Here is a 144,179-nt window from a genome sequence, read left to right as displayed (position 1 = left end):
TTATTGGAAGCATGACACCAAGGAGAACCATCAGCAGAATGAGAATATGAAAATGGAAATATTACCGCATCAGAAACCAGTTGAAGTCACTGAGTACATGGCTAATCGGTAAATGGGTCTCGATGTGAACTGGGGGACAGTCAGTAGAATTGAATTGCAGATATTGCAGGTCAAACCGGGCTTTCATGTCATGCTGTAGACAACAGCAGCAACAGAAGCAGTATTGTATTCAAACATAATCTGCATCATTTTCCCCAGGATGTTCCATCAGTCTACTATTACCATCAAGCCGAGTGATGGTTCAGTGACGAGTGTGGGTGAACATGCCAAGGTCAGAACCATGTGTGCATAAAGCTGATGACAAACCATTAAAGCTACGGCGCTTGATTGGTTTCATTCCAAACAGCAGAAGTAACATCTGATTGAGAGGACAAAATGATCCCAAGACCAACAGATCAGATCTCAGCTCTGCAGTCCTGCCACATCCAGACATAAATGTCGGTGTACTATTAAACAACTGACTGGAGGAAAGGACACCAGAAATATCCCCATCCTAAATAATGAAACAGCCCTGTACATCAGTGAAAATGACAAGGATGTAGTATCTGCACCATTCTCAGCCAGAGGTGTTGGATGGATGATCCACCTCATCCTCGCCATGATATCCACAGAATCACAGATGGTAGTGTTCAACTAATTCGATTCGCTGCATGTGTCATGAAGAAACCGCTGAACACAGTAGATACGACAAAGACAATGGGCCCTGACTCCATTCCTGCAATAGGACTGAAGACTTGTGCTGCACAACAAGCCGTGTCCCTGGGGAAGCTGTTTCATTCCAGCTCCAACTCTGACAACTCCCTGGCAATGTGGAAAATTACTCAACTATGTCGTGTCACTTAATAGGTGAATAATTACATTCTGACCATTTAACATCCCATCAGTCCCTTCACGATAATCAAGTTGGTGGGAGTTCTTTTTCACAGAGCTGTCAAGCAGTCCAGAAATAACCCGCTCATTGTGGTTTCCGATAGGTTCCTATGTGGAGACGGTGTTGTTGTGGAAATGTCACTGGATTACTAATCCAATACAGAATAATGCTCTGGCAGCTGGTGGAAGTTAAAAACAATTAATAAAATATCAAGATCTAGAATCTGATGATTGTAACAGTGACCTTGCATCCAATGTTGATTGTAAACATTGATCTTCTTCCCCAACGTACTTTCAGGAAGTGAATCTCCCGTGCTTTCCTTGTATGGCCTAAAAGTGACTCCAGACACACAGACATGTGATAAACTCTTCAATGGTCCCTGAAACAGCCAAGCAAGACACTCTATTGTATCACACTGCTCCGAGGTCTTAAAGGGAAAAAAGGCAGAATATCTGGCACCAGTCTTGATATCAGAAAAGAGAACGGGAATCACAGTCCTGTTGATCCTGCAGAGACCTCCTTCCTAAACATCTGAGAGCTTGTGACAACATTTACAGAGCTTTCCCACAGACTGCATAGAAACATCAGGAAAGGTCATACAATACATTGAGCTTTCCCCATTCTAGTTCATGGAGAAAATCTCCTCAATGCAGTTTTCCCAACGCAGTGTTCATATCTAATAATACGTTTAAACATTGTGAAATTTGAAATAAGAATTGTTTTAGTCCCTTCAGTCTATCAATCTTGCTCCTCGATTCAATATACAGGCAGTTCTCTGATAACGCGGGTTTATTAAACTGATTTGACTGCAATGCAATTCGTGAATTGCGCACCTTTTTTCTATAAAGTGAACTCCCGTTCACTGTGACGCGACTCCTTGCCAGGCACCAGCTGAACAACAAAACCCAGCTTCAGGATCCTCTGTCTGCCAAACGCACCCTATGAGTGTTCAGCTAAAACAGGAATGTAATCCGCTCTGCAAGCTTTGATACTGAGCTTGAAACGGGGAATTGTTCTCTCCAATTAGAAGGAACTTTATTTCAAACAGGGGGAGAATCTTCAGGACAACTGGAATTCTATGTTGGCATCACGTGGTCAGTCAGTCCTGCGCGCTTTCTGGTGAAGAGCTTGGTGAAAGCTACAGGGATGTAGCCAGTGACTGTTGTCATTATTAGCACTATTTCCTTACAATATATGATTTAAAGGTTTAATTAGACTGTGCTAGTATGTGTTAGACTAACTTCATTTTAGTTTTTTACTGATATTTTACAGTTCGCCCATTATCCCCTTTTCCCCATAGACCACATCATTAATGTTGCATGATTTTCTGCAACACAGTGATGCACAGGAACACAACTACCACGTTAATGGAGAACAACCTGTAATGTTATCTGATCCTCCATCTTCATACAATACCCTGCTGTCTCCCTCTCCCTTTAGTTTCCAGAAATTCATATGTATATTCAGTGCCTTGGTTTCCACATCCTGATCTTGGAGTTATTACCCCAGGTTCACCAGTCTCTGAGTGCAGACGTTTATTCTCATCTCAATGCAGAGTGGCCTGTCTGTACCTAATATTTTGGCGCCTTGTTTTGATGTCCCAGCCAGCGGGAATTGGCACCCCTGTTTCCAATCTGTCTCGTCCTAACAGAGTTTTATATATTTTCTGAGATCTCCACTCATTTTCCTAAAGCCCATGGAATACAGCCATAGCCGCCCCAAACTCTGCTCCCACAACAAGCCTGTCATCCCAGAGATGAGTCTGGTTATTATTTACTGCTCTCCCTCAATGTCAGGTTTGCACTTTATTATGTAAGGAGACCAAAACTGCATACAATACTGCACAATGTTCCAGATGAGGTCTCACCAAGGCCCTGCTCACCTGCAGTAAAACACCCTTACTCCTGGATTCAAATCCCCCTGAAATGAAGGTGAATACACGATTTATCTGCCTCTCTGTTTTCTGCTCCTGCAAAATTGCTTTCAGTGACCGCTGTACAGGGAGATCCAGATCCTTTTCAATGATACAGCTCCCCACCTGTTGGGTCTGTGTATACTGGTCAGCGTGCCAATGCCATTCCCAGTACTGACTTCTTGATTCAGATCTCACTGCCCTACACTGACCTCAGAGGGCTGCACAAAAGGATAAAAAAAAGCAGCTTAAGTTCCTTTATAGATCAACATTTTTCAAATAATCCCTTTTCAAATGATAGACTCCCGTACTGTTTTTACCATCAAAGGTCACAATATCACATATCCCCCATAGACCCTACCTCCCACCCACCCATTGCTCTCCATCTGCCATGTATTTACCCACACTCCACTTGTCGCAATCACCTTGCAGTTTTTTGACACCCTGCTCATCCACTCACAATCCGACATTGTTTAGTGCCATCAGAAAACTTGGAATTATTGAATTTGATCCACTCAATAAAATATATGATGTGTATTGGGAATAGCTGGAGCCCAAATCCCGATCCTTGCTATATCCTCCAAGCCATCCTTTCAAAAAATCATATTGTTTTATTCCTACTCACTGCTTCCAGCCAGCTGTCCCATTCTAAAACCATATTAGTCCCAGTCCCAGAGGACTTGAATTTGCATAATAGGATTGCGGCTGTATCAAAAATCTTTCTGAAAATACAATCATATTGCATTGATTGCTTCTCCATAATTATGCTAAACGTCACTATCTCAAATATGATTCCCATTTGATCAATCTCTGTTGACTTTGTCTGTGCTCATTACTTTCAGTTCCAATACTCGTCGGCGGCACGCTGGCACCGTGGTTAGCACTGCTGCCTCATAGTGCCAAAGACCAAGGTTCAATTCCCGCCTCAGGTGACTGACTGTGTTGAGTTTGGTGTCTGCGTGGGTTTCCTGCAGGTGCTCTGGTTTCCTCCCTCAGTCCAAAAATGTGCAGGTTAGGTGAATTGGCCATGCTAAATTGCCCGTCGTATTAGGTGTAGGGGAATGGGTCTGGGTGGTGCGCTTTGGCGGGTCGGTGTGTACTTGTTGAGGCGAAGGGTCTGTTTCCACACTGTAAGTAATCTAATCTAATCTACTTCCTCAAAAACTGTTTGGTTGCTAATTTCATTCTATTCCCTTTTTCTCAACAGACTAATGTTCACTAGTATTGTTGGGAAGTTTTCTTTTTTGTTTTGTTTTCTTCTGTGAAGAGATAATTAAAGTATTTGCTCCATAGTTCTGCCTTTTCCCTGTCCTCAAATCTCTGGTATGAGACTGTGAGAAAGCTGCACCTTTTTCCACTTAATTTTGCCATTGACATATTTTCAGAAGATATTACAAGTTCAATCTTAAAACCCTTGTTAGTATACTCTTTTGAAACCCATAAATTCCTACCTTAAGCTACACAATGATTGACCTTCCACAGCCATACAAACACTGACGCACAGACTTTGTACCATCAAGAATACAGCACGGTCTACATTCGCCCCACTTTCTGACACAAGACCCGTAGCCGTGAATCTTATGGCATTTCAAATGCACAGCCGTATATTTTCTAATGGTTATGAAGTTACCATGACAACTCCTGTCTCAGGAAGGGCATTCTTGACCCCAACACCCCCGGTGAAAAACAGACCTCAATTCCCTCCAAATATCAAACCCGTCACTTTAAAATGTGCTGCATTGTTCTTGGCCCTTTGACTAAAAGGAACAGCTGCTGTCTATCCACCCTGTCCATGTTCCTCAGAATCCGATCCATCTGAATTACGGCCCCCTCAGCCTTCTCTGCTCCAAACGAAACAACCTGAGCTTATCGAGCCTCTCTCCATAGTTGATATGCTCCATCCATGGGAACATCCTGGTGAATCTCCTCTGAGCCCCCTCCACTACAATCTGATCCTTCCCGTAATGTGGTTACCAGAACTACACACAGTATACCATTTTGGCCAAACCAAAGTTCCGCATAGCTCTTATAATCTATGCCTTGATGAATAAAGATTATGTTTAAGGTCCCTTATGCCTTCTCAAAATTGTGCATTAACGTATTTAGTCACATTCAGGGAAGTGTGGAGAAACATCCTCTGAGCTTCCTCGTGTGCTGCCATTCATTGAGTTCACCCTGTCCAGTTCCTTCATCCAAAGTGTATCACATCATATTTATCAAGGTTACATTACATCTGCCATTGTTCTGCCCATCTGACCATTCTATCTGTATCTTCCTGTAACATAAGACCTTCCTCCTCACTGCCAACCATCCGGCCAATCTTTGTATCAAACACAAACTTAGTTATCACACTCCCACCACCCCCGTCTATATTCACAGCTGCATCATTTAGGAATACCCCAAATAATAAGGTTAACGATCACACTACACCAGGTTACAGTCCAACCGGTTTACTTGGAGGCACTAACTTCGAAGCGCTGCTGCTTCATTAGGTGGTTGTGTTCTTTGAAAGCTCGTGCCTGTGAATAAACTTCCTGGACTATTGTTTGGTGTTATGTGATTTTTAGATTTGTTCACCCCAGTCCAACACCAGCACCTCCGAATCACAGCACTGATCCCTGTGATACACCATTGGACATCGGTTTCGAGTCTCAATAACAGCCGTCAACCACTACCCTCTGTCTCCTAACACTACGTTGATTTGGATGCAACTTGGCAAGTCATTAATGACTCGTACCTGTTCCCGTGTTATACATTTCCGCTTGACACACTTGCAGAATATCTGGAGATTTTCCCTAATCTTACCCTGCCAGCAGGTTTCTATGACCCTGTTTTAGGCAGTTCTCACCGAGTGATGAATTTCCTCAAAATTACGGTCTTAAGTGGCCAATCCCTTATCTTGTCATTATTTGCCTTGAATTTGGGCAGCCAGGGAAGCGTCCTGTTAATTTCCAATTTGTCATATGTTTTGTGAATTTTGTAAATCTCACTGTGACCCACGTCTCATTCTTTGAAACACTAGAGAACATAGGCCGGGTTTCCTCATCAGACATTCTCACCATCTGTGGGATTAATCTGGAGAACGTCCATTGCAGTTTTATTGTGCTCAGTATATTCTTTCTCAGATTGGGTCACCAAGACTGTACACAATGGATGCAGGTTTGCTCGCTGAGCTGGCAGGTTCATTTCCCGACGTTTCCTTACCTTACTAGGTAACATCTTCAGTGGACCTCTAGCGAAGCGATGCTACACATTCCTGCTTTCTTTTTAAGGGTTTCTTTGGGGTGTTGATGTCATTTCCTGTGGCGAAGTCACTTTCTGTTCCTTTTCTCAGGGGGTGGTAGATGGGGTCTAACAACTAATGGCACATCGAGTTAGACATCTGCCAGAATACATGTGGATTCTCTCCATTGATCCTATTAATTTCTAAATATCCAATGTCACATGCTGCATAATAGAGTCCAACAGGTTCCCTGCAGATGTCAAGTTAATTGGTCGGCAGTTCTCCAAACTATGCCTTCTTCCCTTTATAGATTTTTGGATCCCTCCTATTAATCTAAAGTGCTTGGACCATGTTTTCTAACTTGCATTTATCTGGAATGACTTCCGGCCTCTGCAGAATACCATAGGAAAATAAAACACAGTCATCGACAGTGCAATTAATACTTCTGTTGCTGATTTATGTCTGACATTTTAATATGAAGTACGTCAGGTTTGTCAGACTCAGCAATGCTCAATATAGTTACACTTTCAAATACTACCTTGTTACTGATATAAATTGACTTTTTGTCTCCAGTTGCACAAGCGCTACATGAGCAGTTGGTATTACTGGCTGATTTTATGGATCTTCCTCCTTGAAGACAAATACAAAGCAATTGATTATTTTCTTGGCCATTTCCCTGTTCTTCACAATAAACTCTCCTCTCCCAATTACCAATTTCCATATTTGACATTGCTTTAACATTGTTTCCTTTGAAATACAGATTGTAGATTTCTGCAGTGTGTTTGTTAGCATTCATGTTCTATTTTTGATTTCCTGATCAGTTTCATGGCCCTTGTTTCTGGATCGTGAATTTCTGAGAATTCTCAGGTTTCCACAATGACTGAAATTCTTCTGAAGCCATTTCCTATCATTAATACATTTTCGAATTTGTTATGTTAAACATCATTATGTCACTTTTCCTTTCTTTGATGCTTGTATCTGAAATAAAAAGACTTTGCAATATTTCTATAAATTTCCTGGTCCTGACCAGATATATTCAGGAACACTGCAGGAGGACATAGAAGGAATTGCCGGAGTCCTGTCTGATACTTTTGCATTATTGCTGGCCAACGGACGAAGTCCGAAGGACTGGAGGGCAGAGAATGCTGTGTCCTTACTCAAGAAGGGCTGCAAAGAAAAACGTGGGAACTGTAGACCAGTGAACGTAAAATCTGTTGTCGGTAACTTACTTGAACAGGTTCTGAGAGATAAGATATACATGCATTTGGAAAGACAGGGTATGATTAGGAGCAAGATTAGAGTGGTGCTAGAAAAGCACAGCAGGTCAAGCAGCATCCGAGGAACATGAAAATCAACGTTTTGGGGAAAGGCCCATCATCAAACTCAGCACGGCTTTGTGCATGCGAAATCATCGCTCACAAATTTGTTCGAATTCTTTGATTTAGTGACTAGCAACGTTGAGGAGGGCAGGATGGTGTATGCAGTCTTTATGGATTCCAGTAAGGCCTTCAATAAGGTTCCACATGGTACGCTGCTCTGGAAAGTTAGATCGCATGAAATTGAGGAGGAGCTGCCAAATTAGCGACAAAATTGTCTTGATGCTGGGAAGCAGAGGGTAATAGTGGAAGGATGCTTGTCAGTCTGGAGGCCTGTGATTAATGGAAAGCCTCACGGGTTAGTGCTGGGTCCACTACATATTACATATATCTATGGTTTAGATGAGAGTGAACAGGCATGATTTGTAAGTTTGAAGACAACACGAAAATAGGCAGCCTCATGGAGAGTGAGGAAGGTTATCAGAATTTTCAGAAGATGCAGCAGTTCCTTCATCACCTGGAGAAGTGGCTGAGAAATGGCAAATGGATTTTAATATAGATCAGTGTAAGTTATTGCATTTTAAAAAGTCAAATCAAGGTTGGAGTTTCCTGGTGAATGGTTGGGTCCTAAGGAGTGTCGTGGAACAGAGGGACCTTGGAATTCAAATACATGGTTCTCTGAAATTTGATTCAGAGGTAGACAGGGCAGTGAAGAAAGCTTTTGGCACACTGGCCTTCATCAGTGTATATCACTGAGTATCGAAATTAGGGAGTTACGTTGCAGTTATACAGGATGCTGGTGAGGCCATATTGGGAGCGTTATGTTCAGCTGTGTTCACTTCGCTATGGGAAGGATGGTATTAAACTGGAAAGAGTGCAGAAGAATTTTACAAGAATGTTGCAAAGGACTCAATGGTCTGAGTTGTTGGGAGAGGTTGGACAAGTTAGGACTTTTTATTTTAGATGTATGAGGCTGAGGGGGAATCTGAGAGAAGTGTATAAGATCATGGGAAGGACGGACAGAGTGAAAGCACTCAGTTTTTTTTCCATGGTTAGGCAATCACGGACAAGAGGGTATCAGTTTAAGGTCAGAGGGGAAACAATAAAAGGGAACCTGAGGACCAACTGCTTTTCACACAGGGGTGATACGCATATGGAATGATGTACCTGCGGAAGAGGTTGACGAGGGAACATTCGCAACATTTAAAAGGCATTTGTACAAATACATGGACAGGAAAGGATTAGAAAGATATGGGACAACGGCAGGGAAATGGGTTTAGCGTGGATGGACATTTTGGTTGGAATGGACGTGTTTGGGACGAAGAGCCTGTCTCTGTGTTGCCTGACTCTATGACTCCAACAAACATTGTTTGCTTCCCACTGTATGTTATATTGTACTTTCCCAATTCACTGGAGCGAACTTGACCCTCTAGCCTCCAGGCTACCATGATGTTTAACCAGAACGTTCAAGCATTCTATATTCATGCAGACACCATGTAAAATGCACCTTAATAACGTCTCTATTCCTTCAAAGCTGATTCAGAGCAAGGTTATTAATTCTTCCTTCTGATCACACAATACAAAACCCAAAATAAACTAGTGTATAGTTTGCTTCACAACATACTTTTCAACCCACCTCACATACACGTACAGAATTTATTTTGCACAGCATAAGCAGTCACTTACTTAATACAGTTTAGAAGCAGCTTGAGAACATCCAATAAAACTGCAGTATCCATGATAGTTGCATATCTAATTTCCAGAGCAGATGATGCTCAGATTTTCTGTTACAGATATATAACACTCCAATATTTGCTGCGCCTTGCTATTTGTAAGTTCTACATAAACTGATTCTGTGGAATCTGAGGGACAGGTCTGTGTCATTATTCGTGATAGACTTGGACAGGACATTCGGGGAGGCTCACCTCGACGCTGAGATGATCTGAAGATATCTCCATCAATACAGGGCAAGCGTCAATATCCTCCCTGCTCTGTCAGGATAATGGTCACCGAATTCTCTCTGCTCCGTCTGTATATCTGTTATAGCACCTACCCCCAGAAAATCCTCATGCTCTATCTCCGAATAAGGCTCAGGCACTACCGCTCTCACTATTGAATTCAGCAACTTCCTTCCCACACTTTTTCTGTCACTACGCAATACCCCCCACATTAATAATACTATATGGATTCAAAACTGTCGACTGCCTCATTCCGGACACCTCACAATTCCTCCCAGATCCACCTCCACCAGCACTAACAGCAAGGCCATCCACTCCTGCCCTCACTCGTTTCATCCCTTTCTCCTATTCCAAGAGAAACAGCCTGGAATAGGACAGAAATGGACAAGCCGGGTGGTGGAGTGCCCAATATGCATTCCCTCACCACCGCTACCCCCCACCCCTACATCCGCCATGTGGGGAGGAACCTAATACAAGGTGAAGCGGACTGGGATGCCTCGCGTGAAATTTCTGAAACATCCATGTTCCACTGATCGATGAAGGAGCAGTTCTCAGTGAAAGACAATTCTCACTGTAAATACACTGGCATTTCGAAAGATGGTCCTTTAACTACCACCCACCCACCCCCACCCCCAAATACAGTTACCTCACTGCACAGCGATGCAGACACAGAAATAAACAGAATTAATGGTATCACCCCAATATACGAACAAACACAATACATACAAGGGAATAGACATGCACACACGTAGAAACACACGCAGATATATAGAGTCACACACAAATAGGCACAAACACAGATAGAGACACACAGGCTGATGCACAGAAAGACAAACTTAGATGCACAAATACCCAGATGACAAGCAGATGGACAAACATACGCACACGTAGACACAGATACAAATTGATAAGTATTTTTTGGTTTATAACATGATCAAGGATTCTTGGAGGAAAGCAGGAGAATGAGGTTGAGGAATTTATAAGAAATTATTGAATGGCATATCAGTCTCGATGGGCCGAATGGCCTCATTCTGCTCCTTTTTTCATGTGGTGCTATGCTAACAAGTATTGTCTTCCTGAGAAAGCAGCAAAGGCTGGGTTTGATACATATTCGATTGGAAATGTTCAGGGGGAATATGGGACAGGTTTGGAGTCCGGAATGGTTTATGTTTATTCCTATTTTTCCTGTCCTTATATCTGCAAAGAGGTGGTGATTTGATATTCACTTAAAAAGTTTGAAAATAACAGGTACCTCAAAGAAATAAGGACGTACCTTTCACTTTAGTGTTGTGCTACCTGTGGTGTCCTCATCCTCAAGGACCAGTGAAGACTCTTTGACAGAGTCATAGAGATGTACAGCATGGAAACAGACCTTTCAATCCAACCCGTCCATGCCGACCAGATATCTCAACCTAATCTCGTCCCCCTGCCGGCAACTGGCCCATATACCTCCAAACCCATCCAATTCGTATACCCATTCCAAATGCCTCTCAAATGTTGCAATTGTACCAGCCTCCACCACTTCCTCTGGCAGCTCATTCCATACAAGTCCACCCTCTGGGTGAAAAACATTGTCCCCTAGGTCTCTTTTGTATCTTTCTCCTCTCATCCTAAACCTATGCCCTCTCGTTCTGTACTCCCAGACATCAGGGGAAAGACTTTGCCTACTTACACTATCCATGCCCCTCATAATTTTGTTAACCTCTATAAAGTCACCCCTCAGCCTCCGATGCTCCGGTTAAAACAGCCCCAGCCTGTTCAGCCTCTTCCTGTAGCTCAAATCCTCTAACCCTGGTAAAATCTTTGTAAATCTTTTCTGAACTCGTTCAAGCTTCACAAGATCTTTTCAATAGGAGCGAGACCAGAATTGCACGCAATATTCCAACAATGGCCTCAACAATGTCCTGTACAGCAGCAACATGACCTCCCAACTCCTGTACTCAATACTCTGACCAATAAAGGAAAGCATACCAAACGCCTTATTCACTATCCTATCTACCTGCGACTCCACTTTCAAACAGCTATGAAACTACACTCCAAGGTCTCTTTGTTCAGCTACAATCCATAGGATCTTGCCATTAAGTGTGAAAGTCTGCGCTTGACTGATCTTTGTTGGACAGAAGAGTCAATGCTTATTGGGAACAGACAGGAGACGGATGGACAGACACACTCGGATCAGCCATGAGCATTCTGAATGGTGCAGCTGAATGAGCAACTGTTACCCCTACCCCGTGTGTTGTTCCCTCGATCCACCCTCGAGGCTATTACATGGTAGGGGATCACCCCATTCAATCAGAGAGGATCGATAAAATGAGACAGGAAGAGACCATTCTGTCACTCTAAGGAATTGCACAGCAATATAGAATGAAGTCATTCAGCTCGTTAAGTACATTAAACAGCCCAGCAGGAGGCCATTCAACACGCCGGAACGGCTACCCAGGAGCAGGGAACATTCACTCTCCTGGCCAGCAAAGATCAGTCGCTAACAGGAAATCGAGAGTAGAGACAAATGCTTATTTTCAGGCTGCAAAGCTGTAACTGATGGAGTGCCTCAGAGATCACTGTGGGGTAATCAATGATCAACAATTTGTATCAAAGATCTAAAGGAAGGGGAGGGAATTGTTTGGAGCTCAATTCGCTCGTAATCCAAGATGGTTATTTAATGTGTCATCAAATGAAGGTAGTGAGTCTGCAATGTGAAACAGACAGGGACGGTTAGAGAGCAAACCTTCAGCAGAAATAACATAAGGTAGGTTGTCTATTTTGGCATGAAGAATAAAAGAATGGTAAACAATGTAAATGCAGAGAGCTTGCAGAACTCTGTGATTCAGGCGATTTCCATGTTACTGGGACATGAATCATATGACGTCAGTCTGCAGATGCAGCAAGTGATTTGGCAGGTAAGTGGAATGATGCTGTTTTTGGCAAAAGGTATCAGGTTTAATCGCAGCAATGTTTAACTGCATCGGCACAGGGCATTGCTGAGACCACATTTGATGCACTGTGTGCTGATTTGATCCCCGAACCTAAAATGAAAGGATTTAATTATTTTCGAAGTTTTTCAAAGAGGTTTCCCTTTACTCATTCCTGGAATGCCGGCCTTTTGTTATCGGGGATTTTCAGTTTCTATCTTAGCTGAGCAATAGTATTGAACCATCCATGACTTTCTGAAGAGTGTATCAACTGGATGCATATTATCTCTTGTCAGGGAGACTAAAGCTAGAGAATAAACTTTAAGAAAAAGATGCATTTATATTAACACACATACTATGAAGACACCTACCAATATTTACAAATTACACAGATACATGTAAGCATGTCTTCAAATTATAAAGTGTGGACTTTTTTGCGATTGAAACGAATGCACTTGCATATAATCTATAATCGGGTTTTCAAGACAATGTTCCAGAAGAGCACACCTGTTCCAGTTTGGTGTTCAGTTGACATTATCGTATGTTTCAACACAGAGAGGGAGAAAAATGTCCCCTGCCTGAGAAGCAGCAGCCTATTGATCGCTCTCTCTTACGTTGTTCCATCCGATAGCAAAGTGTGAGACTATAAAATCCCCGTGTTATCTTTACCACTTGTGAAGGATTTCTGGTGAGAATTCACTGGAATCTCTTCACTGCCTGAAACAAAGGGAATTCAGCCAAATTCAACTGCTCCAGAGTGAAACCCCACTACCAGTAGCTTGTGTGAGCAGAATAACTTCAAAGGCAGAATAACGTTTGGAGCACTCTATCATTTTACCATTTGTTATGAGTTCAATTTCTGTGTCTCACACCTTTCTAGAAAATGACCTACTCTGAGACCTACATCATTGGTCACATCACAAAACTGGTTGCATTTAAGATTGGGGTAACCAGTGGAGGAGTGGGACTGGAAAAGGACGGAGTGACCTTCCAACATTGGTTGAAACACAAATGAGAAATTTTCAAAGGGCTGTTCAAGTGGAAATTCCCTTCCCCAGAAATTTGTGGTGCCTGGATGATTGCATGTATTCAAAGTTATATTTGGTGACATTTGACAGACAAGTGAATGTAGGAAAATGGTGTATAGACAGAAAAATGCTGCTGAGACCACATTCACATCACCCATGGATTTTGTGAGTGGTGGAGCGGTGACAAAGTGTCTAATATCCCACTCCTGCTGCTCAGTCCTATGTCCCTATGTTCTATTCAGCTCCTCACAGCTCCTGATATTAGCAGATGGAGGCAAATACCTGGTCCACCGGAACTCAAGATATCATTCAATCCCTCAAGACGGTCACACACGGTTTGGTGTGGGTTGGAAAATGCTATTTGGAAAACGAGGCTGGTTTCGAAAGACACCTCTGGTCTCTTTACAGAGTGTCTCCTCTCTGCAACTTGTGCTTCATTTGTTGGTCATGTTGGAGACCCAGATTCACTGTGAATACAGCCCCCATACCTCACCCTGAGATGACTCACAAAATACTTTATTCTCTGTGATTGCAACATTCAATAACAGAACGTTCAGCAAAATTACAATCATTAATTTTGTAATTACAGAATATGAGAACATAAGAAGCAAGATTAGGTGACTCGGACGATCAACCCATTGTATACCATCATGGCTGAACTACTGTTAGCAATAACTGGTCTTTAATGTCCAATTCCTCACACCCTTTAGCTCTCCAATAGGCCAAAAATTCATGTACCACTTTTATGAATACTTTCAGTGATGTAACTCCCCTCACTATCTAGCCCAGATACTTCTTGGCATTGATTACCCTCTATCTGAGGAAAACATTCCCAACAGAGACACCATCATCTATTGATATGAACAAGAGGTGAACACAGGTGCTCAGGAAAGAGTGAATGGCCTTGTTACAAAGTAGCATTTGACTGAGGATGGCATCAGGACCATCTTATTTGAGCTTAATGGGAATCAGGTGTACCCACCCCACTGGTTGGGGTATTTTACAGCACAAAGGAAGATGTTTGTGGTCGGTGACCGACAATCTTCTCAGTCCTGGGACATCTCTGCAGGAGATCCTCAGGGTAGCTGCCTCAAAACAAACATTTTCAGTTGGTTCATCACTATTTTTCCTCATCATAAGATCAGAAACGGGGATGGTCACTGAAGATCACCCAATGGTCAGAACAATGTGTCGCACCTCAGCTCCTGGACTAGTCTGTGTCCATTTGCAGTAAGTCCCAGACAGCATTCAGGCTTGTGCTGTTAATGTGTCGGTAACATTCATGTAACAGCAAGGCCAGACACTCTACATTTCCACAATTAAATGAACAGCCCATTCAGCATCTCAGGCACATTAGAAACGGATAGGTAGAAGCCATTCAGCCCATCGAAACTACTGAACAAAGAGAGGAGTAGCCGATTCAATCCTTCTGCCTGTTCCACAGGAAGAGAAGGGTCTGATTACCACATCAAATTGTTAAACAGGAGCGGCAGAGCCACGTCAGACCCATGAATCTGTTCCATGGGACCTGGAGGAGGCCATTCAGCACCTCAAGACACTTATACAGGAACAGGAGGGTGTCATTGATGCTCCAACCTGACAAATCAATGGAGCATCGAATGCACTCAGAGATGGATCCACGATGTTCCTCGTGGCTCCATTACCTGTGGGACACATGACACTTTAATGTGGTTTGCTGGCAGTGAGGAAGGTAGCCACATGCTTTGTCTCAAGTCTCAGAGAGGCATCTTCCATCTCTGAGAAGACAGATCCATGTTCTCCATGGACGTCAGAAGCTGGGGGAATAGTTAACTGTTTTATAATGAAGTTATTGTGGCTGATGTCGGGATTGTGGATAACATGACGTTTAATGCAGGATCACACACTAAATACACTGTATTAATGTGGGGAGAATTTAATCAAAGACTGACCCTCTGTCTCTCGCAATCAACATATGGAGTGGGGGTGGGCTGAGGGGAACGTCCTCTGAGGCTCTTAACCTATTGAGAATCATTTAACCCGAGTTAATAAAAGCCATGGAATTTATCATCGTATCAGTGCCTGTTTAGAACATCATGAGTGACTGTCCATCCCCCTTCAGGTTCAATACAATCATCTCTTATTCTGTCACAGAGTTTCACTCACTGCTCATGGTGCCATCACCCCAGGGATTAGTCTGGTGAAACTTGAGAGAAAGTCTATCTAGAGTACCCCAAATATGACCTCCACAACACTCTCGGGGATGATTGCAATAATCCTTTTCTCTCACTTAGACATCGCCATTTCTTTACTGTGCCACAAAAAGCCATTCCTTCTCTCTGTACTATGACTGACATGGAATGTATAAGTTCCATACATCTGTACGTCAGCATCAATAGAGCCAACATCAGAGATGCGTATGGAGATGTGCATCACTCTCGGGGAGAATTTCAATGAGATTGAATACACCTAAAATAGGGGATGATCACCTACCTGAATAGAAATGAGCTCTCGGAGTACGGGAAACAGACATAGGAAGGGAGGTATCTTTACTTTTGTTCTTCTCTCACAGGATGTATGCAGCCCTGGTCAGGGCAGCATGTTATGCCGATCTTTAACTGAGTGTTTGGTTCAGCTCTTCCACATGACAGTAAAGAGAAAAGCACATTCCTGTGGGATTGTAGTGTTACAACACAGGATACATTCTCCTGCTTAATGTAAAAACAGCAACAGGGAAAAGATTTATCCACTGCAGTAATCCATGATAATTCTAGAGTCCAAAACTATTTGAAGTAAAAATTAACAATTTTATTTCTTAAAGTATAATAGGCAATAATAGACGAATGAATATTTACAGCTTTTTCCACTAAGCTATATTTTATCTCCCCACCCCAACCCCCGACTATACTAGTCCGATTAGACTCCCAATTAAGATTTACAAAACAAAACTTCTTATCTCAAAACCAAGAAGCTTTCGGTTCTTCTCCATATTCCTGTCTTCTTTTCTTCTTTGAGATTCTGCTTTTACCAGTTACTAATCAATAAAGTTACCGAGAGGAGAGCTAATTTTCAGGCAGTCTTTGCCTGCTGGTAACTTGGCAGTTCTCCTCTCAACTGTCAATTTCCCGCGGTCTTGTACCCCCAAACCATTGGACTGTGTCATTGGCTTTTAAGATTATCAATGTACTAAATTCACACTTGATTGGAGGTGGGCATTTTGGGTTATAATTTACAAAATTTGGCTGAATTTGTTTATGTCTTGAGAAAATAAGCTAATCGAGACGTTCAACCAAATGTTACATTAAATCTATTTTTCAGAAGACTTGGTGCTGTCAGGTAGTTATTGCTGGCTCTTAATTCTGTTAAAGGTGCAGAACACCCACATGTTCATCACAGAAGTCACACTGAAACCTGACCAGGGAAGAATGACACATTGTTTTCGCTTAAGGACTTGGGGCAAGCAGATGGGCTTTTATGGCAAATGAAAAGAGTTGCTTTTAATTTCCCTCATGAGATATCAACTGACTATTATTCTGTGGCTCTAGAATATGAGTCTTGAACACCATAAACTGTCCTCCCATTTGTACAGAGAACAAGTTTAACATCCTCCAGAGCAATTTTTTAGTGACGGACATATAGTTAGAAGGAACTTGAAACTGTTGCATCTGGATTAAACAAAGGCACAAATTATGATTTATTCAGAAGTTGCAATGAGATGAGGACGTGACTGGGATATCATGACGGTGGTATTGGGCAGGATTGGTGAGTGTGGACGAGATATAGATGTAAATCTGTGAAGGACAAAATGTATTATGGAGTTTGAGAACAGTCTGGTTCCTTCTTGCATATCAGTGAGTAATTGAGAAATAGTAGTTTGATACTGATTAATATAAGAAAAGGTGTTTTTGTTTGTAACTGAAGACATTGTCTTGCACTTTCCAAATTTTATATATCATGAGCAGAAATTCAGTTCAACCCGGTTTAGTAGACAAATATAATGACTTACCAGGAACACCAACTAACGCGAGGATGGGATAGTAACCACCTTGAATAATCCAAAAGGATATCCTGGATCCGTGATGCTAATGATATCCAAGGTCGAGAAAGAAAGTAAAGACCCCAGAATAAACTCTTGACTGTTATTGTAATATTCCAGTCTAATATTCCCAGATTCAGATCGATTGTTGAACCATTCCAGTCTAATGATCTCAGATTCTGATCCATTATTGTACCATTCCAGTTTACTGATCTTAGATTCTGATTCACTATTAGAACATTCCAATCGAAGGTCCTCACATTCTGAACCATTATTGTAACGTTCCAGTCTAATGTTCTCAGATTATGATCTCTACTCCCCCCTTCTGTCGAGCTGATGATCCCTGTTAGTACTGTCAGTGATGCTCCTACTCATACTACGGGATAACACACTGAAAAGAGCCCACTTATCATTCAAAGATGGAAACTCACCACTGGGATAATTAGGATCCAAAGAGATTGAAATTAATCACAGTCACTGAACAAATAGCTCCAATTAACCCTTTTCAATTTAATATTGATTTTAATAAAATTCAAAAGAACGTTTAAAACTTGGCATGGGATATGTGGGAGTGACTGAGGGACGGAATATTGGAGATGGGAGATTGAATGCGTGCAATCATTCAATCTGCCTTGGATATGGGAGTAACATCAAAGGATTTTCAGAACATAAACAGGTTTCTCCGTTTATAAATGGAAACATACAGTCTGTAACGACTGATCAGAGATTATAATGTAAGTAAAATATAGCGAGAACGTTTCTAGTCCAGAATCTGACAGGAAAGTGTGCCTACAACAACATGAGTGAAAACGGACAAATGATATGGATATAGTAACAGAGAATATGACGTGACAGACAATTCAGGTGGTTATTCGAGAATCAGACAGAGCAGGTGAGGGTCATGCTGTTAATGTTATCGATGTCAATCAACTGTGATTAAGTACCATTGGATTTTAATTGTAGTGTGATTATGTTGTTGGGGACACGGTGCTGAGACTGGAGGGAGGGAACATGATATTTCCCAATCATCAGTCGTGAAACATTACTCTTTGTAAATCACTTGAAGATCAAATTCAAGGATACAACTCCAATGAGGAATGAGGAGAGCCAATATTAACCATACGACCAGAAGGCATTGGAGCAGAGATTTGTCCATTCAGCAAATTGAGGCTGCTCTGCCATTCAATGATGGCTGTTAAGCTTCTCAACCCCATTCTCCCGCTTTCTATCTGTAACCCTTGATCCCCTTTACAGTCAAGAACCTATCTGTCTCACTTTTAAATGTACTCAATGATCTGGAGTCGACAGCCCTCTGTGGCAGTGAATTCCATAGATTCACCGCTGTCTGTCTGAAGAGGTCTCTCTTTATCTCTGTTTGAAAAGGTCTTCTCTTTACACTGTCCCTTCAGGTACCAGTCTTTCTTACCATTGGATATATCTTCCCAAAGTCCACTCTGACCCAGGACATTTAGTATTCTGTAAGTTTCAATTAGACCTCCTAACATCTTTCTGAACTCTATCAAATACAGACCCACAGCCGTCAAATATTCTTCATATGTTAAGCTTTTCATTCCTGTCACCATTCTCGTGAATCTCGTCTGAAAACGTACCAAGAGCAGTACATCCTTCCTGAGATATGGGACCCAAAACTGCGCGCAATAATCCGAATGTAGCATGACCAAAGCCTTGTAGAGCCGAAGAAGTATATTCCTGCTTTTATATTGAAGCCTTCTTGAAATAAATGCCATCATTGTATTTGCCTTCCTAACTACTGACAACATGCAACTTTACCTTTCAAGACGCCTGGATTAGAACGCCCTAGTCTTTTTGCACTTCAGATTTCTGAATTTGCTTGCTATTTATAACATATTCTATGCCTCTATTCATCCTGGCAAAATGCTTTTCCACACTTTTCAACGTTGTACTACATCTGCCACTTCTTTGCTCACTCTCTAAACCTGTAAAAATCCTTCAGCAGGTGAAAGTGAGGACCGTAGATGCTGGAGTTTAGAGTCAAAAAGTGTGGTTATAGAAAAGTAAAGTCTGTCAGGCAGCATCCGAGGAGCAGAGATTCGACGTTTCAGGCATAAAATCTCCATCAGGAATGTGGGGTGGGTGGAAGGAGCCAGAGAGAAAAATGAGAGGGGCTGGTGCTGGGAGGAAGGTAGCTTGGAAGGAGACAGCGAGATGAAGGTGGGTGGTGGAAGTGATAGGTCTGAGTGGAAGTTGGAGTGGACAGATGGGAAGGAAGAGGACAGGTAGGACAGTTCAAGATGGCGGTTCTGAGTTGGAGGGTTTGATCTGGCATAAGGTGGAGGGAGGGGAAATGAGGAAACTGGTAAAATTGTCCTTGATACAGTGTGTTTGGAGGGTCCAAAGGCAGAAGATTATGTGTTCTTCCTTCACACGTCAGGTGGCTAGAATTTGGCAGTGGATGAGGTCACAATCCTACAAAGCCTTGGCGGAGTCGGAAGGGGAGTTGAAGTATTCAGCCACAGGGCAGTGGGTTGTTGGGTATGTGTGTCCGAGAGTGTTCCCTGAACCGTTCTGCAAGTTGACGTCCTGTCTCGCCAATGTCGTGGAGACCAGGAGCAATGGACAGACTAGAAGAGGTGTTTGGATGCACAGGATGTTATCTGACTGATGTGGAAAGATCGTTTGGGGCCCTGGGTGGAGGTGAGGACGGAGGTGTTGGCACAGGTTTCATATCTGTTGTAGTGGCAAAGGGAAAGTGTCGGGAGTGGAAGGTGGCTTGTTGGGGTTGCGTGGACATGACGAGGGAGCTGTGAGGGAATGGTCTCACCAGTATGATGATAGGGGTAGGGAGGGATGTATATCTCTGGTGGTGGAGTCTGACTGTTGGTGGCAGAAATGGTGGAGGATAATGCATTGTATCCTGAGGTTGGTGGGATGGAAGACAAGCACCAGAGAGGTTCTAACTGGTTGTCGTTGGAAGAGTGGAGTCCAAGGGCGGTGTTTTGGGCAGGTGAGGAGATGCGCTAGAGCACCCTCCTGCAGCTGAACCACCTCTTCAATGCTACCTGCCCCTCTATCTATCTTTGCACTGTTTGAAAGCTTAGCCCAAATGTCCTCAGTACCGTCATATCGATAATGAATGCACAAAGTGAAAATTTGTGTTCCCAAAACTGAGTCTTGTGCAACACCACTTGTCACTGGCTGCCATCCTGAGAAGGACACTTTAATCCACACTCTCTGCTTTCTGTCAGACAGCCAAACGTCAACTTCCACCTTGCCTCTAACACCATGGACCCATTTCTTTCTCAATAGTCTCATGAATGGCACCTTGTCAAAGGATTCTTGATGTGCAGATGGATAACATCTATCGGTTCTACTTGATCAAATCTGCACATTACGCCCTCAAAGTATTCTACCTGGTTTGTCAGGCACGGCCTTCCCTTGATGAAACCATGCTGACTCTGTCCTATTTCACCAAAAGCCTTCAAACATTCAGAAATCCCATTCTTCACGATGGATTCCATGATGTTACCCACAACCAAGGTTAGGCTAATCAGTCTGCAGTTTTCCATCTTCTGCCTAACTCCCTTATTAAACCGGGTGTCATGTTTGCAATTATTCAACCACTTGGCCCTTTCCTGATTTTAGTCATTCCTGAAAGATTACCACTTACACTTACATTAACTCTTCAGCGATCTCCCGTTCAAGGCTGGGGTGTAGTCCATCTGGTCCAGGTGAGTTATCCACATTCAGGCCATTCTGTTTTCTAACATGTTCTTCTTGGTAATGGCCACTGTATTTAGGACTGCCCTCTCACTCTCTTCAAACCTTGGGAAATGACTCGTGTATTCCACCGTGAAGACTGATGCAAAATTCCTCATCCATTTCTTTGCTTTCCACTACTGTCTTTCCAGCATCATTTCCCAGTGGTCCATATTCACATTTACCTCTCTTTTGCACTTTATATATCTAAAGAATCTCTTACAGTTTCCTTTATATTACTGGTTAGCTTACCCCCATACTTAATCTTCTTCCTTCTTATTTAGTTTTTTTCTTGCCTTCTGTTGGCCCCAGTTCTCCAGTTCCCCACTGCCCTTCACTCTGCTTGCGTTTTGCTTATATGCAATCCCTGACTTCCCTTGTCAGCCCTGGTTGCCTCATCCCCCCTGTACCATGCCTCTATTACTCAGCATGAATCTCTGCAGTGTCATTTAAATTATCGTGGAATCTCCAGCCATTGCTGTTCCCCTGTCTTTCCTGCTAAACGCCTGTCCAGGTCAATTCACAATCACGAAGGACTCAAAGCCCTCCGCTTCTTCCTTTCCCGCCGAACCAACCAGTACCCTTCCACTGACACCCTCTTTCGACTGACTGAACTGGTCCTCACCCTGAACAACTTCTCTTTCCAAACCTCCCACTTCTTCCAAACCAAAGGAGTAGCCATGAACACCCGCATGGGCACCAGCTATGCCTGCCTCTTTGTAGGATATGTGGGACAGTCCATCTTCCGCAGCTACACTGGAACCATTCCCCACCTTTTCCTCCGCTACATCGATGACTGTATCGGCGCTGCCTAGTGCTCCCACGAGGAGGTTGAACAATTCATCCACTTTACCAACACCTTCCACACCGACCTCAAATTCACCTGGACCGTCTCAGACTCCTCCCTCCCCTTCCTAGACCTTTCCATTTCTATCTCGGGCGACCGAATCAATGCGGACATTTACTATAAACCAACCGACTCCCACAGCTACCTAGACTACACCTCCTCCCACCCTGCCCCCTGTAAGAACGCCATCCCATATTCCCAATTCCTTCCTCTCCGTTGCATCTGCTCCCAGGAGGACCAGTTCCAATACCGTACCACACAGATGGCCTCCTTCTTCAAAGACCAGAATTTCCCCCCAGTCGTGATCGACAATGCCCTCCACCGCATCTCCTCCACTTCTCGCTCCTTCGCCCTTGAGCCCCGCCCCTCCAATCGCCACCAGGACAGAACCCCACTTGTCCTCACCTCCCACCCTACCAACCTCCATATACAGCGTATCATCCGTCGTCATTTCAGCCACCTCCAACCGGACCCCACCATCAGGGATATATTTTCCTCCCCTCCCCTATCAGCGTTCCGAAAAGTCCACTCCCTCCGCGACTCCCTCGTCTGATCCACATTCCCCACCAACCCAACCTCCACTCCCAGCACCCTCCCCGGCAACCCCAAGAAATGCAAACTTGCGCCCACTACTCCCCCCTTACTTCCTTCCAAGGCCCCAATGGATACTTCCATATCCGCCACAAATTCACCTGCACTTCCACACACATCATTTATTGCATCCGCTGCACCCAATGTGGCTTCCTCTATATTGGGGAGACTGGCCGCCTACTTGCATAACGTTTCAGAGAACACCTGTGGGGCACCCGGACCAACCAATCCAACCACACCGTGGCTAAACACTTCAACTCCTCCTCCCACTCCACCAAGGACATGCAGGTCATTGGACTTTTCCATCGCCAGACAATAGCAACACGATGGTTGGAGAAAGAGTGCCTCATCTTCTGCCAAGGAACCCTCCAACCACAAGGGATGAACTCCGATTTCTCCAGTTTCCTCATTTCCCCTCCCCCCACCTTGTCTCAGTCAAATCCCTCGAACTCAGCACCACCTTCCTAATCTGCAATCTTCTTCCTCACCACTCCACCCCCACCCCCACTCCGACCTATCACCCTCACCTTGACCTCCTTCCACCTATCGCATTTCCAACGCCCCTCCCCCAAGTCCCTCTTCCCTACCTTTTATCTGACACTGCTGGACACACTTTCCTCATTCCTGTAGAAGGGCTCATGGCCGAAACGTCGATTCTCCTGCTCCTTGGATGCTGCCTGACCTGATGCGCTTTTCCAGCAACACATTTTCAGCTCTGATCTCCAGCATCTGCAGTCCTCACATTCTCCCCAGTCAATTCTACCCAGCTTCTCACTTATGCCTCTCCAGTTGCCTTTATTCAGCTGAAATACTGTTAACTCTGATTCTATCTTCGCTCTCAAATTGCAGAATAGATTCAACAATTTTCTGATTACTGCTTCTGAAGTTTTCCTTCACCTTAAGCTCCCTTGTCTAGCCTGCGTTATTAAACCTAGTGTCATCTGTTCCCGAGCGGGCTCCACCACATGATGCTCCAAAAAGCCATCCCATAGACATTCTTCAAATTCCTTTTCTTGCGATTCACTACCAACCTGGTTTCCCATTGCACTTGCATATTGAAATCCCCCATGATCACTGTAACTTTGCCTTTTCTACAGATCTTTTCTATCTCCTGGTGTATCTTGTGCCCCAGTTCCTGAGTACTCTTTGGAGGCCTGTGCAAGTCTCCAACTGTGGTTGTCATACCTTTGTGGTTCCTCAATTGTACCATGCAGATTCTACACCATCTGACCTTACTTCCTTTCTTATTGTTGATTTAATTTCATTTCTTATTAATAATGTAAACCCACTCCCTCTGTCTTTTCTATTGGATACATGTCCTTGCATATCCTGATCCCCTTGCAGCCACTTCTCTGTGATGCCCATCACATCATATCTACCAATTTCAGTCTGTGCCACAAGCTCATTTACCCTATTCCTTATACTGCACGCATTCAGATATAATCCTTCAATCTTGTATTAATGGTCCCTCTTCTCATTGCCATTTGTTTTTCCAGTGTGATTGAAGTTTGATTGCTTACTCTTTCCATACACTCTGTCCTATTTGCGTCTATGCTGGTGATTTTAATAACCTCTCCTGAGCTCTGTACTCTTACCTGCTCTTTTCTAATTAAACCCTATAACCGAACCCCCACCCCGCACACACACACTCGTAATCAGTTTAAAGCTCTGTCTACCTCCTTGGTTAGGATTCACGCGGTCTCTGGTCCAAGCACGGTTCAGACGAAGAATGTCCAATCGGAACATGTCCTTTCTTCCTCAGTAATAAAATGTGTTTAATGTTCGTGAAAAGATTTGTAGCTCGGGTGCTCGTTGTTGTGGTTCTGTTCGCCGAGCTGGGAATTTGTGTTGCAGACGTTTCGTCCCCTGTCCAGGTGACATCCTCAGTGCTTGGGAGCCTCCTGTGAAGCGCTTCTGTAACCATTCCTACGGCATTGATGAAATTGTGCGGGTATCCGTTTTGGCGAATACATTGCATAGGTGTTCTTCTTCCTCTTTTTGCAGTTCTGGTATACTGCAGTGTGTTGTGACCCTTTTGAATAATGTCTTGATGCAACTTCTTTTGTGTCTGTTGGGGTGGTTGCTTTCGTAGTTCAGGACTTGGTCTGTGTGTGTGGCTTTCCTGTAAACCTTTGTGGTGAATTCTCCGTTCGGTGTTCTCTGTACCATCACGTCTAGGAATGGGAGTTGGTTGTCCTTTTCATTCTCTCTAGTGAATCGGATTCCTGTGAGTGTAGCGTTGATGATCCGGTGTGTGTTCTCTATTTCTGTGTTTTAATGATTACAAAGGTGTTATCTACATATCTGACCCAGAGTTTGGGTTCAATTTGCAGTAAAACTGTTTGTAAGAACAGCCTTTCCACACATTATCCATGAAACAACTCAGTCATTTCAGCTATCAGTCTAGTAAACCTCCATTGAACCACCTCCAAAACACTTACATTTTTCATTAGAGAATGAATCTAGCGTATTTCAAGGATGTGTAAGAGGCCATAGACTCTTTCTAAAATTATGTCCCACTGAAAGGTCAGTCACCTGGCCAGGCTCATTAGCCAATATGAGGTCCAATATGGCTCTTCCTCTCGTTGGGCTATCAACATACTGTTCCAGTTAATAAATTCTGCCCCATATAAGCCTCTTGCTCCAAGGGACTCCTAGTCATTACTGGAGATATTAAAGTCACTCACTATGACCACTCTGTTTTTAATACACCTTTCCTTAATCGACGTACATATCAGTTCCTCAATCTCTCTGTGGTTGTTGGAGGGATTATAGTAACGCAATGCTTGCAGCCATCTCATTTTTGAGCTTTACCCATATTGCTGCAGTGGATGATCCCTCCTGTATGTCCTCTTGAAGTACAGATGTAGCATTCTCCCTTATTAGTAAAACACCTCGTCCACCTCTTTTACCTTCCTCTCCATCTCGCATAAAACAATGAAACCCTGGAATGTTGAACGGCCAGTCCTTTCCCTCTCTCAACCAAGTCTCTGTAAAGCTGCAATATCATAGTCCCATGCACGGATTCAGGCTGTCAGTTCATCGGTCTTAACCATAATAATTCTTCTATTGAAATGAATACACTTCAGCCCAACTCCATCAGATCCTGACCTGATAGTTGGTTTGAGTTTCCCTGATGTAAATTCTCCTCGTCTATTCTCTGGTAATAGGAGATTAGAAAAGACTGTCAGTAAAGCAGAACATATTGCAAACAGACAATTTCTGTTTCCTCCCTTGTCCCTTCTATCTGTACATTGCATCACACACTGCCCAATTCCAATAAACTGCTGGATAATTATTATGCTTCAAACAACAGTCTCCAGCCTCTCAATGCACAGTCTTCAACTCTCTCTGCACCTATTGGATTAATTGTTTTCTGATCCCTCTCTCAACCAAATCTCTGTAATATTTTTAACATAGTTATATACACTCATTCAAACTCCAAGCTCCAAGCTCATCTGTCTTGCCTGTCACACTGCTCACATTAAAATCAGCACACTTCAGACTGCCAGCCCCATTGTGTTCACTCCCCTCTGCCAGTTTGTTGCTGGCCTTAGCTGTACTGGGATTAGTCTCCAACTGCTCTTCAGTCACTGTGCTTGTGGACGTAATGCTCTGGCTCCCCCCCTTCCCCCCACCGCCACACTAGTTTAAACCCTCCTGAGTGACAATAACAAACCTGCATGCCAGGAGATTGCTGCCAGTTCACGTCCATCCCGTCCTTCTTGTGTATTTCATACTGACCCAGGAATCCCAATGACCACATATCGGAGATTGCTGCCAGTTCCGATGCATCCCGTCCTTCTTGTGTATATCCTACCAATCCGGGAATCCAAATGATCCACATATTGGAAGTGCTGCCTATCCTACCAGCTCTTTGGCCACGTTTTTAACTGTACTGCCTTCCTATTCCTAACCTCACTGACACGTGGCATAATCTCGTCTCTCCAATATTCAAAAATCCTTTCAGCACAACTCTGGCAAGATCTTCACTTTGAAATGGATAGACTAGACAATAAAAACTTAGTGTGATCTCATTAACCAGGAAAGTCGAGCCCAATAAATCAGTCGCAATGATCATAGGATCTGATATCTATCACCTTCACCAAAACTGTATGACAAGGTATACATATGGAACATCTATTTGTAGATGGACGAGGATAAACAGAATTAGTCCAAAAGACCAGAAAATGTCAGAACAGATGGCTGCCATTCAGCCTGTTTACTCTGCTTTGTTGTGCAATTGGATATTAGCTATTCAGTTCCTTTTAATTGCAGAGTCTTTGCCCCGCATCCCTGGTGGATCAGAAAGTGCCCAGAACTTACTATTTGTGGGCTCCATGCATAGGGAGCATCCAGTGCCAGGTGATGGGGTGTGGGGAATCCTGGTGTGGCTCGATGAAAGGCTGCATGCAGTGACGGATGGACTCAGGGATCGAGAGAGACAGAGTAGGTAATCAGAGACAAGCACTCACATAAGTAGCTGGGCAAGATTCCCCTGTACTCGGGGAGCCTGAGCACCAGTGCATCTTTTACAACAAACCCATCATATTTGCAGCAATTCTCCATCAAATACAAGTAAATATACTGCAGATGACAGAAGCCTGAAACAAACATAGAAACATACCATGGAGAGAGAAAAGAGTTAATTCTCCCAATGCAGACACAGGGAGATTGTAAAAAAAACTCCACAAAGACAGGGTCCAGAGATTGGAATAATTCTTATTTGAATGAAAATAGTCTTACCAGTGATAGGTAATATGGTTTTGTGCAGAGGTCATGTCTTACCAAATGAATGGAATTCTTTGAGGAAGTGACAAAGTTTATTGATGAGGGAGGGTCTGTAGATGTCATGTACGTGGACTTCAGGAAGGCGTTTGGTATGTTTCCCCATGGTCGGGGTATGTCGAAAGTGAAGTCACATGGTGCGCGAGCTGGTGAATAAAGAACTGGCTGGACAACAGGAGGCAGAGAAGTGTAAGGGGAGAGAGTTTCTCAAAATGGAGAACTGTGACCAGTGGTTTATTTTAAGATGTTTTTGGAAACTTACATGAATGGGCAGGGAACAAAGAGATACAGATTCTTAGAAAATTGGCGACAGGCTTAGGTAGAGGATTTGGATTGGCGCAGGCTTGGACCATCGAATGGCCTGTTCCTGTGCTGGAATGTTCTTTGTTATAACATTATCAATGACCCATCAGACCCAAGTAATATTCTCCTATAACCTCTTCCATCAGGCTAAAAGGTACAGAAGCTTGAAAATACTGAGCAGCTGGTTCAAGAACAGTTTCTTCCTGACTGTTATTAGACTGATGAGTGTACTCTCTAATCTCAGATAATGCTGATCTTGTTCCTGTTGATCTCGCCTCGCCCACGCCCTGTGCAGTATAACCTACATGGCTCTAAAACACATTTTATAGCCATTGTTCTGTACACCATTGTTTACTATGCTTTGCCTGTATATCTTGGTACAGGTCAAAGTAAATCCTCACCTCCTTTCCCCCAGTTCCTCCAGTGCTCACTCCCAGCTGTCTCTGATCCCCACCCCCAGCTCACTGTGACCCCATCCCCAGCTCCCTGTGTGCTTTGTATCTCACTATTTCTCTCACACTGTCTGTTTCCGTGTTTTCCTTCTCTCTGTCTTCTGCTTCTTTCCCAGAACTTATTATCTCCCCTTCTTCCTGTTCTTGTGACTGTTTGTTTCTTGTTTTGTTTCCTTTCTCTGTTTTACTGACTGTCCTTCTGTTTTCCTCGCTGTGTTTTCTCTCTCTCCTTATACGTGTCCGTCTCTTTCTCCCTCATTGTCATGGTAATGGCTTCTCTATTCTTTTGAAGCATGTGATGGCTCTTTGGTTGGATGTTGGCAATACAATAAACTCAATTTGGTATCTTAGACATAATTTAAATTTATTGGTTAAATTTCAATTGTTGTCAAAACAGCAATCAGAATGTAGATATCCATTTAATGGTCAATTGTTACATCTAAATATTTTGGAACTGCCTTCTCCCAGTGCTCTGCATACTGTCAACGGAAAGCATTCTATTCATGTGCATAATAGTGTGACGGTAACATCTCTTCCCAGGACCATAAGAAACTACAGACGGATTTATGCACAGCCCAGACTATCATGGAGGAAAACCTTCCATCCATTAATGCTTCTCGTTGTCAGTGAAAGGCTGGCAACATCAAATATCTCTCCCAAAATGGTAATGATCTACAACAATCTCTTCCAAAAGGGAGGAGATACAGAGACTTAAAAACATGGACCAGCATGCTCAGGAACACCTTCTTCCCTACCGTAATTAGACTGACGAATTGACATCTCTAATTTTTCAAATAATGTTAATCTTGCTAAAGTCGATCTTGAATTCCACTGCTCCTGTGCAGCTGTCACCTTGTCCGCCTCACTCTGTCTCAGTGCCCTGTGAGGCTCAAGGTCTTCTCAAGGGCAATCAACAAAGTGAACTAATGATGCCCAACCAGCGACTCCTATATCCCATTAATAAATATAAGAACATGATGACACTCAGGGAACACAGACAGGTCGGATCAAATCGCTTTAAACATGATCTTAGATAGATCGAGATTCCCCTCGGTATCTGAAAGTAGAGTGTTCCTACAAAGCCTTTCATTCGCTGAAAAGGCATAAAGTGAAGTAGCATTAATTTACGTGTGAAAAATTTACTTTTCTTGTTAAAAGTGAAAATCCTCTTTGGATTTCTTTTGGTTAGTGAAAACAGGACGTAATGGAGGTTTTTCGGAAAGGGAAGTGGAAAAAAGCGAATTTTTGAAAAGCGGGGTATACATGTACCACCATGGGCATGATATTCAGGAAGATGGGAAATGTTAAAAATAAATGAGGAGGATCTCATATTTTATTTCCATCCCAGCTGATCATCATTCCCTTTGTTTGCTCTTTTTCTTCTATCTCTCTCTTTCTCTATCGATTCAACTCACTCCTCCTGCCCTTCAAAGCAGACTTGCCTGTCACCAGCATTGTTCACACTATTTTCCAGGTGCTTTCAGTTCAGAAAAGCTTCCCAGCACTTTCTGATCTGTTCTTTGCATTATTTATGCAATTTCAGATCTCCAGAATCTTTCTTTATTTGGTTTAACCTTCAAATTTGTTATTCCATGGGAAGTCGGCATCTCTGCCAAGGGCAGCAATTGTTACTCATCACTAATTGCCCTGACTCTGACACCATTCCTCAAGCCAATATGAAGTCAAGCACATTGATATGGGTCTAAAGTCACACTTAACCCAGACTGGGTAGTAACGTTAGATTTCTTTACCGACGGTCGTCAGTGGAACAGGAACATTTTCAGACAAAATGTGGGTTTTACAGTTGTTTTTCGTGAAATTCACTTTTATTCGAATTCTTATCATTTTTATTTAAATTCTGCCATCAGCTGTGGTAAGACTTGAAACAAATCATTTGAAACAAAGTCTTTCGTTTAATAAGCTTTGCTCCTGAATTGTATCCAGCGACATTCCTACTCTGATATATTGTCCTAATCATGAAGTAACGTCCGAGACAAGAACAATTTTGTGATTGAAATACTTGTAAATGGAAAAGTGGCCAGAAGAGAGCTTGAAATATAAAGCCTGAATGTTATCAACGTGCAGACAATGGTTTGTTCAGCACTGACGCAGAGATGGAGACTGGGGATATTATGAGCTGGTAGTGGACAGGGTTCTCGACAGAGAGAACAAGAGACATAAATCAGTTCAGGGCAAAAAGGGATCTCGAGGTTCTGCACAGTTTTGTTCACAGATATAAGGGTGTGGTCTGCAATTCAGATGAATGGAAACTGCAATTGAAATTGAAGATAAAAGTTTTTTTCATTGGCAAATATAGATAACAGAAATTGCATTGAAGTTCAAAATTGTTTATGGGATTAATGAATGGACAGAAGTAGAGAACTCCAACAATAGCGAGAATAGGTTATGATTTGGAGATGCTGGTGTTGGGCCGGGGTGTACAAAGTTAAAAATTACACAACACCAGGTTATAGTCCAACAGGTTTAATTAGAAGCACACTAGCTTTCGGAGCGTCGCTCCTCCACCATGGGTTAGTAACACACTCTCCACCCCGCCCAATCAGCACCACTAATATCCGATAAGGTAGAAATATCCAGCAGAGGGAAATGTTGAAAAGACCCAAGGAAAGCCTCCTCTCCATTGGTGTAATTATCCAGTCCATTATTCGCAGATTCAGACCTGTCCTCTCCACGTCTGTGCAGCTGATGATCTCTGTTACTGTTGGAGCTGATGCATCGGCTCCTAGGCTGGGATAGCGCACTGAGTGAAGCCCCTCACCAATAGGACACAGTTACAATGCATGGAGACTGACATCAATCGCAGTCACTGAGCAAACAGTCCCAGCTTTCAATACAGCACATTCAGTTCACAATATATCTGGACTGGACTGGATGCTGACATCGCTGGCTATTAGTCGCATCTCCCATCACTAATTCCCCTAGTGAAGTCAATTGTAAGGGAGAATGATGGGCGTTTTCTTATCGCAGGCTAGACGACTCTGCCCTGTTGTACGCTTGCAATGCTGTCACCATCGTACCCCGAATCTCTGCCCCTCCACTCAATAAAAAGAAACACAGTCAAGATGTTGTTACTGTGCTGATCTCTCCTTCACGGGAACAAACCCCAGCCAACAGACTGTCACTGGGCACAATTGCCCTGAACATAGACAGGAAGTTTGGACTTCTCTGAATGGTCCTCTCACTGCTCCAATAAAGAAACGTTGGACTTTCCATACAGAATATGTTTCAGTAATTAATTTATACAAATTGATAAACATCTTAATACAGTTTTATTTGCTGTAAATCAATAATTTTTCACATTTTTTCCCCTCAATCCGAAATCAAAAGTGAACTTATTCATTAAGACTTATGAATTAATAAGTCAGGTTTAGCTAGTAGATAGGGCGGAATGGGGGTAGTGGATGTGGAGACTGCATGGGGAGTACAATGATATTCCCCAGTTATTATCTCTCTTAATGTCAGATAGAATTATATATAGTTCACAACAAGGAAAGAGCCAACGTTTGCGAGATGCAATGCTGAATGACAATGTGAACTGAACAGGATAATTTTAAATGTGATAAAGTGTACTATATTTTATATACACACAATTTAATCATTGGGAATACAGATTAACTAATGTCACCGCATCTGAAGCATTGACTTTGATGTCTCTTCACAGATACAGCCAGACCTGCTGAGCTTTCCCTCCAACGTCTGTTTTTGATTGAGATTGATCATGTTGTTCATATTAGGCAGGATGCTTACAATTAAAAGCAGATGCTAATAACAAAATGTACAGGGCTACGGGGACAATACAGGAGAATGATAGTCGAAATATCGCTAATTCCAAAACTGGAAGAAACAATGGGCTGAGTTTTCACCACCTTTGCTGTAATAATTCTATGTTATGCATTGAAAGCTTTTGGAGATTGGGGTGACAAGCTAGTTGAATGAAGGACACGGAGTGGTCCATCATCAAAAACCTATCCCTATTAATTCATGAAGTTCAGCTGCCTCTAAAATGTATTTTCAAACAAAATAGATTTCCTGAGATTTACAACATGGTCATATTTTTTTTTACTTTCTAATCTTAAAAAAGAAACAGATTTCGGCTATAATTTAGGTGTCACAGACACACCAACTGTAATAGAAACAGGAAAGGACCACATTGTCCAAATATTACCAAGGTCAACATGTAGACCTGTCAAGAAACATGAAATATAGAAATAATGGAAACATGAAATGCAAACAGAAAATGCTGGAGAAACGAAAAAGATGAGGAAGTATATGCAGAGAGCAACAGAATTAACATATGTCATATGATGTGACACTGTTCTGAAAAGTCCTATTAGAATCAAAGGTTAATTTTTTGCACCTCTGCTCAGATGTTGCCAGATCGACTGAGTTTCGCTCCAGCTCTTTTGATTTCTTTCTTCTTTCTGAACTGTGACAAAGTGTCTGATCTGAATGATAGCAGCAAAGCTGTTATCTCTCAGTTGAATCTCGAGTAATTTGTTATGGACATTAAATGAGAAATTACAAAGTTCCTATGTTTGACAGGCTCTAAAAATCGATGACGTATTGCATTGTGAGAACTTGCCATGAAAATGTTGAAACAAAACAGAAGTTTCTGTAATTGCTCAGCAGGTCTGGCATCATCTGTGCAAAGAAATCAGAGTTAACGTTTCATTCCAGTGCCCCTTCCTCAGAACTGACGGTAACACTGAAAATGTTCATTTATATGCAGAAGAGACTGGATAGCTCTTAATGGAGACTGTTAGTAGCTAACAATAGGGTGTGAGTAATGGAAGGCTATGTGACGACTCGGCCTGGTGTATGGATAGGGGGCTAGGACTTTGAGGAGTTCAGGCCCGAAAATTATTGAACTTGATATTGAATCTAAAGGCCTCAAAGTCCTCACATGGAAAATGAGGTGTAGTTCTTTCAGCTTGCGCTGAATTTGCCTGGAACACTGCAGCAAGCCTGACACAGAGATATTGGCCAGGGAATAGGATGGGCTGTTAAACTGGCAGGCAACTGAAAGCTCAGTGTCATTTGCAGCCGTCCAACTTGGATGTTCTGTGAAGCGGTCACCCAGTCTACCCTTCATTTCCCCAATGTAGAGGAGACCACATTGTGAGCAGCGCATATAGTAGACCGGATTGTGGGAATTGTTGATAAGGTGCTGCTTCACCTGGAAGGTACAGTTGGGCCCTTTGATACTGATGAGTAGGGAGATAAATGGGAAAGTGTCACACCTCCGGCAGGGGAAAGTGAAGTGGACCTGTGGTGGGAGTGAACAAAGAGTAGACCAGTGTGTCCTGGAGGGAATAATCCCTCTAGACGGTGGACAATGGAGGAGAGGTGAATATGTGCAGGTGGGGACATCTCGCTGGAGGTGGGGGAAATGTGCGCTGATGATCCTCTGCATGTGAATGCGGCTGAGATAGTAGGTGAGAGCAATGGAAACTCTGTTGTGAGAGTGAAGGGGAGGGGGAGACCAGAAGTGCAGGAGATGGGTCAGACTCGGTTGACGACCCTGTTGACAACAGTGATGGGAATCCCTTGATGGAGGAACAAGGTGGACATTTCAAAGGCTTCCTTGTTGAATTTAGTATCATCAAAAGCAATGTGGTGGAGACGGAGGAACGGGCGAATGGAATTGAGTCTATGCAGGAAATCAGGTGTGAGGATGTATACTCCAGGAAGCTGTGGGAGTCGGTGGATTAATACTGGATATCAGTGGCCTGGCTATCCCCAGAAATGGAAGCACAAATGATGAGGAAAGGAAGGAAGGAGCGAGAGATCGACCAGGTGAAAGTGATGGAGAGTTTCAAATTCGAAGCGAAATCGGTGAACTTTTCCAATTCCGGACGAGAGAGAGAGATGCAGCAGCGATGATATCATCTATGTATCGGACAAAGAGATGTGAATGGGTGCTGGAGTAGAACTGGAACAGGGAACGGTCGACGTCCCCCAAGAAGAAACAGGCATAACTGGGGCCCAAGTGTTTATCCATGCACTTCCTCTGTGTGGCAGGAGCAGGCTGAATCAATGGGTCTGCCCAGGCAGTTCAGTTTGTTAATTTTTTTTTGGGGGGGGGAGATAGAAGCGAGTTCTACTATCAGAGGACCATTAACGTGGGGGCAGTTGGGGGGAGAGATGAGTGGGGCAGGAATCTCCAGATGCAAGATGTTCAGTTATCATAGTTGCTACAATGGCCTGATGTGCCATGGTAAGATCATGGTGCAGGAGGAGATTAGAGGAGGTATCTGAGAGTGGGCGTTCAACCTCTGCCATTTCGAAAGCAGTCCACCAGACTTATCCGGACAGGTTGAGTAACACAGTCAGGGTTGGATCTAAGCACATGGAGTGTAGGCTGTTCGGACAGCGACAGGTTGGATTTGGTGAGGGGAGTGCAGAGACATTAAGACAACCAATGTTATGTGGAGATTTCTCAATGAACCGAGTTAGTTCAGGTAGGGGCCAGAGGGCGGGGTCCAGGTGGAGGGAGAGTGATGCAGCTGGGAAACGAGGTACATGGGACAGGGAGAGGAATCTTGCATCAAGAAACGGGCACTGAGGCGAAGACAGTGGAAGAGCTCAACTTAATGTCATCCCTAAAATTCATTAAACTGGGGGCACAGAGAGGTAAAGTTCAGATATTTGCTAAGTACAGAACATTCAGCATTAGAGAGTGGAAGTTCAGGAGGGATGGTGAATAAACGACAAGAGGTAGAGTTTGGGGAGAGCATGGAGTCAGAGGGCAGGGTATGAGAGGGGAGGAAGGATCCAGAGGGTCAAGGGCATCACCACGTTGTTGAAAATTATGTGCCCAGTACATCTGGTTAGCACGATGAATAAGCCCGTGAATAAATAAGAATTGTGGAGTGGTGCAGCTTTGAGACAATATAATGCGATGCTGCTGAACAGAGAAAACGTTGATCTCAGTGGTACAGATATCGCACGATCAGTCCTCAGAAAGTAACTGACTGAAAATTGGTGGGAAGGTAATCTTATTGTAACGTCCTGATTTCACTGGAATGACACTCGACCAGCAAGGTCTTACTTTTTAGAGACTTTAGACCAATCTGAAAACATCATATATCTTGATGTTATTAACAGGACAAATTTATCCATGGTTTTTGAAGGCACTAGCAAGGACAGAGTTTATTTGACATTCCCAATAGCTCTGGGGAAAGTGTCATTGTTCTGTGAGGAAATTAACAGTGCAGAATTTCCTGCGATTCCCATTGACCACAGTTTACTCAGGATCCCGGATGTCACATGAGTCAAATACTACTTTGATGCAACGCAAGTTACTCTGACCTCACCTGATATTGTAAAATCCGTGACATGAATAAAGAACAAAAGGATAGTACACGGCTCGTTTGAACAATGTGCTTACTCTCCACACAATGTTTAAGGGAAAACTGATGCATGGATTTCTGATTCTGAGGACAGGTTTGTCCTATTTGTGATGAGGCCGTTTGGTGAAATGCTGTGACAGAGAGACAGAAAGACACTCCACTCTGTACCATGAGGAACAAAACCAGCCTGTTCACGGTGCATCAGACAATAACAGAAACTCACTATTTTCTGTTCCTATTGGACATTGATCATCTCAATCTCATCATTTACTGATGACCAATAGCAGCACAGAAGCCAGCGGCTCCCACCATACCAGTTGGAAAGCAAAAAGGGGAAGGGATGGCCGGAGAAAGTGGGAGTAACGGGAATTGATGTAACTTACAGTGGGAGTGGCAAAAGAAGAGTGTGAAGGGAGATCATCAGTGGAAGAGTATATAGCAGCAGAAAAGGTAGTGCAAGGGAAGTTGGACTGGAAGAAAAGAGTAGGACGGAGGAGGAAGAATGACAGATGAAGTTTTAGTGACAAGGGAAAAGCTTGCATTTGAGTAAGTGAGATTGGATGAGAAAACATCACTGTACAAGAAAATCGGGATCTGGATTCCATTCAAAATTTTAAAAGGATTCCTTGTACTCTCTTTTCTATCACTTGATTCTTGTTCAGGTTGGACATGTACTGTATATTTCTATAGCTTCATCAAGTGCAGACGACATGTTTCTTTCTCCCCTACGTGGTGTTTCACTATTTTTGATTTTTTTACAGTATATATTTGCTTCAAATTCAAGGTGGATATGCGAATATGATTTGATCTTCTGCAGTTTGCCCATTACATAGAATTTATGTAAGGGCACTCATCACACCCGATGATTTATACAAACAATGAATGAGTCCATGTCCATCCTGCAGATGAAACATTTCGTCAGCTTTGGTTATTGCGGGGAATGTTACAAAGAACAGTGCCACACAAACTGCTAATGTTCCACTGCAAGGTGTCAAACCCTAGTTTATCCTAAATTATTTACAATGCTTATAAATAAAACATGCAGAGTGGCAGAATGTAAAAGGTGAATTCAACTCTGTGTCGAAATGTCATTTGTGGATCCCTCATAAGATGTGTTAACTATATCACGCATAACTTCACCAAAATAGGAAAAGCAAGAGACTGGAATTGTCAAATCGTCCTCTGACTAACATCTGGAGAACAGGAAGGAAATCACAGTTTGTTTGTGTTATTCAGAAATGACGATTGTGAGAATGTGGAAGGTGGGGAGCAGTGGAATGATGAGCAATGTTATGAATGACACAAAGATGAGCTGGGTGGATTACAGTCAGGAGGAAAGTGTTAGGCTACAGGAGGATACAAACAGATTATTCAAACAGTCAGATCAATGGCCTGATGAAATTTAACATCGATAAATTTGGAAGATGCAAGTCAGAAGTAACAAGATAAGAGAGTACTCAAAAGTGAGTATGAAAGAGGAGGGCTAAATTTGCTCGTTTTTTCTTTGCAGCAGGGAAGATTAAAGAGGGAATATGGTACAGGTTTACAAGAGCGTAAGGGGTATGGAGAGGATGAACAGACAGCAGCTATTTCCCTTGTCAAAGGATCAAAAATGAAGGGACACACTTTTAAAGTGAAAGTTAGGGGATTGAGAGAGGATTTGTGGAATGTGTTTCGAACTGACAGAATGGTATGAATCTGGAATGCGTTGTTCAGGAGGGTGGTTGAGGCAGGTAACCTCACAAACTTTTAAAAAGCCTTTGGATATTCACTTTCTGGCACAGGCGTGATTGGACTGTTTTTCATTGCACGGTTTTTTGCAGTGGCAGCGATGAACACTCTGATATATCCGGAAACAATAAGCAAAGGCAGTTGCTGCTTTGTTCCTTTGTCTGTACTCAGTAAGTATCTATATTACAAACCAGCATCATCTCATGCAGCTTCAGCACTTACTCAACCAAAGGCAGCCCAGCCATCTCTGGGAACATCCAGGGTAATTTATATGCTGAGTGTAACCATTGTCCAACGACATCACTGATATTATTCTAGCTGATTGCCACCATTAGTATAGCTACAGCCATAATATGAACACAGCTTTTCCTCCATTATAATAAAGACCTCTAGCAAAAAGGGTGTTATTTCTCTGAAGCATAATAAATTCTTTCCCAGGTATTCACTTTGACAAATAGCAAGTTTTCCTGTGTTTTTCTGCCAGTTGTTAATCACACAATTCCCCAACCCAATCTGATTTCCCCTTTAACATTTTCTTCTGCACTGTCTCCCTGATCTCACACACCTCATTACCTCATAACCCCAACACTCTCCACCCTTATGTGTTAAGCATGTATTGACATTAATTCCAGAGAGCCTCTAATATCAACATGTAGCAGATACAAAAATGGCCGGGGCTGTGCCGGGCCTCACTGTGGGGAACGAAGCCAGTCAGGTGTTGCAGGCAGAATTGGGAGAACATTGTCGGACCAGTGACCGTGACGCATGTACTTTAGCTTGTTCAGGAAAAGACCAAAAGATAAAGGTTTGAAAAATAAGAATAACGTGGAAGAGGGAGGCAGATTTTATCAAAACAAAGACAAGGATTTGGCCACAGTGCAGTTACTTCTGGGTGAAACTGTAGCAGAACAGCGTGGGGGTGGGGGGGGGGGGGTGTCACATGCTCAAAATGGAATTGATGAGAGTGTCACTGCAACATGTTACACGGAAAATGAAATTTAGGAAAACCAGCCCAGTGAAGCTTGGATGTGCACAAATATTCAGAACGGATTACAAAATTAAAGATAAGCTTAAAGGAGAAATAAAGTGAGCAGGTTAATGGAGGTCCCAGAAGAGCAGAGAGCATGTAGAGCAAAACACAAGAAAGTAAGTAGAAGAGCAAAAAGGGGTGGGGGTGGGGGGGGGGAAGATAAAATCATTACTGGGCGATATCTTCAAGAATCCAAAGATATTTTATTGGTTTACGAAGGGCAAGAGGGTAACAAGAGAAAGGATAAGGAGTATTAGGGACCGAGGATGCAACCTGTGCACACAGCCAGACAATATGCAAAACACTTACTACATATTGGTCTTCACTTTGGAGAAGCAGTTCCTGGATTCACTGTCTGTTCTCGACAGTGTGCAAATTGACACAGAAGCTGAGGAAGAATTGGAGGTTGATGCAGGATAAAAAGTGGACAAATCCCTCGATTTAGATAAACTGTATCTTAGACTGATGTGGAAGATCAGGGAGGGGATTGCAGGCTCTTTACGTTTGTGTTGTTTTTTGATTTGCCTCTGGCAACAGAGGTGGTGTAGTCCAACAGGACAACATCTAATGTCGGTTCAACTTCCACACAGAGTACTAGACAAAATGCCATGGGATTAAAGAAGACCAAGTTTCATACCAGTGGGATGGAAACAAATGTAGAAAATTGTGAAAGTTTTTGAGGCTGGATCACTAAATATCTTCAAGGCTGAGACGGGCAGATTTTTAAACAAGGGTTACGGGGAAAACGAAGGAAAATGGAATGGAAGGTTATCAGAATATATATACGCCAATTGAAAGGAAAAAAAAAACAGACTGAGCGAGCGGATGGGTGTGCTGTCGCTCATTTGTCGAATGGGAAACTTTTTATCATAGTTTGTATTCACTGGACCATCAACCTTTCTCCCTCCGGAGTGAGACACAGTTTGGAATGCAATCAATAGATTCAAGGAATTTATAAATGCAGTACTAATAGACAGAAAAGACCAGAGGACTGCGACAACGCAGATTGACTGTCGGGGTGACGATTTGCACCAGCGCAGTCACCACTTCTAGAAGGAAGACCTCAGCAAGACAAAGTCTAAGCATGGGCCTGGTGTTAAGAGAGCATAAGGCCCAAATGCTACATCAGTCTAGTGTCTCCCTCTTTCCCTAACCAAAAAAAAATGTGGAGTGGTCTATTGACGTGCTGCTTGTCGCAGAGTCGGTAGTAATGTTTTGGTTCGAGAGGTTTCGGTGAGCAGCAGCTCACCAAAAAGTACAGGTACGCTCACCGAAACCTCTCGAACCAAAACATTACTACTGACTCTGCGACTCTGCGACAGCTGCGAAAGAATTGATAGTGAGGGGGGATTCAGACTTTTAGATCATTGTGATCTTTTCTGTGACAGAGTTGACCTGTTCAAGAGGGACAGGTGGCACATGCAGTGGAGGGGGGACCAACAGCTTGGCAGCCAGTTTTGCTCGTGCTACATGGGAAAGTTTAAACTAGATTGGCAGGGGACGAGGGGGTGGAGTTATCTTCATGATCATGGAGGAAAGTTCAAGGCTGAAAGGACATACAGTAATCAGAAACAGTAAGCTGGAGAGACCGTTCAGGCTAGAATACCATAGTGAACAAGGAATGTCTGCTAATTAAATTGCATTTATTTCAAGACAGAAGAGCTGACTGGTTAGGCCAATGAACTCAGGGCGTGGATACGGACGTGGGACAGGGATATGTTAGCCATTACAGAAACCTGGCTAAAGGAGGAACAGGACTGACAACTTAATGTACCAGGATAAAGTGCGTTAGGAAGGACAGGGTGGTGGTAGGAGGGGAGGGGGCGTTACGTTTTTGAGTAAGGCGAGTATCACAGCAATGATCAGAGATGATATATAAATAAAGGATCAACCAGTGAGGCTTTGTGGGCGGAACTTAGAAATAAGAAGGGGATGGTGACTTTAGTGGGGTTCTACTATACGTCCCCAAATTGTCAATGTTAATTAGAGGAACAAATATGCGGGAGAGAGGGGAGACTTGCAGGAACAATTGGGTTGTCATAATAGGGGTTTTAATAGGGCAGACTGGGTCTTTCAGAGCTTTTAGGGATTTTATGGAATGGAATCCATTAAGTGTGCCAGGAAAGTTTCCTCAAGTGGTATGTAGAGGGTCCTGTTCGGGAAGGGGCAAAGGTTGACCTACTCTTAAGAAATAGGGCAGAACAGGTGATAGAGGTGACAGTGGGTGAGCATTTTTCGATCACTGACTATAGTTCTATTGATTTTCAAATGGTTATGGAGAGGGAAGATGAAACTGCTCCACACGTTCAAGTTCTAAATTGTAGCAAGATGAATTTTGATGGATTTATACAGGAGCTTGTAGGGTTGATTGGAGTAGTTTGTTTGCAGGCAAAGGGAACTCTGGCAAATACGAGACAGTTAGAGTTCAAAATCTACAGTATATGTTCCTGTGAGCGTGAAAGGAAAGTTGACAGGAATGGGGAACCCTGAATGACAAGAAGTATTGAGGCTTTGACCTGAAAAATAATGTGGAAGTGTCGCTCAAGTCCAGGCATTTGGGATCAATGGAACTCCTGGATATATGTAAGGGATACAGGACTTTACTGAAGCCGGAAATCAGGACAGCAATAAAGGGCTATGAGACAGCCTTGGCTGAGAAGTTTAGGGTGAATTCAAAGAGGTACTTTAAGTCTATTAAAGGAAAAGCATTAACTATTGAGAGAGTAGGACCAATCAAAGACCGAAGTGAGCACGTATATGTGTAACCATAAGGGATGGGTAATGCCTTCAAAATATATTTCTCCTCTGTGTTTAACGTGGAGAAAGACACGAATACTTGGGAATTGGGGAAAGTTGAATTTGATATCTTAGGGACAGTCTATATCACAGTAGAGGAGGTACAGGGTGTATTGGAATGCTCGAAGTTGGATAAATCTCATCGTCCTTACCAGATATATTCAAGAACACTGCAAGTGGCTAGAGGAGCTATGGTGGTCCTGGCTGATAATTTTGATCATCATTTACCAAAAATTAGATCCCGAAAGACTGGGGGATTGCAAATGTTGTACCCTTATTCAAGAAGGACTGAAAAATAAAGTCAGGGATCTATAGACCAGTAGGTTTAACATTTGTGGAAGGTAAATTACTTGAGAAGATTCTGAGGGATAACATACATTTGGAAAACAGGGTTTGATGACGAATAGTAAGCATGAGTGGATGTTCACGCCTGATGAATGTGTTTAAAGTTCTTTGATGGTGTGATCAGGAAGTTTGACTAGGGTGGGCCGGTAGACGTCGAAATGTGTAGTACTGGCAACAGATAGCAGGTCAGGCAGCATCGGAGGGGCAGGAGAATAGACGTTTCTAGCATAAGCCCATTTCAGAAATGTCCAAAACATCGATTCTCCTGCTTCTCGGATGCTGCACGACCTGCCGTGCTTTACCAGTGTCACACCTTTCGACTGCGGTGCTCACTTTCTCCAATGGTGGTAGATCTGTACAATATGGATTTACACCAGAACAAGATGAAACTTTTCAGCCCATGGAGCCTGATATACAGTAACAGGAGGAGAATAATCAGTCCCTCAAGTCGATAAAACTAGACTCAGTTTAGATCAGGCAGTAACAGTATCAGTCTATGCAGCTACTTCAAGTCAGTAATACAGGAAATGGAAGAGGCCACAAAGTGAGTGGACAATGGGGTTTACTGGAATAACACCAGGCTACATAGCTCCTCAGATCTGCCCTTCAATTCAGTTAGGTCAGGGCTGATTTGTTCTTGGCCAGAATTTCTCTTTCATGCCCACTTCTTTGTTGCCCTCAACTCCCTAACGTGTCAAAATCCATTAACACCACCCCTCGCCCCCAAACTTTTCAATGACATAGCTGTCTGGAATAGAGAGGCCCCAACAGTCACCATCCTCTGAGAGAAGGAAACACTCCCCACACATATGCCTTGGCCTATTGACATGAGCAAAAGATATGAACACAATGTCAGAGTGATTGGCCCTGACATCACGGCAGGATTTGACTGAACAAGGTGTCAAGGAATCTGAACAAGATTGAAATCCCCACTGTTTGGGTCATTGAGAACACAATGTGGCTGGTGGAGATCAATCCTCTCAGTCCCTGGATATCTCTGTCGGCGATCCTCAGGGAATGTTTCTCGGCACAAACAACTCCAGCTGATTCATCAATGTCTTTCCCTCTACCATACGATCAAAAGTGGGGATGTTCAGTGAAGATCACAAAATGTTCAGAACATTGCTCTCCTCCACAGGTGCTAAAGTATGAATAACAGACAGCATTCAAACTTGTGTTGTTAAAGTGTCAGCAACATTCATGTAATAGTGCGATCAGAACCTACACATTTCCATGGTTAAAAAAAAGGAAGCTCATGCAGCATCTCAAGCTGGTTTCACAGGAATGTCAGAAAGCCATTCAACGCATCAAAACTATTGGTAAGAAGAAGCACAGCCCATTCGCTTTCTCCAGCCGACTACACAGGAAGAGGTTTTGAAAAAAAAAACAATCTACACATGTTGGAATCCAAATTACAACAAGCCAGGCAGCATCAGCTGGTGGATAAGCAACGCCTTAACCCTTCTTCATTACTGTGGGCATATAAGGGAGCTAAAGATAAAGAGGCGGGGCGAGAAAAGAGGAGGCCGGGTGATGAGGTGGGGATAGGTGGATACAGGTAAAGGGGTACCACTCGGTTGGACGATGAGAGGACTGAATCTGGGTGGTAGCCGGGAAAAGGTTTGATCAGTGGTAAGGAAGGGAGGGGAGAGGCTGGGAAGGGAGTTGGTGGATTAGAAGAAAGTTTACCTGAAATTGGAGAACTCAAATGCTGTGTGACTTGCTGTGTTCTTCCTGCCCCCTGCCTGTCTACTATTACCGAGGAAGATAAGGAGTCTAGACAGTGCATCACACTGGTAAGCTTGAACCAAGGTTCGCCCAATAGTGTCCATGAAACTTTTCACTGAAACCAGGAGGAGGACATTCCGCCCCTCGAAACACTAATGCATGAAGAGAAGAGGGCATTCAGCCCCTCCAGACTGTAACAGAAAGGAGGGTGCCATTGATGCTCCAACATGACAAATCAATGAAGCATAGTCTGCACAGACAGGCTGTTCCATGTTGTTCCTCTTGGCTCCATTGCTAATGGCACACACGTCTTACATTAACGATACCATGTTTGCTGACAGTGAGGAGGGACAGCGGATGGTTTGTGTCAAGTGTCAAGGAGGCATCTCCAATCGCTGAGAAGACAGGCTAGTGTTCTGTATGGAGGTCAGAAGCTAGTGTTAATGGCGAACACTATCAGAGTGTGGCTACTTACAGATTTGTGAACAACGTGACGTTCAGTACAGGGTCACACACCAGCTGCACATTGAGGTAGAGAGAGTTCGTTCAGAACCTGGAGCTCTCACTTCACGAACACGAGGCCCCACTCAGGTAAGTATAGTATCATAAAGTCCGACAGAACGGAGACAGGCCATTCAGCCCAAACTGGTCAATGCTGACCAAAATGTCCATTTTTGCTAACCGCGTTTCCCTACACTTTTCCCCTGTCCTTCAAATCGTTTCCTTTCTATATATTTGCCCAATTGTGAAAGCATGTATCGCAGATGTTTTAGATAACGCTGTCAATGTTCCGTTTTGAAAATAATGAGTGTTGATCCATAGCCCTCAAGTTTATATACAATTTTTTTTGTAGTGATACAGATTATTTCTTTCACAGTCTCTTTGAAATACCATCACCACAGGAATTATTCCAGTGAAACTCCTTTACACTGCCTCTCTGTAGTAAAGTGATCATTCCTAATAAAGGAAAAATAATCTGTACATAGTGCCCCAATTACTTTCCGAACAACACTCTACGACAGCAGGAAGGTGTCGTCACTCCTATACTTGAATCATTTTGCAATGAAGAACAGTACACAATTTGCTATGTTGATTACTTGATGCCTGGTATGAATTCTGTTCGTGACTCATGATCAAAGACACCCCGCTCATTTTCGCAAAGGGCATTTCCGATCCTCTAATCTTCAAATAAAGAGAACATTTAGAAGGAAAGTATGTTTTGCAAAGCCATTTCTTAGCCTCGCGAAGAGCTGTGTTTCAATCATAGCCACACCAACGTCAACATTAATATTGCTAATGGCGATGGTTGGAGATGCTGGGAAGGTGACGTCCTTGAGGTATTAATAATCCGGGGACCCATGTGCTCATCCCCACCCCAGAATCGAATCCCACGACGGCAAGTGGTAAAACTTGAATCCAATAAAATCAAATGAAGCTATGAAACCATTGTCAATTGCCACAAAATCCTACCTAGCACTCTAATATCCTTCAGGGAATGAAATTTACCACCTTCAGCTGTTCGGGCTTACATGTGACTCCAGCAATGCATTTGACTCTCGATTGCCCTTTGAAATGGAAACGTCAGCCACTCATCTATAACACTCACTACAAAGTCTCAAAGAAATGAAACCACATGAACCTAAGCACTGACTATTTACAGCCACGGACTGCAGAGGGTCAGAAAGGCAGCTCATCAACACCTTCTCATTGATAATGAGGAAAGGGAATTAAATATTAGCCAGCATCCCACTAATGAATAAGGGGAGATAACGAATACACTCAGGGAAGAGAGACAAAGGGACATAACTCACTTTAAACAGTGACTTTGGTGTATACCCGACATGGCATGATATTCAGTAATTTAAGAATGGAAGAAAAATAAATAAGATTAATCTCATTTTTATTTTCTTTCCAGCTGATCATCAACAATTCCTTTGTTTGCTTCTTCTCTCTCCCTGTCTTTATCTACTCAAGTCATTCCTTCTCCCCTTTACCACAGATGTTCTTTTAACTCTCTCTTTCTCTAACTATTCAACTCCCTCCTTCTCCCCTTCATAACAGACATCCCTGTCACCAACATCAATCACAATATTTTTAAGCTGTGTTCAGTTATGATGGATGGACAGTGGACTCGAAATGTCAATTCTATTTTTCCCTCGACCCAAGGGTGCCAAGTCTGCTCAGTTTCTGCAGCAGTTTCTCGATTAATTTTTGTTTCTGATCTCTTGCAGCATTTTTTGTTTTGTTTAAATTTCAATATTGTTATGAGATGGCATGTCTGCATCGCCGGTAAGGTCAGCATTTGTTGACCTTTCTAAATGTCCGTTACTGTGAGGTCATTACTTCAGGCAGTAAACAGCCAAGCTCATTGCTGTGGGGCTGACATCAGTCTTCAGCCAGACCAGGTAATAATGCTCGATTTCTTTACCAAAGAGCCTCAATGAAATAGATAAACTTAATGAAAAAAAGCTGGTGCTGTTATTGTTGATCTTAGTGACATTAGCTCTTATTTCCAATTCCTGTCATTTGAATTTAAGTTCTGAAATAATCTGAGGTAGGATTTGAAACAGTGTCTTTAGTGTAGTAATCTGGGCCTCTGAATTACATGTCCAGCGGCATTCCTTCTCTGACACACTGTCCCTCTCATGAATTTACTTTAGAGACAAGAAAAAGGTTCTGATAGCCATATTTGTAACAGACAGAGTGCTTAGAAGAGAACTCGATCCATAAAGTCTGAATTGTACCAAGGCATAGATAATTATTTATTTGGGACCCGCACTGATGTCAAGTTGGGGACTGGGAATATTACGGATCTGGTAGTGGGTATGTTTAATGATTGGGATAATACCGAGAAATAAATCAATTCAAGGCAAAAGGTAATTTGTGATGGTGTACAGTCTTGTTCTCAGATGTTTGTGCGGACTGGGGTGTTGGGTGGTTCAGACGTTAATGGTAATGAGTGCAATTTGTATTTGAAACTGAAGACAATAGTTTCCGTCTTTGTCAAATAAAGGTAACAGAAATAGTAATGAATTTCAGCATGGTTTATGGGATTAATAAATAGATAGAGATGGAAAGACTTACCAGGAACACCAATAACTGCGAGCACGGGATAGTAACCCGCCTGGATAATTATCAGTACGCCTTCGATCCGATCTTGTAATGTTGACTGATACCACGAAAGATAGAAAAGACCCAAGGATAAACTCCTGTCCATTGTTGCAGTATTCCAGTCTAATATTCTCAGACTCTGATCTATTACTGGAACATTCTAAACTACTCTCAGATGCTTATCTATCCACTTCCCCTCTCTGCAGCTGCGGATCCCTCTTAGTGTTAGAGGTGATGCATCTGCTGCTACTATGGGATAAAGTGCTGTAATAGGCCCCTTAAAAATAGAAGAGGGAAACCATCCAGTGACACATTTGGAATCCATGGAGACTGTCATCAATCACAGTCACTGAACAAACAGATCAGTTAACTCCTGTCAGTGTGGTATCTTCAGATCACAATAATAACTGGACTCGGTTGAATGCTGGCATCGCTGGCTATTGGTCACATCTCCCATCACCAATTGCTCGAGTGAAGTTAGTTGTGAGGGAGAATGATGGATGTTTTCTTATCGCAGGCTAATTGTTTCTGCTACGTTGTCCATTTGCAATGCTGTAACCGCCTGAACCTCCTACCATCACCCCCAAACACATAATCTATATATTCTTAGCGTGCTCCCCTTCACTCGAACAAGCAGGAACCAGTAGATTTTCAGGGGGCATATTTGCCCTGACCATGCACAGGAAGTGTCGATTGCCTAGGCATTCCTCTAATTGTTCGAATAAGGCAATTTTGTATCTTCAACACACAACGCACTTCAGCATTTTTTTGTATAAATTCACAAACACCTTAATACACTTTTATTGGCTTCAAAACAGTGAAACTTACATTTATTGAATTCAGTCCAAAGCGAAAGGTGGCATGTTGTCCCAAAGCCGGTCCCTTTACAAGGTTATGTTGTTCGTGATTTTTCTTAGAGAGGTTCTAAATGACCAATATGTCTGAATTCTTAAAGGTTTATTGGCGTCCTTTTGTTTATACATAACAATAATGCTGCAGGCAGACTACTTTCAAGTCTTTAAAAAGAAACGTGTATTATCAAGAGGACGTGGCCACCTCTCTAGTTGGTCAGATAGGTTCAGTCTGGGGTAGGTTGAGTCAGTGTCAATGTTGAAATTGGATTTTCTCCCCTCCTTCTGCACTTCTTAACTCATAACCTGTTTAGCAGAAGCCTTTAATCAGAATGTTTCAGGAATCTAAGGAGGGAACCTGGTCAAACCTATTTTGAATTTGAAAGGATCAAGCAAAGTAATTTTGATAGATGGATAAGAGCTTAAAAATCAAGAAAATCTACGATGCTCGTTGAGAGACAATTATTTTGGAGGGGTTCAGAAATGCTTGCCTGATATAGTGCAAACTCACTTGGAAGAGCAGAGACGTAAAACAGCTGAAGTGGTTGATGATTATGAATTGATCCATACAACACGGTGTGGCTTCCAGAATCAATGTCAGTCCATGAGGGATAGAAATTAGGCCAAAGAGAAATCCTCACGTGGAAAGGGAAAGGTAGATCACAGTGAAGATCTTAAGAACAACTTACCACAGGAAAAAAGGAAACCCATGAAGAGGACAAAGAAGTTAGAAAAGCTCCGGTGTTTTCTTTGCAATAACTTAGGTCCGGGGGGGAAAAAAGTGCACATGTAGGAAAACAGAATAAGCCTGAGAGTTTTGTTGGAGCGGTAACAGAAAGCACAGTGGAAGCTATAAAGCTGCAACAGAATGTGCAAGCTTATTGGAGGTTGAAGTCTTTCTATCTCTGTAAGCAGCTCATAAAAAGCCGTTTAGACTCGACAAGGCTCCGTTACCAACAAGCCATCGCCTCTCTATTTCCTTTGCCTTATTCAGTGTCTGCAACTCTCCCTGTATCTTTCAGAAACCTGCTTTCGGCACTGCAGATCTGCCTACCTCCCCAGATAACCTGTTCCATCTCCGACAGCTCGCTCAATCACTGTAACACCCTCTTCCCCGTCTCATCCTCCTCTTTTTCACTATCTTCCAGGCACAGCGGTGATCCTGTGAGGGGGCAGTGCAGAATGGGATATTATAAATCTCAGCTCAGGCTTGAGGAATACAATTACTTGGGAGTCACAAAGGCAGAGAACCTGAGAGAGAGCAGCACAGAGTGAGAGAATATAAATCAGCAGCGAAGATCGAGGCCGACTGGGACTTGGAGTTGGAGAAGCAACAGAACAGGCGGCTCAAAACCAGCACTGAGTCACAGAAGGAGTGATCATGTGAGGGACCAAGTTGGAGCAGGAGCATGAGGCCAAATCACACCTGGGAGTTTAAGGCACTAAAGTGGGTGGATATAAATCAGCGTTGAGGATCGAGGCCTAATTGTGCCTGGGAGTCACAGAGTCGGTGACCCTGTGAGGGAGCAGAGTGGATGGGAGCTGGAGGATTACACATACCTGGGAGTCACAGAGACTGTGACCCCGTGAAGGAGTAGAGTGGAGTTGGAGGATTATATGTACCTGGGAGTCACAGAGACTCGCCTTTCTGCTGCTGTGACCCCCTGAATTGATTTTGAAAGTCACACAACCGTCTTCACAGAAGAAAATGTAAGTTCATTCGCTGTTAATAAACCGTTACTTGCTGTAAATTGCTGCAAATTGACATTTTCTTTCTTGGAAGTTGGGCTGAAGGCTGATATGTCAGAAATAAGTGAAAGTCTGATTCAGTATAACAAAGAATCTCAGTCAACTTCAGGCCGATAAGAGAAGGAATGTTGAACGTGTGCCTCTGATATTAACTTTATACAACGTAATTCATTGAGTAAGACTAAACACGTTTCAGCTTATGTTGTGGTAGTGCAGGTTGGTCAAATGGGAAATGTTTTCTGTTACATTAGGAAGTCATAGCCACTGCTGATGTTTGAGACGAACACCGGGTCATGCAGTTAATGCCTGGAGATTCTGTGAGACATCTATGATGAGAGTTAGGTGGACAACACATTCATGGAGGGGATCACACTGCTGTCATAACGGCCCGTAAAAAGGAAGGGAATGGGTGATCAGTCAAGAGCTACAGCCAGGGAATACAGGATTACCCTGGAGGGGAGGGGAAGTGAGACTCCCTCCCAATTCAGTTTCCCAGTTTGGAAGCTGATGAAGGTGCTGTCTGCTCAGGGGAAGGCAGCCAGAGCCATGTTTGTGGTACCACAAGCAGCCTGACTGTACAGGAAGGGAGGGAGAAGAAAGAAGGAGCAATAGTCACAGGGGAGTCAGGAAATTGAAGAAGGTGTCAGTGTTTCTGTGACTGTCAATGTAATTCCAGGATAGTGGGGTCAAGAATCTCACTGTGTCCATCCAGTCTGCTCCACCATTCAATTTTGACTGATCGGTTTTTCAAGCCCATTTTCCTTCTTCCCCCCTTTGATCCCCGGGCAATCAAGAACTTTTCTATCTTTGTTTTAAATCTACTCAATGACCTTGCATCCACAGCCTTCTGTGACAATGAGTTCCACAGATACCCCACTCTCTGGCTGAAGACGTTTCCCCTTATCTCCGGTCTAAAAGGTTTTCCCTTTACTCGAAGGCTGTGCCCTTGGTTACTCATCTCTCCTGTCAGTGGAAACATCTTCCCAACGTTCACTCTGTCCAAGCCACTCAGTTTCTGTAAGTTTCAATCAGATCTCCCCTTGTCCTTCTAAACTCCATCATGTATAGTCCCAGATCCCTCAAACATTCCTCATCTGCTAAGCCTTTCATTCCTGGGAGGTTTCTTTTGAGCTTCCTCTAGACCTGCTTCAGGTCAAATGCATCTTTCCTGATGTATGGAGCCCAAAGTATAACATGTCCAGAAATGACATAAAGGAAAGAAAAGGACGAAGTGTAGAAGTATTGGTTCCAGATAGGGTTAGATAATGAGTCTGAGAGAAAGTGGATGTCTCCAAGTACAGAATGAATTTGGCTGGAGCTATAGAACAAAAAGTAAAACGTTACGCTGTGAGGGACCGTCTGTAGGCCAGCAACTCGTGAAATGGGTACAGAGATGGCAACGTGATCGTGTTGAGAAACTTGCATTATGCAAATACAGACTGGGATACTGACCGTGTCTGGGCAGTGACGGATTGCATGGAGGGGAGCTTACTGCACGAGTATGTGCCCACTCCAAGGGGCCATGTACTGTTGAACCTTGGAAAAGAGATGGGGAGAGTGGATCCATAATCAGGCGGGAACATTTTCTGGCACGATGATCATTGTATTGTAACACTCAGGATGATGGTAGAGAATGTTGTGCATTGACTGAGTTTGAGAAAAATCAATTGACTGAGAGCTGCCTTCAGTGGAGCAAGAATGAATCTGGGAAGGAATGACCGGAACACCGAGTTGGTCAGCAAAAGAAAAATTGAACAATGGGCTCCCTTCAATGACATGGATCCGTTCGAGGAATAGTTCCTCACACTGGAAAAGCAGGGTAAACAAACCCAACGCTCCCTCGATGACAATGGAGCAAACGTTTAAGGTGAAGAAGAACAATTGAATAGCTGTCAGATAGAGAACAGAATTGTGAACCAGGAGAAATGCTGAAGGTTTAGGGTAGAGATGGTAGAGTGGAGAAATTTATGAGGAAACGGAGAGCCAACATAAAGTTCTCACACGTGTAAGGGAGCATGCGGAAAGGTGGAGTAAAGCTGATTCAACACTTGAAAATGATTTGTACTGAGAAGAAGGGAAATGGCTGAGTGTGAGTTGAATACTTCATCTCTGTCTTTACCAAAGTGGCCGAACTCACCCAGGTCATGGTGACAGAGGAGTAAACTCTGTCATCAGAAAGGTACAAAGCTGATGAGAAATATCTTTGTGGCACAGGCAACAAACATGTTTCTCTGTTTTTCCCTCGTTATGTGTGACATTAAATCATTCGTTCATCCATTCATTCACGGAATAAAAGCGACTGTATCAATTTGGAAACAAAATTGACTGATTGGTAGGAAATCGAGAGGAATGGTCACTAGATTTTTAATTCAGGTTGGAGATAGATTTTCAGTAAAGTTCCACAGGATTCAGTTTGGCGGAACTCATTCAATTTGATATTTATGAACGATATACATCTGGTGTGCAGGGACCCATTCAAAGTTTACAGTTGACACAGCACTTAAAAAATGTAAACTGTGAGGAAAACGTTGTCGAACTCTAAACTTACATTGCCAACTTCTTAGAAACAGTAGAGGTGATTGATGAAGTTTGGCACATTGAAACATGAGAAAATGCAAATTTCTATCAAGAACATTAAAAGACAATATAAAATAGGCAGGAAAACAGAAGCACACGATGTGCAACGACCATTGAAGTTTGTAGGACATTAAACATTGGCAAAGCATACAGTGTTCGTGTCTTTAGAAATACTGACAGTTCAAGAGTAAAGAGGTGATGTTGAACTTGCATCAAACACATTCGACTTCAACTGTGTCCCATGATCGGACGGATATAAACACATTGGAAAGGAGAAAGAACTGATCTAAAAGAATATTTCCAGGAATGAGTAAGATCAGTTATGAAGTCAGACTGTTTGAACTGTTCTCAATGAAGTGAAGGTGGCTAAGAGGAGATCGGATGAAATTTTTCAAACTCATAGGCAGACTGAATAGATTAGATTGGATAAAACTGTACCTACTCACAAAACGAGAGGACACAGATTTCAAGTTATGTACAATAGGAGAACTATGATAGAAGTAAGAACCTGTTAACTTGGCGAGTATTTAGGATACACTTGAATGTGTTGTAAACGGATGTTCAATGGAATTTTTCAAGAGGGGATTAGATGATTATTGCACTAAATGCAATGTGTAATTGTTGTGGTTCTGTTTGCCGAGCTGGGAATTTGTGTTGCAGACATTTCGTCCCCTGGCTAGGTGACATCCTCAGTACTTGGGAGCCTCCTGTGAAGAGCTTCTGTGATCTTTCCTCCGGCATTTGTAGTGGTTGGTCTCTGCCGCTTCCGGTTGTCAGTTCCAGCTGTCCGCTGCAGTGGCCGGTCTCTTGGGTCCAGGTCGATGTGTTTGTTGATAGAATCTGTTGATGAGTGCCATGCCTCTAGGAATTCCCTGGCAGTTCTTTGTTTGGCGTGTCCTATGATAGTAGTGTTGTCCCAGTCGAACTCATGTTGCTTGTCATCCGCGTGTGTGGCAGAACACTGAACAGAGAATTCACCACAAAGGTGTACAGGAAAGCCACACACAGAGACCAAGTCCTGAACTACGAAATCAACCACCCCAACACACGCAAAAGAAGTTGCATCAAGACACGGTTCAAAAGAGCCACAACACACTGCAGTACACCAGAACTGCAAAAGGAGGAAGATGAACACCTCTACAATGTATTCGCCAAAAACGGATACCCCCGCAATTTCATCAACAGATGCCTAAGGGAAAGACAACAGAATGAGGACATGCCACAACCCAGAGGACTAGCCACGTTAACATACATCAAGAACATTTCTGAACTGACAGCCAGACTACTACGACCACTAGGACTCATAACAGCACACAAACCAACAGCCACTCTCAGACAACGACTCACCAGAACGAGGGACCCGATACCCAGCATGAGCAAAAGCAACGTAGTGTACAAATTCTCATGCAAGGACTGCACAAAACACTACATAGGACAAACAGGAAGACAGCTAACGATCCGCATCCATGAACACCAACTAGCCACGAAACGACACGACTATGTATCCTTAGTAGCCACACACACAGATGACAATCAACATGAGTTTGACTGGGACAACACCACTATTATAGGACAAGCCAAACAGAAAACAGCCAGGGAATTCCTAGAGGCATGGCACTCATCCACAGATTCTATCAACAAACACATCGACCTGGACCCAATATACCGACCACTGCAGCAGACAGCTGGAACTGACAACTGGAAGCGGCAGTGACAAACCACTATTAATTCCAGAGGAAACAGCACAGAAGCGCTTCACAGGAGGCTCCCAAGCACTGAGGATGTCACCTAGACATGGGACCAAACGTCTGCAACACAAATTCCCAGCTCGGCGAACAGAACCACAGCAGCGAGCACCCAAGCTACAAATCTTCTCACAAACCTTTATAAATGTGTAATGGTACGGGAGAATGAAAAAGATCACTACTCTGTAATCAACTCAGATGAAGAGCTGGTACAAACATCATGGTTCTAATGACACCCTTCTTGCCTTAAGATTTCTGTGGGGATTGGTGCGATGTCTCTAGAGTTCTCCAACTCTAATAATACTGTGTCCCCATAACCTCATTGATCCTGTGCGATCCATTCTTACCTCTGAAACATCCATCAGTCAAAGCACCCCTCCTTATCTCTGTAACTCATACTGGCCATTTTATAAACCTCCTTTCTCTGCAATCTCCTCTAAATACTGCCTCTCTATGTAATAATTCTCAAGGCCTTACAGCTTTGTCTGTAAGTACTCTGATACATAGAAAGCTCCCAATCTTTACAAGTTCCTCCAGCAGACACAATCATCAGTCTATCAATGTCACTAACTCCCTCCCGCCCTGACAAATCTCATGATCTACATAACCTCCTCCAGCCATTACACTGTTAATTATTCAGTGCACCTTTCTCCGTCTCTTACAAATCTGCCCATCTCTTAAACTTCCTCAAGTCCCTACAATTTTCCCTGTTGTCTAACGTGCACCAATGTGTGATCTTCTGTGTAAAATCCTCGTGTCCCTATAGCTCTGCCGATTCTGTAACCACCTTCTCTCCCTACACAACTCCCCATCTCTGCAGCGTCCACATTCTAAATCCCACCCGATCAGTGGAAACACCTCCAGCTCTCCTTATTTCTGTAATCGACACCAGATCAAAAGAACGCTCTATGTATGTCGAATCTTCATTAGCCCCTACAAATCTCACTGTCTCTGAAATTCCTCTCACTACTGCAATACTCTCTATGAAATCTTTCAAGAAAAGTCACATGTTTTTCAGGGGAACCTCGTCTTATTCATCTCCTGCAGTGCCAATACAAGGTTTTCTTTTGTCTTCTGCAAGCTCACTATCTCAAACCCTTCACCCTATAATGTCCTAATTATCTCTAATCTCATTCACAACCTTGATCGGCCTGTACGTCTGAGACCTTCTCCAGGAATGGCTTTTCGGGAGTAGGGGTATATTTTGTGTTTCGAGAATCTCATAAATGTATGACTGTTTGTAGAAAGTAGAGGATTTACAGAGATGGGAAGGGTGACAGAACATGAGGGATTTTGCAGAGACTGATATCTGTAGGTATAGAGAAAATAATCTTTAGTTTGCATGTTTGACTATAGTTTGAAGAGGAACATGCTCTTAAACTGCATATGTATGGAAGTATTATTGAGTTTGGGATCTGCCTGTTCTAACTGTGGGACTCCATACAGGAATAGGTGCGAGCAGCTGATCCCACAAAGGCTGGGCAGAGTCTGTAATCTTCCAAATCATATTTGGGAGATCAGTTCTAGGATAGGTGAGAGCAGCTGACAATATGCAGACAAAGCAGGAAGTGTGAGATTTAATTGGTGTGATTGTGGGACTCATTTCCAGAATAGATGTGAGTCGCTATAAATACCTAATGCGCTGGGCTTGTTCAGTTCTGAATGTACTTACCACTTCTGTATCCATATCTGCATGTGATTCCGAACTGTCATTGTTACAACAGAAGTGACTGCTGAAAGACAGCAATTCCCAGGTGGGAATACTTGACCAGGGTCAACTCAACAGAGCATTACAATTCAAAAGCATTTAATGAAAACTAAACTTGTTTCATCTGGAATGAATTCAGTCTGCATCATTGACCCGAATCTATACAGTCGGACCGATCAGTTCACCTGTCACAGTGTGGGCTCTATCTGTAGGCCTTGTGTGCCTTAACCACTTCTCACAATGCCACTCAGCTCTCCCACCATCTCCCACATCCGTTGTATTCTTTCTCTGATACAGACATACACGGAAATCATTTTCATCAGGTTTCGTGGAGAGTTTCTCTTTGCAAGTTTACAGTAGACAAAATATTGATCTGGCTGGTCCAGCTAACTTTTCACTTCAACCAAAACCTAAAACTATCTTTGTCATTGTTATCTCCTTCAACCCCTCGAACAATCCATATCTCTGTAATATCCCACTGTCTTCGCACGCCTTCCTATCGCTGTAAACTTTTACCGAATTTTCATTCATCATGGTTTCTGGTACTTGCTGTCATCCCTAAATTCCTTCCTGTGTTTTCAACAAGGCCAATGAAACAGTAGAACAAATAGAATGAAACAAGACAGATATGACTGCAATGTGACCAAGACTGAGAACCGAATAATCAAAGGCTTTCAGCTTTTATACAAGAAGGAGAAAAATGCCACGACAGTGAAGTAGCATTGTATATAAAGGCTGGAATCAGTATTTTTGTGATGCTAATCAATTTACACACTACTCCTCTCTGTCCTCTCCCCAATCCCTTTGTATTGATTCTCTAGATATTGTGTAAATATCAGAAATTTCTACAACACAGATTACTCTCGAAATTGTCTGCACTAACTAAAAAGAAGGTGCAACTCAGCTTCATCCTTTCCAAAAAAAAAAATCATTGTAGGACTTCAGGTTCAGACCAAGGCACATTTTCAAAATTTTCCAGAGTTTCTGCCTCGACTCCACTTCCATGCATGACTCCCAGATCCCTTCCTTACTCCGGGTGAAATAACAACTTTCCTCACCACCTTTCTAATATTTCAACCAATTTAATTAAATATTTTCTGCTGGTAACTGAGGTCTCCAATAAGAACAAGACAGTCTCTCCCTCTCTATGCAGGCCCTTGACAACACGTGCAGGCTAATCGAATCTCCTCTCAGTATCCTCCACTTCAACCTTTCCTCATAACTGCATAATCAGTTTCCCGGGATAACAAATCTCTTCTGTACCACCTCCAAGAGTGAAACATGCTCGAAACATCATTTCTCTGGCACTCTGATGCTACCTGACCTGCTGTGCTTTTCTCACACCACACTCTTTGACTCTAATTTCCAGCATCTGCAATCATCACATTCTTCCTGTACACTCTCCATTCTAATTCCATCCTTCCTTGTGATATAGTGACCAGAACCACATGCAGCACACAGGCTGTGATTGATCTGGTTATTTATACAGTTCTTGTATAAGCTTCCTGCTCTTACATTCTGCACTTGAACTGAGAGAGGAAATGGTGCCATTTGCTGCCTTATCTAGATTATTGACGATGCCGGCTATCTTCAGGGTAAAAGCAAATTACTGCGGATGCTGGAATCTGAAGCCAACAGAAAAAATGCTGGAAAATCTCACAGGTATGGCAGCATCTATAAGGAGAGAGAATAGCTGACATTTCGAGTCTAACTGACCCTTTGTCAAAGCGAAAAAAAAGGAGAAATAGGGAGGTATTTATACTAGGATCTGTCCACACTAACAGTACGTTCATTTATTGTGTATTCTTTCCATTGATTGCTGTCCCTAAATGACTGGACTTGCACTTCTCCAGGTTGCTTGGTAAATTCAACTGGAGCTCCTAGTTTCCATTTTTAAGCTGACTGCTACTTGTTCGCTCATCAAATCAAGTAATTCACATCAACTGTACGAGTCTCTGCATGAAAACCAAATAGCCAGATTAATTACATACAGCTTTCCCTGCAGCAATTCAGGCTGACAGTCCTGGATTCCTTTGGGACTTTCGAAGGGTCCATTCTTCCTGCCTGGCAGAATTCCGATATGTAAGTATTCAGTCAGCCCCTTGCTTCATACTAAGCTAAGCTACAATATCAGCAGGTCTCTGACACTTTGCCTCTATTCAGTGAGGAACCGAAAAAGATGAACAATGAGCAAACATGGCCGGGGACTTTTCTCCCCAGCTTCTTTTAATGATGTGAATCTCCTTTATAGGCCCTCACTCACTTTAAGTATATAACTTACAATAGTTAGCACGACAAAAACTGCACAAGACAAGGGCCTGAAACTTTTGACTTGGCCAATCTCATTTCTGTCATTTTCATGGAAGGTTTGTCTCCACAAGTCTCAGTGAATGTTTTCATGATAACATCCTCAATCTGGCTCATTAACTACCTGCCCTGCCTCAATGTCCCTTCTTTCATCTGATACGAGCCCAACGATTATTTTCCGCTTTGTTATATGTGCCCACTGCCCACATATCCCAGATTGCACCAGATTCCCTGCTACAGATGCCAATTTTAAATAAGTCATTGCGCTCTTGGATTGGCAATCTGAAATTGCTCTGGACATGATGGCGGCGTTTGGGAAAGGTGTAAACTGAGGGCCCCACTTTGTGGCTGAGCCCCTGAGGTTCTGGTGGATGGCATGGTGCAGGACAGGGACATTATCTTTCTCCAGGATAAATAGACAAAGTCTTTTCCCTGGGGTGGGGACATCTAGAACTAGAGGGCATAGGTTTAGGGTGAGAGGGGAAAGATATAAAAAAGACCTCAGGGGCAACTATTTCACGCGGGGGGGGGGGGCGGTGTGGACGGAATGAGCTTCCAGAAGAAGTGGTGGAGGCTGGTTCAATTGCAACATCAAAGAAGCATTTGGATGGGTATATGAATAGGAAGGGTTTGGAGGGATATGAGCCGGGTGCTGGCAGGTGGGACTGGATTGAATTGGGATATCTGGTCGGCATGAATGGGTTGGACGAGGGGTCTGTTTCCATGCTGAACATCTCTATGACTCTTTGACTGGCAGGGGAAGCCATGACACCAGACATGCTAGCTTGTCTGTGATTGACCCGTGGGCCAGTGAGATGCCAGCCTTCTGGGTGAATGCCCAACAGTGTAGGAAGGACGTCAGTGACCAGGATAAGTGCCAACATCTGCATTTTGTGACTTTTCCCTCTCTCTCTCTCTCGTTGTTACTGCACCCACCTCCAATCAAGACTCATGTTCTCCGACTCTCACTGAATGCAGCACCTTCTCTCGGTTTCTCTCTAACCTCTTCTCTGTCCCGCTCACCAGCTCTGCCTGGTGTCTGTGCTGCCCACTCACTCACTCAGGAAACCTCCCCATCTTTCCCTCAGCTGTCCCAGCACTAACAGCTATACAAACCACTTCCACCTCCCTAATACCTCTTGATAATTCTCTCATTCCTGGAGGAACTATCCCACAATAGAGGAGAAAGAGAGGTATGAGGCATCCTAACATTCAACTCCTCACCCCCTCACAGAGGAAGGATCCTGACCCGAACAACCAAGAGAGGCAGACTGACCGTGTTCAAGCTCCCGGACTGGGATCTGAGACTCTCCTTGACTCAGTGTGCTGGGCACCGTGACTGACTGTGGACAATCATATTTAGCGTTCTGGGTTTGTGTCTGCGCTAAACACCAAGGCAATACAGCAGGCGGGTGAGCCTGGTAGCTCTAGCTGAGGGGAAACACTGTTGAGGGCAGGTTAAGACAAGACATTAATTCTGTGAGCATTCAAGTTCGCTGAAAGTGAGTGTGTTTTGAAACAGAATGAGCAGTCCAGATGACCAATCTATGATCTGGGTGAGTATCGCGGAGCACAGTGTCCTTGCAGCAGCATTGACTGTGTACAAACACGGAGTGAGCAACCCAGAGGGACAGGCCATGAGCTGGGTGTGTGTCCTTAAGCACAGTGTCTTTGCAGCAGCATTGCAATGAGAGTTGTCAGTGCACCCTGAGCTGCAGCTTTGAAGTAAAGAAGCGTATTGTTAGTGGGTCGGAGATGTGCTGGGATGGCATGGTGAGGCTGGCACGTGTCAGACGCCAGCATTGGTGGGTGTGTAGTACATGCAGCTTATGTTCATGCAGTGTTCCCGAGGAGCTGGTGTCCAGGATAGAAGTCTGCAGGAGCGAACAGCGGGATGGAGTCACCCGGTACCAGGTCTGACTTTCATGTCAAATTCTCCATATTGAGTTTCCCAACAGTGGGGGATGACATGAAGCTGCAATTTGGGGGGAGGGGGCGTGTGGGGGTGGTCGGTGGGATCCACAATAATGTGGCAGTTGATCATCAGTAATCATTCAGTGAGCATCCCGCCACTCCGGCGCTCAAATCTTGTCTGAATGAACAGCCCAGTACAGGAACAGGCCCGTCAACCCAGCAAGCCCGCATTTACACATGATGTCTTCCCAAAGGTAAAACAAAAGTATTTGCTCCAATATCTTTGATGTCATTCTATACCCTACTTACTCATATTTGTGCCAAGATCCCCCTTAAACCTTGCTATATTGGCTTCTTCCCCTCTATTAGTGCATTCCAGGCACTTCCACATTCTGTCTGGAACAGTAAAAAATAATCTTACCTATCACATCTCCTGAACTTTCTCACTTTTACCTAAAACCTACGGTCCTGAGTAATTGATATTTCTACTCTGAGGGAAAAAAAAGCCTCTAACTGACCTTCTATCTATGCCTCTGATAATTCTGTAAATATCTATCAGGTAGCCCCATAGCCAATGATGCCCAGGTGCAAACAAACCACGTATGTTCAATTGCTCCTTCTGGCTAATACCCTCCAAACCAGACAACATGCTGGTAAAACTTTTCCATACCCTCTCCAACACTTTAACATTGTGTGGCAACCAAGAGTGTACACAATATTATAAATGCACCTCGAATTAACTTTCTCTCCAGCTATAATATGACCTGCTAATTTTCATACTGCATGCTCCGATGCATGTTTGCAAGCTTGCCATCAGTATTCTTGATCACCCTCTCCACCCGTGTTATTACTTTCAGGGAACTGTGCAGCTGTACACCAAGATCACTTCGGATGTTGATGCAATCAGTAGTTTTTCCATCAATTTTATACTTCTATCCTTTATTAGACCTTCCAAAATGCATCATGTCACAATTGTACAAATAAAGTTACATTTGTGTTTTCTCTATCCAAGTCTGCAGCTGACCTATATCTTGCTGTTTCTCTGGTAATCATCCTCGCAATCTGCAACTCCGCTAATCTATTTACAGATCGACAGTCACAAAAACACTGTTCCACCATTACTCAGTCTTATATGACCAGGCAGATCTCCATACTAAGTGACTGCTGATCCAACATCACTGTACAGTGGGAGGTATGTCGGGCCATAATCATTACTGTACTGTGGCAGGTATGTCGGGCCGTGATGGTTACAGTACTGTGGGAGGTATGTCGGGCTGTGACGGTTAATGTACACTGGGAGGTATGTCGGGCCGAGATGGTTTCTGAACAGAGGGAGGGATGTCAGGCTGTGATGGTCACTGTACAGTGGGAGGTATGTCGGGGTGTGATGGTTACTGTACAGTGGGAGGTATGTCGAGCTGTGAAGGTACTGTAAAGTGGGAGGAACGTCAGGCCTTGATGGTCACTGTACAGTGGGAAGTATGAAGGGCCGTGGTGGTAACTGTACCGTGGGAGGTATGTCGGGGTGTGATGGTAACTGTACAGTCGTAGGTATGTCGGGGTGTGATGGTTACTGTACAGTGGGAGGTATGTCGGGGTGTGATGGTTACTGTACAGTGGGAGGTATGTCGGGGTGTGATGGTTACTGTACAGTGGTAGGTATGTCGGGGTGTGATGGTTACTGTACAGTGGGAGGTATGTCGGGGTGTGATGGTTACTGTACAGTGGGAGGTATGTCGGGGTGTGATGGTAACTGTACAGTCGTAGGTATGTCGGGCCGTGGTGGTAATTGTACAGTGGGAGGTATGTAGGGGTGTGATGATTACTGTACAGTGGGAGGTATGTCGGACTGTGATGGTAAGTGTACAGTGGGATGTATGTCGGGGTGTGATGATTACTGTACAGTGGGAGGTATGTCGGACTGTGATGGTTACTATACAGTGGGAGGTATGTCGGGCCGTGATGGTAACTGTACAGTGGGAGGTATGTCGGGCCATGACGGTTACTGTACAGTGGGAAGTATGTCGGGCCGTGTTGGTTACTGTACAGTGGGAGGTATGTCGGGGTGTGATAGTTACTGTACAGTGGAATGTATGTCGGGGTGTGATGGTTACTGAACAGTGGGAGACATGTCGGGGTGTGATGGTTACTGTACAGTGGGAGGTATGTCCGGCCGTGATGGTAACTGTACAGTGGGAGGTATGTCGGGCTGTGATGATTACTGTACAGTGGGAGGTATGTCGGGCTGTGATGGTTACTGTACAGTGGGAGGTATGTCGGGCCATGACTGTTAATGTACAGTGGGAGGTATGTCGGGCCGTGATGGTTACTGTACAGTGGGAGGTATGTCGGGGTGTGATAGTTACTGTACAGTGGAATGTATGTCGGGGTGTGATGGTTACTGAACAGTGGGAGACATGTCGGGGTGTGATGGTTTACTGTACAGTGGGAAGTATGTCGGGCCGTGTTGGTTACTGAACAGTGGGAGACATGTCGGGGTGTGATGGTTACTGTACAGTGGGAAGTATGTCGGGCCGTGTTGGTTACTGTACAGTGGGAGGTATGTCGGGGTGTGATAGTTACTGTACAGTGGAATGTATGTCGGGGTGTGATGGTTACTGAACAGTGGGAGACATGTCGGGGTGTGATGGTTACTGTACAGTGGGAGGTATGTCGGGGTGTGATGGTTACTGTACAGTGGGAGGTACGTCCGGCCGTGATGGTAACTGTACAGTGGGAGGTATGTCGGGCTGTGATGATTACTGTACAGTGGGAGGTATGTCGGGCCATGACTGTTAATGTACAGTGGGAGGTATGTCGGGCCGTGATGGTTACTGTAGTGTGGGAGGTATGTCGGGCTGTGATGGTTACTGTGCAGTGAGAGGTATGTCGGGCCATGATGGTTACTGTACATTGGGAGGTATGTCGGGCTGTGATGGTTACTGTACAGTGGGAGTTATGTCGGGATATGACGGTTACTGTACAATGGGAGGTATGTCGGAGTGTGATGGTAACTGTACAGTGGGAGGTATGTCAGGCTGTGACAGTTACTGTACAGTGGGAGGTATGTCGGGGTGTGATGGTTACTGTACAGTGGGAGGTATGTCGGTCCGTGATGGTTACTGTACAGTGGGAGATATGGCGGGGTGTGATGTTTAATGAACAGTGGGAGATACGTCGGGTTGTGATGGTTGCTGTACAGAGTGGAGTATGTCGGGCCGTGGTGGTTACTGTACAATGGGAGGTATGTCGGGCAGTAATTGTTACTGTATAGTAGGAGGCATGTCGGGTGTGATGGTTATTGTACAGTGGGAGGTATGTCGGAAAATGACGGTTACTGTACAATGGGAGTTATATCGGGCCGTGATGGTAACTGTAAAGTGGGAGGTATGTCGGGGTGTGATGGTTACTGTACAGTGGGAGGTATGTCGGGCCGTGACAGTTACTGTACAGTGTGAGGTATGTCGGAGTGTGATGGTTAATGAACAGTGGGAGGTATGTCGGAAAATGACGGTTACTGTACAATGGGAGTTATATCGGGCCGTGATGGTAACTGTACAGTGGGAGATATGTCGGGTTGTGATGGTTACTGTACAGTGGGAGGTATGTCAGGCTGTGTTGGTTACTGTACAGTGGGTGGTATGTCGTGGTGTGATGGTTACTGTACAATGGGAGGTATGTCGGAAAATGACGGTTACTGTACAATGGGAGGTATGTCGGGCCGTGATGGTAACTGTACAGTGGGAGGTATGTCGGGTTGTGATGTTTACTGTACAGTGGGAAGTATGTCGGTCTGTGATGGTTACTGTACAGTGGTAGGTATGTCGGGGTGTGATGGTTACTGTACAGTGGGAGGTATGTCGGGGTGTGATGGTTACTGTACAGTGGGAGGTATGTCGGGGTGTGATGGTTACTGTACAGTGGGAGGTATGTCGGGGTGTGATGGTTACTGTACAGTGGGAGGTATGTCGGCGTGTGATGGTTACTGTACAGTGGGAGGTATGTCGGGGTGTGATGGTTACTGTACAGTGGGAGGTATGTCTGGCCGACTTGGTTACTGCACAGTGGTAGGTATGTCGGGGTGTGATGGTTACTGTACAGTGGGAGGTATATCGGGGTGTGATGGTAACTGTACAGTGGGAGGTTTGTCGGGGTGTGATGGTTACTGTACAGTGGGAGGTTTGTCGGGGTGTGATGGTAACTGTACAGTGGGAGGTATGTAGGGGTGTGATGATTACTGTACAGTGGGAGTTATGTCGGACAGTGATGGTAAGTGTACAGTGGGATGTATGTCGGGGTGTGATGATTACTGTACAGTGGGAGGTATGTCGGACTGTGATGGTTACTATACAGTGGGAGGTATGTCGGGCCGTGATGGTAACTGTACAGTGGGAGGTATGTCGGGCCATGACGGTTACTGTATAGTGGGAAGTATGTCGGGCCGTGTTGGTTACTGTACAGTGGGAGGTATGTCGGGGTGTGATAGTTACTGTACAGTGGAATGTATGTCGGGGTGTGATGGTTACTGAACAGTGGGAGACATGTCGGGGTGTGATGGTTACTGTACAGTGGGAGGTATGTCGGGCCTTGATGGTTACTGTACAGTGGGAGGTATGTCCGACCGTGATGGTAACTGTACAGTGGGAGGTATGTCGGGCTGTGATGATTACTGTACAGTGGGAGGTATGTCGGGCTGTGATGATTACTGTACAGTGGGAGGTATGTCGGGCTGTGATGGTTACTGTACAGTGGGAGGTATGTCGGGCCATGACTGTTAATGTACAGTGGGAGGTATGTCGGGCCGTGATGGTTACTGTACAGTGGGAGGTATGTCGGGGTGTGATAGTTACTGTACAGTGGAATGTATGTCGGGGTGTGATGGTTACTGAACAGTGGGAGACATGTCGGGGTGTGATGGTTACTGTACAGTGGGAAGTATGTCGGGCCGTGTTGGTTACTGAACAGTGGGAGACATGTCGGGGTGTGATGGTTACTGTACAGTGGGAAGTATGTCGGGCCGTGTTGGTTACTGTACAGTGGGAGGTATGTCGGGGTGTGATAGTTACTGTACAGTGGAATGTATGTCGGGGTGTGATGGTTACTGAACAGTGGGAGACATGTCGGGGTGTGATGGTTACTGTACAGTGGGAGGTATGTCGGGGTGTGATGGTTACTGTACAGTGGGAGGTACGTCCGGCCGTGATGGTAACTGTACAGTGGGAGGTATGTCGGGCTGTGATGATTACTGTACAGTGGGAGGTATGTCGGGCCATGACTGTTAATGTACAGTGGGAGGTATGTCGGGCCGTGATGGTTACTGTACTGTGGGAGGTATGTCGGGCTGTGATGGTTACTGTGCAGTGAGAGGTATGTCGGGCCATGATGGTTACTGTACATTGGGAGGTATGTCGGGCTGTGATGGTTACTGTACAGTGGGAGTTATGTCGGGATATGACGGTTACTGTACAATGGGAGGTATGTCGGAGTGTGATGGTAACTGTACAGTGGGAGGTATGTCAGGCTGTGACAGTTACTGTACAGTGGGAGGTATGTCGGGGTGTGATGGTTACTGTACAGTGGGAGGTATGTCGGTCCGTGATGGTTACTGTACAGTGGGAGATATGGCGGGGTGTGATGTTTAATGAACAGTGGGAGATACGTCGGGTTGTGATGGTTGCTGTACAGAGTGGAGTATGTCGGGCCGTGGTGGTTACTGTACAATGGGAGGTATGTCGGGCAGTAATTGTTACTGTATAGTAGGAGGCATGTCGGGTGTGATGGTTATTGTACAGTGGGAGGTATGTCGGAAAATGACGGTTACTGTACAATGGGAGTTATATCGGGCCGTGATGGTAACTGTAAAGTGGGAGGTATGTCGGGGTGTGATGGTTACTGTACAGTGGGAGGTATGTCGGGCCGTGACAGTTACTGTACAGTGTGAGGTATGTCGGAGTGTGATGGTTAATGAACAGTGGGAGATATGTCGGGTTGTGATGGTTACTGTACAGTGGGAGGTATGTCAGGCTGTGTTGGTTACTGTACAGTGGGTGGTATGTCGTGGTGTGATGGTTACTGTACAATGGGAGGTATGTCGGAAAATGACGGTTACTGTACAATGGGAGGTATGTCGGGCCGTGATGGTAACTGTACAGTGGGAGGTATGTCGGGTTGTGATGTTTACTGTACAGTGGGAAGTATGTCGGTCTGTGATGGTTACTGTACAGTGGTAGGTATGTCGGGGTGTGATGGTTACTGTACAGTGGGAGGTATGTCGGGGTGTGATGGTTACTGTACAGTGGGAGGTATGTCGGGGTGTGATGGTTACTGTACAGTAGGAGGTATGTCGGGGTGTGATGGTTACTGTACAGTGGGAGGTATGTCTGGCCGACTTGGTTACTGCACAGTGGTAGGTATGTCGGGCTGTGATGGTTATTGTTCAGTGGGAGGTATGTCGGGCCGTGATGGTTACTGAACAGTGGGAGGTATGTCGAGCCGTGATGATTACTGTACAGAGGGAGGTAAGTCGGGCTGTGATGGTTGCTGTACAGTGGGAGGTATGTCGGACCGTGATTGTTACTGTATAGAGCGAGGTATGTCGGGGTGTGATGGTTACTGTACAGAGGGGGGTATGTCGGGGTGTGATGGTTACTGTACAGTGGGAGGTATGTCGGGCCATGATGGTTACTATACAGTGGGAGGTATGTCAGGCCGTGATGATTACTGTAAAGTGGGAGATATGTCTGGCTGTGAAGTTGCAGACCGCATGAGCTATACAGAGTATGATTCTGCTACTGCTGCTGATGGCTCTCTGCACCTCTTGGCTGCATCATTATTGGTTAGTCAATCTTTATAAACTCTGTCCCATTCAGTACTCAAGGGGCTACATATCATGGTGAGGAGAGTCTGCAAAATGTGAAGGTCGCCCTTGCTCCCCATTGTGGAGTGACCATTCTGACTGATATATGAAATGGAGAGATGTATCTGCAGCAGGCAGATCAGTAACGATGTGGTCAATTATATGCTTCCCTTCTATTCATTCCACCGTAACCTGCCAGAAAGCATTCTTGCAGCCACAGGATCCAGCATCAACGCTGAGCACTGTCATTAGACTGGATTGCCGACAGAGTGGGAACTGAACCCTCGGCCCAACCAGTCCACACCGACCCTCCGGAGAGGAACACACACCTCTGTGACTAATGCGCTGAACGCTATGGGCAGTTTACCATGGCCAATTCATCAGGGCTGCGCATCTTTGGACTGTGGGAGGAAACCCACACAGACCAGGAAGAATGCGCAAACTCCACACAGGCAGTCACCCGCGGCTGGAATCGAACCTGGGACTCTGCTGCTATTAGGCAGTAGTGCTAACCACTGAGCCACCATGCCACCCTACATTGACTATCTACCAAGGAGCTATCCCCCTCTGCCTGGCTGTGTCCTGTCAGTGGGACAGAACCTACCAGAGAGGGTGGTGATGTTGCCTGGGACATAGTCCTCTTCACAGATTCCTGCTTTACAGACAATATCTGACTGTTGCTTGATTAGTCCATGGGAAATATATACCAGATCACTTTCACATTTTCTGTAATGAAGTTTTAATATCACTTTATTTCTTACATATTTTAAAATAAACCAAAGATCATTGTTTTTCAGTTGAAAACAATTGAAGTGAACAATAATTGAAATACCAGAGTGCACAGCTAACTATTACACAATTCAGTGACTGTATTAAACAGCCGATTCATGTTCAGAGCAGTGAACACACCATCTCGCAGGCAGCAAAGCTGTTGAAAATGACTTTGACGTAAAGCCTGAATTCAGAAACAGTGTTATTGGGCCCCACCGCGACCTCCAAAACACTGTCCCTCTCCCAAAGCTGTCCAGAGAGCTCCCAAACTGGAGCTGGGCAGTTACTCGCACAATCCCTCACAATAGACTGGTTAGAGACATACCTGAACAATGGGGAGATATGTGTGGTTCAGACTGGTCAATGGACTCGCACATGGTGCTGGTCCAGACGCAGTTCAATATTTATAACAACGACCTGTAAACAGCCATGTCTTGCAAGTATATCTCTTCTTGTGTTCCACCTAAACTCTGTAATTCTGCACCTTGCCCCTGATCCTGAATGAAGGTATTATAAAGGTGATGGACTCCTGCAGCACATGGTATCTTACATTGAATCCCTCATAAACCATATTCAGTGTATGTTAGTCCCACAATGTCAGTATCCAAACAGAGTTGTGCAATTCCATTGACGGCCAGCGTGATCCCAGCCAAACCACCTTGTGTGTGACTTGATTTGGAAATCACTGTGTAAATGGTTGCAGCATTGTTCTAACCGTTAACAGCCATTAAGTCTCTTTACTGAAGATCCGATATCCTTTCATAATACCAAATTTAGATTGGCCAATAAGCACAAGATTCACCAATATATTCAGTACACTGTTATAATAACAATATGATGAAACCTCACAGTAAGTAGCATTGAAATGATGAGTCTCATTGCCACACCCAAGACCAAATTGTTATTAAGTACAAGGACTTTGAAAATACACAATTACTTTCCCTTGTATTAATATTGTTAACTAATCGTCGATTCGCCTGCTCCTCAGATGCTGCCTGAACGTCCTAGTTTTTTTTTCAGAACCACACTTTTTGACTCTGATCTCCAGTATCTGCAGTCCTCACTTTCTCCCTGCTCATATTCATCATAATAATTTTCGTGGCAACAATGTCACTGTGTGTGTTTAAACATGTTCCAGTCAGATATGAGTACGTTTTCAGTTGCTTCTGTCTATCTCAGAGCTCAGTAATGTGGGATGAGAATGCCAGAGTCTGTAATGCTCGGTATGTAGGCCATGCCTCTGAGAGACTGACAGATTGTTTCAAACATCATATCCCTTCAGCTGTTCACAACAAGCAATGTACTGCCTGGACCCAACCAGCCTGAGCTCACAAAACCCAAAACCGTGTCCAGCATTGAATAGGCCTAGACAATTCTTTTATGTTAATTTATTCATGAAATGTGATTTGGACTGCATTTATTGATCGATAGGGAACTTAAAAGAGTGACACTGAAGGAACGGCAATATACTTCCCAATCAGGATGGTAGATGGCTTGGAACAGAACGCGAACATGGTGGGGGTCCCGTGTGTCTGCTTCCCTTGTCCTTCTCGACGGTCGGGGGTTCAGAGGTCCGTTGTAAGCAGCCTTGGTAAATTTCTGCAGAGCACCGTGTAGATGGCAGGTATTGCTGCTACTGAGCGTCAGTGGATGAGGGGTGAAACTGCACCTACACGGGCAAATGGAAATATTTAATCACACACACACATTCGACATGTATCTTAGCAATAGGGGACAGGCTTTCGGAAATTTTGAGGTGAGTTATTCCTGCAGAATTTCGAGCCCCTGACATACTCTTGTAGCTAAAGAATTTATATGCGTCAAAAAGTGGCGCTGGAAAAGTAAAACAGGTCAGGCAGCATCTGAGGTACAGGAGAAGTCAATGTTTTAGCTTAAGCCCTTCACAGGAATAGGTAATGAAATCATATGGTCAGTCCACTTCAGGTTAACGATCATCGTCGCGATATTGTTTGGTGTTTGTTCAGTTATGATGGCGGAATTGAACGTTAGAGGATTTGGTTCACTTTTCCATTGGTATAAGTCATAGTTCTCTGGTACATGTGCAATGGAAATGGTATTGTCACTTTTAAGCACACACCTGCATGTTTCCAGGTTCTGTTACTTTTGGACAAGGACTGCTTCAGTATCTGAGTAAATCATGAATGGTGTTGAATACTGTCCAATCATTGGCAAACATCCCCACTTGTGATTTTACAGTCATTTATGAATCAGCTGAAAATTATAGGGCCTAGGGCAGAGAGCACTCTTGTAGCTCACTGTTGCGATCCCTCTCTCTGAGTTAGGAAGCATGCTTCTAGTTCAACCTGGTCCAGAGGTGGTTACCAACATATCTGAATGGAATAATATTTCAATATCTACCACACAGAGCTGCGTGAAGATTTGGTTAGCTCAATCAGTTGGATGGTTGTTTTGTAATGCAGATTAATGCCAACAGTGGGGGTTCAATTCCTGGGGTGACTAAAGGACTGTCCTACTCAATCTTTCCCTTACTTGAGGTATGATGACTATCCAGTTAAACTACCGCCAGTTGTCTCTATCATCCTGTAGGAGTATGGTGTCCTACCTTTAGATTTCTGATCTACAGGCTTACCCAGAAACCCCGCCCCTGGGGTACTGCGGCGAAGCTGAGTTGGCTTCTCTCCACCAACCCCAGCCACCTTCCTTTGTACCAGGTATAACTCATGCCAGTGCAGACGATTCCTATTTGCTCCAGGTTTGCCGTTAATCCTGGATATGACATTTGGTCAAATGCAGTTATGATCATGTTAAAAGTGCAGTCACTGTCACCTCACCTCTCGAATTCAGCTATGTTCTCTTGTTGTACATCATTAAACCAAGGCTTCAATGACCCCAAGGGATGAGAGCCCAAACTGAGCTTTAGCGAGCAGGTTAGTACTGAGGAAGTGCTGCTTGACCCCACTGGAGATGACATCTGCCATTCCTTTATTAATGACAGGGATTAGAGCCATGGGGTAGTCACTGATTGTCCGATGTTTTGTCTGTGTGTCTACAGAACACACCCGGATAGTTTCCAACATTATCAGGTAGGTCCCAGTGCTGTATCCCAGTAGGAACAGCCAGAATGGAATGTTATCATGGCCCATAGCCTTTGCATTCTCCAATCCCTCCAGCTGTTTGTAGATACCACACAAAGTGAGTGGGATTAGCTGAAGACTGCCATTTGGAGGAGACTAAATTAGATCATCCCATCGATATTTCTGTCTGAACATTGCTGTGAATGTTTCAGCCTTCGATTTCTATTGTTGTTCTAAGCCCTTCCATCAATCAGGAAGGTGGTATTGGTGTATTCTCTCCTCCAGTGAGTTGTGTGATTGTCCACCACCACTCACCCGGATTGTAGAGATTAGGTCTGATTCACTGGTTACATCTGTGTCTCCTTTGCTATTTATACCATGTGGTGAGTAAGTGGCCCAGTTTAGTAACTTCATCTCATTCTGAGGTGTATTTGGTGCTACTATAGGCAGGCCCTCCTGTATTCTCCATTTAACAAGGGTGTATCCCTGGCTTGATGGCCAGGATAAAGAGGAGTATATGCCAGGCAGTGATAGTGAAAATTATACTGGAGTACAATTCTGCTGCTGTTGGTAATGACCCGAACCACCTCACACAGGCCAGTGCAAAATTCCAAAATCTATTGGAAATCTGCCCTTTTGAGCACAGTGATGGTGTCACATATACACAGGGCTCTTCACAATGTAAAAGTGGAAAATGTCTCCATAAATACTGTGTGCAGTAGTCACCATTCCCAATACGGTCATTGAAAAATATGTCTACAGACGGTAGGTTGGTGATGGTGAGGGGGATGGTGATGTTTCTCCCTATCAGTCGTTCCCCTTGACCCGGTGCAGACACAGTGAAGCAGTTGTGTCCTTTTAAACTCAACCACCTCAATCAGTAATGCTGCTGCTGTGCTCCCCTTGGTGGTGGTTTTGAAATGGCCCACCCAGTATACATCCGCCAGCCCTGTCACTCTCTGTGCTTCCTCCAAGTGTTGTTCAATGTAGAGGAACACTGATCCACCAGCTCAGGCAGGGGAGTCATCAGGAGGTTTCCTTTTAAGTGTTTGATCTGACACCGTGACACTGAGGGAGGTGAGTCAGCAGGTGGTTTCTGTGTCAGTGTTTGATCTGATACCGTGAGGCTGAGGGAGGGGTGTCAGCAGGAGGTTTCCGTATCAGTGTTTAATCTGACACCGTGAGGCTGAGGCAGGGGAGTCAGCAGGAGGTTTCTGTGTCAGTGTTTAATCTGACACCGTGAGGCTGAGGGAGGGGAGTCAGCAGGAGGTTTCCGTGTCAGTGTTTGATCTGATACCGTGAGGCTGAGGGAGGGGAGTCAGCAGGAGGTTTCCGTATCAGTGTTTGATCTGACACCGTGAGGCTGAGGGAGGGGAGTCAGCAGGAGGTTTAATTGTTAGTCTTTGATCTGACACCGTGAGGCTGAGGGAGGGGGGTCAGCAGGAGGTTTCCGTGTCAGTGTTTGATCTGACACCGTGAGGCTGAGGGAGGGGGAGTCAGCAGGAGGTTTCCATGTGAGTGTTTGATCTGACACCGTGAGGCGAGGGAGGAGAGTCATCAGGAGGGTCTGTGTCAGTGTTTGATCTGACACCGTGAGGCTGAGGGAAGGGGGGGGTCAGCAGGAGGTTTCTGTGTCAGTGTTTGATCTGACACCGTGAGGCTGAGGGAGGGGGGTCAGCAGGAGGTTTTCGTGTCAGTGTTTGATCTGACACCGTGAGGCTGAGTCGGGGGGATAGTCTGCAGGAGGTTTCTGTGTTTGTTTGATCTGACACCGTGAGGCTGAGTCGGGGGGATAGTCTGCAGGAGGTTTCTGTGTCAGTGTTTGATCTGACACCGTGAGGCTGATGGAGTGGGGGGGGGGGGGGGTCAGCAGGAGGTTTCAGTGTCAGTGTTTGATCTGACACCGTGAGGCTGAGTCGGGGGGATAGTCTGCAGGAGGTTTCTGTGTCAGTGTTTGATCTGACACCGTGAGGCTGATGGAGTGGGGGGGGGGGGGGGGGGTCAGCAGGAGGTTTCCGTGTCAGTGTTTGATCTGATACCGTGAGGCTGAGAGAGGGGAGTCAGCAGGGGGTTTCTGTGTCAGTGTTTGATCGGACACAATGAGCTTCAAACCTCCTCCAAACCTACCCCCTTCGTTATCTCTCTCTCCTTCCCCAAACCCTACATTCCCCTCTATCTGTATAACCTCCTCCAAACCTTCCACCCATCCGATCAATATAACTTCCTCCAGCCCCGACTGTCTTTGCTCTCTCTATCACACCCTCCACGCACTGTATCCCTTGTATATCTCTTTAACTTCCTCCAAACCCGACACCCCTCCCTATCTCTTAACCCTTTCCAAATACTGCACCCCTTCCTAGCTCTCTAAACTCCTCCAATCACTGCTCCCTTCCCTATCTCTTCAACCTACTCTAGACCCTGCACCACACTCTATCTCCTTAACCCATTCTAAACCTAGCTCTCCTCCCTATCTTTCTAAACCCTATACTTCTCCCTACTTACTCAACCCCACCAAACCCCTCCCTATCTATCTAATCACATCCAATCCCTACACCCTTCCCTATATCTGTAAGTCCCTCCCAAATCATATACTACTCCCTATCTCTCTCACCCGCTCATACTACCCGTTAATGTTTTATCACGCCTCATATTTACGCTTCTACTTCCGTTTTAAGTTAAGCCCTACACATATGGTAGTTGCCTCCATTGACCTGCTCAATTTGTACCTGTTTTAAGCTTGTCTTTCCGATTTTATTCCCTTCCTACTGCAGCAACTGACTCCATAATGACTAATAATGCATCACCACCTCATCCTTTACCCCTCTCCTGTGCTGCCTATAGTTCTTGCACCGCAGAATATTGAGTTGTCAGCCCTGACCTCCCTCAAGCACATCTCTGTAATAGCAAAAATGTCACAATTCCACGTGTCACCGCGTTCCCTTATCACATCTGTCTGTCCGATAATATACCCAACATTAAGGGAAAGCACATCCACCCTGGAATATATTACCTGGAATACTCTGTGGCTCAGAGTTCTTCAGTCATTGACTGCTCGTTATCAAGCTGCCTAAATCATGAACCAAAACTGTAACTCTGGGACTGAATGAATATTTGTTGAATAGTAATTTCGTTTTCAGTAAATGTATTCTTCAAATGCAACTTTCTAGAACTGAACAGTCAGCTCTAAATACAACGGGTTTCTGCTGATTAATTGCCTGCTCAGTGTGCAGAGGGGACAGCCCTTTGTAATGGAGAAAGTGAGACCTGCAGATGCTGGTGATCAGAGTCGAAAATTGTGGCGCTGGAAAAGTACAACATATCAGGCGACATTGAGGAGCAGGAGAGTCAAAGCTTTGGGCATCAGCCTTTCATCAGGAAGGCATTGGTGCCTTCTCATGTTTTCCATTCCATGATTAACAGGTTTTCTGGAACCATATGTGTTCAGGAAAGCAGCACGATATAGAGCCCTGAAATGGAAAGCAGTCAATCAGATAGTTGGACAGTGAGTAGACATGGTGAGGTGAAGTACAGACTGATTGAAATACCAACATAGGGATAGATAAATCTCCTCAGCGAGACGGGATCCACCCTGGCTTACTATAGGAAGAGAGTGAAAAGATTACTGCACCTTTGGAGATTATCTTTGCGTCCTCACTCTTCATTGGCGTCATGCCAGATGCTTGGAGGGAGGCAAATGTTACTCCCTTGCTCAGGAAATGGAATAAAGTTAATCCAGAGAATTACAGACCAGTCAGTTTACATCAGCATTGGGCAAAGTTTTGGAGAGGATTCTGAGAGACTGAATTTATGATTACTTGCAAATCATAGTTTGGTTAGAAATAGTCAGCATGACTTTGTGAGGGGCAGGTCATGCCTCACAAACCTTACTGAGTTCTTTGAGGATGGAATCAAACACATTGAAGAAGCGAGAGTAGTGGATGTGGAGTACATGTTTTTAACCAGGCATTTGATAAATTTCCCCATGGTAGGTTCATTCAGAAAGTAAGGACGCATCGGATACAGGGAAACTGGCCTGTCTGGACGCCGAATTGACTGGACCATAGAAGACAGAGGGTGGTGGTAAATGGCAAGCATTCTGTCTGGTGCTCGGTGACCATTGGTGTACCATTGGGATCGGTTCTGGGACCTCTGCTGTTTGTGATATTTATAAATGACTTCGATGAGGAAGAGGGTAGGTGGATTAGTAAGTTTTTCAAATTAACAAAGTATGGTGGAATTGTGGGTAGTGTGGAGGGCTATTGCAGTTTGCACAGGACATTGACAGGATGCTGAACTGGGCTGATAAGGGACAGTTGGAGTTCAACCTGGAAAATTGTGAAGCGATTCAGTTTGGAAGGTCAAATTTGAATGCATAATACACGGTTAAATGTTGGATTCATACATTGTGCAGTAACAGTGGGATCTGATGATCCATGTTATAGCTCCCACAAAGTTGCCACCCAGGTTGATAAGGTTATTAAGAAACCGGATGATGTTTTCATTAGCATGGGGGTTGAGTTTAAGCAGTGAGGTTATGCTGCAGCTCTATGGAACCCTGGTGAGATCACACTTAGAATGTTGTGTTCCGTACTGGTCGCCTCATTATAGGAAAGATGTGGAAGCATTGGTGAGTGTACTGAGGAAATTTATCAGGACGCTGCTTGGACTGGAGGGCAGGTCTTGCAAAGAAAATTCATGGAACTAGGTTTTTTCTCGTTGGAACGAAAAAGAATGGAACATGGCTTGATAGAGGTGGACAAGATGATAAGAGGCATAGATAGAGTGGAAAGCCAGAAGCATTCACCCAGGACGGAAATGGCTAGGATGAGGGGGCACGATTTTACGGTAATTGGAGGAATATTTATGGGAGATGTCCGAGATAGGTTCTTTACACAGACAGTGTGGGTGTGTGGATAGACACATGAATGATCGTATAATGAAAGGTCTGTACGTTGGTCTGATCTTAGAACAGGATAAAATGTCGGCGGGATGTCAAGGGCTGAAGGTCCTGCACTATGATTCCTGTTTCAACAAGCTCGGAGATTCTCATCAATTCTTGAGTGTGTGAGGGAGTGATGTGTGTGAGATCAGGAAGCTTTGACGAAGTGTTAGGTCAAAACTTACATTTACGTTGTGCATTGTTACAGTCACCTGAGTGCCAGTACAATATGTGTATGTCACCACACACCAAACAGAATCCGCCAAGTTCAGTTATTAACGTGCTTCTTGGCCTGCCATTTGCTGCTGTTTTCTTCAGATACATTCTGTTTGGTGAACCATGTATTAATCTCTGGCCATCCACAGAGATGTAAAATTTCATTTGGATACTGGTGATAATGAAGGTGACATTTATTGGGTATGGTTTCAGAGGTTTCTTTGTGAGACTCAAGATAGTGCATCAGACTGTCAACTTTTTAACGTCTTTTCCCAGCATCCGGTCTAGTGTGCAGATGTATGGAGTCTTGGAGGTAGGCCAGGTGTCAGCACCATCGGTAAGTTGTGCGGTGTGATTCTGACACTGCATGTCGACACATCTGCCCACTGGGCCAGGCTCTGACTAAAGATGATTTTTTAAAACCTGGTTGCTGGTCAGCCATTGATATCTAATTTGGACATTATTTGTAGCTACACTGAGACCAGTGATAGTCTGTTAGCGAGCTCCCACCTTTCCCAGGGTGGATTCCAAATTATTTGTTGTGAAGGAATGTTTGACTGACTGCCCTGACCCAGGTTAGAAAAAATTGCACAGATTTAGGAGCAGGTCAGTGTGTCACTCAGCATCACAGGCAACTATGAATTCCAGTAACACTGTAAATGATTCCAAATCTTTTGGAAGCCATTTTTAGCGTAGCTCATTGCAAGGTGTTGAGTTTACTGACCCGAACAATAATCAGCTATTAGCTATGTTTCGTGAATTGGACAAAAATGAGATATGAAGTATAATTATTCAACTGAACTATAATCTCTGAAAACAATTTGGTCGATTGTATATTTATGGGAGTAAAGTATAAGCTCCTATCAATTTTTTGTAACACAAAAATAAAGAATGCACGTTTTATTTAATATCAAATAAAGAACATGGCACCTAACTGTTGTGATCAGAATTATATATTCAATGTCAGGATTCAAAACAATGCATTGCAACTCCAACATTTTGAAAATGTTAGGCTTCTGAATGATTCCATGTTCAGAGTGAGTAAACGATTGAACAATCAAATAGAATTAGCCTTCTTATACATCTATATATAATCAATCAGTTAAATTTCTCAGTGAAATGTACGACCTTCAGCCAATAGCCAGCAATTGAGAAATGGCAATAATTCAACATGCACTGTGAATGATTTATGTTATCACATTTTAGCGAACAATAATTTGAAAACTTCCGATTTTTAGAAAGAATGATACTTAATATGAAATGTGGACAGTGAAAAAAAAAGGACATATTATGGTGTGAGGGAAAAGTCAGACCTTTTCAAAAGAGATTTGTGCCAAAGCAATGACATATTTGTTTTCGTTATCAGAACATAACATTTCAAATATTCATGATCTGAGTAATAAATAGACTACATAATGAGACTGACCTTGCAATATTTGCATTTTAAATGTTTATCCTCCACCATATAATCAGATATTTGCGAGCACTTAAAACGGAAAAAAATCCGATACTGATTTTTATTTGCATCAGACACATGATAGAGTACAAGCCTTTAAAGTACAGGAGGAGGCCATTGGCCACTGTGTTTCCCAAGCACCTTCCATTTGCCAGGCCCAACTCTGTAGCCCATTAAATTCATAATTTCCAAATATATATCCAGTTCTTTATTGAATCGTCATCGACAACTCTCCCAGGCAGTCTAATCCAAATCCGAACAACTCTCTCAATAAAGAAGTATTTATGTATCTCAGTCCCAGCTCTTTTGCTGACCATTTTGACATTAGAACTCCTTGATGCTGTAATGCAAACAAACGGAAACAGAGTTTTCCTGTTTTACTCTACAACTTTCTTCATACTTTTGAGCACCACGATAAGTTCACATCTTTGTCTGTTCTGCTCCAGAAAGAATAAGCCTTGCAAGTACTATAACAAACACTACATTGGATAAACAGGCAGAAAACTAGCCACCTGGATGCATGAACAACAACTAGCCAGAAAAAAAGACATGACCCACTATCACTAGATCCTTACATACGGATGATGAAGTATATCATTTTGACTGGGTCTGCACATCCATCTAGGACAAGCCAAACAGAGACACGCACGAGAATTCCTAGAAGCATGGCAATCCAACCGGACCTCTATCAAAAAACACGTCGATTTTGATTCCATCTAACACTCTCTGAGGAAACGGACCAGGCATGAAATCACCAATACTGGAAATTACATCACTGAATCAAGGAAACCTAAACACTTAAATAGAAAGTGGGACATAAACTAGCATTTCACCGGAGTCTCACTGATAATGTTCACTAGGATAGTGATGAACCATCGGAAAATGAACTCTCCAACTCAGCAAGCAAACTGACATCCAGAAGAAATATAATTTCTCTCGTACTATCTTTAACTAAATCCTTCATTCCAGTTAACATTCTGACTATTAATAAGGTTATTGGTATTCCTCTGCAAAGTAATGTATTGTCTGTCTGATTGTGTGTGTGAATATGTGTGTGTGTGTGAGAGAGAGAGAGAGAGAGAAAACAATCCTCTGTAATCTCTGAATTACTCCTCGTGCCATATGGATTAAAGGTAAGGATTAGGATGGCGGTATAGCTTAACAAGTTGTAAAAATCTAGTTCATGGTTGCTGGTTTCAGATTTTTGGATTATTGGGAATTTTTCCAGGACAGGTGGGACCTGTACAAAAAAGACAGATTGCATCTTAACTGGAGGAGCAACAACATTCTTTTGGGGAGGTTTGCTAGTGCATGTCGAATGGCTTTAAACTAATAAACCAGGAGTTTGGTAACCAAAGCAGCGGGTCAGAAACTGAGTAGAAGGTCGAGATGAATAGCACATCAGGCATGGCCAGTCTAATGACCATGCTGAGGGAAGGAATCATATCAGTTCACATTGTGAGATGGAAGTTGGAATAAATGATACAGATGAGACTCAGGTTTATCAGGGATTCACAAATGAGGATGGAGAGTGTGAGGGATGTGAGGGATGTGAGGGATTGAGGTGTGGGAGATCAGGAAGACAGGGCACAAGAAAATATTAAAGGGTAAATATTGAAGGGATGGAGTGGAGTGGGGAATTCTGTGATAAATAACTGGCAGCAAAACACAGGAAAACTTGCTTTTTATCAAAGTGAATATGTGGAAAGCAATTTATTATGCTTCAGAGAAATAGCACCCTCATAGCTAGAAGTCTGCATTATATTGAAGGAAAATCTGTGTCCATGACACTGCTGTAGCTATAATAATGGTGGCAAACAGCTGGAAAATGCTCGTGCTGTTGTTGGACAATGCTTGCACTGAGCATGTGAATTACCCTGGATGTTCCCAGAGATGCCTTGGATGCTGTAGGTGGAGAAAGGGCTGAAACTCCATGAGATGATTCTGGTTTGTAATCTCGACACTTACTGAGTTCAGTCAAAGGAACAAACCAGAAACTGCCATTGCTTATTGCTTCAGAATATATCAGAGCATTCATGGCTGCCAACACATAGAATCATGAAACAAATTAAAGGCCTATCACATCTGTGCCAGCAAGTGCACATCTAAATGCTTTTTAAACGTTTGTGAGGTTACCTTCCTCAACGACCCTCCTAGACAATGCATTCCAGATTCAAACCACCCTCTCAGTGCGAAACACATTCCATAAATCCTCTCTCAAATCCCTGCCTTTCATTTTAAAAATGCGTTCCTTTGTTTTGACCCTTTCACTAAGGGAAACAGCTTCTCTTTATTCATCTTCTCCATACCCCTACACTCCAGGATACCTGTAGCAGGTTCCCTCCTCAACCTTCCCTGCTGCAAAGAAAAAACGAGCAAATTTAGCCCTCCCCATTCATAGTTTGAGTACTCACTTGTCTTCTTACTTCTGACATGCATCATCACACATTTATTGGTGATACATTTCATAGGCCATTGATCTGGCTGTCTGACTAATCTATTTATATTCTCTTGATTGTGAGCCACTCAGCTCAGTTTTGTGTCATCCACAACATTGGTCAGCATTCCACTGCCCCCCCCCCCCCCCCACCCCCATTTTCCACATGCTCACCATCGTCATTTATGAATATCACAAACAAACCGTGATTTCCTTCCTGTTTCCCAGATGTTATTCAGAGGAAGATTTAAGAAATCCAGTCTCTGTTTTTTCTTATTTTGGTCAATTTACAGAGTGATTTGGTTAACATCTTTTATGAGGAAGCCAGAAATAACAGTTTTGACACAGAGTTGAATTCATCTTTTACACTTAGCATGTTTTAATCATAAAGCTTGTAAATAATTTAGGATGAACTAGGGTTTGGCATCTTGCGCTGGAACATTAACCTTTTGGAGGCACTGCAATAGCCAGATCTGGAGACATTTTTCATCTGCAGGCTGGACACAGACTAATTCATTGTTTATTTAAATCAGCTAGTGTGATGAGGATAAATACTCAATTAAATTCTATGTTATGGACAAACTGAAGGAGATCAAATTATATTCTCATGTCTACCTTGAATTGGAAGCAAATACATACTGTAAAGAAAAATCAAAAATGTTGAAACACCACACAAGACAAGAAAAAAATCCTCTGCACTTGATACAGAAAGATAGAGTACATGTATCATCTTAACAAGAATCAAGTGATAGAAAAGAAAGAACATGAAATCTTTTCTTAATTTTGAATGGAAACCTGACTCGATTTTCCTGAACAGTGATGTTTTTGCATCCAATCCCGCTTCCCCAAAAACAAGATTTTCCTTGTCACTAAAACTTCATCCGTCATTCTTCCTCCTTCGTCCTATTCTTTCCTCACACTCCTACTTCCCTTGCACTACCCCTTCTGCTGGTACATGCTCTTCCACTGATTATTTCCCTTTACACATCCTTCTGTCACTTCCACCATAAGTTACACCAATTCCCAAATTACTCCCACTTCATCTGACCATCGCATTCCCTTTTTGCTTTCCAACTGGGAGGATGGGAGCCACTGGGTTCTGTTCTGCTATTGATCATCAGTGAATGTTGAGATTGGGATGATCAATGTCCAATCGGAACAGATAATAGTGCGTGTCTGTCACTGTCTGATGCATCGTGAACAGGATGGTTTTGTTCCCCATGGTCCAGAGTGGAGTATCTTTTTGTCTCGGTGTCACAGTGCATAACCAAACAGCCTCATCACAAATAGGATGAACCTTTCCTCAAAATCAGAAGTCCATGCATCAGTTTTCCCTTAAACACTGTGAGTACAGTGAGCACATTGTTCAAACAAGCCGTGTTTTACACTTTTGCTTTTTATTATTTTAACAGTTTACCTCTTTTGAGGTGATATCAGAGAAACTTCCCTTGCATCAAAGTAGTATTTGATTCATGTGGCATCACGGACCCTGAGTAAACAGGGGTCAATGGGAATCGGAGGAAATTCTGTCCTGGTAATTTCCTCACTGAACGATGACACCTTCCCCAGAGCTTTTGAGAATGACAAATAAACTCTGCCGTTGCTAATACCTGCCAAAACCATGACCTTGTCCTGTTAATAACATCAACATTTATTATGTTTTCACAGTTTTGTCTAAAATCTCAGAAAAGTAAGACTTTGCTGGTTGAGTGTCACACTCCAATGAAATCAGGGCATTACAATAAGATTACGTTCATTTTCATTCAGTTACTTCCTAAGGACTGATCATGTGATTGCAGTGCCCGTGATATCAACATTTTATCTGTGCAAAAGCATCACATTTCATCGGCTCATGGCTGCACCACTCCCCAGTTCTATTTCTTTCTCCGCTCATTCACCATGCTCATCAGATATATGAGGCACACAAGATGCAAGAACACAGAGATGTCTATGACCCTTGGAACCTGACTCCCCACCCGTGCCTTGCGCTGACTGCATCCCCTCCCCCAAATGCACCTCCTGTCGTACCTTCACCCTCCCTCCTACCCTTCCACACTCTGATGTTGAATGTTCTGTACTTAACAACGGTCTCAGCGTTATCCCGCTGTGCCCCGACTTTAAGGAATTTCGGGTACGGCATGACGTTGAACTCTTCTCCTACCATCTTCTCCTCGGTGCCCATTTCTTTGGGCAAAGATTCTGTTCCCTGTTGCACAGACTCTTCGCCTTGCTCCAATACTCTTCCTCCACCTGGACCTATCACTCTGCTGTTTGCTTGAACTCAATCTGTTCATTGAGAATGTTCGATGTGATATTGATTGTCTTAATTTATCTGCATCCCCTCACCCAATCAACAGATCACCCTCTGAACAGACTGTACACCGTGTGCTTTGATCCAACCCTGACTTTGTTATTCAGCCTGTGCTGGTAAGGGTGATGCTGCTGTAGTCTGGTGGACTGACCTCTACATTGCAGAGACTGAGGACCAGCTCTCAGTTGTCTCCTCATATCACCTGCTGGTCCCGACCATGACCCGACCATGGCACATCAGGCCATTGTATCAACTATGATAATTTACCACATTTCATCAGGTTATTCACACCCTACTTGCCCCCACCTAACGGTCCCCAAGCTGATGGTCCTCTGATAGCAGAGCTCACTTCTATCTCCTCCTGAAAATCCACAAATCGAACTGTCCTGGCTACCCATTGCTTCAGCCTACTCCTGCCACACAGAGGGGGTGCATGGATACACAGTGGGCTCCAGTCATACCTGTTTCTTCAAGGGGTACGTAGACAATTCCCTGTTCCACTTCTGTTCCAGACCCATCCACAACTCTTTCTCCAATGCATAGATTATACTATCGATTCTGCTTCTCTCTCTTGTCCTGAATTTGAAAAAAAAACATCGATTTCACTTCCAATTTACATCCCTCCCTCACTTTCACCTCATCTTTATCTGATTCATCTGATCCCTTCCTCGGCACCTCTGTTTCCATTTCTGGGTATCGACATGCCACTAATATCCAGTATTAACCAACCGACTCTCATAGCTACCTGGAGTATACAACCTCACAACCTGTTTCTTGCTAATACTCCATTCCATTCCACCAATTTTTCTGTCTCCACCGCATTGCTTCTGATGATGTCAATTTCCAAAATTTCCACTTTCTTCCTCAACTGAGAATTTCCCAGCACTGTTCTCGAGAGGGCCCTCAACCAGGTCTGACCTACGTCTTACACTTCTATTCTCACCATCTCTCTACCCTCCTGCAACAGCGAGAGAAATCCTCTTGTCCTGGCCTACCATCCCACCAGCATGAACTGGATCAACAGCTGCATTTCCCCCACCTCCTGCAAGATGCCATCACCAGATACATATTTTCCTCCTCAAAATTGTCCGCCTTCTGGAGGGACCAGGACACCCTGGTTCACTCTTTATTCACTCCCATTACCCCACCCTCACCCCCACCACAGGCCCACTTCACTTGCCCCTGCCGAAAGTGTAACATGTTCGCACTTCTGTCCTCCTTTCTCACTATCCAAGGGCCCAACCACACCGTAGCGATGAAGCAGCACCTTACCGACATTTCCCACCATTAGTCTACTCAATTCGCTTCTCACAATGTGGTCTCCTCTACATTGGGGAAACTAACGGTAGCCTGGGTGACCGATTCACTGAACATCCAAAGTGTATCTATACAAATGACCCTGAGCTTCCAGTTGCCTGCCAGTTTAATACCGCATCCTGTTCCCTGGCCAATATCTCTGTGTCAGGCTTGCTGCAGTGTTCCAGGAAACGTCTATGCAAACTGGAAGAACAATGCCTCATTTACCGTGTGAGGACCCTACAGCCCTTCAGATTCAAAATCAAGTTCAATTATTTTCGGCCCTGAACTCCCCAATGTCCTCTTCCCCGACCAATAGTACACCAGGCCTCGTTCTCACATCGCCTTCCATTACACAACCTCTACGATTAGCCACTAACAATCTCCATTAACAGCTGTTCAGCCCCTTCTGCATATCAACCAACATTTTTCTACCTACCATCAGTTCTGAGGAAGGGTCACTGAACCCGAAACGTTAACTGTGATTTCTTTTCACAGATGCTGCCAGACCTCCTGAGCTTTAGAAGCAACTTCTGTTTTTGTTTCAACATTTTCATGGCACGTTTTCACAATCCAATACGTTATCAATATTTAGAGCCTTGTCAAACATAGTAACTTTGTAATTTTTCATTTAATGTCCATAACAAATTAATCGAGATCCAAGTGAGACAGGGGCTTTACTGTTATCGTTCAGATCAGACAATTTGTCACAGTTCATAAAGAAAAGGACATCGAAAGAGCTGGAGCAAATCTCAACAAATCTGGCAGAATTTGAGCAGAGATGCATAGAATTAACATTTGACTTTTCAGAAATGTCACATCATAATCAATATGTTAACTCTGTTTCTATCTGCAGGTACTTCTTCATGTTTTTATTTCGTTTCTCCACCATTTTCAGTTTGTATCTCATGTTTGCATATCATTTTATCTCATGTTTCTTGACAGGTCCATATGCTGACCTTGGTTATATTTGAACACTATGGTCCCATTACAGTTGGCGTGTCTGTGACACGTGTACTAAGGCGGAAATCTGTTTCTTCTATAAGATTCAAAGAGAAAAAAAAATGTTTCTTAATATCCTGTAAATCTCAGAAAACCACTTTGTTTTAAAACACTTTTCATTGCAACTGAACTTCATGACATAATAAGAATCGATTTTTGTTGATGGAACAGTCTGTGTCCTTTATTGAACAAGCTTGTCTCCTCCCCCCCCACCCCCCCATAGGCTTTCAATATATATCACAGAATTATTACAGCAAAGGTTGCGGAAACTCAACCCATTGTCTCTTCCAGCTTAGAATGAGCTGCATCACATACTGTTATTCTGTATACTGGGAACTTAAAGCATTCTATTCGTGTGACATGGTAATTGCTCTGCCCAGGACCATAAGAAACTACAGACGGTTGTGTGCACAGCACAGACCATCACGGAAGGCAACCTTCCATCCATTTATACTTCTTATTGTCACCGAAAGGCTGATAACATAAAAAAAATCTCTCCCAAACTGGTAATGATCTCCGACAACTTCTTCCAACAGGATGAAGATAGAGAGGATTGAAAACATGGACCAGCATACTCACGAACACTTTCTTCCCTACCGTAATTAGACTGACGAATTGACATCTCTAACTTCAAATAATACTAGTCTTGCCAATAGCGATCTTGTTTTGCGCATCTCCTGTGCAGCTGCAACCTTATTTTCTTCACTGTGTTCAAGTACCTCATGAGCTGTGTTTTTTTTGTCTTCTATCATGTTCCTGCACTACTCACAAAACAAAGCTTTCCATTGTACATTTGACTAAAACAAATCAAATCAAATCAAATAAAACACGTGGACTACAGTGGCTCACGGTCTTCTCGAGAGCAGCTAGAAAAGTGAAGTAATGCTGACCCAGCCAGTGATACCCATATCCCATTAACGATTGTAAGAAGATGACCACCGTTTAGGGCAGAGAGACAGGGAGATAAAATCGCTTTAAAAATTGTCTTAGCCACATACAGGTTTCCCTTTATTGAACAAGCTTGTCTCCCCCCCATAGGCTTTCAATACATATCACAGAATTATTACAGCAAAGGTTGCGGAAACTCAACCCATTGTCCCTTCCAGCTTAGAATGAGCTGTATCTCTTACTGTTATTCTGTATACTGGCAACTGATAGCATTCTATTCGTGTGACATGGTAACTGCTCTGCAATTTTAAGTACAGTGTTCCTTTCATAAGCCGATATGGTGTAAAGTGAAGAAGCATTCATTTGTAAGGGAAATATTTCGGCAATCTTCGTAAAAGTGAAAATCCTCTTTGGATTTCTTTTGATTAGCGAAAACAGGTCCTAATCTCGGTCATTTGGAAAGGGAAGCAGGGGAAAGCGAACTTTTGAAAAGCAGGGGATACCTGTATTTACATGGACATGTCATCAGCGAACTTGCAGCTGGAGTTGTTTGGAATTTGGCAACACAGCCATGTGTGAACAGGGAGTACAGGAGGGAGCTGAGGACACAGCCATGTGTGTACAGGGCGTACGTTAGGGGGCTGAGGACACAGCCGCGTGTGGACAGGGAGTACAGTAGGGGGCTGAGGGACACAGCCGTGTGTGTACAGGGAGTACAGTAGGGGGCTGAGGACACAGCCATGTGTGGACAGGGAGTACAGTAGAGGGCTGAGGGACACAGCCGTGTGTGTACAAGGAGTACAGTAGGGGGCGGAGGAATAGCCGTGTGTGTGCAGGGAGTACAGTAGGGGGCTGAGGACACAGCCGTGTGTGTACAGGGAGTACAGTAGGGGGCTGAGGACACAACCGTGTGTGTACAGGGAGTACAGTAGGGGGCTGAGGACACGGCCATGTGGGGACAGAGAGTACAGTAGGGGGCTGAGGACACAGCCGTGTGTGTACAGGGAGTACAGTAGGGGGCTGAGGATGCATCCTTGGGGTGTCCAGTGTTGAGTGTGATTGTGGTCGAGGTGCAGATACCTCTCTTCAAAGATTGTGATCTGTGGGTCTGAAACCGGTGGATCAACTTGCAGAAGGTGGAGCCGTGACTAAGGTCATGGAATTTTGAGATCAGTCTGGAGGGGATAATGATGTTGAAGGTGGAGCTCTCGTCAGTGAGCAGGAGTCTGGTGTAAGTGTCCTTGTTGTATAGATGTCCCAGGGATGAGTACAGGGATCGGGGTATGGCATCCGTTCTGGACCTGTTACATCAGTAGGCAAATTATAAGCGATCAGGTCAGGCTGGGAGACTGTAGCTGATGTGGGCCATAACCAGCCTTTCAAATCACTCCACGTTTATTGAGGTCAGAGCCGCTGGGCGGTAGTCATTAAGGCACGTTACATGTGCTTTCTCACTTACGAGGATGATGGTAGTCTTCTCGAAGCGGGTCGGGATTTCCGCTTGTAAGAGGGAGAAGCTGTAGTTGTATATGAATACCTCTACCAGGTGGTCCTCATAGGCTCTGAGCACACAGCCGGGAACATCGTCCAGGTCTGTCGCTTCCCTTGCCTTGACTCTCAGGAGGACTGATCATGTCTGCAGTGGTGACAGCGGGCGCAGATATATCGGTGGCTGTCGGGACAGGTTTCAGCCTGGCAGTCACACAGTCATTCATCATAGACATTCCTTCCCTCACCTCCCTCCATCGTCATCAACACACAGTTTGTCCAGACAGACTGCCATCAATAGACTGGGATTGTGCACAATAATGAAGTAAACTCACCACAAATCAGGGCAGGGTGTGCTTCTACTGAGAGTCAGTGGAGCAGGGAGTGAAGACTGTGCATGAGTAGTGTCACTCAAACCATTGCTTCAACATGAATGGAGTCAAGCACCTTGAGTGTTGTGCCTTGTAGATGGCGGACAGTCCTTAGGGAGCCAGGAAATGCATTATATATGGACAAATTGGACAAAGGAGCTGAGGGCAGTTTTGATAAGTTTGAAGATGATGCAGTGATGGTTTGCTGGGAAGATAATATTGAGGAAGTGGGGAGGCTGCATAAAGACTTGGACAGTTTTGGACTGTGGGAAAACATGTGGCTGATGGAACACAATATGGAATTGTGTGAGATTATGCACTTTGATAGGCGGAATAGATGCAGACACTATGTTCTAATAGGATCCATTAAATCTAAACTACAAAAGGATTTTGAAGCACTCGTCCTCCCTTATGGTTAATGTGCAGGTTCAGTTGGCAGTTACTAAAGCAAATGCAATGTTCGCGTTCATTTCAAGAGAACAAAAAAAACAAGAGAGGAGACATACTGTTGAGAATGTCATGGGAATTGGTCAGACGGCATTTGGCATATTGTGAACTGCTGAGGGATGACGGCTTGTCATATGAGCGGCAGTGTGTGTACTCGATGGAACTTTGAAGAATGGCTGGGGGGGGGACATCTGATTGAAACGGATCAATTACTGCAAAGATTGATACAGTCAGTGTGTAGAACATATTTCCACTAGACAGAGAGACAATGCTAAAACAGCACAGTGCAGAATTGTAAGTCTCTGATCAGCTCTTGTGTTTATAAGTTGATTTGACTTCACGTTCTGGTCAGTGGTAACCCCTGTGATATGGACAGTGGGAGGATTCAGTGTAGCCAGGAGTCCATTAATCTGTTGAATGTTAGCTACTATCTGTGAATCTTAGCTACTATCTGTGAAACCTGGCGGGAGTACATTGTCTCCATTATGATTGTCATTTGTAACCTGGTCATTTTGAAGGATTGAGCCTGTTACACCAGTATTGTTGATTTTAAGTAAAAAGGTGTAATTTATCACAGCAGTCAGCAATAATATGTTATCGAATATGGAACACCTTTCCAATAACAGAAAAAGTCTAAAATATTCACTGTTAGAAACACTGTTTTCCTGTTCGTGTTCAAATCAGATAATTTGTCCCATCGAGATGCTCAACTAGGAAATATTTATTTTAAAAAATATTTTTTGGATGTGGGCAACACTGGATGGGCCCAGCATTTCTTGCCCGTCCCGAGTTGCCCTTGAGAAGGTGGTGGTGAGCTACCTTCTCGAACTGGTGCAATCTACGTGCTGTGCGTTGACCCACTCGTGATTAAGAAGGGAATTCTCGTGATTTGAACCAGCAACAGGGAAGGAACTGCGATATAGTTCCAAATCAGGATGTTGACTGGTTTGGAGGTGAATTTGGAGTAGGTGGTGTTCCCAAAAGTCTACTGCCCTTGTCAGTCTCCATGGAAGTGTTCGTGAAATTGGAAGGAGCTCTCTGAGGATTTTTGTGGAATTTTTGCATTGTGTCTAGTAGATAGTACGCACTGCTGTTCCTGAGCGACCGTGGTGAAGGGAGTGAATGCTTGTGGATGTGGTGCAAATCAAATGGGCTGCGTTGTCCTGGATGGTGTCAAGCTTCTTTAGTGTTGTTGGGGCTGCACTCAGTCAGGCAAGTGAGGATTCTTGACTTGTGCCTTGTAAATGTTGGACAGGCTTTGGGAAGTCAGAAGGTGAGTTAATCGTGCAATATTCCTAGCCTCTGATCTGCTCTTATCTGTGGTGAGTCCAGTTGAGTTTATAGTCAATAATACGCCCCAGGATATTGAGAGTGGGGAAACTTAGTTACGATAATGCTGCTGAATAACAAGTCGTTATGTTGTTTCTTATTCGTGATATTCATTGTTTGGATTTGTGTGGCACGAATGTTACTTGCAACTTGTCATCTCAAGCCTGGATAATCCCCACTCGCGACTTTATGATGGAAGGAAGGTCATTGTTGAAACTGCTGAAGATGTTTGGACCTAGAACATTATCTTAAGGGACTACTGCAGAGATGTTCTGGAGCTGAGATGACTGACCGCCAACAACAATGACCATCTTCCTATCTGTCAGGTATGACTCCAATAATGCAGTGTTGGCCTGCAATACCGTTTTTGAATGGGGTCCTAGATGCCACATTTGGCAGAATGCAGCCTTGATGTCAAGGGCTGGAATTCAGTTCCTTTTTCTATGTTTGAACCAAGGCTGTGATGAGGTCAGGAGCTGAGTGACCCTGGTGGAACACAAAATGGGCGTCCCTGAGCAGGTGCTGCTTTATGACACTGTTGATGACACCTTCCATCACTTTACTAATGATGGAGAGTAGACTGATGAGGCGGTATTTGGATTGGTTGACTTTGTCCTGCATTTTATGTACAGAACATACTTGAGCAGTTTTCCCCATTGTATGTTTGTAACCGTACTGGAACAGCTTGTCGAGGGAAGCAGGAAGTTCTTGAGTACAAGTCTTCAGGAATATTGTCGGCATGTTATCAGGGTTATAGCCTTTGCAGTATCCAGTACCTTTAACCGTATCTTGATATCAGTGAATCGAATTTGCTGAAGACTGCTATCTGTAATGATGGGGACCACGGGAGGAGGCCGAAATGAATCATCCACTCAAAACTTCTGACTGAAGATTGCTGCGAAAGCTTCAGCCTTAACTTTTGCACTGATGTTCAGGGATCTTCCATCATTGAGGATGGGGATATTTGTGGAGACTCCTCCTCCAGTGAGTTGTTCGATCATCCACCACTGTCCATGATCAGATTAGTAGGACTGCAGTGCTTCAATCTGATGCATTCATTGTGGGATAACTCAGTTCTGTCTGTCCCTTGCTGTTTAAGTTATTTGGCACACAAGTATTTTTGTTTGGAAGCTTCAGCAGATTAACATTTTATTTTTGTATATTCGTGGTTCTGCTCGTGACATGCCCTCCTGCACTCTCCATTGAACCAGAGTTGATCCTCTGTCTTGATGGTAATGGTTGAGTGGGGGGATATGATGGGTCGTGACATTACAGTTTGTGCTGGAGTACAGTGCTGCTGCTATTAATGATCCACAGTTTCTTATGGATGCTCGTCTTGAGTTGCTAGATCTCTTTGAAATCAGTGCCATTTAGCATGGTGATAGTGCCACACAACACAATAGAATTTATTCTGAACCTGACCATGAGACTTTTACCGATACTGTCATGGACAGATACATCTGCAGTTGGTAGATTGGTAAGGATGAGGTCATGTATGATTATTTTCCCCACCTGTTCTTTCCCTCACCACCTGCTGCAGACCCAATCTAGTAGCTATGTCCTTTAGGGCCCGACCAGCGTGATCAATAGTACTGCTGCCAATCCATTCTTGGTGGTCGACTTTGAAATCTCCCGGCCAGAATACACTTTGTGCTCTTGCCACAGTCAGTGCTTTCTCCAAGTGTTGTTTAACATAGAGGAGCACTGATTCAGATGAGGAACGACATTACGTGGTAATCAGGAAGAGAATTCTTTGTCCATGTTTAATATGAAACCATGGGACTTCATTAGGTCTGGAGTCAATTCTGGAGACCCCCAGAGCAACTACCTACTGACTATATCTCACTGAGCTGCCCCCTCTGCTGGATCGGTCCTGCCTTTGGGGCAGGACATATCCAGGCATGGTGATCGTGGTGGCTGGGTTATTTTTGTAAGGTATGATTCCGTGAGTATGACTATGTCAGACTGTTGCTTGAATAGCCTGTAAGGCAGTTGTCCCAGTTTTGGCACTACCCCTTAGATGATAGTAAGGAAGGTTTTGGAGGTTCTACAGTGATGTTTCTAATGTTGACTTTTCCAGTGCACAGTTTGGAGCCAGGCGGTCCAGCCGGTTTCATTTCTTTGAAACTTTGTAACCATTGGTACAAGTGAATGACTCACTGGACCATTTCAGGGGGCGATTGGGAGTCAATGGTGTTGCTTTGGTTCTGGATTTGCATGTCAGCCAGACCAGGTGAGGATAGAAGATTCCTTCATTGAAGGATATTAACGATCCAGATAGATGTTTCTAAAAATCGGCAATGGTTTTATTTTCATAGGTAGATTCATAATTCCAGGGATATTTTAAAATTATTGAATGGAATCTCCACCATCTGTAGTGGCGGGATTCGAACCTGGGTCCAAAGATCAGGAGCTGATTGTCTGGATTGATAATCTATCGGTAACACCATGAGGCCTACTTGGAACCACCTGTTGTACTCAACTGCTATTTCTTGTGTTGCCCTGTTTTTCATTCATTGATTATGTTATTCTGGAATTTCATCCTTCATTAAATCCTGATTGAAATACACAGTCATGAGCGTCGTCTCGACTGCTTGAATTTCATTCAATCTGTTTGGTTTGAACAGACATTTCAAGGCAGCTGCACATCAGAAAAGAACAGGAAGTAAGAATGGCTGACTGTGCACTGTACCTGTCACCGGACCAGCATGTCTGGGTAAGTAAGTTAGTCTGATCTTCGAGTAGAATAAAAGATTGGCAGGACGTCAAGCGTCAAGGGTCTGCAATGTGCTGTACTGTTCTGTGTTTTATGTTATACCCAGCCTGTGGATTCTTATCAATTGTTGAATGCGTGAGGGAGTGATATGTGTAAGATCAGAAAGCTGGGGAGGGTCGTTAGCCCAAAAATTCCAGTTATGTTGTTCATTGTTCCATTCACCTGAATGCCAGTATGTGTGGTGTCCTACATCAGGCAGGCTCCGCCAAGTTCAGTTATTAACGTGATTCTTGACTTGTCATTTGCTGCTCTTTTCTTCAGATACAATCTGTTGGGTGACCCATGTATTAATCAGATGTTTGCTAAGTTGAGTGAGTTAGGAAAAAATAAGCCATCAACTATGATTATTCAACTGAACTATAATCTCTGAAAAAAATTAGGTTGATTCTATATTTATGGATCAAAAATATAAACGTCTGTCAATATTTTCTCACACAGAAATAGAGAATGTACATTTTATTTTGTATCGAACAAACAACATGGATGTAACTCTTTTGGCGATCAGAATTACACACACAATGTCAGGATTCAAAACAATGCATTGTCACTCCAACATTTTGAAAGCGGTTGGCTTCTGAATGATTACATGTGCAGGGTGAGCAAACGATTGAATAATCAAATAGAATTAGTGTTCTTATACATTTATACATAATCAATCAGTTTAATTTCTCACTGAAATGTACAAGCTTCAGCTATTTGTCAGCGAATTAGAAATGGCTATAATTCAACATGCACTGTGAATATTCAACTAAATAAATGATTTGTGTTATCAAACTTTAGTGAAACAATAATTTGAAAACGTTTAATTTTTAGAAAAAATGTTGTTTAATTTGAAATGCAGACAGTGAACAAAAACGATAAACATATTATCGTGTGAGTGAAAAATCAGACATTTTCAAAGAGACTTGTGCCAAAGCAATGACCGATTTGTTTTCGTAATTGGGTTTCAACATTTAAAATATTAATGTTCTGAGCAATAATTGGACTATATAATGAAGATGGTCTTGCAATAATTACATTTTGAATGCTTATGCTGCACTAAATAATCAGATATGAGCGAGCATTTACAATGGGAAATAATCGGATACTGACTTTTATTCACATCAGACACATGATAGAGTGTGTGCATCAGTTCCAGGAATGTCTCCAAAGCCCCTCCCATTTGCTAGCCTTATCTCTGCAGCCTGTTAAATTCATATTTCCAAATACTTATCCAGATCTCTTTTTGATCTTCATCCACAACTCTCCCAGGCAGTCCATTCCAAATCCTAACTACTCTCTCAATAAAGAAGTTTTTCCTTATCTCAAACCTGGTTCTTTTGTTAACAATCTTGGAATTAGAACTCCTTGAGGCTGTAATGCCAACTAACGGAAAGACAGTATTCCTGTTTTAATCTACAACTTTATTTCATACTTTTGAGCACTGCAATAAGTTCACATATTTGTCTGTTCTCCTCCAGGAAGAATAAGCCTTACAAGAACTGTAACAAGCACTACATTGGAAAAACAGGCAGAAAACTAGCCACCTGGATACATGAACAACAGCTATCCAGAAATAAAAGACATGACCCAGTATCACTAGTATCCTTACATACAGATGAGGAAGTACACCATTTCGACTGGGTCCATCTAGGACAAATCAGAGACACGAACGAGAATTCCTAGAAGCAGAGCATTTCAACCGGAACTCTATCAACATACACATCGTTTTTGATTCCATCGAACACTCTCTGAGAAAAAGAACCGGACATAAAATCACCAATACTGGAAATTATATCACTGACTCAAGGAAACCTAAACACTTAAATAACAAGTGGGACATAATACCAGCACTTCACCAGCGGCTCACTGATAATGTTCCCTAGTGCAGTGATGAACCATCTGAAAATGAACACTCCAGCTCAGCGAGCAAACTGACATCCAGAAGAAGCGCAATTTCTCTCATCCTCCCTTTAACTAAATCTTTCATTACAGTTTTCATTCCGATTATTTTAAGGTTATTTGTATTCTTCTGCAAAGTAATTTGGTGTCTGTCTGTCTGTCTGACTGTCTGTCTTCTGAATGTGTGTGTGTTTTTTTTGGGAGGGGTGGGTGCGAGAGAGAGAGAGGGCGAGAGAGACAGATGGAGAGGGAGGCAGAGACAGAGAGAGAAAACAATCCTCTATAATCTCTGGATTACTCCCCGTGCCATGTAGAAAAGAGGGATGGATGAGGAAGGCAGTATAGCTTAACACGTTGTTAAAAAGCTCGTTCAAGGGTTGGTGTTTCAGATTGTTGGATCATTGCCATCTCTTCCAAGACAGGCGAGGAACTGTACAAAGAATACAGGTTGTATATTAACTGGACGAGCACCAGCATCCTTGTGGAGAGGTTTGTTAGTGCAAGTCAGATGGATTTGAATAAACCAGGAGAGTGAGAACCAAAGCAGCAGATCAGGAACTGAGTAGAACGTCGAGGTGAATAGAACATCAGGCACGGCCAGTCTAATGACCATGCCGAGAGAAGGAATTAAAACAGTGAGTTGGGTGTTGATAAAATTATAGAGATTAGGCGCAAGTTTTTCAGGGATTAATAAATAAGGATGGAGAATGTAGGGGATGTGAGGGAGTGAGGTGCGTGAGAGCAGAGAGACAGTGCACAAGAAAATGATAAAGTGGAAAGAGGGTGGGGTGGGGAGTTCTGTGAGAAACAACTCGCAGAAAAAAAACACAGGAAAAATTGCTGTTTGTCAAAGTGAATACCTGGGAAATAATTTATTATGCTTCAGCGAAATAACATCCTTATTGCTAGAGGTGTTTATTATAATGGAGGAAAAGCTGAGTTCAAATTATGGCTGTAACTATAATAATGGCGGCAAACAGCTAGAATAATGTCAGTGCTGTCGTTGGCCAATGCTTGCACAGACCATGTGAATTACCCTAGATGTTCCCAGAGATGGCTGTGCTGACTTTGGTTGAGTAAGTGCTGAAGCTGCACGAGATGCTGCTACTTTGAAATACAGAACCTTACTGAGTATCATCAAAGGAACAAAGCAGCAAATGCCATTGCTTATTGTTTCAGAATATACCAGAGTGTTCATAGCTGCCACTACAAAGAATCATGCAATGAAAAACATGCTCATCACGCCTGTGCCAGCAAGTGCACATCCAAAGGCTTTTTAAACGTTTGTGAGGTTACCTGCCTCAACCACCTTCCGAGACAACGCATTCCAGATTCAGGTTACCCTCTCAGTTCGAAACACATTCCACAAATTCTCTCTCAAACCCCTCCCTTTCTCTTTAAAAGTGAGTCCCTTTGTTTTTGATCCTTTGACTAAGGAAAACAGCTGTTGTCTGTTCATCCTCTCTATACCCCTTATGCTCTTGTACATCTGTACCAGATTCCCTCCTGAACCTTCCCTGCTGCAAAGAAAAAAACAAGCAAATTTAGCCCTCCTCTTTGATACTCACATTTGAGTACTTACTTGTCTTGTTATTTCTTCCCAATTTATCGGTGTTAAATTCCATCAGGCCATTGATCTGGCTATCTGAATAATTTGTTTCTATCCTCCTGTAGCCTAACACTTCCCTCCTGACTGTGATCCACCCCCAGCCCATCTTTGTGTCATCCACAACATTGTTCATCATTTCACTGCTCCCCACCTCCACATTCTCACAATTGTCATTTCTGAATATCACAAACAAGCCGTGATTTCCTTCCTGTTCTCCAGATGTTATTCAGAGGATTATTTGACAATTTCAATTTCTTGCTTTCCCTATTTTGGTGAATTTATGACTGATGTAATTAACACATTTTATGAGGGAGCCACAAATAGCATTTTCAACACAGAGTTGAATTCACTTTTTACACTCTGCCCCTCTGCATGTTTTATTTATAAACCTTGTAAATAAATTAGGAAAAAATGGGTTTGGCATCTTGCGCTGGAACATTAGCATTTTGTGTGGCACTGTTCTTTGTAACATTCCCTGCAATAGCCAGATATGACTAAATGTTTCATCTGCAGGATGGACGTGGACTCATGCATTGTTTGTTTAATTCAACGGGTGTGATGGCGATAAATATTCTATTAAATTCTATGTTATGGGCAAACTGCAGAAGGTCAAGTCATATTCTCATATCCACCTTGAATTGGAAGCAAATACATACTGGAAAATAATCAAATATATTGAAACACCACAGTAGGGGAGAAAAAAAAACATGCCGTCTGCACTTGATGGAGATTTAGAAATATATATTACATGTACAACCTGATCAAAGACCAAGCGATAGAAGAGAGAGTACAAGAAATCCTTTCTTAATTTTGAATGAATTCCACATCCCGATTTTCTTGAATACTGATGGCTTCTCATCCAAGCTCACCATCCAGTCTTTTCTGCATTTAAACCAACATTTTCCGTATTCCCATCAGTTCTGAGGAAGGGGCACTGGACCTGAAACGTTAACTCTGATTTCTCTGCACAGATGCTCCCAGACCTACTGAGCACTTGCAGCAACTTCTGTTTTGTTTCAACATTTTCATCACAAGTTCTCACAATACAATACGTCATCGATATTTAGAGCCCTTTCAAACATAGGAACTTTGTAATTTATCATTTAATTTCCATAACAAATTACTCAAGATTCAACTGTGATAACAACTTTGTTGTTATTATTCAGATCAGACACTTTGTCACAGTTCCGAAAGAAGAAAGAAATCAAAAGAGCTGCAGCGAAACTCGGTAGATCTGGCAACATCTGAGCAGAGATTCAAAAAATTGACCTTTGATTCTAATATGACTTTTCAGAACAGTGTCACATCATATGACATATGTTAATTCTGTTGCTCTCTGCATATACTTCCTCATCTTTTTCGTTTCTCCAGCAATTTCATGCTTCCATTATCTCTATATTTCATGTTTCTTGACAGGTCTACACGTTGAACTTGGTAATATTTGGACAATGTGGTCATTTCTCGTTCTATTACGGTTGGTATTCCTGTGACACCTGAATTACAACCGAAATCTGCTTCTTCTTTAAGATAGAAAGTAAAAACAATTCTGAACATCCTATAAATCTCAGGAGATCTATTTTTTTAAAATATATTTTACTTGCAGCTGAACTTCATGAAATAATAGGGATAGATTATTGATGATGGAACACTCTGTGTCCTTCATTGAACAAGCTTGTCTCCCCGCTCTACAAATGCTTTCAACGCATAACATAGAATTATTACAACAAAGGTGGTGAAAGCTTAGCCCATTGTCTCTTCCAGTTTGGAATGAGCGATATATCTACTATTATTCTCCTGTATTGTCCCCATTGCCCTGCACATTTTTTATTAGTATCTGTTTTTAATTTTAAGCATCCTGCAAGATATGAACAATATGATCAACCTCAAACAAAAACAGATGTTGGAGAGAAAGCTCAGCAGGACTGGCAGTATCTGTGAAGAGAAATCAATGTTAATGCTTCAGGTGCGGTGACCCTACACAATCTGTATTCCCAATGATTAAATGGTGTGTATATAAAATATCAAATATCCTTGTTGTGAACTATATTTAATTCTATCTGACGTTAAGAGTGTTGATGACATGTGGAATATCATTGTACACCCCATGCAGTCTCCACAGCCACTGCCCCCATTCCGCCCTATCTCCCAGCCAAACGTTACTCACTAATTGAAATGCCTTAATGAATAAGTTCACTTTTGGTTTGGGACTGAGGAGAAAAAAACGTAAAAATTACTGGTTTATAGCAAATAAAACTGCATTAAAATGTTTGTCCATTTGTATAAATTAATTACTCAAGCATATTATGAATGGAAGGTCCAACGTTTCTTTATTAGAGCAGGGAGAGGAACATTCAGAGAAGTCAACACTTCCTGTCTATATGCAGAGCAAATGTACCCAGTGACAGTGTGTTGGCTGGCGTTTCTTCCCGTGGAGGAGAGATCAACACAGTAACGACATCCTGATTGTGTTTCTTTTTTTGTGGAGCGGTGAAAATTCGGGGTAAGATGGTTACAGCATTGCAAACGTACAACAGAGCAGAGTCATCTAGCCTGCGAAAAGAAAACATCCTCACAACTGACTTCACTAGAGCAATTAGTGATGGGAGATGTGACCAATAGCCAGCGATGTAAGCATCCAGTCCATTGGATAGAGCTCTTAAAGATAGTGGAGTCAAGGGGTATGGAGATAAGGCTGGAACAGGATACTAATTAGGAATGATCAGCCATGATCATATTGAATGGCGGTGCAGGCTCGAAGGGCAGAATGGCCTACTCCTGCATCTATTGTCTATTGTCTATTGTCTATTGTCTATTGTCCAGTCCAGTTATATTGTGAACTGAATGTGCTGTATTGAAAGCTAGATTGTTTGCTCAGTGACTGTGATTGATGTCAGTCTCCATGCATTGTAACTGTGTCACTGGAGGGTTCACTGAGTGAGGGGCTTCACTCAGTGCGCTATCCCAGTGTAGGAGCAGATGTATCAGCTCCAACAATAACAAAGATCAGCAGCTGCAGAGACGTGGAGAGGACAGATCTGAATCTGAGAATAATGGACTGGATAATTAAACTTTGGGACATTTCAAAATGTTTCTCTGTTGGGAATTTCTACCATATCGCATATTTGCGGTACTGATTATTATTTTGGGCGGGGTGGAGGGTGTGTTACTAACCTATTCTCGCTATTGTTGGTGTTTTCTACCTCTGTCCATTCATTAGTCACATTAATAATTTTGAACTTCATTGCAATTTCTGTTATCTATATTTGTCAAAGAAAGAAACTATTATCTTCAATTCAAATTGCAGTCTTCATTCATCTGAAATGCAGATCACTCCCTTACAAACATCTGAGAACAGAACTGTGGGCAACCTCAAGATCCCTTTTGGCCCTGAATTGATTTATGTCTCGTGTTCTCTCTGTCACGAACCCTGTCCACTACCAGCTCATAATATCCCCAGTCTCCATCTCTGCGTCAGTTCTGTGTCTGAACAAACCATTGTCTGCTCGTTAGTAAAATTCAGACTTTATGTTTCAAGCTCTTTTTAAGCCACTTCTCCTGTTACAAGAATTTCAATCACAAAATTGTTCTTGTCTCGGACGTTACTTCATGATTAGGGCAATGTATCAGAGTAGGAATGTCGCTGGATGTAATTCTGGAGCAAAGCTTATTAAACGAAAGACATTGTTTCAAGCGATTTGTTTCAAGTCCTACTACAGCTGATGGCAGAACTTCAATAGAAATGATAAGAATTGGAATAAAAGTGAATGTCACGAAAAACAGCAATAAACCCCAGATTTTGTCTGAAAATCTTGCTGTTTCACTGATGACTTTAAAGAAGTCTAATGTTACTACCCAGTCTGGTTTAAGTGTGACTTCAGACCCATATCAATGTGCTTGCTTTTATATTGGCTTGTGGAATGACCTCACAATCAGGACAATTTTTGATGATTAACAAATGCTGCCCTTAGCAGAGATGCCGACTTCCCATGGATTAACAAATTAGAAGCTTAAACCAAATAAAAGAAGATGCTGGAGATCGGAAATTGCATAAGAAATGCAAAGCAAAGAACAGAAAGTGATGGGAGCTTTCCTGACCTGAAAGCAGTTGGATAATAGTGTGAATAATGCTGGGAACAGGGAAGTCTGCTGTGAAAGGGAGGAGGAGTGAGCTAAATCGATAGAGAAAGAGAGAGATAGAAGAAAAAGAGCAAACAACAGGAATGATGATCAGCTGGGATGGAAATAAAATGTGAGATCCACCTCATTTATTTTTAACTTTTCCCATCTTCCTGAATATCTTGCCCGTGCCGGTACATGTATACCCCGCTTTTCAAAAATTCGCTTTTTGCCACTTCCCTTTCCAAAAAAACTCCATTACGTCCTGTTTTCGCTAACCAAAAGAAATCCGAAGAGGATTTTCACTTCTACCAAGGAAGATGATTTATTTTCCCACATAAACTAATGCTATTTCACTTTACGCCATATCAGTTTATGAAACGTTTTGTAGGAACACTCTACTTTCAGATACTCAGGGAAACTATATATATCTCAGATCATGTTTAAAGTGATTTGATCCCAACTGTCTGTCTTCCCTGAGTGTCGTCATCTCTTATATTTATTAATGGGATATCGGTATCGCTGGCTGGGCCAGCATTAATTCACTTATTTGATTGCACTTGAGAAGACTTTGAGCCTCAATGGCACTTAGATAGAGTGAGGCACACAAGATGACAGTTGCACAGGAGGTGCACAAAGCAAGAGCGACTTTCGCAAGATTAATATTATTTGAAAAGTTCGAGATTTCAATTCGCCAGTGTAATTAGGGTGGGGAAGGTGTTCCTGACCATACTGGTCCATGTTTTCAAGCTTCTATATCTCCTCCCTTTTGGAAGCGGTTTCAGGAGACCACTACCAGTTTTGGAGAGATATTTGAAGTTGCTAGCCTTTCGCTGACAATGAGAAGTATAACTGGATGGAAGGTTGACTTCCATGATAGTCTGGGCTGTGCACACACCCGTCTGTAGTTTCTTATGGTCCTGGGAAGAGCAGTTACCGTCACACTATTACGCACATGAATAGAATGCTTTCAGTTGCCAGTATGCAGAGCACTGAGAGAAGGCAGTTCCAAAATATTTAGATGTAACAATTGGTTGTTAAATGGAGATCCTTTTTTGACAACAATTGAAATTTAACAAATAAATTTAAATTATCTTTAAGATACCAAAACACAAATGAGTTTATTTTATTGCCAACATCCAACCAAAGAGCCATCACATGCTTCAAAAGAATAGAGACGCCATCACCATCACAACGAGGGAGAACTAGACAGACACGTATAAGGAGAGAGAGAACACAGCGAGGGAAACAGAATGGCATTCAGTAAAACAGAGAAAGGAAACAAAACAAGAAATAAACAGTCACATGGACAGGGAGAAGGGGCCATAGTAAGTTCAGAGAAAGAAACAAAAGACAGAGAAAAGGAAAAGACAGGGAAACAGATAGTGTGAGAGAAATAGTGAGAGAGAAAGCACACAGGGAGCTGAGCATAGGGTCACAGTGAGCTGAGGATGGGAATGGGAGGTGCTGGGGGTGAGGACCAGAGAGAGCTCGGAGTGAGCTTGGGGGAGGAAGATGAGCATTTACTATGACCTGTAACAAGGTGTACAGGCAGATCATAGTAAGCAAGGATGTGCAGAACGATGGCTATAAGACATGTCTCAGAGGCACACAGGTTACGCTGCACAGCGCATGCGCTAGGCGAGATCAACATGAACAAGATCAGTATTAACTGAGATTAGAGAGTACATTCATCAGTCTAATAAAAGTCAGGAAGAAACATTTAATGAACCATCTGCTCTGTGTTTTCAAGCTTCCATATCTTTTAGCCTGATGGAAGAGGTTGTGGGAGAACATTACTGGGGTGTGATGGGTCTTTGATAATATTAGAACAAAACATTCCAGCACAGAAACAGGCCATTCGGTGGTCCTAGCCTGCGCCGATCCAAATCCTCTATCTAAACCTGTCACCTATTTTCTAAGGATCTGTATCCATTTGCTCTCTTCCCATTCATGTATCTTTCCAGAAACATCTCAAATGGAACCACAGGTCATAGTTCACTATTTTGCGAAACTCCCTTCCCCTACTATTCTCTGCCTCCTGTTGCCCAGCCAGTTCTTTATCCACGTAGCTAGCGCACCATGTGACTACACTTTCTCCATAACCCGACCTTGGTGAAACATACCAAAAGCCTTCCTGAAGTCCATGTACATGACACCTAAAATCTCTCCCTCATCAGAGCTGAAAATGTGTTGCTGGAAAAGCGGATCAGGTCAGGCAGCATCCAAGGAACAGGAGAATCGACGTTTCGGGCATCAGCCCTTCTTCAAGAAGGGCTTCTTCAGGGCTTATGCCCGAAACGTCGATTCTCCTGCTCCTTGGATGCTGCCTGACCTGCTGCGCTTTTCCAGCAACACATTTTCAGCTCTGATCTCCAGCATCTGTAGTCCTCACTTTCTCTCCCTCATCAATCAACTTTGTCACTTCCTCAAAGAATTCTATTGAGTTGGTAAGACATGACCTTCCCTGCACAAAAACCTGTTGCCTATCACTGATAAGACTATTTTCATCCAAATGAGAGTAGATCATATCCCTCAGTATCTTCTCTAGGAGGTTCCCTACCGCTGACATCAGTCTCACCAGTCTATAATTGACTGGATTATCCCTACTACCTTTCTTAAACAAGGGGATTAACAATTTTCCAGTCTTCCGGGACATCAGCCGTGTTCAAGGATATCTGTTAATGCCTCAGCTATTTCCTGTCTCGCTTTTCTCAGTAATCTGGGGTAGATGTTGGCAGCTTTTCTGCGGCAACGAGCCATGTAAATGGAATCGATGGTTGGGATGTTAGAGTCCGTGTTGGTCAGAGCTGTGCACCCAACCTTCTGTAGTTTCTCGCCGTCCTGAGTAGAGCAGTTGCCGTACCAGGCTGTTATCCACCGGGACAATACACTCTCAATGGGGCATCTGTAGAAGTAGCGCATGCTGATTTTCCTGTATCACCTGAGGAAGGAGAGGCATTGTTGAACCTTCCCGACCATTGGACCGATGTGAGAAGTTCAGGACAGGTTGTCAGTTATCATCACTCCGAGGGACTTGATGCTCTGCACTCCCACAAACGGTTGCTGTCGATGGGGTGTGTTCCCCTCCTTTCTTCTTAAAGTCAGTGATCAGTCCTTTACATTTACCGGATTAGAGAGAGAGGTCGTTATCAACATATCATGCCACCAAGTTCTCTATCGCCTTTCTAGATTCTGACACGTTGTTGTTTAATATCCGTACTGCTATAGTGATGTCATCAGCGAACTTGTAGCTGGCGTTGTTTGGAATTTGGAAACTCAGCCATGGCTGTGCAGGGAGTACGTAGGGGGCTGAGGGCACAGCCGTGGTTGTACAGGGAGGACTTTAGGGAGCTGAGGACACAGTCGTGGGTGTACATGGAGTGGAGTTGGGGGCTGAGGACACAACCGTAATTGTACAGGGAGGACATTAGGAGGCTGAGGAAACAGCCGTAGGTGTACAGAGAGTATAGTGGTTGGTTGATGGCACAGCCGTGGGTGTACAGGGAACACAGTAAGGGGCTGACGTCACAGCCGTTTGTGTACAGGGAGGACAGTAGTGGGCTGAGGGTACAGCCGTGGGTGTACAGGGAGTATTGTAGGGTGTTGAGAACACATCCTTCAGCAGCTTTAGTGTTGATTGTTATTGTGGAGGAGGTGATTTTACCTATCTTCACGATTGTGGGTCAGAAGCCTGAGGAGCCAGTTGCAGAGGATCGAACCGAGACCAAGGTCGTGGAATTTTGGGATTAGTCTGTAAGGGATCATGATTTTGAAGGTGGAGCTTTAGTCAATGAGCAGGAGTCTGGTGTAAGTGTCCTTGTTGTCCAGATGTTCTAGGGATGCGTGCAGGCTCGGGTATGGCATCTGTTGTGAACCCGTTACTTCAGTCGGCACATTATAGGGCAGCAGGTCAGGCTGGGAGACTGGAGTTAGTTTAGGCCATAACCAGCCTCTCAAAGCACTTCATCGTCTATAAGGACACGTTCCATGTGCTTTCTCACTTACGAGGATGATGATGGCCTTCTTGAATCAGGTTGGGAGTTCGGCTTCTGGAGGGAGAGGCTGAAGTTGTATGTGAATACCTCTGCTAGTTGGTACAAACAGGATCTGAGTGCTCAGTCAGGAACACTCTCCAGGCCCATGTTTCTTTGAGTTGACTCACTGAAAGACTGACCTTGCCTGCAGCGCTGACAACAGACACAGGTACATGTGGGGCTTTCGCGGCAGGTGTCAACCCTCAGTGCCAGTCATACAGTCATTTATGATCGACATCCCCTCCCCCCACCTCTCTCTGTTGTCTTCAACACACAATGACATTAGTTGGAATGAGCACCACACAGTCAGCATTGAGACAGATTGCCATTAATAGACTGGAATCGTGCGCCATCAAGTTCTGCATCAAAATAATGGGGGTAAATTCATAATAAAATGGTGAGCAGGGTGTCAGTGCCAGTGGTGCAAGGAGTGAAGACTTTGCATGTGTAATTCCAGTCAAGCCACTGCTTAAACCTGAATGGAGTCAAGCATCTTGATCATTGTGCCTTTTCAATTGTGGACAGTCCTTAGGTAGTCAGGAAGTGCCATTTACGTGAACCATCTGACCTGACGGAAGTTTTGCGAGCTTTGCAGATGATACAATGATGATTGGATGGGCAGGTGATATTGAGGAAGTGGGGAGGCTGCAGAAAGACTTGGACAGTATAGGACACTGGGAAAACACATGGCTGATGGAACACAATATGGGAACATATGAGATTATGCACTTCAGTAGGTGGAATACAGGCAGACACTATGTTCTAAAAGGCTTCATGAAATCTGAAACACAAAAGGAGTTGACTCCTCGTCCTCTCTTACGGTTAATGCGCAGATTCAATTGGCAGTTAGGAAATCAAATGCAATGTTAACATTCATTTCAAGAGAGTGAGAGTGATGAGAATGTAATGGACTATGGTCAGACGGCATTTGGATTATTGTGAGCTGTTCTGGGGAAGGATCTACGGGTGTTGGACATGATCTATCCTGAGAATGATGGCTTGTCATATGAGTGGCAGTTCAGGACTCTGTGTCTGTACTCAATGGAATTTAGAAGAATGGTGGGGGCGCATCTGATTGAAGCTGGCCGACTACTGCAAAGATTGATACAGTTAGAGTATAGAAGACATTTCCATTCGTCTTAGAGACTACGACAAAATGGCACAGTTTCAGAGTGAAGAGATAGCCTGAATAGCCTAAATCTATTGCTATATCTCATGCCCTTATGGTCATCCAGTCTATTATTCAGTGCAGAGTTGAAAGTCTCAGACCTGCTCTTGTAATCCTTGTATACGTACGTTGATTTGACTTCACCTTCTGGTCAATGGTAACCCCTGTAATATGGATGGTGGGAGAATTCAGTGCCAGTCAGTAGCGCAGTAATATGTTGAATATAAGCTGCTATTTGTGAGTCTCTATGATGATTGTCATTTTCAGTTTGGCATTTTTGATGGATCGATCCTGTTACGCTAATGTTGTTGAATTTAACAAAACAGGTGCAATTTATCACAGCGCTCAGCAACAATACGTCATGGAACACCGAACACCTTTCTAATAACAGAATGGTCTAAAATGTTCATCATCAGAAACACTGCTTTCCTATTCATTTTCAAATCAGACTACTTGTCCCATCAAGGCGCTCAACTTGGAACTTTTTACATTTTTTTTCGAATATGAGAATCGCTGGATGGGCCCACCATTTCTTGTCCGTCCCTAGTTGCCCCTTTGAGAAGGTGGTGCTGAGCTGCCTTCTTGGACTGCTGCAGTCCACCTGCTGTGCATTGACCCACAATGCTATGAGGGAGGGAGTTACAGGGTTTTGACCCAGCAACAGTGAAAGAATTGTGATATATTTCCAACTCAGAATGTTGACTGGTTTGGAGGGGAGTTTGTATGTGATAGTGTTCCCAAAAGCCTGCTGCTCTTGTCATTCTAGATGGAAGTGCTCATAGGATTGGAAGGTAATGTCTGAGGATCTTTGAAGAATTTCTGCAGTGCATCTTCTAGATAGTACACACTGCTGCTACTAAGCACTGGTCGTGGAGCCAGTGAATGCTTGTGGATGTGGTGCCAATCAAATGGGCTGCTTTGTCCTGGATGGTGTCAAGCTTCTTTCGTGTCTTTGTGGCTGCACTCATTCAGGCAAGTGGGAGAATTCCATCTCACTCCTGACTTGGGCCTTGTAGATGGTGAAAATGCTTTGGGAAGACAGGAGGTGAGTTACTCACGCAGTATTCCTAGCCTCTGATCGGCTCTTATATTTATGTGGCGAGTCCAGTTGAAGTTCTGGTCAATGATAACCCCACATTTATTGTAAGAGAGTGTGGAGTGGGGAATGTAGTGACAAATATGCTGCTGAATACCAAGTGTTTATATTGTTTCTAACTGGCGACGGTCATTGTCTGACATTTGTGTGACGCAAATGTTACTTGCCAATTGTCAGCTCATGCCTGGAGATTGTCCAGATCTTGTTGCATTTAGGCATGGACTGCTTCAGTATCTGAGCATTTGTGAATGGTGCTGAACATTGTGCAGTCATCATCGAATATCCCCATTCTGACCTTATGATGGAGAGAAGGTCATTGATGAAGCGACTGAAGAAGTTTGGACCTCGTTTCATCCGGAGGGCCACTGAAGATTTTCCGTAGTATGGTGATGAAACGTCTGCAAATGAACATTGCAGTTCATGGAGCAAACCTGCATCAACATTATCCTGAGGGATTACTGCAGAGATGTTCTGGAACTGAGATGACTGACCTCCAATAACAAGGACCGTTTTCCTATCTGTCAGTTATGACTTCAATAACAAGTGTTGGCCCGCGATACCCTTTTTGCTGGGGTTCCTTGATGGCACATTTGAAAGAATGCAGCCTTGATGTCAAGGGCTGGAATTCAGTTCCTTTTTCTATGTTTGAGCCAAGGCGATGATTAGGTCAGGAGCTGAGTGTCTCTGGCAAAACCCAAAAGGGGCGTCACTAAGCAGGCTATTGCTGAGCAGGTGCTGCTTGATAACACGATTGATGACAACTTCCATCACTTTACTGATGATGGAGAGTACATTGATGAGGTGGCATTGGGTCGGGTTGAATTTGTCCTGGGTTTTATGTACAAAACATACTTGAACAGTTTTTTTTCCCATTGTCAGTTTGTAACTGTACTGGAACAGCTTGTCTCAGGAAGCGGGAAGTTCTGGCGCACAAGTCTTCAGGACTATTGCCGGCAGGTTATCAGGGATTATAGCCTTTGCATGACCCTGCACCTTCAATCGTTTCTTGATATCAGTCAATCGAATTTGCTGAAGACTGCTATCTGTAATGATGGGGACCACGGGAGAAGGCCGAAATGGACAATTCACTCGAAACTTCTGAATGAAGATTTCTGGGAAAGCTTCCGCCTTACCTTTTGCACTGATGTGCTGGGCTCTTCCATCATTGAAGATGGCAATATTTGTGGCGACTCCAGTGAGTTGTTTAATTATCCAACACAATCCATGATCGGACTAGGAGGACTGCATTGTTTAAATCTGATGCATTCATTGTGGGATAGTTCAGTTCTGTCTGTCTCTTGCTGTTTATGTTATTTGGCACGCAAGTATTTCATGCCGCTACCTTACCTCTAACACTACGGGCCCTTATCACACTCAGTCATCTCCTGTGTGACACCTTGTCAAAGGCCTTCTTGAAATCCAGGTGGATAACATCCGTTGGCTGTGCTTGGTCTAGCCTGCTCATTTCCTCTTTAAATAATTCCAACAGATTTGTCAGTCATGACCTTCCCTTGATGAATAGATTTTGTCCGATTTTACCAAACACTTCCAAATATTCAGAAATCTCATCCTTCACAATGGATTCCAGGATCATATCCAAGACCGAAGTTAAGCTATTAATTGTGGATATTTTTTGTCTTTTTCCTCACTCCCTTGTTACAATGGGGTGTCACGTGAGAGGGTGTCCAGTGCTCTGGGATCGTTCATTACTCTAGTGATTCCTGAAAGATCACCACTGTCCCCCACACCTTCTGCAGCTATCTTCCTTATATCTCTGGGATGTAGTCCATCCGGTCCAGGATAATCAACCACTTGCTCGTCATTCAGTTTTTTCTAGCACGCTCTCCATGGTGGTGGCCAGCATACTCAGCTATGGCCCCTCACTGTCTTGAATGTTAAGGATTTACTCGTATCTTGCACCGTGACCAAATGTTTCAGTTCCTCGGCCTATTCTTGTTCACCACTACTACCTCTCTAGTATCATTTTCCAGCAGTTCAATGCCTACTTTTGCATCTCTTTTTTACTTTATATATTGAAAGAAGCTCTTACAGACTTCCTTTATGCTAGTGGCTAGCTTACCCCCATATTTAATAATCTCCCTCCTTATTTTATTTTGTTTGCCCTCCGTTTTGTCTTTGTAAGCTTCCCAATCCTCTGGTTTCCCAAACAGCCACTCGCTACATTATATGCGTTCTCATTTGCTTCTATGCTGTCCCTGACTTCCCTCGTCAGCTCTGGTTGCCTTCTCCTCTCTCTATCATGCCTCATTTTCCTTAAGATAAATGTCTGGTGCATCCTGAATTACTCCAAAAATCTCCTGTCATTGCTTGTCCACGTTCTTTCCTTCTGGGCCTGTATCCCAGTTAATTCTACCAGGTCCTCTCTCATGCCTCTGTAATTGCCTTTATTCAGCTGTAATACCATTACCTCTGACTCTAACTTCTCCACCTGAAATTGCAGAGTAAGTTCAATCATATTATGATCACTGCCTCCTATGATTTCTTTTATCCAAAGCTCCCCTCATCTAGTCTGCTTGTTCAAGCTGCTACAAAAACCATCTCATAGACATTCCACAAATGCCTTTTCCTACAAACCACTAATAAACCGAATTCCCAGTCCACCTGCATAATGAAATCCCACATGATCACTGTAACATTGCCTTTCCTACAGATCTTTCTATCTCCTGTGTATCTTGCACCCCAGCTCCTGACTACTATTTGGCGGCCTATATATAGCTGCAACAGCATTTGTTTCAGCTTTTTGATTCCCCAGTTCTACCAACACAGATTCTACACCATCTGAGATTATTTCATTTCTTCTAATTGATTCAATTCCATTTCTTACGAATGAGACAAATCTGTCTCTCTCCCACATTCCTATCATTTCGACAGAATGAATACACTTAAATATTCAGCTCCCACTCCTGATCCTCTTTCAGTGATGTCACTGTGATGCCCTCTACGTCATTTCTGCTAATTTGTGTATGTGTCACAAGCTTATTTATATTATTTCTTCCTTGCATTCCGATATAACAGTTCAGTTCTGTATTTACCGTCCTCTTCGCATTGTCATTTGCTTGTCCAGCCATTGGTACCTACACGAACCCTAGCCACTGACTCATTCCACTCCCACTCCAAGTTCGTCTGCACCCCAGATGACATATCCCAAAAGCAAGCACCATGTCGGCAGCACAACCTTCAGGACTCTCAATCCTGGTCACAGTGAATATTCAAAGTTTGTGAGAAGATTTGTAGATCGTGTGTTCGTTGTTGTGGTTCTGTTCGCCGAGCTGGGAATTTGTGTTGCAGATGTTTCGTCCCCTGTCTAGGTGACATCCTCATCCTCCTGTGAAGCGCTTCTGTGATCTTTCCTCCGTCATTTATAGTGGTTTGAATCTGCCGCTTCCGGTTGTCAGTTCCAGCTGTCCATTGCAATGGCCGGTATATTGGGTCCAGGTCGATGTGCTTATTGATTGAACCCGTGGATGAGTTTTTTCATGCACAGGCTGGTGTGTGTATGGAAACAACTGTGGGAGGAAGTGATGGACACTGGTCCCATTCGTATTTTTAAAAGGCATCTGGATGGGTATGTAAATCGAAGGGGTACGAAAGATATAGGTCAAGTGCTGGCAAATGGGACTAGATTAGGTTGGGTAACCTGGTCGGCATGGACGAGTTGGACTGAAGGATCTGTTTCCATGCTGTACATCTCCATGACTGTATAACGTTCTGACTGAATGACATAAAGTAGGGTCAAATGGCACAAAATCAGTGTGGGTCGAATAGAGTATCCCAAAAGGTTGAATAAAGAAACATAGATGGCGTTATGTTCAGGATTCCAAAAGTAGTCAGGAGCTGCGGCACAATATACACCAGAAGATAGAAAACATGCATAGAAAAGGCAAAGTACAGTAGTCATGGGAGACTTCAATACACAGAGGGATTGGGAAAATGAGGGTGGTAGTGGTTTGCAAGAAAAATAATTTGTGGGGTATCTTCAATAGGGCTTTTTGGAGCAGTTAGTAGTGGATCCCACTTAGGAATAGGCAATACTGGGTTTAGTGTTGTGCAATGAGGCAGACTATTTAAGAGAACTTAAAGTGAAGGAACACGAAGGAAGCAGTAATCACAATATGACTGAATTTATTCTGCAATTTGAGAGGGAGAAGATAGAATCAGAGGTAATGGTATAGTTGGTGTTCCTAGTAAGTCATTCTCTTTGTCTATAAAACCGGGCTGAACTGTGTTTCTGCTCATGTTAGGTAAATTTTGGAAAAGGGGAAATCAGTGTCTTCACTTGCAATCAAAACTTCCTTTCCTGATAAATTCTACAAAGCAAATAACTATTTATAAATTGCTCACTGATATGCGAGAAGGAATCAGACTGTTCTCAAACTCCATAATCCTTCTAGCCCTGCACAGATCTACATTTCCATATCCTCCCCACTCACCAATCCTGCCCAGTACCACCATTATGATGTCCCGGTCTAATCGTCAGCCTCAGTACAACTTCTGAATAAACTTCTTTATTTGTGCCAGTATGAAATTTGGATTCATCTGTTTCAAGTCCCTTCTAACCACATGTCCATGCGAAAAGAATTGTACTTGAGATGTTTAACTTGTTCTCTCCACAGAATCTGTCAGACAGGAAGATAGTGCGTGGTGCTCAAGTCATTGACGCTTCATGTAGAGGCACAGAATAATGATCTGTTGATGTCTCATGAAGCAAGTTGATGGAATTTAAAAGAAACCATCATTATCTGTAATAAACAGAAGCCCATCTGCTTCTGTCATGTCCTTTCGAGAAGGCAATGGGTTATCCTTCCTTGGTCAGGTCTCCGTGTAACTGCAAACCCACAGCAATGTGGTTTACTTTTTACTGTCCAATTGAACAGCTGAACCAGTCACTCAGTTCAAGATAGGGATAACATGCTGGTCTGACCAGGGCTTCATATGCCTCGTGAAAAAGAAGAAAATGAAAGATAACTCCCTCCTACTTCCTGTTTCCCATATTTCTACTGCTCATTTCCATCAGGTAGTCGACTATTCCTTATTTTAGGTGTATTCCATCTCATTGAGTCTGTTCCCGAGAGTGATTTCCATCTCGATTGGCACTTCTGGTGCTGGTTTTATTGACACTGACATACAGATGTAAGGAAGATGCAAATTTGGCATCAGTGGCAATATATAGAGAATGATGCTTTTTACACCATGAGAAAGAAATGGAGACGGTGAAGTGAGGGAGAGTAATTAATGTGATCATCCCTGAGAGATTTGTTGAGGCAGTATTTGGGGCATTGTCCACAGATTTTCTCTCCTTTATAAGGAATGATCTCCTTACCACAGAGAGAGTTCAAAGGAGTTCCACCAAAATAATCCCTGGGATGATGGTACCATGAGGAGTAAGTGAAGATTAATCTGTCGCACTGTGAGAGAATAACATGGGATTGCATTGAAATTTCAGGGGGAATGGACAATCACACATGATGTTCTGACCACACATTAATACGGTGATAGATCCCACTGCCTTTTTTACTAACTTTATTAAATTCTAGATACTTTTAGTACCTCTGAAAACATTTCCCCCAACCACCCCCACTCCCCATATCAATGAGAGAGCAGAAAATCCAGACTTTGAATAAAAACTCCACATATTCATGCAGTGCATTTGTTGAGTGATCCTGCACTGAATGTCATGTTATTCATAATCCCAACATCAGCCACAATACCTTCAATCTAAAACAGTTAACTATTCCCACCAGCTTCTGATCCCCACGGAGAACATGGGTCTGCCGTTTCAGAGACGGAAGATGTCTCCTTGAGACTTGACAGAAAACATCTCGCTTCCCTCCTCACTGCCAGCAAACCACGTTAAAGTAGCATTTGTTCCACAGACAACGGAGCCACGATAAACATCAAGATCTACTCCTGTGAATTGTCATGTTGGAGCATCAGTGACATCCTCCTGTTCATGTATAAGCCTTTGCAAGTCTGAATGGCCTCTTCCTGGTCCGGTGGAACAGTTTCGAGAGACTGTTTTGGCTCCACCTGTTCCTGTTTAACAGTTCTATGTGCTGACCAGACCCCTCCTTTTCCTATGTAACAGGCAGGAGTATTGAATGTATTGCACTCTTCCTGTTCAGTAGATTTGATGGGCTGAATGCTAGCTCATATTCATGTGTAACCAGCTTGAGATGCTGAATAAGCTCCGCTTTTAAATATGGAAATGTGCAATGTCTGGCCCTACTATTACATAAATCTTACCAACACTTTAACAGCACAAACTGGAATGCTGTCCGGGCCTTGGTGCACATGGACACAGACTGCTTCAGGAGCTGAGGGGGGAAAATATTCTGAACATTGTGTGATCTTCAGTGATCATCCCCATTTCTGATGTAATGATGGGGAAGGACATTGATGACGCAGCTGAAGATGATTGTGTCGAGGAAGCTACCCTGTGGATCTCGTGTAGGGATGTCCCGGGACTGAAAGGATTGATGTCCACAACCATGAACATCTTCCTCTGACCCCCAGTGGAGAGATTGTGACTGATTCCTATTACATTTAATTTAGTCAACGTTTCTTGATTCCATCCTGAGTCAACTCCTGCCTTGATATCAGTGTCTGTCACTCTTACGTGAGCTGCTGTGTTCACTCTTTTGAACATACAAATAGGTTATTGTGTATGTTTGGGGCGTCTAACCTTCTTACAGAGTATGGTGAATGTCAGAAATTATGTGGTAAAGAGAGTTCGGGGAGCGATATCACCGAAAGAATTTACAGATGAGGTAGGTGGGTTTTCGACCTGCCATGGAATTGAGGGATGTGAAAAATTGGGAAAGATGGCAGAGTTGATAACAACATTGGATCATCCATAATCTTATACAATGGCACAGCAGGCCTGACCATCCGAATTACCATCCGATCCTGTTTCTTATGCTCTCATATTCTGTAATTCGGAGGTTAATGGTTGTAATTTTCCTGAACATTCCGTTATTGGATGTTACAGTTACAGAGAGCAAAGCATTTTATGAGTCATCTCTGGTTGAGGTATGGGGACTCTATTCACAGTGAATCTGGATCTGCACCATGACCAACAAATGAAGCACAAGTTGCAGAGAGGAGACACTCTATTAATAGACAAGAGGCGTCTTTTGAGCCCAGCCTGGGTTTTAAATAAACATTTTTCAACCCACGCCAAACTTTGTGTGACAATTGTGAGGGACAGTAGCAGATCCAGTATTACTGTGGACCAGGTATTTCGAGCAATTGGCCTCTGTCTACTCCTGTGCAGGAGCTGTGAGGGGCTGAATGGAATATAGGAACATCGGACTGAGGAGTAGGAGTGGGCCATTAGGCACTTTGTCTTTGCTCTGCCACGCACTAAGATCGTAGCTGATCTGATTGTGGTCTCAGCAGTACTTCGTCTGCACATGCACCATTTTCCTACATTCACTTGTCTATCAAATATTTAACAGACAAACTTTGAATAAATGTAAACATCCAGGCACCACAAACTTCTGGGGAAGGAAACTCCCACTTGAACAGCCCTTTTAGAATTTGTTATTTGTGGTCCAATCAATATTGCAGGGTCAGTGTTTCATTTTGCTGACACGCTGCTCCACTTTTTACAACAAATTTCAAAATTTAGTGATATGGCTAATGATATAAATTTCAGCCTGGCTCATCTTCTAGAATAATGTGAAACACACACACAGAGATCTTATGACAAACAGAAAAATGAAAGCTTTCCAGAGTTTCATAATAGTTGAACTCATAACAACTGGATAGATGATAGACTGTCCCAAATGTTATTTGGTCCTCTGAAGTCATTAGTTTAGATTCCTTACAGTGTGGAAACAGGCCCTTCAGCTCAACAAGTGCACACCGACCCTCCCAAGATTAACTGATCCAGTCCCATTTCCCTCTGGCTAATGCACCGAACACTATCGGCAATTTAGCATGGCTAATTCACCTGACCTGCAGGTGACCAGTGGGAATAAACCGGAGCACCCGGAGGGAATCCACACAGACACGAGGAGAATACGCAAACTCCACACAGACAGTCGCCCGAGGTTGGAATCAAACCTAGGACCTTGGTGCTGGGAGGTAGCTGTGCTGGCCACTGAGCCGCCGAGCCGCCCATTCTGCTCAGGCAAGCTACTTGTGATGTGATTTCTCCCCAGAATAGTTGGATTTAGCTGAATTCCCTTTGCTTCAGACGGTAGAGAGATTCCAATGAACCTCTCATCAGGAATATTCCACGACTCATCAGGTAGAGGTGAGTCAGAGATTTACTGTTGCCAGTTGGAACAAAAGAAGAGAGAGGGATCAGTCGGCTGCTGCTTCTCAGGCAGGGAACATTGTTCTCCCTCTCTGTGTTGAAACATGCAATCATGTCAACTGAACACCAAACTGGGCCGTGTGCACCCATCGTGAACATTCTCTGGAATGGATCATAATGGACGATATGCAAATGCATCATTGCTGTTGTTATACGCAGTGCCTTTCATTTGCAAAAAAGAAAATTCCTGATTTATAATTTGATGATTTGTTGGTATTCATATGCTTAATTTTTAAAAATCGACTGATGTTTTCATAATATCTGTGCTAAAGTCAATGCATTTTATTCTTAAAATTTATTCCATAGTTTTTGTCTCCCTGAGAAGAGAAAATGTGCATCCCGCTGATTTTTCTCACAATTGTGTATGCTTCTAAAGGATTTCTCATCTAAGACCAAAATTGATAATGTTTCAAAACAAAAGGCCTTCATTCCAGAAAAGTGTGAACAAAACATTGTTCATAAGCTTCAAGAACTTTTTTTAGGTTAAGTGATCAAAACTGCATATAATGTACCAGATGTGGTCTTAGCAACGCCCTGTACAGATGTCGACTCGAAAAATGTGATGCTGGAAAACCACAACAGGTCAGGCACACCCAACGAACAGGAGACTCGATGTTTCGGGCATATTCCTGATGAAAGACTTATACACGTGACGCCAATTTTCCTGCTCCTCGGACGCTGCCTGATTGTCTGTGCTTTTCCAGCCTCACACTGTTCGACTCTGATCTCCAGCATCTGCACTCCTCACTTTTACCGGTACAGATGCAATAAAACATTCGTCATTAAACCTGGTACCCTTTGCCAGAAGCACAATCATTCCACTTAGCTTCCAAATCACTTACAGCAAGTGCAGACTAACTACATCTGATTCGTGTAGCAGGATCATGCATACATAGAACATAGAACATAGAAGAATACAGCGCAGTACAGGCCCTTCGGCCCTCGATGTTGCGCCGATCAAAGCCCACCTAACCTACACTAACCCACTATCCTCCATAAACCTATCCAATGCCCGCTTAAATACCCATAAAGAGGGAGAGTCCACTACTGCTACTAGCAGGGCATTCCATGAACTTACGACTCGCTGAGTGAAGAACCTACCCCTAACATCAATCCTATATCTACCCCCCCCCCTTAATTTAAAGCTATTCCCCCTTGTAATAGCTGACTCCATACATGGAAAAAGGTTCTCACTGTCAACCCTATCTAACCCCCTAATCATCTTGTACACCTCTATCAAGTCACCCCTAAACCTTCTTTTCTCCAATGAAAACAACCCCAAGTGCCTCAGCCTTTCCTCATAGGATCTTTCTACCATACCAGGCAACATCCTGGTAAACTTCCTCTGCACCCGTTCCAGTGCCTCCACATCCTTCCTATAGTATGGCGACCAAAACTGCACACAATATTCCAGATGCGGCCGCACCAGAGTCTTATACAACTGCAGCATGACCTCAGGACTCCGGAACTCAATTCCTCTACCAATAAAAGCCAGTACGCCATATGCCTTCTTCACTGCACTATTTACCTGGGTGGCAACTTTCAGAGATCTGTGTACATGGACACCAAGATCCCTCTGCTCTTCCACACTACCAAGTATCCGACCATTAGCCCAGTACCCCATCTTTTTATTACTCTTACCAAAGTGAATCACCTCACACTTAGCTACATTGAACTCCATTTGCCACCTTTCTGCCCAGCTCTGCAGCTGCTCTATATCCCGCTGTAACCTGGCACATCCTTCCTCACTGTCTACAACTCCTCCGACTTTCGTATCATCCGCAAACTTGCTCACCCAACCTTCTAACCCCTCCTCCAGGTCATTTATAAAAATGACAAACAGCAATGGTCCCAAAACTGATCCTTGCGGAACACCGCTAGTGACGGCACTCCAAGATGAACCTTTGCCATCAACTACTACCCTCTGTCTTCTTCCAGCCAGCCAATTCCTAATCCAAACCTCCAACTCACCCTCAATGCCATATCTCTGTATTTTCTGCAGTAGCCTACCATGGGGGACCTTATCAAACGCCTTACTAAAATCCATATATACCACATCTACCGCTTTCCCCTCATCTACCTCCTTAGTCACCTTCTCAAAGAATTCCATAAGGTTTGTGAGGCACGACCTGCCCTTCACAAAACCATGCTGACTATCCTTGATCACATCATTCTTATCCAGATGTGCATAAATCCTATCCCTTACAATTCTCTCTAAGACTTTGCCCACAACAGAAGTGAGACTCACTGGCCTATAGTTACTAGGATTATCCCTACTCCCCTTCTTGAACAAGGGAACCACGTTTGCTAGCCTCCAGTCCTCTGGCACTACTCATGTAGACAAAGAGGACACAAAAATCAAGGCCAATGGCTCTGCAATCTCCTCCCTTGCTTCTCAGAGAATCCTAGGATAAATGCCATCAGGCCCAGGGGACTTATCTATTTTCACCCTTGCCTGAATTTCCAACACCTCTTCTCTACATATCCCAAAGCCATCCATTCTACTTATTCGTGCCTCAGTATTCATATCGACAACAATGTCCTGTTCCTGAGTGAATACTGACGAAAAGTATTCATTCAGTGCCTCCCCAATCTCTTCAGCCTCCACACGCAACTTCCCATTACTATCCTTGATTGGACCTATTCCTTCCCTGGTCATTCTTTTATTGCTAACATACCTATAGAAACATACCGTCTGTGTCTCAGAGTTCTGCAATCTCTCTCCACTTAAATTGTTTACCATTATCTTATCCTTCCATCCAAAATAGACAACTCACATTATGCTATATCTGGTGAAGGTTTGCTCACTAATCTCCTTTTGCCTATATCACATTGATCACACACGACCTCCATTTGATGACATACTGGATGACCAGCTTGGTGTTTAAGCTAATTGGGCTTTAATATATTCAGACCCTTCCTCCAGATCTTTGGTCCAGGTACTGATCGTTGATGATCCCATAGTGATCTGTCAGGCACTCCACCAGTTGCAGCTTTGTAATGTGAAAATAAGCATTTATCGCTACTCTCTATTTCCTGTTAGCAATAGCTTCCTGTGTAACAGCTCAGATGTTTACATGGCGTCCTGTGCAGTAAAATGTACTCAATGAGCTAAAATGATTACTTCTATTTTCCTCTGTAACTTATTAAATAGGCAGAATATACTCCTCCAGTCTCATGGTAACGATAATGACTGGCTAAATGAGGTGCCCCCTATCTTTGTCACAGCTTCAACGGGTGGATGGAGGGCACAATACATAGGGTAGTGGCAGCAATATTTCCCTGTAACAGCATCGAGGTGGATTGAGGGAACAACACATTGGGTCGGGCCAGCAGTATATTTCTGTAACCGCATCGAAGGGTGGTTTGAGGGAACGACACATGTGGTAGGGGCAGCAGTATGTCTCTGCAACAGCATCGAGCGTGGATTATGAGAACAACACATGTTGTAAGGACAGTAGCATGTATCTGTAACAGACTCGACGGTGGATTGAGGGAACGATGCATGGGGTAGGGGCAGCAGTATATCTTTCTAACAGCCTCGAGGGTGGATTGAGGGAACGATGCATGGGGTAGGGGCAGCAGGATATTTCTGTAACAGTATCGAGCGTGGATTACGAGAACAACACATGACGTAGGGACAGCAGCATGTATCTGTAACAGCCTCGAGGGTGGATTAAAGGAACAACGCATGGGGTAGGGACAGCAGTTGTCCATTCGGCGCCACCAGTCAGAATGCTCCTGACTGATCCGATTGTGTTTGACCATCCGTCTCCTGTCTGTTCCCAATAAATATTGACTCTCCTGTCCAGCAAAGATCAGTCGAGCTCAGCCTTGAATATCTTCAAAAACCGAGTCTTCACTGCTCCCTGAGGATGAGGACCCTACAGATAATACAACACTAAAGTGAAAGGGGCGATCTTATTTCATTGTGGAACCTGTTATTTTAAACTGTATTAACCTAACATGAAATCGCCACCTTTTTTGAAATACAAGGACATAATAATTAGGCATAGACATAAACCATTCAGCCCTCTAAACCTGTCCAATAGGACCACTGACCCTTTTCAATCAAGTATGTATTAAACTCATTCCCTGCTCCTGTCCCAGGAAGGGAATAACTGATAGCATGATACCACACGAGCATTAAAAATGCAGAATTAGGACATTCGGCCCATCGACTCTGAATGCTAGAGAGATTAGAGATTTCTCAACATCATTCTCCTGACTACGCTTTGTAACTCTTGACATGCTTATTCATCAAAAACCTATCTATCTCTGTCTTATAAGCACTAGTGTCTGTGTCTCTGTGGGTCCGTATGTGCACTTGTGTGTGTTTGTTCATGTGCCTGTGTGTTTGTGTATTTATGTGCTGACATCGGGTCATCTGTGTATTAGCCTGTACGTTTTACTTGTGCTTGTGTCTATTTGTGTGCGACGGTCGATGTCTCCGTATGCCAATACCTGTGTGCGGTTCTATCTCCGTGTATGTACGGTGAGTGACAGTATATTAGCGTATTTACATATGTCTCTGAATATTTTTGTGTCTGTATCGCTCTGCAATGAGATATATGTTGTTTTGGGAGGGAGAAAATTGTGAGAACAGACAGAATGGTTAAAGTGCGAATAGCCCTTCACTGAACATTGTTTTTTTTACTCAGTTGTAGGGACATGGATGTCGAGGAATCTCCATACGACATGTCCCGGTCCTCTCAGGCTCATACCAGTGTCCTCCCCACATGGTTGGAGGGGGGGGAGGTGGAGGCGGATCAGATATCGGGTGCTCCACCATCTGGCTTGGCCCTTTCTCTCCTATTACAGCCCGTTTCTGTGGGAATGGGAGAAAGCGGGGGAGCGAGTGGTGGTGGGAGTGTGTGTCCATGCTGTTAATTCTGGTGTAGGTGGAGGGGGAGGGGAAATGGTGAGGTGTCCGGAAGGAGTCAGTCCACAGTGTTGTATCCATGCAGTGTTATTAGTATTGGGAGTATAGTGGAGGGAGAGAGTGCGCGGGTGGGGAGGAGTGGGTGGTGGTAGGTGCTGAATTCAATAGTGAGAGTGGTAGTGCCTGAGCCTTATTTGGAGATAAGGTATGAGCCTTGTTAGGGGGTAGGTGCTATAACAGGTAATGAGTGTGAGGGCGCAGAGAGAGTACGGTGAAAGTTAACCTGGCAGAGTGGGGAGGATATTGATGCTTGTCCTGTGATGCTGGTCATTTCTTCAGATCATGCCAGCGTCGAGGTGACCCTCCCAGAATGGCTTGTTCACGACTATCACTAATAACGCCACAGACCAAGTCCCTCAGATTCCACAGGATCAGTTTGGGTGGATCATTGAAATAGGAAGGAGAAGCAAGCATTAGTGTATTCGTGTATTATTTGCTCTCGGGCAAATTCTGTCCATTATATGCTCTGTAAATTAGAGATGCAAATATTGTATTATTGCATGATCTCAAATTGCATCTAAACTGCGTTAACTAAGTGACTGCCAATGTTGTGAAAAGTAAATTCCATAAGCGTAGAACATGTTGGTTGAAGAGTATGTTGTGACTCAAACAAGAGAGCAGGTTATTTTGGATTTGGTTTTGTGTGGTGAGAAGGACTCATTAATAACCTTGCTCTGCGGACTACAGAGGTTAATATACTGCATTTTACACGGCGCCTGCATACAATCTCGAATGTTTGAACACGGAGTGGTAGACACGAAATGGTTGTTAGAATATTAGAATCATGGAGTCCTGCAGCTTGGATACAGGCCCTTTGGACCAAAGTGGTCCGTGCCGACCAAAATATCCATCCATGCTAATTTCATTTCCCTGCCCTTGCCCCTTATTCTTCTTCCTAACCTCGTATTTGTCTAAAAGCCTTTTGAATGTTGTTAATGTACGTGCCTCAATCAAACTGCTGTCTGCTAATTCCATATGTCTACTAACCTCTGCATAATAAACTTGGTGCTCAGGATCATTTTTATTCTTTCACCTCTAACCTGATGTCCTCTCGTCTTTGATTCCCAAAACTGGGAAAAAGAATGAGTGCATTCACCTTATTGACGCATCTCATGATCTTATACATATCTATACGATTTCCCCTCAGTTTCTTCCACTTAAAGAAAGATTCCTGTCCAAACTCTCCCTACAACTCAGACCATTGAGTACTGGAAACATCCTTGTAAATTTCTTCTGTCCTCTTTCCAATTTAATCACATCCTTCCTATGGCAAGTGAACAAAACCAAACACAATATTCTAAGTGCATGTCTCACCAGCGTCCTGTCCAATTGCAATATCACTCTAGAACGTCTATACTCAATGCCCTGACTGATGAAGGCCAGTGTGCCAAAAGCTTTTTTCACTGCCCTGTCTACGTGCAACTACTTTCAGAGAACCACGGATGTGTGCACCAAGGTTCCCCTGTTCCACTACAATTCTTCAGGGTCTAACATTCACCACGATTTTCCAACTTGGATTTGACTTTTCAAAAAGCAACATCCCACATGTTAATCTCCATTTGCCAATTCTCGGCCCACTTCCCAAGCTGATAAAGGTCCTGCTGCAATTTCTGATAACCTCACTGTTCACACTCCTGCCTATTTTATTGTCATCAGCCTAATTACTAATCATGCTTTGCACATTCTCATCCAAATCAGTGATATAGATAACAAACAGGAATAGGCCCAGCACCAACCCCTGAGACACTCCACTAGTCACAGGCCTCAAGTCCAACAAGCATCCTTCCAGTATTAGCCTCTGCTTTCTACCATCAAGCCAATTGAATATCCAATTTGCCAGAGTCCCATGGATTCCATACTATCGAATCTTTCAGAGCAGCCTATCATGTGGAACCTTATCAAAGGCCTTTCTGAAATCTAGATAGACTATGTCTACCACCCCAACCTCATCAACATTCCAGGTCACTTCCTCAAAAGAACCTTAAAGAATTGTGAGCCATGATATCCTATGCACAAAGCAGCGCTGACTGCTCCTTATGAATCCGTGTCTTTTCAAATGCATGTATATGTTATCTCTCAGAACCTTCTCAACTTATTACAGTTGTTAAGCTAACTGGTCTATAGTTTGCAGGTTCTTCTTCGCAGCCCTCCTTGAACAAGGGCACAGCGTTCTCTACCCTCTAGTCTTCCAGGACCTCCACCGTAGCCAGTGATGATGCAAAAAGATCAAGCCAGGACCCCTGCAATATCTTCTCTCGTCTTTTGCTGTGTTCTTGGATACACCTGGTCAAGACCAGAAGCTCTGCAGAAATACTGCAATGTCTGAAATAAAATGTCTATTTCTTTAAGATAGAATCACCAAGGAAAGGGCAAGTGACTTAATGAATGCTAACGTGATAAATTAAAGATTATATTAATCGTAGGAAGTGATTTCAGAAGAATTTTAGACATGGTGGAAACCGGAAAATTCTCAGAAATTTGTTTGCGTGGAGTTTGCATATTCTCCCCCTGTCTTCGTGGGTTTCCTCCGGATGCTCCGGTTTCCTCCCACATTCCAAAGATTTACACGTTAGGTGAATTGGACATGCTTATTTGCCCAAAGTGTTCAGCGATGTGTAGATTTGCTGCATCAGTCAGAAAATGTAGAATCGGACGGGAATGGGTCTGGGTGGTTATTCTTCGGAGGGGCAGGATGGACTTGTTGGGCCCAAGGGCCTTTTCCTTACTGTGGGCTTTTAATGATTCTGTGAAAGAAGAACACAAAGACTACATAAATCAACAATCTGTATTGCATAGAAAACAAAATAAAAGCAAGGTCAAATGTGGAATTTTGTAATTGGGAGAGGAGAGGTTATTGTGGAGAACAGGGAAATGACGAAGAAAGCAGCCAGTTACTTTGCATCTGTCATCACGGAGGAAAGTCGCTGAGAAATACTAAGTGATCACATGGAACTTGTGGAACTAAAGACATAAACTCAATTCATATCAGTAACAAGGTAGTAGTTGAAGGCCAGCATAGTAGTATTGTAGCTGGATTGAGCATTGATAAGTCTGATGAGCCAGTTGTACTTCGTATCAAAATATTAGAAATAAATCAGCAATAGACGCATTAATTGTGCTGTCGATGACTTTTTTATTTCCCTGTACATTCTGCAGAGGCTGGAAGTTAGTAAATGTGTTCCATGCATTGTAGATGGATGGGAGGGATTCAAGTAACTGCAAAGGGAAGAAGAGATAGTGTGGAGAACTGCAGACCGATTAACTTGACATCTGTAAGGAAACTGATGTAATTTATTATATAGGGTCTGCTATTGGATATTACAAAATTAACAGCAACATTGGAGAGAATCAGAATGCACTGACAGAGTCTGACAGAGTGTTCATATTTGACAAACTTCAGAACGATTTGAACTTGTTGATTGCCACACAGAAATGGCATATTTCGATTTTCAGAAGGCATTTTTTATCAAACATTCTGCTGAGGGTTTCTCCCTGATGTCATGCCTCCAATTTGTTACGTTACTTTAACATATTAATCGGAATCATTTTCTTTCCCATTATAACATCTTCTATGTTTGAAGTGAATGTTCTTTCCTCTGTTTTTCTCCCTGATCATGATTAAGACGTCAGTCGTGTCAGTGATGCCAGCCTTATGTCGTTTCAGAGACAATGAACTTGTGCACTTTTCGTTTTGTTCACTTCCCAATGTGTGGCATGGGGGCTGTATTCAATGCGAATCTGGGCCTGTAACATGACCTACATCAGGAGCAGAAGTTACAGAGAGGGGAAGCCTGTAAAGAGGGATTGGAGGAGGGGAGTCACTGCCTGACCTAGCCTGGATTTTCCAATACGTTTGCCAAACAACACCAAACCATTGGAGTGCCCTCAATCTGCTCCTGCACAGCAGGACCGAAGGGCTGAATGGAACGGACACGACTGGGCCATTCGGAACTTTGACACTATTCCACCAGTCAATAAGATCATGGTTCATCTCATTGTGTTCCCAGCTGCACTTTTCTCTGATTTCACAATGATCCCTGATTCACCTGTCTATGGAAAATCAGACAAAGTCAGCTTCGATATAATATAAAGATTCAGCCCTCCCAATCTTCTGGGCGAGAGAATTCCCACTTGAATGAATTCCCACTTTGTGAATTTTTCCTCAGTCCGGTTCTGACTGAGGTTGGAGGGTGTCACTGTTTCCATTTCTAGTCCCACTCCTGCACTGCTCAAAACAAATTTTAAATGTAACCGGGTTGGTGATATGGCCGATGATAAAGGTCTAATACTGGGCCAGGTTCAGTTATCAGAACAAGCCAGTTGGATTTCTTCAGTCAGCTACAAGTAATTAACAGAACTAACTGAGGAGTATGATGGATATGTGGTTAGCAGTGTGGCCGCACATCACCAAGGAGCTGGTTTCAATTCCAACCTCAGATGAGTTTGAACATTCCCCATGCATCCGTGTGGGTTCACTCCCAATGCTCCAGTTTCCTCCCAGAGTACAAAGATGTACAGCATAGAGTGGGTTTGCCATGCTCGATTGCCCATTGTTGAGAGAGCGTCCCCTTCATGGTACCCAAGTCAGTGTGGGGAACTTAACCTGCGCTGTTGCATCACAAACCAGCCGTCCAGCCAACTGATTGGGAGACAGTGTAACTGTTACAGACAGAAACAGGCACAGGCAAAGGGCAAGAGAAACTTTCATAACAAGGAAAAAGGTAGAATTCAGATAACGGTCAAGATTACAGCTGAGGATAAAATGTTCTCTGCTCAAAATTGTATTTCATAACGCGACAAGTATAGAGAAGCAGTGTTTGGCTGAATACAATAAAGTGAGATGAAGTGAAATAGCCAGAATTACTAACTGTGATTGGATATAAAATAAGTGTATATTTTTGCAGGAAACCAGGGGGTTGAATGACTGAAAGTTCCTATACCTGAAAATGGGTATTCTTTGGAACATTATCTGGAAAATTTCATATTCAAAGTGTGTGTGTGTGTGTGTGTGTCTGCAGATACTGCACTGAGCTGCGTGGTGAGCTCAGACCATGCTCGGTGGAGCTGGTGGTGAGGCCTCCTCTGGGAAGAGAATGGACCCCACTGTACTAGCCCATCCACTAGGACCTCTGTGCCTGTGATGAAAGTGGTGTTAGCTCCACTTACCTACCATGCTCGGGGTCAACTGTGCAAGGTGGTTTCAAACTGAGGAAGTACAACAGTGTGCCCATTGGCCTTTGAAAGATGGCACCAGTGTCAGTGATCGTAGAATAGCCAGGGGCATCAGTGCAATGGTGAGTCCCTTCAGCCATGTTGGGTTGGAGAATTGGGGTGGCATTGAATGTGAGGAACACTATGAGATTGAGTGGGTAGTTAATATGGTGAGTTCGATAAGATAGCACCATGAAACTAGTTCAGTCTCGTACAGATAATTCCTTTGTCACACTCAATAAAAATGTCACTGAGACAAACTATTGTTAGATTCAGCCCAATGAGTCAAAGACTCTGCTGACCCCACACTCTGTTGAAAAGTTGCAGAATAAATGTTCATCTAAAACTCTTCCTCATCTTTATTGACGCCAATATCCCCTTCACCTATCATCCTGGGAAAACTGGCTCATGTTGTAGGATACTGTTGAAATGCCTTTATTTCAGCATTCTGAAACCTGTGATCTTACAGGAAATTGTCTCTCAATCTCTCTTTCGCTTTTTTCCCCAAAATCCTTTTTATTGTTGGTAGTTAAACTGATTTCTCCGCCATCTCTCTCTGGCAGGAACTAGGGAATACGGACTAGGCAATAAGGACTCTGTATCAGAGTGTTTATGTAACTAGACGGGTAATTCAGAGGTACGGGCTGTGACTCCAAGGCAGTGTTTAACGTCCTACCACAGTCGATGTCAGAGCTTAAATTCGAATGACAAAAATTGGAATAAAACCTAATTTCACTAATGGAAACCAGAAACCGTTAAGATTTATTTTTATCATTTTACTGATAGTCTTTGTTAAAGAAACTTAACATTATTACCCAATCTGAGCTCAGTGTGACTTCAGACTCACAGCAACATTGTTGGCTCCATTTTGTCTTGACAAATAGCCGCGTGGTCAAGGACAATTAGTGATGGAGAAGAAATGCTGCCCTTGCCCGTAATGCTGGCATCCCGTGAAACAACAACATTAATGGTGAAATAAATCAAAGAGCGATGAGTTCTAGAGATCGATAATAAAATTCTCCAGCGTCTGAAAGTGTAGAGAATCTCGCAGGTATGGCAGCTTCTGTCAGGAGAAATGCAGATAATGTTTTGACCCTGCTTCACAACTGAAAACAAACTGGGAAATAATATTATTTATCCAGGTATCATGGATGGTTGGGTTGGAGAGAGAGGTGGGAGCTAGTTTTAAATTGACTGGATGGTGAAATGGCCAGAAAAAGAGAGGAAAAGAAATGAAAAGTGAGCAAAGGGATTGCTGATGATGAACTGAAAGGAAAACAAAATGGCAAGTTATTCTCACATTTCCCCATTTCCCATATTCCTGAATATTGCGTCCATTTAGATATGTCCCTGTTTAAACTGAATTAGGTTCCCTTATCGCTCTTCTCTAAGTGTGATGATCGAATCCATTAGCAATACTGTTGCTGCCCTTATAGTTGCTGAGATATAGAGGAAGTTAATGCTACATTGTCAACTGCTTCTTTGGAGAGGGAACCTCTTACTGTGGGAGTGTGCAGAGATGCAACGGCTTTCTCAGCCAGGAAGAGAAACGCAGGAGTGGAAATAGTTTTCAACACTGAGCGCGTGCACGTTCCGTGTGGGGAATTGACTTGTTCCTGTCATTGGAAAATCAGTGGAGTTACTGTGGATGCTTATCTCGGGTTTGTATTGTCAGCTGCTGGGTCTGGTGACCCCACTCTATACACTGCATTGACCGAGTGTCTGGGTCCATGGTAAACAAATGGAGATGAGGCTCCACAGAAGGAAAGCTCTATAAATAAGGAGGTGTAGGACAGTACATTACCTTTCCTGGGATTTCCCGGGACATTTGTCTAAGCTGGACCAGGTGTCGGGTACGAAAGCAGTTTGTTTCAAAATTGAGGTGTTCACGGAGCTGTGTCCCCTCCTTCAATATACTGTGTAGCCTCACACCAGTGACAGGACTGTGTTAATGCTCACCATAAATTAAACTGGATTAATTCTGGAACTTTCAAGGCAGGGGTGAGTAACATATCAATCATCACCGGAGTGCAGTCCTCCGATATATTCACTGGGTGACAGGACCCATCTGTCCGCTGAGAGCAATATATTGTGCCCATCTCCCTGATAAAGATTCAGAAAGAAACTTCCAGAAATACAAGGGAACAGAGTGACTGGTGAAAATGCGGAACAGCAGGAAATTCGAATTAATAAAAGAAAATCTCATTGTATTTAAGGTTGGTATATTGCTGCATCTGATTAGCTACATCCCAAAGTATTGAGGAGGTGGCAGTAGAGCTTGTGAAAGAATTACTGATTATTCTTCAAAGCTGGTTAGATTCTGGAAAGGATCTTCCAGACTTGAAAGCAGCTATTGTAAACCTAAATATTTAAAACAGGACAGAGAGAGCAAACAGCAAACTAAACAGTGGTTAGCTTGATATTAGCTGTGAGAAAAACATTGGAACCTTTTGTGAGGAATGTGACAACTAGACACTTGGAAAATAATGACATGATTCAGGAAGGGGAAATGATCTTGAACTTTGATAAACCTGCTGGATTTTGTGGAGATTGTCCGTTGTGACATCGACAATTGAGAACCAGTGGGAATGAAGTATTTGAATTTTCAGTAGATGTTTGACATGGTTGAATACAGATGAGTGGGGAATGTTCGAGTCCATGGGTAGGTAGGGGTGGAATACACCGAATGTATTAAAAGTTGGATAATCGAGAGAATGAAGAGAGTAGTATAATTATCTGGAGTGAAGGATCAGTGTTTGTGCAATAGCTCTTCGGAAGATATAAAGTACTTCAGATATGAACAACAAATATCATCATTCACATTTATGTTCAGTAAATAGTGAGAGGTTGGGAAGTGCTGTTGTTGAAACAGACCTGGATGTGCTTGGTCATAAGTCACAAACAGAATTTTTACGCATCATGAAGTAAATGATATGTGGCTCTTCATGCAAAATGATTAAAGTACCAGAGTAAATGTATCTTTCCAAATGATAGTGTTTTGATGAGAGACTGTTAGGGGTATTGTGTACAGGTTGAATCAGCTTTATAATAATGACCTTGTCAGCGATTCAGTCCAAAGGGGTTTCACCAGACTAAACCCTGGCATGATGCCACCATGAGGAGAAAGTGAAGAAACGTATACTTAATAGAGTGTGTTAAGGTGTTTGTGAGTTTATATTTTAAAAAATGCTGAAACACATTGAGTGTTGAAGATACAAAATTGCCATATTAGATCAATTAAAGGAACGCCCAGGTAAATTCACATTTCCTATGTATTGGAGTGCAAATATATCTACTGTAAATATATTGGCTGGTGCCTGTTCTAGTTGAGGAGAGATCTGCACGGTAACAGCATGTAGATTGTGTTTTTTGAGGGTGATGAGAGGTTCAGCCGGTAACAGTATTGCAAACGGACAACGCAGCAGAATCATCTAGCCTGTGATAAGAAAACATGCACCATTCTCCCTCACTACTAACTTCATGAGAGCAATGGGTGATGGGAGATGTGATTAATAGCCAGCGGTGCCAATATTCAATCCAGTCCAGCAGTTTTTGTGAACTGAAGGAACCATACTAAAAGGGGTTAAGTGGAGCTGTTTGTTCAGTGACTGTGATTGATGCCAGTCTCCATGGATCCTGGTTATGTCATTGGATGTTTTCCGTCTCCTATTAGTAAGGGGCCTCTTGCAATGGTTTATTCCATTGTAGCAGCAGATGCATCAACTCCAACGCTCAAAGGGACACAGCTGCAGAGACACAAAAAAGAGATTTAAACATCTGAGAATAGTCTGGAATGATCCATTAATGGATCAGAATCTGAGAACATTAGACTGGAATGCTGCAACAATGGACAGAAGTTTATCCGATGGTCTTTACTATTTTTCCTCGCCTTGGTCAACATATCGGATATATGGTGCACTGATGATTATCCAGGCGGGTTACTATCCTATCCTTGCAATTGTTGGTGTTCCTGGTAAGTTTCTTCATCTCTATCCATTTATTAATCTCTTCAACCATGGCGAACTTCTTTGCTATTTCTGTTATCTATATTTGTCAAAGACGAAAACTATTGTCTTCAGTTTCAAATGCAAATTCCATTAAGTACCCACAAATTTCAGAACCACCCACACCCCCGCCCTCACAAACATCTGAGAACAGGACTGTTCACAATACCGAAGTACCTTTCTTCCCTGAATTCATCTATGTCTCAGTATTCTGTCCATCACCAAACCAACCCACTACCAGCTCGATTATATGCCCAGTCACCACCTTGGCTTCAATGCTGACGCTTCATTATCTATTATCTATGCTTCGGTAAAATTCAGACGGTATGGTTCCACCTCTCTTCTAAGCACTGTTTCAGTTGCAAATATTTCGATCACATCTCTGTTCTTGTCTCTAAAATAACTTAATGACAGGAATACTCTCTCAGAGCAGTAATGTCGGAAGAAATGTAATTCAGATGCACAGGTTATTACACAGAAAGACCCTGTTTCACATCCTACCACAGACGATGTCAGAAAGTAAATACACAAGACAGGAATTAGGAAAAAAGCAAGTTTTACTAATAACAACCATTACATCTCCAGCATTTACGTTTATCTATTTCACTGATGTTCTTTGGTAAATAAGATCTTGCGGTACTCTCTGGTCTGACTTAAGATTGATGTGAGACCCACAGCAATGTGCTTGGTTCTGTACTACCTGAAAGAATGACCTCGCAGTAAATGACATTTGGTTAGGTCAACAAATGCTGCCCCTGTTAGCAATACAGACATTCCAAATAATAACAAAATTAAAGGTTAAATTAAGCAAAGAATGATGCAATAGATCAGAAACAATAAAGAACGAGAAAATGCCAGACAAACTGTGCAGATTTGGCAGCGCCCTCAGGTCGAGAGAAAAATAGAATTGGCAATTCGATTCATACATCGGAACTGAACACAGTTGGGAAATAGTGTGATTGATGTTGGTGACACCGACATCTGTTATGAAGGGGAGAAGGATTGAGTTGAATAGATGGAAAAAGAGAGAGATAGAGAGAAAGAAACAAACAAAGGGATTGTTGATGGTCAGCTGTGATGGAAATAAAAACTGAAATTAAACATTACTTATGCTTTTCTCGTTCCCATATTATTGATAATCATGACCATGTAAGGTCTATGTCAAAATCCCTGTTTAAAGTTATTTAAGTCTTTTGTTCTCTCTTCCCTGAGTGTGATCATCGTCTTTTATTCAGTAATGCGATACTGGGCCAGTATTTAATTCCCTTTCCTCATTGGTCTTGAGAAGGTGTTGGTGAGCTGCCTTCCTGACCCACTGCAGTCTGTGGGCTGTAAGTAGTCAGTGCTGAGGTCCATGCGGTTTCTTTTCTTTGAGGCTTTGAAGTGACTGATATAACTGAGTGGCTGGCTTGGCTATTTCAAACTGCAACTGAGAGATAACCACATTGCTGTGTAGTCACATGTAAGCCCCACCAGCTGAAGATGGTAGATTTCCTTTTCTGAAGGGCATGAGGGTGCAAAGTAGGACAATCGACATTGGTTTCATTGTTTCATTTGATTCTTACTTCCTGATATTGAATTTAATTTCCAACATTTGCCATTGTGGGATTCGGATCCGGTGTCTAGGGCATTACCTGATTCGCTGGATTAATACTCGGAAATAATACAGCTCGGCCATCGCCTCCTCAGCATCACCAATCAACTCGAATGGCAACAGTGATGTTGTTGTTGCTGTGACTTTGCTTCATGAGGCAAATAAATGATTGGCCAAAAATGCTATCCTTCTCATTTTGTATTTATGAGAAGGCGAGATGATGGGAAGTGCTCTTGGTGAAAAGGATCTGGATGTCCTTGATCATTAGGCACTAAAAGAATTCATACAGAGCAGTCGGGTACTGGCAGGTGGGACTACATTGGGTTGGGATATCTGGTTGGCACGGACAGGTCCGACCGAAGGATCTGTTTCCATGCTGTGCATCTCTATAACTCTACGACTCAGCAAGTAATCAGCACAACAACTGAGTAGTATCGTTCATTACAAAATGATTAAAGAATAAGAGTGAAGACACCGTCCTGCAGTTGTGGAGTATACTTGAGACAGTATTTTCTTTCATTTATAATCAATGATCTCCTTGCTACAGAGAGATGGTGTAATGGAGTTTCCCTAGACTAATCCCTACAGTGATGGTATCGTGAGCAGAGTGTGAAGGAATTTGGCTGCCCTTTCCTTAACTCTCGCCGTTAGCTCAAGATGTGTTCATTTGCAACTGAATTCTTGCCATCTCTGATTCTGGTGGTTTCTCCAGCAAGTTTAATGGACGAGATACCGCTGTAATTATCTCTCCTTTCCTCGCAGAAGCAGTCAGTTCCAATTCCAGCTTCTCTGCTAATTCTTGCAACTTGGTCTTATTCATTTTTCGTAAAATTTCCAAAGTCACTGCATGCACACCCATAAATCTTTTGGCGGCTGAAATAGCCATTACTATTCTAAGTTTTCTCAACCCATTCAAACTAATATCCAAAATGAAACATTTGACTTTCGATAAAATACAGAAGAGGGGGAAAAAAGAAAGCAGCAGAACAGAGAGTAAAAAGAAAGAATGGCAAAAGAGAGAGCAATAGGGGAGAGTGAAAGAGAGAACTTTTGAAGAACAAAAACTGACAATTAAAAAGAAAAGTCAGTGTAAAAAGCTGGAGATAACGGCTGAGGGTGTGCTTACTAAGGAAGAGAGTGAGGATGAGCAAGCCCCTGGTAGTCAGAAGCCTAGTGAGAATTTGTTTGAGTATTTTCAAGCATCGCCTCAATTTGATGAGAAGAATATGATGCCCCTTTCATCTCATTTGAAAAGTTGGCTAAACAAATGCAGTGGCCAGAGGCTATGTGGATTTTGTTGATCCGAACGAAACTTGTAGGTAGAACTGGTGAGGTATTCATATCCCTATCAGAGGAGGTATCTGGGGAGTATAAGGATGTTAAAAAAACATTTTGTCTGCATAGGCAACATTTCAGGAATTTAATGAGAGATCCTGGTGAAACCTACACTGAGTTTGTAAGGATCAAACAGACTAATTTCGATAGTTGGATAAGAGCTTTAAAATTCAAGCAAAGCTATGATGCCCTTAAAGAGGTTAACACTTGGAGGAATTCAAAAATTAACTGCCTGAAGTAGTGCAAACTCAGGTGGAAGAGCAGAGAGTGTAAACAGCAAGGTTAGCTACTGAAATGGCTGATGATTATGAACTGGTCCATAAACTTGGTTTGGCTTCCAGAACCAGTTCTGGTCTCTGTGGGACAGAAATTGGAGCAAAGAGATATCCTCACGTGCAAAGGGAAAGGTAGATCACAGTGTAGATCATAAGGATAATTTACCACAGTAATAAAGAAAACCTTGAGGGGGACAACGAAGTTAAAAACCTGTCGTGTTTTCATTGTAAAAAAAGAGGGTCACACAAAATCACAGTGTTGATGGGCTGGGAGTAAACCAGATGTAGGATAACCAGACAAGCCTGGTAGTTTTGTTGGACTCGTAACTAAAAGCTGAAAATGTGTTGCTGGAAAAGCGCAGCAGGTCAGGCAGCATCCAGGGAAAAGGAGAATCGACGTTTCGGGCATAAGCCCTTCTTCAGGAATCTACATCTCCAACATCTGCAGTCCTCACTGTCTCCTTGTAACAAAAAGCAGAAAGGAAGTGAGGCAATTGCCTCAGAGTGTACAAGATGATCAGTGGACGTACTAAATCTGCAAACAAAACTTACATGAAAGGGTAAAGTTTAATCACATAGGCCAGGAGTAATTGGTAAGAAGGTTTCAATGTTAGTGAAACAGGATCTTTTCAGTCTGTAATGCTGAGGGGTGAGGCTTTCTGCACTCTTGAGAGACTATTTCCAGAAAATGTGCTGGTAACAGGAATTCATAGTGAGGCAAAAAGTGCTCAGTTATATAAAGTGAGGCGAGAGTGTCCAGAGAAGATTGTAGCATGTGCAGTAGGTGTACTAGACCCCTAACTCTCAGCTCTAGGAATAAAATTTGTCCTTGCAAATAATATAGCTGCTTCACTCGTAGGCGTGCTGCCTACTGTAGTTGAAAAGCCAGTGGAGATGCGGGCAACTGAAGACCTGGAGAATGTTTATCCAGGAATGTCCCCTGATTGCATCACCAGAAGATCACAGAAGCACAGGTTTAAGCAGGATAAAGGCACAGATAACGAAGCTGACGTAGAGTTGTCCGAAAGTTTCTTTTTGATCAGATAAATGGAAAACAGACGGAGCGAGTAGGAAAACATGAACGTATTTTTAGCTCTGCTAAACTGATTGAATTACAGCAGAAAGATATGGAGTTACAGAAGTTACATCAAAAGATATTTAGCAAGAAAGAGAATGAATGCATTCCTGTGTGTTATTACTTAACAAATGATGTTTTAATGCAGATATGGAGATCAGCACACATTGAAGCAGATCAGACGTGCACAGAAATTCATCAAATTGTTTTGCCTGTTGTGTATAGAAAGGAGGTGCTGCGAGTGGCACGTGAGCTACAACTTGAAGATCATTTCGGGGTGAGGACATTACAGGCTGAAATACAAAGATATTTTCACTGGCCTGGACTACACAAAGATGTAGTGAATATTGCCAAATGTCTCAAACATGTCACACACGCAGTAATAAAACCTGCAACTTTAATACCTATTCCAGCATTTGAGGAACCTTTCACAAGAGTCTTGATAGATTGTGTGGGTCCCCTATCGCATAGACTAAGTGGGAATAAGTACTTCTTAACAATAATGGATGTGTTGACTAGATTTCCAGAGGCAGACCCATTATTGCAGCATCACAGCTAAAAGAGTTGCAGAAAAAAACTTTTTTTTTACGTAGGTACGGACTACCAATAGAGATCCAGACACATCAAACCTCACATCCGAACTATTCAAGCAGGTGATGGATAACTTGGCATTAAAGCAATTCAAATCTACTACGTCGTATTCGGAATCACAGTGAGCATGAGCGAGATGGCATCAAACAGTGAAAATCATGTTGAGGGTTTATGGTCAGGATAATCCAGATGATTGTGATAAGGAAATTCCTTTTGAACTGTTTGTGATCAGAGACGCACAGAATGAATCGACCAAATTCAGACTATTTGAATTAATTTTTGGGCATGAAGTAAAAGGACCGTTAACATTGGTTAAGGAGAAATTAATAAGGCAGAATTCAGAGACCACCCATTTGGACAATGTGTCAAATTTTAGGGAACGGTTAAATAGAGCTGGAGAGTTGGATAGACAGCATTTAAAAGTATCCCAGCATACAATGAAACAGTAAATCGTTAAGAAATCACAAATTCGCAATTTTGCAATTGGAAATAAGGTTACTTCCAGTAACAGCTGAGCCTTTAGAAGCATGTTTTAGTGTCCCTTATCAAATTGGGAAGAAATTGAATGAGGTGAACTACTTGGTACGGACTCCAGACAGGAAGAAATCTCACAGAGTGTGTCATGTGAATATGCTCAACAGGTATTTTGATAGGGAAGGAAAGCAAGAGGAGAAGGTATTAATGATAACAGCACAGAAGGAAGACCCACGTTCAGAGGATTCTGAATTGGACATTCCTAATATCAAATTGAACAATGAGAAAGTTGTCAAACATTGCGATAAATTACTGAGTTATCTTCCACGAGAAAAGCATAGTGACCTGAAAGAGTTATTACGATATCTTGGAGAGACATGTGGAAATAAACTGGGAAGTACGAACATAATTGTGCATAATGTCGACACAGGAGATGCTGTTCTGAATAAATAACATCCTTAAAGGCATTATCCTATAAAGTTGGCACAGGTTCAGAAGGAAATAGAGCACACGCTCCAAGATGGCATAAGTGAAATGAGTTACTGTGCTTGGAGCTCATGTATAGTCATGGCGCCAAAGCCAGATGTTACCCCGTGGACATGTGAGGACTATCACAAACTCAACTTCGTTACAAAGGCTGATGCATATCCTATTCCATGTTTGAGAACTGTGTTGAAAAAGTGGGAGAAGCTATTTACATTTCCACGTTGAACTTGCTCAGAGGCTACTGGCAAGGACCTCTGTCAGAGAGAGCAAAGGCAATTTCGGCTTTCATAACACTAAATGGATTCAGTTCAAAGTTGTGGCATTTGATATGTAAAACGATCCAGCCACCTTTCAGAGACTGATAATGAGGTCATTGTCGGATTACCCAACTATGTGGTGTACATTGGTCACATGGTAGTTTTTAGTCACTCATGAAAGGAACACTTACAGCATTTATCGGACTTGTTTGACGTCAGAAGGCAGGCTTGCTGGTAAACCTAGATAAAAGTGAATTTGAGAAAGGCAAGTCATGTTCCTGGGTCATGTTATTGGACATGGACCAATGGCCCCATGAGATACAAAAACGAAATTAGTTGGGGAATGTTCCACACCGTCGACAAAAAGAAATATCTAGTACTACGGTTCCTGGGCTTGACTGGATTTTACTGAAAGTTTGTGCCAAACTTTAAGCAGTGTGGCTGCTCCACTCACCGAATTGTCAAGGGCAAGAAATCTCAGTGGACAGAGGACTGTCAAAAGGCATTTTCCAGCCTAAAACCTGTGTTAGACACTACCCCAATATTAGCTACACAAGATTACACGAAGACTTTCAAGGTGGCTATCGATGCCAGTGATGTGGGCATTGGTTCGGTGTTCCTGCAGGAGGATGATGAGGGAATAGAAAGACCGACCGGGTGTTTTTCTGGGAAGTCGAACGTACATCAACAGAAATGTTCAACGGTGGAGAAAGAGACTTTAAACCTGGTGTTGGCATTACACCATAACTGTGTTTATATTACCATCAATGCATCTGAGACAATCGTATAAACTGATCACAACACATTGAGATTTGTGGAAAAAATTAAAGACAAGAATGAGATACGGAGGTGTTCGGTGGTGGGCATACAGCAGCCTGGTTTTGTATGGGTTTGTGCATGTTTGAATGTTTATATTTAGTACAGTATATCTGTCAGTTTTGAGACTACTAACTGGATCTGAAGGTTTAAAAATGCAGCCACCTTTTAGCATTGATGTTTTTTTTTAATTGAGGAGAGATGTGGCACAAAGCAAGTCCCTTTTTGTCGAAAAGCTGTTCCTTGGCTCAAGTAGACTCCGTCCTTGTTTTTTTTTAAGAGGAACAATAAAACGGGGCCAAGCTCCGATCAGAGCTGAAAAATGTGTTGCTGGAAAAGCGGAGCAGGTCAGGCAGCATCCAAGGAGCAGGAGAATCGACGTTTCGGGCATAATCCCTTCCTCACTTTCTCCAAGCTCCGATCAGTCTGGTTTGGTACAGAGATGAAAAGTACTTTCAGAGGTCTTTTATTTATATGGAAACAGACGAGTCTTCAGGCCAAAGTGACCATCCTTTATAAGTGACCAGTATAATGAACGGAGAGTGGTGAGCTATTTTAGTTGACTCGCTGAGCTGAGCAGTTTTCAGCTGAGTCTTGAACTGGGAAGTTCAACAGGGAGCTGTGTGGAAACTCTCTCTCTTTTCTGACCTTCAACTTCAACCTGGAAGTTTGTGCTCCATTTATACTTTTTTTTATTATTGGGAGTTTGCTTATTGGGACAGTTGTGTGTATTCGAATTAGCATAATTAAGTCTAGCTGAATAGGTTGAATTCTTTCGTGATTTTTTATTCTGTTCTTTGTGTTTCATTGTGTAATTTGATGAATAAAGTTTTGTCTGTTTCAAAATCTAGTAGTCAACCTAGCTGAATTAGCCCTGGAAATTTTTATTGTACACTTACCGAAACAAATTGCAAAGGTATGCTCTGGGCTGCCTGCTTAAAAGTGTTTGGAGTAGTCTAGCCTAGTTCATAACATCTCGGAGATGGAAGATGCCTCCTTGGGACTTGGCACAAACCATTCACTTGCCCTCCTCATGATCAGCAAAGCATGTTAACAATAGCACGTGTGTACCATTAGCAATGGAGCCAGGAGGAACAACATGGAGCAGTCTGTCTGTGCAGTCTGTGCCTCATTGGTTTTGTCGAGTTGCAGCAACAATGACATCCTCCTATTTCAGTCGAACAGTTTAGAGGGGATTAATGGCCTCTTCTGTTCATGTGTCAGTGTCTGGAGGAACTGAATGTCTTCTTCCTGGCCCGAGGGCAAGGTTCAAGGACTTCAGTGGGCAACCTCGTAGTTCCTGCCTACCAACACGCTGTGCAGACTAGACTCTATCTTCCTGAGTTATAGAAGACAAATAGAAGGCTGGAAGAACACAGCAAGCCAGGCATCACCATGAGCTGGGAAACTCAACATTACAGTTATAACCGTTCTTCAGAACTGGGTTGGTGGGTAGGGGGAGCTGCAGATAAAGAGGAAAGGGAGTGGTTGGGGTGGGGAGATCAGGGGGATGGTCAGTTACGGCTATGTGGACACACGTGGTTGGTGCAACCTGGTTGGCTGATGAGACGGATGAATCTGGTTGGGAGCTGAAAGGTAGGGTTGTTAGGTGAAATGGAAAATATCCCAGTCACTTCCAATTTCAATTCACTTTCCTAATGCCTTTCTGACATGGCCATCCTTGGCCTCCTCTATTGCCACAATGGACCAAACCATAATCTGGAGGAACAAGATCTCATCTGTTACCTGTGCAGCCTGCACCCCAGGGACTCAACATTGAATTCTTCAATTTCAAATAACCTCCCTTCCAGTCCCCCGACTCCCTTCCCAAGCCCTTCCCTCCATTCCATTCCTCTGAGCAACCTTTGTCCAGCCGCCAACTGGATTCAGCCCTTCCATCAACAACTCGCTGATACCTTTATCTGTGTCCACTTATCCACATCTCGCCACTCTGCCTCCTCCTCCCTCACCCGCACTTTCTCTATATACCCCCTTACTCCCATCCACAGTCCTGATGAGGGGTTATATCCAAGGCATTCACTACTCAAAGTCTTGATGCTGCCTTGCTTATTCTGTTCTTCCAGCTCCTGAGTGTGTATTTTGGATTCCAACACCTGTTTTTATTTTAAATTGTCTTCTTGTGTAATAGGCAGGAGTGAGTGAACTCATTGCACCTCTTGTTATCCAATAGATCTGATGGGCTGAATGGTTTTCTTATATTACTGTGAAACTAGCTAGATTTGCTAAAGGGGTCCCAATTTCTTTTAACTGTGGAAATGTTTATTCCCCAGCAGTGCTTTTAATTCATGTTCCCTATACATTAACAGCACAAGCTTGAATTTTGCCCAGATTTGATACTTTAGTACCTTCGGAGGTGACCCATTGTTCGCAACATTGTACAATCTTTAAAGAATATCCCCACCTCTGATTGCATGAAAGAAGGAAAGACATTGATGAAGCAGTTGAAGATGTTTGTGCCGAAGAAGCTACCCTGAGTATTGCCCACAAAGATATCCAAGGACTGGGAGGATTGATGTCCACCAGCCCCATTGTGCTCTGAATGATTCAACCAGCGGGGAGTTTACAACTGATTCTCATCAAGTTCAATTTTGTTCAGTCTCCTCGACATCTTGCTCTATCAAATGCTACCATGATGTCAGTGGCAGTAACTTTAACCTGTGTTCATATCTTCTATCCATGTTAATAGGCCAAGGTATATGTGTGGGGAGTAGTTCCTTCTCTCAGGGAATAGTGATGGTTGGGGCCAGACAGTTAGGGGATGCTACATCACTGAAATGTTTGGGGGTTGCGAGTGGGTGTCATTGGGTTTTGACCCGTCAGAGAGTCGACAGCTACAAAACATTGGGCATGAAAGAGAAATTGCGGCCAAGTGCAAATCAACCCTGACTAACTGAATGGAAGGGCAGGTCTGAGAGGCTATGTAGCCTGGTTTTATTCCAGTATACCCCATAGTGCAGTCATTTTGTGGCTTCTTCCATTTCCTGTGTTACTGACTTCAAGTAGCTGAATAGATTGAACCTGTTGCTGTGCAACTGGGTACTGGTGCTGCATGATCTGGTTACAGTTTAAAGGCCAGAGGAGCTTATTGGCCTCCTCCTGTAATTGTATATCAGGCTCCAGGGGCTAAAAAGCCTCATTCTGTTCTGCTGGAACTGAAATCCATATCGACTGAATCTACTGCCAACGGAGAAATTGAGCACAGCAGATGCTTGAGATCAGTGACGAAAAGTGTGGCACTGGAAATCACGGCAGGTCAGGCAGCATCAGAACAGGAGAATCGATGTTTGAATGTTCCTGATTAAAGGCTTATGTCCGAAACATAGATTCTTCTGCCCCTCGAATATGCCTGACCCGCTGTGCTTATCCAATACCACATGTTTTGAAATCTACTGCCCTTCATAAATTAATCTTCCTGGTCACATCATCCACTTACTTTAAGAGAATTGTCAGGCACAATCTTCCTCGCACAAAGCCACACTTCCTCTTCCTAATCAAAGCCTGTCTTCCTAAATCCATCTACATCTTATCCCTCAGAACCTTCTCAAGTAACTAACCTACCACGGATGTTAAACCTATTGATCTGTAGTTCCAAGGCTTTTTTTTGTTCAGTTCTTCTTGAATAAGGGCACAACATTTGCTATCCTCCAGTCTTCCGGGACATTACCTGTGGTTACTGATGGTAAACATTAAAAGCCAGGGTCCCCGCAAATTCGTCTGGAGCCCCTTGAGGTGTTCTTGGATATATCGGGTAAGGACCATGAGATTTATTCACTTTCAAACATTCTAGTACGTCCAAAATCTCCTCAACTATGATATAGATTGGCTCCAAGATATCATCATTAACTTCCTCAAGTTCTCAAGTCAACATGTCTTTCTCCACGGTAAACATAGAGCAGAAATATTCGTTGAGGACTTCACCCATCACTTATAGTTCCACACATACTTGTCCACATTGGTCTTCGATTGTGTTGTGATTTTAAAAAAATATATTTAAAGTACCTTTTTAGATTCATCCTAATCTTCTCAGCCAAGGCTCTTTCTTGCCCTCTTTTCACCCTACTGATTTCCTTCTGCAGTAAACTCCATTATCTCTTATATACCTCCAGGAATTCCCTTGATCCCAGCTGCCTGGACCTTAGCCACGCCCCAAGTTCAAACATGAACCTGTGGACCAGTTTTGTGCCTCTCCATTACTATTTGAACATTAATAGAACTACGGTTAATGGTCACAAAGTGCTCCCCTACTGTTAACTCAGTCACCTGTCCTGCCCTATTTCCTAAGGAAATTTCGTGTTTTGTCCCTTTCCGAGTAGAACTCTCTGTATATTGCTTGAAGAAACTTTCCTGAAGCTTTTATCAGATTCTATCTCATCAAATCCCTTAATGTTCTGGCCATTCCAGTCTGTATTCGAAAAAATAAAAGCCCCTATATGATAACCCCTTTGCTCTTGCAGGTTTCCCCTCTCTCCCTGCATATTTATTACTCTCATTCCTGTTGACTATTTGGGGGCCTATAGCACATCCCCAATCACCTCACGAACACCTTCCTATTTCTTAACTCCACCCACAAAGCCTCATTGGGTGATTCATCATTTTATCTCTGATTACAGTTGTGGTACTCCCCTTAATCAGAAATGCAACTCCACTCCCCTCCTTCCAACATCTCTGTCTCACCTAAAGCAACTGTACCCTGGCACATTAAGCTGTCAGTCCTATCCATCACTTAGCAATGTTTGTGTAATGGTTATAATATACCAGTCCCACCTACCTATCCACGCCCTGAGTTCATTGGCCTTACCTGTATTGAAATAGATACAATTTAATCCAAAAGGCATTTCTCTCTGTCATTTTCAAGCCTAAATTTACTATTTCTGATTACTCTATCTCCTTCCAGCCTCGAACTTGTCTCCCTCTCTTGAGGATACCACCCCCTGCCGATCTAGATTAAACCCACCCTCGTAACACGAGCATAACTGGCAGCCAAGATATTGGTGTCCCTTCCAGTGCAGGTCTCGGACGGTAATCTCCTTCTAAGGAGATGACCACTGTCAATGTTTTTTTAAAAAATGTTTCTCCGAGCTCTCTGTAATCCCGCTCCAGAACCTCGGCCCTATTTCAACGGATATCATTTGTGCCAACGTGCATAATGATTTCTGGTTGCTCACCCAACCCATTGAGAATGTTCTGCAGCCACTTGGAGACATCCTGGACCTGAGCAGCGGGGAGGTAACCCACCATCCTGGATTCCCGTTTGTGACCACAGAATCTCCGATCTGTCCCGCTAACAATCGACCCTCCTATCTTTAACGTCCTGTTTACCTTTACCCTTTCCCGCTGTGCCCCTGAGCCAGTGGTAATACCACCAGCCTGGCTATTGCTGCTTTCACCTGAACGGACATCGCCCCCAACAATCCAACATGGTCTACATGTTATGGAGAGGAATGGCCACAGGCTATTTCTGCACTCTCTGCCTTCTCCCTTTGCCATTCCTGGTGGTCGCACAACTACTCTCTACCTGGAATATGACAGGAAGCAAGGAACGGCTGTTCGATTAAATTGTGTTTATTTAAATACAACAGGACTGACAGGTAAAGCTAATGAACTGAGAGCGATGAACGTTAGACTGGAATATTACAGTCATTAAAGAAACATAACTAGGGGTGTGTCTTGGGTGTGGCCACCACACAAAAGCACTTATCTATGAGTCCTCAGTAGCTCGGATGACGCTGAGTGCATCCTAAATTGTCTTCAGCCCAACACGTCCGCACTGACCCTCCAAAGAGCAGCCCATCCAGACCCACTCCCCTACATTACAGGCAAATTAGCACGACCAAATCACCTAATCTGCACATCTTTGAACTGTGGGAAGAAACCGCATTACCCAGAGGAAGCCCATGCAGATACGGGCAGCATGCGCAAACTCCACACAGACAGTTGCCCGAGCCAGGATTTGACTGCTAGTCCCTTGTGCTGTTAGGCAGCATTGCTAACCACTGAGCCATCATGCCGCCCATCTCCAGCTCCCTAACAAGGTCTCCCAGGAGATGAAGCTGGGTGCACAGTCCACAGTGCAGGATTTGTGTCGACATCTGAGGTTCTCTGGGCTTGTTTTCCTAAATCTTATCTTCGGTGTAACATGCTGGGCCGACACTGTCATCAATTTGATTTTAATCAAATGATCCCACAGTGTATAGTCATCAGAGACGGTGAAAATCTCCGTGAACTCCCACATCAAACAAGAGGATGGTGCGACTGCCCTAACTGCCATCTCGACGGCTATAACAATAAAGTTAAAAGGACTTTATTTCAGTTTCCCTGCACATTTTGCTGAGCTGGAGCTGTCCGAAGCCTCTCGTGTCAAAGCCTTACTGCTTACTCTGCTACAACGGCATGTCTCTCTACCTCTCCATAGAAAGCTTTGGCCAGCGAAGGAAGGAGACACGACAGTGATGCAGTGTTTAGGTCTTCAGAATCCTTGACAACTGGCCACTGACTACCTGCTCCCCAGTGAAAACTCTGCTTGGCCTTGAAGGGTGTCTTGCTGAGGTCTTCCTTCTGGTAGTGGTGACTTGTCCATGCAAATCCTCATCCCAACAGGCATTCTGTGTTGTCGCAGCCCTCTCGTGCTTTCTGTCTATTAGTATCGGTTTATGAATTCCTTGAATCCCTCGAGAGAGGTGATGTTCTTGTGAATACAGGGCTATTGGAAAAGAACACCATTAGACATAGGGACAATAATATGTCTATCCTCTAACTGAGACTGCTGTTCTTCAATTAGGTTATTTTTATTTTGTTAATCCCCCATTCCACTTTTCTGCAATTTCCCATAACACTTGTATAAAAGTCTGTCTCTCTTAGCCTTGAAGGTATTTAATGATCCAGCCTCAACAGCCCTCCGAATGTTATACAATTGTTTCCCTCTCACTGATGTGAGACTTGGTGGTCTTTAATCTGTTGATTTGCCCACTCTATCTTACATAAACTTCCAATTCTTCCTCAGCTCCTGTGTCAATTTGCTCAAGGGTCAAAGGGTCACTCTCCCTGAATCCAGAAACAGCTTCTCCAAATTGAAGACCGATTCATAGAATGTATTTAACATATTCTCTGGCTGCGTAAACAGGCTGTCCCCTTAGTCCCTAACACTTCCATTCTTTCCCATGTTATCGTCTTCACCTCAATATACCAAAAAATGACTTTGGATTCTTTCTAATCTTACCCACTAATGTTTTTTCACCCCTCCTTCTGCTCTTCCACTGACTTTTTAAGTTTAGCCCTCCACTTTCTATATTCTTTTAGGACCTTCACTGACCCGCTCACCTGGAACCTGCTTTAAGCTTCTCTTTCCTTTTTCATCCTCTTCGGGACTTGTGTCGACATCTGATGTTCTCTGGGCCTGTTTTCCTAAATCTTATCTTCGATGTATCATGCTGGGCCGACACTGTCATCAATTTTATTTTAATCAAATGATCCCCCAACCTCCGCCCCAACTTGTTCTGCTATAGTTTCACCCAGAGGCAACTGCACTTTGCCCGGATTATGTCATTTTTTTTCATAAAATCTGTCTACCCAATCCAAAAATCTTTTATGATTCAAACATTTTGGGGTCTTTTCCTTAGCAAAGTCAAAATGAGTGATATCACAGTCACTGGTCCGATAATGCTTTCCCACTTATGCCTGGAACACCTGACTGGATTCGTTCCCCACAGTGAGGCCCAGCACTTGACTGCCCATTGTGGTATCTGCTCTATGTTGATATAAGAAGCTCTCGGGAATAAATGTCAAAGCACCTGTTCCTCTTAAGGAGTTATCACTACCATAATGAATGTTTGGAATTGAAATGCCTGAATATAATGATCCTATTATTGTTTTTACACACCTCAATAACTTGGTTATATACCTGCTCCCGTACTTTCCTTTATCTGGGGTTCGACACTATATCCCAAGCAGTGTTTCTGTCATGGTTTTGACAATGAGCTTTAACCACCAAACCTCATTAGATGATCCTTTCAAGATATCGTTCCTTTTTAAGCCAGTATCTGACTCCATAATTTATTAGACAACACTACCTCATCTTTTACTCTATCTCCTGTCCTGACAATAGTTCTGGTACCACAGAATATTGAGTTGTCAGCCATGACCTCCCTCAAACTCATCTCTGTAATGGTAAAAATGACACACTTCCACATGTCATCTCATTTCCTTGTCATATCTGTCTGTCTGATTATATTCCCAGCATAAAGGTAAAGAACATCCAACCTGGAATATAGTACCTGGAATACTCTGTATCTCGGAGTTCTGCAGTCATTCACTTTTCGTTATCAAGCTGCCTAATTCATGAACCAAAACTGTAACTCTGGGACTGAATGAATATTTGTTGAATTGTAATTTCGTTTTTAATAAAAGTGTTGATCAAATGCAGCTTTCCAGAACTGTACAGTCAACTCTAACTACAACGGGTTTCTGCTGATTAGTTCCCTGCTCAGTGTGCAGAGGGAACAGCCCTCAGTAATGGGCAACGTGAGGACTGCAGATCCTGGTAATCAGAGTCGAAAAGTGTGGCGTTGGCAAAGCACAATTATTCAGGCAGCATCTGAGGAGCAGCAGAGTCAAGGTTTTGGCAGCTCCCCTTCATGAGAAAGACATTTCTGCCTTCCTATGTTTTCCATTCCATAATACACAGGATATTGGGATCCATATCCTCAGGAAGGCAGCACTGTCCAGAGCCCTGAAATGGAAAGCAGTCAATCAGTTGGTTAGACAGGGAGTAAACAAGTTGAGGTGAAATACAGACTGATTGAAGTACAAACATAAGGATAGATAAATCCCTCATCCAGACAGGAAACACCCTAAGTTACTACAGGAAGAGAGGAAAGAGATTTCTGTGATTTTGGCGATGGTCTTTGCGTCTTCACTCTCCATTTGAGTAACATCGGTTGATTGGAGGGTGGCGAATGTTAGTCCCTTGTCCAGGCAAGGGAACAGGGATTGTCCTGAGAATGACAGACCAGTCAGTCTTACATCAGTGTTGGGCAAAGTATTGGAGAGGATTCTGAAAAATCATAGTTTGATTAGAAACAGTCAGCATGACTTTGTGAGGGGCTGGTCATACCTCACAACTCTTATAGGATTCAGTGAGGATGGGATTAAACACACTGAAGAAGGTAGAGCAGTGAATGCAGAGTGCATGGATTTTAACAAGGTGTTTGATAAACTTCCCCGTGGTAGTTTCATTCAGAAAGGAAGGAGCCATGACATACAGGGAGACCTATCCGTCTGGATAGAGAATTGGCTAGCCCTTGGAAGACAGAGGGTGTTGGTAAATGGGAAGTATTCAGTGTGGAACTAGGTGAGCAGTGGTGTTCCGTAAGGATCGGTTCTGGGACCTCTGCTGCTTGTGATTTTGATAAATGACTTGGATGACGAAATGGAAGGGTAGGTTCGTAAGTTTGATGATGTAACACAGGTTGGTGGAATCGTGGATAGTGTAGAGGGCTGTTGTAGTTTGCAACAGGACATTGACAGGATGCAGGACCCAGCTGCTTAGTGGCATATGGTATTCAATATGGAAAAGTGGGATACGATTCATTTTGGAAGGTCGAAGTTGAATACAGAATACAGGGTTAGAGGCAGGATTCTTACATTGTGGAGGAACGGGGGATCATATGGGCCATGGCGTAGCTCCCACAGTGTTTCTACATAGGTTCATAAGGTGGTTAAGATGGTATTTGATGTGTTCATTAGCCGAGGGATTGAGTTTAAGAGCTGGAAGATTATGCGCCAACTATATGCAGCCCTGGTGAGACCACACTTAGAATATTGTGATCAGTTCTGGTTGCCTCAATGTAGGAAAGATGTGGAAGCTTTGATGCGAGTGCTGAGGAAATTTATCAAGATGCTGCCTGGATTGGAGGGCATGCCTTGCAAATTTAATTTGAGAGAGCTGGGGTGTTTTCCTCATTGGAACGAAGAAGAATGGAACATGACATGACAGTGGTGTACAAGATGATGAGAGGCATAGATAAAGTGGATAGCCAGAGACTCTCTCCCAGGGTGGAAATGACTATCTCGAGGGGTTATGATTTTAAGGTAATTGGAGGAAGTTTAGGGGAGAAGTCAGAGGTAGGTTCTTTACACAGAGAGTGGTAGGTCTATGCAATGAACAGCCAACAGTTGTAGTAAAATCAGCTATATTAGGGATATTTAATTGGATAGGCACATGAATGATAGTA

Source organism: Chiloscyllium punctatum, chromosome 6 (genome assembly GCF_047496795.1).
Source record: "Chiloscyllium punctatum isolate Juve2018m chromosome 6, sChiPun1.3, whole genome shotgun sequence".
Taxonomy (NCBI): domain Eukaryota; kingdom Metazoa; phylum Chordata; class Chondrichthyes; order Orectolobiformes; family Hemiscylliidae; genus Chiloscyllium; species Chiloscyllium punctatum.
The sequence above is the reverse complement of the archived record's forward strand: the minus strand, read 5'-3'. Positions refer to the sequence as shown.